The 101545-nt window shown below is 45.2% G+C and overlaps 3 protein-coding genes across 5 annotated transcripts; 1 reads left to right on the top strand and 2 right to left on the bottom strand.

Moving 5' to 3' along the window:
• Positions 1-13913: 13913 nt before the first annotated feature.
• On the bottom strand, positions 13914-14522 carry NEUROG2 (neurogenin 2). The gene has a single exon (XM_075709663.1). The coding sequence runs from the start codon at positions 14520-14522 to the stop codon at positions 13914-13916; it is 609 nt and encodes a 202-aa protein (XP_075565778.1).
• An 8104-nt stretch (positions 14523-22626) lies between these two features.
• Positions 22627-47996, bottom strand: ZGRF1 (zinc finger GRF-type containing 1). The gene is made up of 28 exons (XM_009480922.2): positions 47976-47996; positions 47775-47855; positions 47594-47650; positions 46944-47129; positions 44378-46580; positions 43975-44057; positions 43188-43286; positions 42554-42727; positions 41735-41840; positions 41542-41648; positions 41186-41336; positions 39535-40193; positions 37878-38016; positions 36684-36868; positions 36044-36231; positions 35291-35430; positions 33955-34101; positions 32194-32308; positions 31087-31346; positions 29705-29864; positions 28945-29022; positions 27954-28101; positions 26824-26951; positions 26371-26494; positions 25748-25924; positions 25493-25627; positions 24584-24845; positions 22627-22742 (listed from the first exon to the last, which is right to left on the bottom strand). The coding sequence occupies exons 1-28, from the start codon at positions 47994-47996 to the stop codon at positions 22627-22629; spliced, it is 6429 nt and encodes a 2142-aa protein (XP_009479197.2).
• Positions 47997-49555: 1559 nt separating this feature from the next.
• LARP7 (La ribonucleoprotein 7, transcriptional regulator) lies at positions 49556-78684 on the top strand. Of its 3 annotated transcripts, none has more exons than XR_012830998.1 (13): positions 49556-49606; positions 54324-54539; positions 56029-56129; positions 56231-56314; positions 59428-59592; positions 60259-60367; positions 61981-62355; positions 63444-63573; positions 66587-66744; positions 67695-67813; positions 70563-70722; positions 70981-71158; positions 73163-73200. XR_012830998.1 is itself a non-coding variant. In XM_075708914.1 (13 exons), exons 2-13 carry the CDS (start codon positions 54332-54334, stop codon positions 78349-78351), a joined length of 1782 nt encoding a protein of 593 aa, XP_075565029.1. In that variant the 5' UTR covers positions 49556-49606; positions 54324-54331; the 3' UTR covers positions 78352-78684. The 3 variants fall into 3 exon arrangements, 2 of the variants coding, with proteins under 2 accessions (XP_075565029.1, XP_075565030.1); XM_075708914.1 differs by lacking the exon at positions 70981-71158 and adding an exon at positions 78271-78684 and having other exon boundaries at positions 73163-73254; XM_075708915.1 differs by lacking the exons at positions 49556-49606; positions 54324-54539; positions 70981-71158 and adding exons at positions 55483-55499; positions 78271-78684 and having other exon boundaries at positions 73163-73254.
• The last annotated feature ends 22861 nt before the right edge of the window (positions 78685-101545 follow it).

Raw genomic sequence — 101545 nt, 5'->3', positions numbered from 1 at the left:
CTCAACATCTAAACAGGTGGAAATACGGTTTTAACTGTAACAGCCAAGAAAATTCTGCTGCTCTGCAAGGACAAAATAGTGTTCTTGAACCAAGAGATGCTTTACATGAACAGTTTAGGACTGCTCCATTTAACAAACTCTCAGAAGACTTTCCCAAGAGCAGAACAGTTCTCACTTAGGGACAGCACGTCTCTTCTGCCTGTAATGAAACTGTGAGCACCACAGATTTGGTGACCAATTCTGTAACTGTTTCCCACAAATAATCTCACTGGACATGGGTGTAGCCGCTTGTACAAAGGAGCGGTTTTGGGGGCGGTCCAGCATTTAATAAGCCCAGGGTAAGCAGCCTCAGCGCCAGTTTTGGTTCCCGCCAGGCAGGCCGAGCACCCCCTCCCTTTGAGCCTCTGTCATCCAGCCTCGCAGAGCTGCGCGGTGGAAGGTGTGGAGGAAGGAGCGGTGCCTTTCTCAGCCGAGTCCCGGACAGAAGCAGGCAGAAGGAGACTTGCGATATTGCTGCTGGTAGCAAGGACGACGCGTCCCATGAGTTGTACCTCAGTGCTGGTGGAGGCACAGCCTGCAGAGCTTCCCGCCAGCTGCTTTTCTGCTACATCCCAGAAAATACATTTATGAAAGCAAACCAGATGCCTAATAAATATTTAACTGATATATTTACACACTGCACCTACCAACAGCCCACACCCAGACCCCGGTCCTTCCACCGGACTCCACTCACACAGCCAAAGACTGAATTTGTACCTACGCGATGGGGGGTTTTCTTTAAACAACACTGTCACATGTGCAAACTGCTGCGACTTGGTCCTTTAATTCCAACATTTTAGCAGTATTTTTGTTACTGTTTGTGGTTGTTATCGAGCATACTCAGAGAGCCCCTGCTTTTTAACACCAGGACAGAACAGCCTGTGGCATGTATGCTGGCCACATGCTTCAGTAGTGCCTGCCTGGGTTATAGGCAGCTGCAGCCTTTTACTTTTTATGAAACAATCTTTTGTGGGACTTTTTTTTGTTGTTTTGTTGTGGGTTTTTTTAAACTAAAGCTTGCGATTCATTCATGTGACCTCCTTTGACACCTACAGCAATTCACGTACTGATAACCACTCACCTACCTCTGAGAGACCCGACGGATAGAAGTTACTCTCAGTAAATTTCAGAAGCACACAGAGGCAAGCAGTGCCCTCCCAACTTCGTGAATTCTAGCTGAACAGCTGAAATTCCCCCCCAGGCTGGTTAACTGAAAAGTGTCAAACGGACTGGCATGGTCAGATAATGTATGCATATGCTGTAGAGAAAACAGCCATAAAAAAGAGAGGATGGGAACTCCTCACACAAAATGCTGCTCCCCTTTGGTGCTGAATTAAGCCAACTGGAGTGTCTGGTTGAAATAAAAAAAAAAATAAAAACTCTTGGTAATATTAAGCAAATTTGGACTATGATGAAAGAAGCGTTTCCAAATTGTATATGCTGACTAATGCATTTTCTCCTGGAAAAAAAAAAAAAAAAAAAATCAACTGTCCATTTTGCATCTGCTGCGGACAGGCTTTGAAGGAGTTACCTGGCCAGGATGAGTGGGCTTCGACCTTTGTTTCCAATGGGTGATTAACCTGCACGGGCTTCCAGCAGGATACTTGTTTCGGCCGCTGTCAGGGATGCATTGCAGATTTTGATTAAAAGCAGAGGGCATATCTTTGCATCTACAGGTTGCAGCTGATTTTTTATTCCACAGGAGAAGGAAAGTGATCTTATATTCTTCCAGCACGTCTTTCCGGGTGTTACTAGCCTAACCGGCAGGCAGAAAAACCACTTCTGGGCACGTTCAAGCCAGAGTTACCCTTGTTCCCCTTAACTGTGCCACATACGGCTGGAATAACACACAGGACCGGAGCGAACATTTGTTGCTGCCCCTCCAGCCAAAAGAAACCATGACGAGATGTAGCTTTTACTCTTCCAAGACTGTGCCAGCACCTCCAGGATACGTGTGTGCGCACGCACATGCGTGTGTGCTCCCACGTGTGTTACAGGGTTCCTAACTTGAAAACCGGTCGGTAGCTTTCCCGCTCCATCAGCGGTGAAAAGCTGCCTTCATTTCAAATTCTCCTCTTCTCCTCCAAAGCCCTGACATCCCGCTGCCCCTCAGCTCAAAGGCTGGGATCGTTTCTTTGGGGAGATTTTCCTGATGAGAAAGGGAACGCGGCATCAAACATCCACAAAAAGATGGGTCCCCAACAGAGAGTTAGCTTTAACAAAACCATCCGCTTTTGTTTCTGCAGCCAGCAGAGATTTTTTAGGCTTTTGTTCCCGCTTTTTAGCAATGCTATTGTTTCTAGGTGAGGTTTGTGCCGAGTTGTTTGGAAAGATGCCCTATCGCTGCACCGGCCGATTAGAACTAGGTGTAAAGAGGGAGAAGCGAGAGAAGGGGGGGGAAAAAAAAAAAATTAAATCTCTTTATTATGGTGCATAAACCTTCAGTGTTGGGGAGCTGGGCAGCTGCGCAGGAAGAAAAATGCATTCAAAAATATAATGCTAGTGTGAATAATCCTTTCTCGAATGCTGCTTGCAGACTGCTTCAGCTTTGTCAGGTGAACTTGAACTGGGCCATCAGATTTGCTGCCGTTCCCATTGCACACTGTCTATCACCCCGGGGCATTCACCATCTTGACTGTTGTTAAAAGCGAGCAAACAATCCATCATTGAGCCGGGGAGTCACTCGCTCATAGAAAAGTAAAATCGGCATGTGACGGTACACTCGGCCCCAGTGTTTCGCAGATTAAAGTGATACATGAAAACTCACGTGTTACTGGGAAGATTAAGTCCGTTATCTTGTTCCGCAGCCAATAAAGGACGGGCTTGTCCGCAGCAGTGGGGAAACGCTGGCTTTAACCAAGCGACAAACGCCGTGCGTACGCGGCTTCGGGCTCCGGCAAAAGAGAGCGCCCAGCTCTGAAGAGGAAACAAAGCTAGCTAGCGAGATCTGGGGAATTAATAGGCGGCAGAGATGCTGCGTTAAAGCCTCTCTGCAGAGGCTTTCCCTCCTCTATAGAGACAATTAAAAGCAAAACAAAACCTCCCGGACAATCTCTGCAGAACAAAGTGTCCTCGTGCGCTGCCAACAGCCGGCCCCGCGATGTCGGCTCTAACGGCACATGCCGCTTGGAGACCCCTGAGAAGTAATGCCTTTTCCAGCTTATGCCTCTTGTTCAAAGAAAGGAAGAAAAAAAAAAAAAAGTGTTTAGACGCGCTCCTGAATAAATTGGTCTGTGGGAAGTTTTCATATTTTGATTCCTTCCTGATATTTGTATTCGGCAGCTGATTTCTTTTGTCGGTTTGTAGCATACATTTTACCATCTCGGCCAAAGTTACGGCTACTCACAGTTGAAATTTAGTAAAAAAAGTTTATCAGCTTGTCCAGCTCCCTGTTGAAACAGCCGTCACCATTTTGAACCCCGTAGCTTCCACTGGTTTCGGGCACAAATTCAGAGGTAGCAGTCTGTCGCAGAGGCAGGTGCTCCGTCTTCATCCAGGGCTTGGACAGGGGAAACCCTGGATGAATGCGCTCCATAACCTCGTCGCCTGAAGAACTTAGACACATGCGTGGCCCGAAACACACAGAACTTCAATTATTGGTTCATATTTGTGGTGTAAATAGCTGATTATTGGGGGAAATAAATAGTTGACTTGGACTGACGATGGAGCGTTTAATATTTTGGCTGGAAGTTTCACCTTAGAGCTACTGACCAAAAAAATTACTGTTCTGCTATTTCATCTTAGAGCTACTGACCAAAAACATTACTGTTCTGCTATTTCATCTTAGAGCTACTGACCAAAAACATTACTGTTCTGCTATTTCATCTTAGAGCTACTGACCAAAAACATTACTGTTCTGCTATTTCATCTTAGAGCTACTGACCAAAAAAATTACTGTTCTGCTATTTCATCTTAGAGCTACTGACCAAAAAAATTACTGTTCTGCTATTTCCTCTGATTTCCGAAGAAAGTCATTTGAACCAACCGAGACTTAGGGAATACTTTTTTTTTTTTTTTTTTGAAAGAAATTCAGTGGTTTATAGTAAATAACTTGCTACCAAGGGTGCTTTTGGGGCTTGATTAATTGTAACACACACCAAAGTCCAACGCAAGAGTTCAGTATGACCATGAAGAGCCAGTCACCCTCTGGTCTCTACAAAGTGAGCGAAACTGTGCTGTGCTGGTAGAGCGAAATATTGTTGTGAAGCGGAGGGGCATAAAGTCTGAAGAAACATTTCCTTCTCTCGGCTAAAGCAGCCAGCTCAGGGACTTGGGTTTACACCCAGTGTAAGCGCTGCAGTAAGTCGGGCACAGAAACGCCCCGCTCTTGGCAAGGTGATGACGCACTTCCCTGTCCTTCAGGGAAGATGTGGGGTTAAAGAGGTTTTCCCCAATTTCACCTTTCTGCAGGTATGCAGGTGAAAGGCAGCGGTCTCATTTGCTGTGTCATGTACTCATGTGCAAAAGTACTAATTTGATATCAAGAGGGAACAAGTCGATGCAACCACAGGCGGACTGATTTTTCTCGCTCTTTTACCAATACCTAACCTCCCTACGAAGCACTTTGGGAAACTCCTCTTACAAAAGGTGCTGTGCAAAAGGGAGACCCTCGGCTATTCCGACAATCCCAGGCTGAGCCAGGCTTGCCTCCGTCGCTCTCCCTCCGAGCCGGCAGCATCCTGGGCCATTAAGGCCAGCGGGGAGCGGGCGCGGGGTGACCCCTCCAGCTGTGAGGCAGCCCCTGCACGCGAGGCAGCACGTCCCCGCTGCCGTAAACCCGGCATCAGCTGCCCCGAGAGCCCAGCTGCTGGATTTAGGCAACGGTCCTTACCCAGAAAGAGCTATTCATGGGGAAAGCTTCACGTGAGCAAGCTCAGCAAGGCAGCCGGCGGCTGCCAAATCTCTTCTGCTTGGCAAAACTCGGCGCTAAGGCTGAAGGCGGCAGCACCAGCCTCCTCGGCGAGCTCCTTCCCACCGTACGGATTGCTCTTCCAGGCACCGGACCGGCACCCAGCACGGGAGTTTTCCCAGCTCATCCTTCCCTCCGGCCGGCAGAGCCATGGAAGGGGACCCCCCAGGAAAGGGAAACCAGGCACGCGCGGCTGTATCTCTAGGCATGGCACGCGTGTTGGGAAAAGCACGCTATTTACAGGCGGTGTGACGTAGTCTTGTAACCGCTGCGACCGTAAAATAACCAGAACGGCGATATCTGCAGCAAAAAATGGACTGAAAGCTGCCACTGTCACCCGCTGTCTTGGAGGGAAGTCCCAACCCCGGCACCCTGGGGACGGCCCCGCCGCAGCAGCGTGCTGCTCTCACCCCTTTCCCGGGAATGGCACACGCCACCCTCCTTTTTTTTGTTCCCGCTTGGATGAAATTATCTCTCGTGTCCCTCTGCACGGTGGGCACAGATGGGGCTCCCTCCGCAGCCGCCCGCTGCCCGTGGCTCCTCCAGCCGCCCCGGCCTGCCCACGGCGAGCATCCGAATAGAACTTAATCCATTCTTTAATCAGAAAACCTCTCTGCCGAGCGATTTTTTAAGACGGAGCGCACCTTTCATCCCAAGATACCAAGTAATTAATAATTCGGTTATTGCTCGATACCGCTTAGTGCCTCCGCTCCAAGCAGCGTGCGCCGCAGGACCGGAGCGCCCGCAGCACCGAGGCACGATGAAGGGCAGAGTTTCCTCCCTCCATAAGAACCAAGCGAAGCCCAAAGTGCCGTGCCGGCTCCCGGGGTTGCCGTCCCCTCCGAGCAGGCCATCACGTTAATAGAGGTTGATTTGCAAACGGCGTCACACCCCCCCCCCCCCGCCCCCCGGCCCCGCCGCCAATGCCCCCCCTTTGCCTGACTCCCGCTTTTCTGCTCAATGGCACAGATGCTGCTTTGTGCTGCCCAGGCCCAAGCAGCTATTAGCAGCAAATCCAGCGAGGGAAATTAATGAAGGCGACTAGTAATAAAAGACAGCTCAGGACAGCCATACCAACTTGCTCCGAGCAGTAATTAACTTTTTTTAAAACTCATGAAGGTAAATATGCCATCAGCTTTGGTCCAGTCTCTCTTCTTTTTAATAAAAGGAGGGGGAAGGGAGGCGAGGGAAAGGGGACGGCTGTGTGTCGCAGCCATCCCGGCACCCTCCATATCCCCTCCCTGCACGTGAAGCGCCGAGCCACCCTCCATCGCAGGCACGCTCATCCGGCGGTCCGAAGAAAAATTTTTTTTTTTTTCTCTCTCCCATCAATTTTTAAAGGCTTCATTTGAAACCTTCGCATTGCAAGATCGCTACCCCCGTTTAATCAGAAATCTCAATTTGGTACAAGAAGTCACAGGGGTGAGAAGGTTGCCAGAAGTTTGTTGGACCTGCACCGATGTTGCAGCATCAGGGGCTGAAGGCAGGAAATAATCCTTAAGTTGAAGGTAGCAGCTTGTCAGAGCAAAAGAATCCGTCTTTTAAGACGCAAGATTTAGTAAGACAACAACCTACACTAGGTGGAAAAAAAAAAAAAATCCCAGCAGGATTTCTGTTCGTGCGAGTGGACTGCAGCGCTACGATTACTATAGAAAAGATGGGTGCTTGAGATTTTTTTTTTCTTCCCATATGGTATGGGAATCGGGGCTGCACAGGTGAAATCCACACCTAACAGAGGCAAAATGTCATGAAGTCCAAGCCCGTACAGGATTTGCTGTGTACGATTCACCTCCCAAGGGATAAATTGGAACACCCCCCCCCCCATCCCTACGCCTCTGCAGAGCCCGGCAAAGTCTCCGGTGGCTTCTTTGCCCTCCGTGCCACCCAGGGATTCCCAAGATCACAAATCACCATTTTACATTCGCTCGGGCACGTGCCTTATCCCAAACACTGGCCTGCAACCACAAACCCTGCGCTCGCAGCTCCCCGTGCTTCCGCTCGGGCAGCTCATCCTTCTTCCTTTCCCTGCCGATGGGATAAACTGCGGCGAAGCAGCCCCTTCCCACCATCGCAGCTGCCCCAGCCGCTTGCTGCCGAGGCGAGTTGTCCCGCTAAGCTTCCTAGCCTGCCTTGAAAAACACCGGCTTAGCTTCACGTCGCCATCAGCCTTGCTCCTGGCTCCCTTTTATTCCTTCACGCTGAGTTTATCTGATTACTTCGGCCGAGGGAAACAGACGGCCTGTTGACATCTCCGGTGAATGCTCCAAATGTCCTCCCCAGGCAGAGAGCAGCTTGCGGGACGAGCCTGGGGGCGGGCAGTGAGTCGCAGGGGCCCTTACTGCTGCCAGGCAAAGCAACACCCCGATTTCTGCTGCAAAGCTGGGGGTCCGAGGAGCTGGCTGCAAAGTTGGGGGTCCAAGGAGCTGGCTGCAAAGCTGGGGGTCCAAGGAGCTGGCTGCAAAGTTGGGGGTCCAAGGAGCTGGCTGCAAAGCTGGGGGTCCAAGGAGCTGGCTGCAAAGTTGGGGGTCCAGGGAGCTGACTGCAAACCTGGGGGTCCAGGGAGCTGGCTGCAAAGCTGGGGGTCCAGGGAGCTCGCTTCAAAGTTGGGGATCCAAGGAGCTGACTGCAAAGTTGGGGGTCCAAGGAGCTGGCTGCAAAGCTGGGGGTCCAAGGAGCTGGCTGCAAAGCTGGGGGTCCAAGGAACTGGCTGCAAAGCTGGGGGTCCAAGGAGCTGGCTGCAAAGCTGGGGGTCCAAGGAACTGGCTGCAAAGCTGGGGGTCCAAGGAGCTGGCTGCAAATTTGGGGGTCCAAGGAGCTGACTGCAAAGCTGGGGATCCAAGGAGCTGGCTGCAAAGTTGGGGGTCCAAGGAGCTGGCCCCAAGCGCTCCCGTTGCCTAGGAGGTCTGGAACCTGGGATCTGGTTCTGCTCCTTTCCCAAAATCAAACCGGGAAGAGCGCTTTGCCAGGCTCCCACGGCAGCCGAGCTCCTCAGGGATAAGCTTGCCACTGGCTGAGATTCGGATGCGGTCCCGCCGGCAGTGCCGGGAGCGCCGGCATCCCCTGCCCGTGCGCGGCCCTTTTGGCAAGGCCAGGCTCGCTCCCACCCCCTGCGCCCCCCACGCACACCCACCAGGGCCGTGCCCCTCTCCGCCACCCCCTAACTCGCATCGCTTCTGCCGCCCACAGTCTCCGGGGCCTGGAAGGACATGCGCCGTGTCTCATCCCATCGCAGGCAAAGCCGGGCACAAAACCGGCCACCTGCAGCCCCCCTGGGCAGGCCGGCCAGCGTCCCCCTCCCTGGGGGGGCTCCTGGCCCCCCAGGACCTCCCCTCGCCCCATGGCCGGAGCAGCCGCTGCTCAGGGCTCGTGCCCCTGGGGTGCCGGTCCCCCTCCCCAATGCGTAGCCCCGCTGGCAGCTCCCCAAGCCCCCGGCTACCAAAACCCGCTCCCGCGGGTGCGGAAAAGCCCCCTCCCCTTCTTCGTGCTCCCCCCCGCATCCGTCGGGGCTCTGCGAGGCGGCTGCGGAGGTGGGACCCACGGATGATCACGACGATTCGGGGGGGGCAAGCGTGGGCAGCAAGGACCCTCGGAGGCTGGAGGAGCTCGGCGGCGATGGGAACGGAGCCGGTGGGCGATGGACTTTCCGCCAGCAGCCGCTCTCAAAGCCTTCTTAAACATCAGAAAAGTGAAAAGGTGGGTTTTTTTTTTTTTCGGAGCTTAAAAGCCCTCGGTGTATTTAACGGCATTAAATCAACTCGGGGAGAAGAGGCTATGAAATTCCCATCTGAAGAGTATCAACTCGAAATTTGAGGACTAGCCCCGCCGCCTAACGAGCAAGCGAATGACCCCGGTGAAAGGCTGAGTCCCCGAGGAGAAAGTAGCGAAATGCAGAATTTCCGTGGAGAAAGCCAGAGCACTGCCAGGCTGGAGCCCGCCAGCGAAACGCCTGTCCCGAGGCAGGAGGAAGCAACACGAAGGTTGCACGGGATCTTGCTCTTCATCTGCTGGGGAACGTACGCCCTTTCATACACAAAAATACGTTCTACAGATATTTCGGGGTGAGCTCTTGTTACATTGAAGTCGCATACCTATTTTCTTACAGAAATAAGAAAAGATGCGACTGTTTAACATCCCAGACGATCAAATCCTTTCATTTAAAACAACATTAGGCGATAACTAATGGATCCGCTGTTCAAAAAAACCAGCCAGCATGTGCTTAGTCACTTAAGGTCACGAACATTTCGGTAGCAAAGCCACGAGAGTGCACCGTAGGGTGCCCCGTAGCAGGCGAACCCTCACCTAGCCGCTTCCCAGCGTAACGGCATGACTTTGTTGGGACAATAAAATCAATTTAATCCATAAAACCTGGGGAGTGGGGGGACCCTGAACCTGAGGCACCTGAATAAGACTTTCGGAAATCTGGCTTTTTAGCTCGACCTTCGTCTTAGCCTAAATGTCTTCCCATTCACCTAGGAAGCTACTGAAGTTGAATTTATGGTCCTCCCGCGTCTTCTACCTTCATTTTGCATCTCGGTGAGCATCCAAGGGCTCAGCAGCGAGGTGCCCGAGCCCGAAAGGCCGGCTCTCTGCGTTCGCCAAGGAGAAAAATCGAATCCCCCAGCCCAGATGAGGGCTGTGTCGGGACCGTGCTTTTTAATTACGGCGATAACGTCGAAAGATTTCTCTCGGACGTGAAAGCAAGCGCGCACAAGCCCTTGGGGTGCGGCTGCCGTCACGCCGGCACTGCTTTGGCTTCTTATGGTTATTCTTATGCCAAGGAGGGCTGTAAACCCCCTCGGGGGGCACGGAGCTGCCCCTCCAGCTCTGACGGCGCGGAGCAGCTTTTATTATTTTAAATACAATACAGGGAAGGATCATAAACACGTGTTCTTTGGGCAAGGTGCTGCTGTGGAAACCGGGCCCAGGTTTTCCATCCACGCCATCCGAAGAGGTGCTTTCCTGGTTCGCTGGAATCGTCTCTGGGGCCGCAGGGTGATTTCCCCTTGCTCTGGGGAGCCGCGGGACCTCCCGTCACCTCCAAAAATCAGTCTGCTGAGAGAAAAGAGGGAAATAAAAGAAAAAAAGGAAAGAGGGAAAGAAACTCTTTCAAGTTTAGAGGCAAGAAAGAGGGAAATAAACTCTTTTGGCCGCATTCAGAAGAAAAATCGGGATGTGGGCACGTGGCTTAGGTAACAAATCCAGCCTCTCCGGCTCGTCCTGAGGGCCCGTCTCCTTCCAGGGCATCTCCAGCCAAGCCGGCAGCCCTGCCCGGGGACTGGGAAAGGTTTGTCTTGCGCGGCTGCCAGCCCAAATTCCACAGAAAACCCCTCTCCCAAACCCCGCTCCATCCTCCAACGCTACGTGTGCTTTTTCCCATGGTGGTTCCCATTGCCGTAACCCCGGCAGGACGGGGATGCTCCTGCTAACGGGGTCTATACCTGGGACGGGAGGAAATGCCCCCAGGATGAAGGAAATCATTTCAGGATGAAGGCAACATGTCCAAGGATGAAGGCAACATCTCCAAGGATGAAGGAAATACCTCCAGGATGAAGGAAACACCTCCAAGGATGAAGGCAATACCTCCAGGATGAAGGAAATACCTCCAGGATGAAGGAAACACCTCCAGGATGAAGGCAACACCTCCAAGGATGAAGGAAGTACCTTCAGGATGAAGGCAACACCTCCAAGGATGAAGGAAACACCTCCAGGATGAAGGCAACACCTCCAAGGATGAAGGAAGTACCTTCAGGATGAAGGAAACACCTCCAAGGATGAAGGAAATACCTCCAGGATGAAGGAAACACCTCCAGGATGAAGGCAACACCTCCAAGGATGAAGGAAGTACCTTCAGGATGAAGGAAACACCTCCAAGGATGAAGGAAATACCTCCAGGATTAAGGAAATACCTCCAGGATGAAGGAAACACCTCCAGGATGAAGGCAACACCTCCAAGGATGAAGGAAGTACCTTCAGGATGAAGGAAACACCTCCAAGGATGAAGGAAATACCTCCAGGATGAAGGAAACACCTCCAGGATGAAGGCAACACCTCCAAGGATGAAGGAAGTACCTTCAGGATGAAGGAAACACCTCCAAGGATGAAGGAAATACCTCCAGGATGAAGGCAACACCTCCAAGGATGAAGGAAGTACCTTCAGGATGAAGGCAACACCTCCAAGGATGAAGGAAGTACCTTCAGGATGAAGGAAACACCTCCAAGGATGAAGGAAATACCTCCAGGATGAAGGCAACACCTCCAAGGATGAAGGAAGTACCTTCAGGATGAAGGCGACACCTCCAAGGATGAAGGAAATACCTCCAGGAGGAAGGAAACACCACCAAGGATGAAGGAAACACCTCCAAGGATGACCAACCTGGCAAGAAGCAGCCGGCCGGCCCCAAGGACTGTCGGAGGGAGCATCCCGGTGCTGAGCCACCCGAGACATCCCTCCCGCTCCTGCCTGGCTCGCCACGGAGGGAGCAGAAGCGCATCCCAGCCACCCCGGGCCTTTGGAAGAGCCGAAGGCACCTACTCCAGCGCCTCTTACAAGCGGGCAAGAAACCGGGAAGGACAATAAGACCCGACCAGAAAAGACGGAGAGGGTGAGCGAGGCGCTCGCCGAGGTTTTTTTTTTTTTTCTTTTTTTGGCATTCCTGGAGTTTAATCGTTAAAAAAGGGGTGGTTAAAAGAGAGTGAGAGTGAAAAAAAAAAAAAACCAAACCCGCTCCCGACGGGCCGCCCCACACACTGCCAGCGGATTGAAAAGCTCCCTCTTGTTTTGTCCCTTCTGGCCCACGGCAGATTTGGGGGGACACAGCTTCATCTCGCTGGCCACATCAAAGCAGTGATTATGCAAATGCGCCCACTTTTCTTTTTTTTTTTTTTTTTTTTTTTTTTAAGGAATTATTTATCACACAATAACCCCCCTGCCAGGGGGGGAAACAATAGATCAGGCAAGATAGCGCTGCTCGCCCGAGGCTGCGGGGCCGGGGGGGCGAACCCCCGCACGTTTTATTGGCCTAACCTAATTTCACTAATTCTCTTTTCACACATTTTGGGTTTTTTTTCTTTTTTTCCCCCTCTCCCCGCCGCCTCCCCTTTTGGGGACATCGCTCCGAGAGCCGAGTTTCACGGTCCCAGGATGCGGGGAGCGCCCGGGCGGGATTCACACGCCGCGCATTTTATTTAATTAATACATTCAGGCACCTCCGCTGGGGTTTTTTTAATGATTTCCAGGTGTTTGTACCCAGAAGTGATGACTGAAGGGCCTCGGTGGCCTCCAATGTCCCCCCGCTGCGTGGTGACATCCCCGGCCGTGCGCCGTCGGTACCCGCTCCCGGGGACGGCCGAGGGCCGCTCGGAGCCATGGACCCGAAACCCCGGCCCTCAGAGAGACAAGAAATCCTTCATCTTTAAACCCACGCTTTTTGAGGTTGTTTTTTTTTTCTCTCTTAGTAACCTTTATTTCCGACGGCTTCCCTGCGAAATCCAGGAGCCACCGGCCCGAGGAAGCGGGAGAAGGGGTTTATCCAGCCATCAGGCGTTCGCTGCGCAGCATCTTCTGCGGCGAGAGGAGAACGCAAACGCTCAGTAAACTTCCACCGCACTTTTTTTTAATATATATATTTATATATAATTTGCGTTTGCCCTTCGCGACGGTATCAGGCGCATGAGGCACCCAAGAACGGAAACGAAACGCCACGGAGGGAGGCGGAGGCCGAGCCGTGCGCGTCTTTCTGCCGGTGCCTCTCCCGTCCAGAACCAGCCTGAGGCTTTACTTGGCTGGAAAAAAAAATACAATTTTTTTTTTTTTTTTTTTTTTTTTTTGTGTGCGTATGCATATTTTGGATCTGCTTCTCCCCAAGCAGCTTTTCACTCAAAAAGCGTGCGTCCCCCAGCCCCACCCCGGGGCGAAGCTGCCCTCCCCACAAGTTTAGTCCTGTTCTTGTGCTGCAGGAAAAAAATAAATAAAAGGGGGTTTCTTTTAAGAAGCAAAAGGAACCGTTCGGGATGAAAGCACCCCTGGGCCTGCCGGAGGCCGCGCCAGCGCCGGTGCCTCTGCCGGAGGCGAGACTGGGCGCCGGCCCCCCCCGAGCCCCCTAAATTGCCGGGAGACGGCGCGTAAAGCAGAAAAAGCAGCAAGGCCAAAGTTACGAAAATTAGAGATTTTTATTTATATTTTAGCCCAAGGACAATCCCTTTGCTCTTCAGCTGTAAATACATACTAGAATAAACTCTGTAAATTATACACAAAAATACATATTTTCCATGAAATCTTTCTTTATAATAAATAAATGTGAACACGTGTGTGGCTGATCGCTGTAATGTCCCGTGTCCGTTTAGGTTTTCAGTCTGTTGATTTATTTTTAATCTCCTGAAAGAAGGGGGGAGTTCCTCGTCCCCTAAAGGTCGAAATAAATAATGGATGAGGAGGTCCTCCCTCCCCATTTCCCCGCACCCCCCCACCTTCCCCTTCCCCTTTCCCCCCCCCAACCTTTTTTTTTTTTTTGTTGGGTTTTTTTTTTTTTTTTCCCTTCTTCTTTTGATAGAGAGTTCAGCCTAAATTTCCACGCTTGCATTCAGCCCTCACAAAGCCTACAAATTATACAATGACTTCTAACCTGGAGCTCTAACAAAACAATTTTTTTTTTTTTAATTCTTTTTTCTCTCATACCCCAACCCCAACCCTCCTCCGCGCCCCCCCCCCCCCCCCCCCCCCCAACCTCTAGCCGCTATAAATCCTAAGGGACAGATGGCAACAGGGGGGGAAGCGGGGGGACGCAAAAGCCCCGGGGGGGGGTGTGGGGGGGACAGATTTGGGCAACCGGACAAAAGTGCACATCGGGGAGAGGGGAACCGAGGTCGGTTTGGGCGGCTGCCGTTCGCACGGCGCGGTTTGGGAAGCGGGGCAGGTACCGAGGATGCAGCCCCCCTCCTCCCCGGGGGTGCCACCCCCCAGCCCCGGTCAGAGGCAGCGGCGCGGCAGCGGCGGGGCGAATCTCGGCGGCCACTGCTCGCCCTCCTCGGCGGAGCCGGCGGGGCTGGCGGGCGATAAAGTGCAGGCGTACGGGGAGGCGGAGGGCGCCGGGCTGGCGGCCCCGCCGCTCCAGGAGGAAGCGGGCGAGGGGCTGCCCCCGCCGCCCCCCGCCGCCGCCGCTCCGGCCAGCCTCAGCGTCTCGGTGAGCGCCCAAATGTAATTGTGGGCGAAGCGAAGCGTCTCGATTTTGGTCAGCTTGGCGTCCTCCGGGAAGGTGGGCAGGACGTCGCGGAGGGCGTCCAGCGCCGCGTTCAGGTTGTGCATGCGGTTGCGCTCCCGGTTGTTGGCCTTCAGCCGCCGGCTCCGCTTGATGCGCTGCGCCGTCTCCGCCGTGCGGGCCGGCCGCGGGGCTCCCCGCCTGCGCCCCGCCCGCCGCGGCCCCCGCCGCTCCTCTTCCTCCTCCTCCTCCTCCTCCTCCTCCTCCTCCTCCTCCTCGGCGCTGGAGGGCAGCGAGGGCGAAGGGGCGGGCGAAGCCAGCCCCAGCAGCGCCAGCTCCTCCTCGCCCGCCGGCGCCAGCCCCTCCGCCTTCCCCAGCATCCCGCGGGGGTTAACGCTTCGCCGGTTCCACCGGAGAGGGGGCGGGAGGTGGGACGGGAGGGAGGGGGGGGGAAGGGGGAGGGGGGGGGGGGGGGCGGCTGGCACGCGCCCCGGGGCCGGCGGCGGGCGGTGGCGGAGCTGCCCGGGCCCCGCTGGCTGCGTGTCTGGCACACGACCCTCCTTAACACCCCTTATATACCCCGCGGGGAACAATCAAACCTGCCCCGGGGGCCCCCCCGCCGCCCCTCCCCTCCCCTCCCCTCCCCCCCCCCCCCCGCGCTCTCGGCTTCCTCGCAGCCCCCGGGGGCCGCCGCGCCATTGGCGCCTCGCGCTCGGCTGGAGCGTGCCGCTAATTTATTAATGAATGGAAGCGGGGAGGAGGAGGGGGGGGAAAAAAAAAAAAAAAAAAAAAAAAAAAAAAAGGCGGGAGGGGGGTGGCGTGTGTGCCTCCCGCCCCCCCCCCCCCCCCCGCGCGAGGCGCAGCTGGCCAATCAGGGCGCCCCGCGCGCCACGCGCGGGTTTCGCTTCCCAGGCGCTCGCTCATTCATGGGGCGGCGGCGGCGGCACCGCCCCGGGGGGCGGGGGGGGGGGGGGGTGGGGATGTGGTCGGCTCTGGGTGGGTGTCAGGGTATCGCGGTTTGAGTTGTGTCGGCGACTGAGCAGCGCGCGGCCGCCCGCAGGAATGGGGGGGTGGGTGGGGGGGTCGTGGCGGAGAACGGCTGCGGGCGTGGGCAGAGGTGGAGGGGCTGATCTTACTCCTGCTCGTAACGAAGGGTCCTTACTCCTGCTCCTAACGAAGGGGTCTTACTCCTGCTCGTAATGAGAGGGTCTTACTCCTGCTCCTAACAAAGGGTTCTTACTCCTGCTCTTAACGAAGGGTCCTTACTCCTGCTCTTAACGAAGGGTCCTTACTCCTGCTCGTAATGAGGGGGTCTTACTCCTGCTCCTAACAAAGGGTCCTTACTCCTGCTCCTAACGAAGGGTTCTTACTCCTGCTCGCAACAAAGGGGTCTTACTCCTGCTCTTAATGAGGGGGTCTTACTCCTTCTCGTAACGAGGGGGTCTTACTCCTGCTCTTAACGAAGGGTTCCTACTCCTGCTCGTAACGAAGGGGTCTTACTCCTGCTCGTAACGAGGGGGTCTTACTCCTGCTCGTAACGAAGGGGTCTTACTCTTGCTCGTAATGAGGGGGTCTTACTTCTGCTCGTAACGAAGGGGTCTTACTCCTGCTCGTAATGAGGGGGTCTTACTTCTGCTCTTAACAAGGGGGCCTTACTCCTGCTCGTAATGAAGGGGCCTTACTCCTGCTCGTAACAAAGGGTTCTTACTCCTGCTCTTAACGAAGGGGTCTTACTCCTGCTCTTAACAAAGGGGCCTTACTCCTGCTCGTAATGAGGGGGTCTTACTCCTGCTCTTAACAAAGGGGCCTTACTCCTGCTCGTAATGAGGGGGTCTTACTCCTGCTCTTAACAAAGGGGTCTTACTCCTGCTCTTAACAAGGGGGCCTTACTCCTGCTCATAACGAAGGGTTCTTACTCCTGCTCTTAACGAGGGGGGTCTTACTCCTGCTCGTAACGAAGGCGCTGGCGACTCGTAGCTGCAAGAAGCGAGTAACGAATGCCCTGGCCAGGACGAGGGGTGCCCGGTGGCGTGGACCGTCCCGTGGGGCAGTTTGGGGCAGCTCTGCTGGCTGTGCCCCCTGCCAGCTGCTCGTGGCCCTGGCAGGGGCGTGGGGAGCTGGCAAGGCCGCGAGTAGCGCCGGCGCTGCTCGGCAACACCTCCGCCATCCCTGTGTTGCCAGCGCTTTTCTCACCCTAAATCCAAACGGCAGCGCTGCGCCAGCTGCTAGGAAAAAAATCGGCTCTATCCCAGCCCAAAGCAGGGCGCGAGGGAAATACCGGCGTTCCGCTGGGAGCGCGTCGTCAGGGTTTGCAGCCCTGGGGGAAAGCGGAGGAGAAGGGGGCCGGCGACAGAGCGCTGCGCGGGAGAGGAGCTTTGCTAAGGGCGCGCGATGAATCCACGACTTTTTTGGGGGGAGCCGCCTTTTGTGGCCGCGAGCAGGGGTACCGGGCTCCCCCGGCAGCGGCGTGCCCCGGGGATGCGTCTGCTCCCCGAGGCCAGGTGCCAGTCCGCCGGCACGCGGGCCGGCTTTGCCTTTTTCTTCCCGTTTTCGGGCGGTTTTGCAAGGGGCAGAGCAAGCCCCGGGAGGGAGAAGCCACGCGCCCCTGACATTTGGGTTTCGGTGGTCAGGAAAGGCGCGGGTCCCGGCGTACGGACCGCGGTCCTCGCTCGGTGCTGTCAAATACAACTCTGGGACAGAACGTAAGCTCAAGAAGAGGGTTGTTTTTTTTTTTAAAAAAAAGCTACAAGTTGTCAATCCAAAGGATAAACCTTCCCCTCTCTGCCACCCCAGCGTCTCTTCCAGACCACCCTCCGGTGCAAAAAGCCCGGTGAATGGCGAGGCCGGGCGCCGTGCCCCCGGGGTCAGCGGGCGCGCTCTGCCCGAAGGAACGACGGCCAGGACGTACAAACCGCCGGCGCGGGGGGTTCACGCTTTGAAACGGAGTATTGCGACCGGTGCGAAAAGCCCCAAATAGACGGAGGAGCTAAAAATCTCAGCGAACGGCTGAGAGCCGAGAGGCGCTTGTGTGGTCTGCGGCCGGCGACGGCCGAGCTCGGCGGGGCCGAGGGACCGCTGCCGCCGCTGCCCAGCGCCTGAACTGTCCCCCGGGGGTCAAACTGTTCAACTTCAGCCCCTTTGCCAGACTCAATCCCACTTTTAGGGGAACAAAAGCCCCAAAGTAGGCGCCGCTCAAGAAAGGGGAGCACAATGATTTAAGCTTATCACACAGCCCAGAAATAAAGGACGGCGGGGCTTGTGTGCGGGAGAGGGGGAGACGGTCAGGAGGGCTTTGTTTGCTCTAAGAAGATTGAACTCCGAGGTGACCCGAGAGCCCTAAAAGTTTAGGGTCTGTGTTGCCGAGAGACCTCTGGATGTGGCCCAGCCACACGTCGACCTCACAAGTTGCGAGCCGGCACGCATGGCTCGCCGGCCCCAGGTGAAATGGGGTGCAATGGCCCCCCCCGGGGAAAATGGGGGGACGAAGCTGCGGGGACGGGATGGCCCGAGCGCTCCCAGCTCTGCCTCCCTCGCCCCGGACCCCTCCGTGGGTCTCCTGAAGGTTTGGGGGGGACCGGGGCTGCCCGCACCCCCCGCACCCCAAATCCTGGGGCGCCCAGCCCTAGGGCGGCACCCCCAAACCCCGCGAGTGGGACGGCTCTGCTCCTAAACCGGGGGTCAGTCTGCAGGGTGTCTGTCCCCACCCCACGCCGGGTCCTTCCCGCAAAAGCGCAGCAGGGAGGGACGGGGACCAGCCCCCCCCCCCCCCGCCTCCCCAAACCACGCTAACATGTTTGGGGTTCATTTTGGGATCAAGGCGAGGAGGGGGTGGCCCCCGTCGTCGTCCCCCGAGCGCTGCCCCGGCATCCTTCCCCGGCCAGCCCCCCCAGCGCCGGGCGGACGAGCCCCTCGTCCGATTGTTCCCGCTGGATTTGCATGGCAGGTGCAGGGCTGCAGAGCGATTTTGCCGTCCTCCCCCCCCCAAGAGGGTTTGTCTCCCCCCTCCCTTGTGAAAAAAAGGCCGCCGGTGCCTTCCTTTCCCATGAAGAAGAGAAGAAGCTTGAGGACGGCGTGAACACGCTTCAGTTTTCTTATTCTTTTTCTATAGCTGTGGGGAAAAAGAACAGCCGATTGTGTGAAAAACCCGGTGCCTGCAAAAAGGGACATTGGCCGTCCAGGCGAAGGTGCGCGAGGGAGAGCACTAATCGCTGAACCAGGAGACAAATACGATTACCAGCTCCGAGCCTTGAGTCAGAAAGTCTCATAGACTTTAAGATGTTAATCCCCGACATAATCCTTCCTTTGGCGTGTAGGAATAGCGCAGCCACAAGAGTTGTTTTGTTATTTATATTGGCGTTTAATAAAACTCAGCCAGCGGTGAATGGGCTGCCCACTCTCCAATGGTAATTAATTCCCTATTTCAGTGACCCAATTGTGCTGGGATAGAGCGGTGGGACAGTCCCACTGCCCCAACCCGCCTTTGTGCGGCTACACGGCTCTCGTGCTTCAACAGCTATGGAAACTCATTCTTTTGATGTCATTCAATGAGTTTTCCTTGGGCATCTTCTAAACTTCAAGGACCCTTTTCTTTCTCGAACGCCTGAAAAGCAGGACTAGCTTGACCACCTCTGTAGAATTTAATGATTTGGTGAAAGGGCCTTTTTTGGGGGCTTGTGTAAGGGAAGAGAGAAAGAGAATTTTGGCAGGCTGCTATCAAACAGGGGGGCTATCCAAACTCCGGTGCACCGAACTCATTCAAGCTCCCGCTGTATACGGGTCTTAAAAACCACTCTTCCTTACTCAAAAATACGGCGGGGCTTCGCTTAGCCAAAGCGTTTCTAGAAGGGCCGCGCCAGTAAGCGGCTAGAGCCCGAGTTTCGCACGCGCCGCGAGTACAAATAAAATAAATTGCGTTTTAAGAAGGCGTTTCCATCTACCAACAAGGAAAAATAACAAGATTTGCCCCGCCGCCGACTCGGTTGTGTTATTGTTAAAAAGCGTGGCCGGAGCTTTAGCGTTTGGCGCGTAGGCGGAGCGGGTGAAGTGGCTGCAGGAGGAGTGTGTGAAACGAACACGTGAAGAACATGGAGTAACCCTGCAAAGCTGCCCCGGGGACGGGCAGCCTCTTCTATGTCTTTATACACGCTTCCCCCCCACCCCAAAAAAAAAAGAAAAGAAGAAGAAGAAGAAGAAAAAAAAAAACCCTTCGCAAGTCACAAACAATTCAGGATTCAACTAAGAAAACACAGAGTGAACCATATGGCCGGGGTGGCTCGAGTTGGCTGCATTTTCCCCCAGACAAAGAAGGGATTGAGAGTTGAAGGAAAGGAGAAAAAAAACCAACTTTCCGGCTGATGAAGCTGTTGTCTGGAGGCAATGATCCCAAATCTCAAGGCTTTATTCCAGGCTCCGACTGAGACGTGATATGTCATATGATTAGCATCTTTCATATTTACAAGAGTAGTAGGGGCTGCCAGTCTTTAGAGAAAGGCGAGAGAAAGAAGGGGCATATGCTGAAATGGATTTAGCATTTGAAAGAGAGAAAAGAGAGCGGATAAATACACTTAAACGAGGATTTAGTTTTACTCCCGGTGAGTTCTAATGGCTTGTTGATTGAGATTTTAGGGAGCTGTAACAGAGGTGTCAGCAGTAATTTAAAGGCGCTATTCAACCCTCCTCTGCTCCTTCCTTCCCCCCCCCCCCCCCCCCCCCCCCCCCGCACCCACTCGGGACCCCCCGTGGGCGGGGGGCGCCCCCTGGCGGCGGCGGCGGGGTGTTAGAGGCACCCAGCCATGCCAAAAACGAAACCCAATTCTCCGCCCGCTTTTCACCTCTCCCCCCCTGCGACAAGGATATATCTTCAACTCAACTTGCTCAAAACCTTCGTCCAGCCTGGCCTGGAATGCTTCCAGGGGTGGGGCATCCGCCACTTCTGCGGGCAAGGTGTGCCAGTGCCTCCCCACCCGCGGCGTCAAAAAAACCCCAAACATTCATAGAATCATCGAATTATTTAGGTTGGAAAAGACCTTGAAGATCATCCAGTCCAACCATTAACCTAACACTGCCAAGCCCACCACTAAACCAATTAAGGGGAGAGTAGCAATTTTGTGTTTCCTGGCTTGGTGGCTGCATTATTTTCTTAATGATAGTAAAAACTAGGAATCATTAAGGCTGGGAAAGGATCTCCAGGATCATCAGTCCAACCATCACCCCAACACCCCCATGCCCACTAAACCATGTCCCAAAGTGCCACATCTGCCCGTTTTTTGAACCCCTCCAGGGATGGGGACTCCACCACCTCTCTGGGCAGCCTGTTCCAATGCTTGACTACCCTTTCCGTGAAGAAATTTTTCCTAATATCCAATCTAAACCTCCCCTGGCACAGCTCGAGCCCATTTCCTCTCATCCTATCGCTCACTACTTGGGAGAAGAGACCAACAACATTCCTCGCCTCTGGTCTGAAATTCCCCTTTTAGCTTAAAACCATTACCCCTAGCCCTATCGCAACAGGTCATGCTAAAGTTTGTCCCCATCCTTCCTATAGGCCCCCTTTAAGTACCAAAAGGCCACAAGAAGGTCTCCCCACAGCCTTCTCCAGGCTGAACAACCCCAACTCTCCCAGCCTGTCCTCACAGGAGGAGCGTCCCACCCCTCGGATGATTTTTTGTGGCCTCCTCCGACAGCTCCACGTCTTTCCTGTGCTGGGGACAGAGCAGAGGCAGAATCACCTCCCTCGACCTGCTGCCGGCCACGCCGCTTTGGATGCAGCCCGGGATACGGTTGGCTTTCTGATTTTTGTTTTTTTAAAACGGTTGATCTAATAAAATACAAGCGTAAAAGCAACGGGCTGTGTTTCTCAAAGGCAGCCTCTGCAAAAGCACCTGGGCAGCAGCCTGAAAAAGCCGTCTCAGACTGACAGCTAAGGACGCAGATGCAGATACCAAACACCAAACGTTCAAGCAGATACCAAACACCACGTCTTGCCTTGGTTTCCAAACACGGCAATGAGGCGGTTGAGGGTTTTTACCCATCTGTTAGCCATTGCGGATAGCAGGTACGAAATTAATGCAGAGGAGCTGACACGCACAGCGTGTTTGTGTTCCTACGGGTGACGATTTTTGTACCGGTTGGTGGGACTTGATGTCCAGCGTGAGCTGCGACTGTCAACGCTAGGTTACGGCTCATTACGAAGGGTAAGTGCCACGCTGGGGAAGGCAAGTTCTGCACAAACCGTGGCCTTTCTGGCAAACAGCAAGAAGGTGCGGGTTTCTGGCTGGAAGAATACACTTGCACGTCACAGGCATCAACTAGAATTTTTCCAAGGTAGGTACTCACCTCCTGAGGGTCACCCAGGGCAGCTAAATGAGGTTCCTGGTTGGATTCACTGACCCATCCGCTCCCAACCCGCACACGTGTACTTCTGTAGCAAGAACCTGTTAGCTTCCTCAAGATAAGCTTTCCCTCTTCCCTCCTTATCCCCTCTCCTTACGTCATCCTGGGCTAAAACCAGTCCCATCGTCAGCTCACGTGCTGCAAGCGTTCCGAGGTTCAGCGTTTCCCACAATTCTGAATTCTTTCCAGGGACAACCGCATCACCCAACGCAACAAGCTCCTCACCGGGGGATGGATTTCAAAGCTGCGTAAAAAGAAAGCAGAAGGTTACTTTGAATAACTTCAGTGCTAGTGGGATGCCTGCTCTATGGCAGGCTCTCTGGAGTGCCTCAGAGTCTTCTCTGGAAGAACTTTAACAGCATGGCAGCATCTAGAAATTTTACGATGTGCGTACTTGGCCCACTTCTCCCCACCGCTCATACATTAACCGCTAGGCCTCCTCTCTACACCTTTGAGACAGCCTACGGACAAACTTTTGCCGTGATAAAGACGACGCACTCTTTTTCCTTGTCGGAGAGTTTCTGAGGCAACAGTGCTCTTTTTCCAGACCAAAAATCATTCAGCTTTTTCGTAGTTGCAAAACACAGCTGAGAGATCTTATCCTAAAACCTGTTAAAAAAAAAAAAACAAACGGATATCCGTAAACCCATTCTCGTTTCATTTTGTTGACGTCCAAAGATTTAATAGACCAAGGACGTGTAATATTTCTTTGAAGACATTACTCTATGTTTTATTTGTCCTTTTAATTGTTTTAGCCACGCTCCTTCCTAGATGTGCCCGATTTGTAAACACGCAAGATGACAGAATGGTTCTAAGATATGATGTTATGTTGTATATCTAATCTGAAAAACAATGAAACACTCATAATGCGATGAGCTACTTCGTAAGCATAAAAGGGTTTCAGTTATCAAGCAGATAAAGTCACTTTATTCATTTTTAGTCATACAAACAAGGGGTCAAAGCAGAAGTATCAAAACAGAAGAGACACAAACAAAAACTTCCCACGTTAAATATAAATGTTAGATTTGCAATCGTTCTGGTGATTTTTACAGACACACAATTCACATTTTCTTCATCAAACAGGCGTGCATTTTATTTTTCCTTTTTCTTATTCTGTTCCTCTTCCTTCCGCTTCTCCAAATAACACTTAAGAATGTCGTTTAGCTGCTGCTCGCACTGGCTTACATGCTGTAATCCATTTTCCCATCCTAAAAGCAGCAATAAACGGGATAATTACATCTCCCTTTACAGCATCCATCATGTCATTAGCCTGTGGCGACGCAAACATCTAGTTCCCCGAGCCTGTCAAATGGCTGTAATATTTCTACTTCGAAAATTGTTCTTCTTCAGAGTTCGACCATTAACAAGATGCTGCCTTTGATTATGTCAACCAAGTAGGTAAAAAAAAAAATTACTCTCTTGCAGTGATCTGTTGCTTTAGAGACTGAGTGCTGCCTTTGTAGTATCTGCTAAGGTAAGGCCCTTTCCCCTCCAAAAAGGAGCCTCCGTGGGTACGGGGGAGTCGGATTCAGCCCGAGTTTATCGAATGTACTTTAGAGACTGGGACACTATTCCATCTCTCGCTTCTCTAGTTCAAAGAAAATCACCATGGAAGAATTTATGATGAATTTATGCTCTGAGATACAAACTGTCCCATTTCAACGGGGACTAATTTGAGTGTCAACGAAGGGAGAAGCAATGAACTCTCTTTCCAAACCACACATACTGCAGAGAGGAAAGAGAGACCCAGAACTAAGGGGCTGTTCAGGCATTTTAAACACCTTCTAGCAAAGTTGCAAGGGGTGGAGACAGGCACTGTAAGGTTTTTTGGGGTTTTTTTTTGTTTGGTTGGTTTTTTTAAGCAGGATTAGCTTTCAAATATGTAAATACTCAATTGCAGTCAACTCCACAGCAAATATGTGGAAATTGTAAAAAATTGATTTTCAAAAACTGTATTTCCCTCTGCAGTCCAGTAAAACTAACATGTGTGCGCACAAGACAGTGACCTGTAACCAAAGCAATCGGGAATTAGTTGGTAGCGTCAGCCGATCTGAGGTGCTGGAGCCCCTCTCCTACAAGGCCAGGCTGAGAGAGTTGGGGTTGTTCAGCCTGGAGAAGAGAAGGCTGCGAGGAGACCTTATTGCAACCTTCCAGTACTTAAAGGGGGCCTACAGGAAGGAAGGGGAGAATCTTTTTAGCAAAGCCTGTTGTGACAGAACAAGGAATAATGGATTTAAACTAAAGAAGAATAGATTTAGACTAGACATAAGAAAGAAATTTTTTACAGTGAGGGTGGTGAGGCACTGGCACAGGTTGCCCAGAGAGGCGGTGGAGGCCCCATCCCTGGAACCATCCCAGGTCAGGTTGGACGGGGCTCTGAGCACCCTGCTCTGGTTAAAGCTGTCCCTGCTCCCTGCAGGGGGTTGGGATGGATGATCTCTAAAGGTCCCTTCCAACCCAAAGCATTCTGTGATTCTATGATCTCCAACAGCATTGGTTTTGTCCTAGCAGCTCAAAATTTCTCTTCCAAAACCAATGAGCCACTAGTTGCGGCAAGACACTATGCATTTTTCTTCCCTTTATTTAAGCACTACCTATTCCGAAATACTGCCGTATGCAAGAATTTGTTTGTAACTTGTTTCTGCCTGGGTCTACTACATAAAAGCAAACTGGGAAAAGACTAGAAATGCAGTAACAGGTTTCAACTCACTTTGCCAGCGTGCTCTTTGTGTAGCTAGCTGATGGCATCGAAAGAAGAAAAAGAAGTCCCGTTACTGGATAGCAAATACCCTTCAAGTATAAAAACCGCTTGCAGCTAAAACTGCAACCATGCAACTTGCACACTTGCAAGTACTTGCATTTTTCTGCAATGGACTCTACTTTATATGTAATAAAGATACTGTTTTATGTAGTATACAAACTATATACTTTATATATTAGATAGTATGTATAGTATATATACACACTAGAATATATAAAGCGTATTAGACAGTGGAATTAAAAATGATGAGCTGCATGGTTTCAAAAATACAGGAGAAGAAAGTATTACCTTTGCAGTGATGAATGACTCTTCCCCACAGTCTGTTCCTACTTAAGCAGGCCAGATTTCCAACAATCAACAAATGCCTCTTTGCTCTCGTTAGCGCAACGTTCATTCTCTTTTCTGAGTCTATGAACCCAATTTGTCTTGTTCTTACACACGACAAAACAACGATCTCCTTCTCAGCTCCTTGGAACGCATCTACAGTGGACACCTGGACAGTTTTAATTTCAAAAGCCTCAGAGTGTACGCCACTAAGCAAATTCTGAATCTGTAGACGAATGAATATGGATGGTGATGAGTTGAATTAATATCTGACCAGTGACTTGCGGTCAATCGCTTGTTTTGAGCAAACACGCTCAGCAAGTCTGAGTCTACACAAGATGCAAACTGAGGAACTAGAGCGCGCAATGACTCTAAAGCCTCGGCTCCTCACAGGAAAATGCTACATAATGAACCCGTATTTGACAAAACACTGGCGCATTCAGCGTGGCGACCAGTGCTTTTGCAGCCCATGTCATGCCTGGGATGACTGGGTGAGGTGCAACCTTGCTAAGCGGGCGCCTCTGTTACCTGTCCTTGTCACACACACCAGTTTGTAACAGCCCCTAATTGATTTATGAAAATTATGTACTATTCAGTTTGCCGATTTTCTGAGTGTGCACGTGAAAAGAAAACAAATGGAAAGATTTTTTTTTTTATCATATGTTCGAATAAAGAGTTTTTGACTAATTTTAGAGGAAAAAATACAATTTTTTTTTTATTATTAATAAAGAGAAATCATGGTAAACTCTAGTTTACCTATCCAGCATTTGTTTCTCACTTCTAGTTGACTCTTCCCATTTGAAATGGAGCCTATGTTCAGAATAAACAAATACGTTTAAGAAAACGGTTTTACTGATGATACATTATACAAACCTTACACATCTGTGATTTATAAAGAGTAATCACACCAATTGCAGATCCTTCTATTCCACTTGCAATCAGAGCCTGGATGAGCTTGACTGTAAAATGAACTTCTGCCACATTATAAAAGCTGTTGTCTCTTTCCATCTGGAAATGGGGAAGAAAATTTCCAATTTAGCTCTCACAAACAGCAGAATGCAAAAAGAAAGAGAATGGAGGAAAAACTACAATATTGACTTTTTATATTAGAAATGTTTAAAAACTTACTTGCTCTACCCCATTAACACTATAAAAACATAGCGTTGGAAGCCAATCCAATAAAGGACTTCTATCTTCCTCAGAAACGCCATCTATCAGATTTCCTTCATAGAACAGCTCGTTAGCTATGGCACTAATAGCAGGGTGACATCGGTACTGTGTCCGAAGAAGTATTGGTTTATGTCCCTAAAGAATCAGGATACAGAAAAAATGACTAGGAGAAGGAATCACTAAATATTTTGCAATGCCAGCTAGGTCAAACAAGGAATAAGTGGAAAGAATTCCTGCAGTAACCTGGCTTAACCTTCATACGTTCACTTCAACAAAAGTTAAAGCAGGTACTGTAGCCCCTGATTCTTCTACCTGGATTAAGAACTGCACAAAAAGATCAGAAGGCAGAACCTGGCACTGTTTTTCAATCCCTTCTTGGTTTACATTCGTTCTGCTGACAAATTACCGTGCACCGTGAAAGTAACATTTACAGAGAAATGCAGTAGAATGGAATCAGCTTAATTAAAAACCAGGCTGAAACACGGAACCTCTGACACCTAATCCAGAACTCTTTTAGCGACTTGAGTGGACCTAGAATTTCACCCTCCGTCTTTTCTACAGATGTAGTTAGTAGTACGTACCATTAAGCAAAGGCGGTCAAAGAGAGTCTGCTCCAATCCTTTTTCATGAACACTCTCAGACCCTTGAATAGTTGGTGGTAATTGCTTAGGGTCTCCAACAAGGACTAGCTTTTCACACTGAAACCTAAATAAGAATGTTAAAAAATAAGAAAAAAAAGTTCTAAAAAGGATGTCAAGCTATTCATAATGAAAGCATGTGCTGTTTATATATCACAGATAGCTTTCCATCAGGCTCCCTTCTCCACCACCCTCTTCCCGCAGTTAAAATAACATTCTAACTGAAGGAAGGCACCTAAAAGCAGGCCTCAATTTAAAACTACTCTTCTTGCTTTCTACGGTGAGAGCTCAGAGTTCATGTTCTTAAAAAGACGTGCAAGTTCGGCAATTATTTGAGGTTGCGTCGCTGCTAACTGAAAGCGATTTCTCTGCTGAAACACAAAAGGAAGGCTGTACCTTGCAATAGGAAGGAGAGAAGCAGGTTCAGTCATCTGACTGCACTCATCCAGCATCACTACAGGAAACTTAAGACTGTTCAGGCAAGGGAACGGGCAGGCAGCACAGGTCACTCCAACCACTTTTACCTTTGTTATTAGCCAGGGGAAAACGAGTTGACAAAAAGTTAAGATCATTTAATAGTTAATCTTTGGGCAGTACGTAACTACAGCTTCGGCAGTCAAATACACCTAAATTAATTTTTAGCAGTTCTACTGCGTGCTGCATCATACTCACTCACTGGGTCTCAAAAAATTACATTCTAACTTCCAGTAAAAGGCACTGTGTACGCATGGAGATGGATCCAAGGTTACAGTTTCTTATGCTTGGGGTGTTTATATGTTAGAATCATTCACAGATTCATGCTATTTTAAGACCAGATCTGGTCTGGTGCAGAGAGTTGAGGTTACACAATCCTCCAAAACCTTCTGAGCCTCAGCAGCCAAAGTGGCAGCAATGACCACTAGGAATAAGCACAGCAAACAAATTGCTCAGATCTGCTTTGTTACAATCGCTCTACAATGAGCTGGGATTTTTTTTTTGAGTCTAGGACTGAGGAGAAACGGCAAGTAACTGGAAAGGCCAGAAATTGAGAAGATTTTCCTACAGGGAACAGTAATCTTAAAAGGTAATGCTTTGATGAAAAGTTATTTAAAATGTATTTGAAGTCTTCTTGGCAGCTGACACTCAAATCTAGGATAGATTTAGCTCAGTCCTCATCTTTTACCTTTATGAGTATATACATCTTAGTTTCAAGGCGACAGTGCAGACTAGCTGGGCTTGGAAATTTTTCTCTCCCCACCTTGTAAACTAGATTGGTAATATTAAATCAGATTGCAATAAAGTTCAAAAAGGGTTTCTGTCTCGTATCACTAAACAGGAGCTGCAAGCTCAACTCAGAGAAGTCATACACGGGTAAGACACTAAGATATACCTGTGGAATCAAACCTCTCCTAGTCCTAACATTCATTTTAATTTTCAAAACTAGGAGCTTGGCAGGTGGGAGAAAGGATTCCCAGTTTCCATTTGCTGGCCCTTGTGGATAAGGCACAGTGAATCCCCACTTTCCCATCCTGTCACTTTGACTGTACCTGTTGCAGTATAGTTTTATTGGTCCCCAGTTTATGTTGCTCGATACTCTTCCTTACGTATATTTTTTCAACCGGAGTTAAATCTTCTTTCATGAGAGCAAGCAGCTCTTTTAACTGCTCATTTTCATTTCCTGAGCCAGCATGTAAACTTCAAAAAGATTTTATAACGTGCATTACAATGATTGAAAATTGAACACCCAATATAGAAAAATAAACATACTTTATACGTAACTGTACTTTACAACAATGTACTGACCTATCCCGAATCCAGCTGAGGTAGACTAATATCATACCTGTTTTAAAACAAACGCCTGTCCCACCAGCTCAGACCCTACCACCCCGACCAGAGACATGCCTGGAGCAAACGACTTCTCCAAGAACACAGCTGATTTCAGAGCAGAGTAGAACCGAGGAGTTTTTCATTCTTATACCATTTTATACCCTTGGTACGCTACTGACACCAAGGAAGGGAAATTTAATCTTTACTCGTCTTGAGCTTTACTTTGTTCTCTCAAATTGTGTTGGAAGTACTATGTAGATTGCTTACTTGTAAGTAGTTAAAGGACAAACCCCAGAACACTATAGCAAAGATAACTTGGGTAAGTAGTACAGAATTCATGAGTTGTCACCATTAATTCTCTGAACATTAAATTTATGATTACTTCCTCCTAGTTCTTATCACTACAGCAGCACGTATCTATTTCAAGTCTGTCTGTTTTGCTTTTCCTCCTTGTGTAAACTCCCAAATCTGTAACTGGTATTATTTTGTTCTCTCCTACTACTTCCCATTTAAAAGCATTAGCTCTATTCAGCAACAAGTGACATTCCCAAATCAACGTAAAATTCCTCCACTGTGCGGGGCGGCGGGAAACCCCGAGATAGGCATATTACAATCACATACTGAATTATTTCAAAAGAGTATTTTTACAACACACATACTATCAGGTATCTTAGAATTGTTTCAGATCCCACAAAGATTTAAGATTCTTACCTATGGGGAAGAATTGCTTTGGTGATTTTCCTAATACTTCCCACTCTGATAAAATCCTCAAATCCAAGATCAAGCAGACTTCAAAGAAAAAGAGACGATACACGTTACAGAAATGTAAAGGAATTTTGAAAAATTTAAAGGTGGTTCTAAAAAGGCCAACAGACACATCAGAAGACTGAAGAACACAAACTTCTGTGATTAACCAGGTGAGCTAACTCCAGGCACAATTCAAGTAAATCAAAGTAAATTACTTCATCGTGATTTGTCTCAAAAACGCTTAATGCCTTTACAATTCTCCTCTCATTAATAGTCTTCCATTTGTACTTTCCCTTCCTTCCTTTATCCTTCCAAACCGTGAGTTTTATTTCATGTTAGCGTCTTGCTGAGGCTTCCCAAGTCTGACACACCCTGCCTCTCCCTCTCTCCTCTCCAGCCCTCCTTCCCCAGCCCCTACTGCTACTTCCTAAAGATTCCTGAGCAATACTACTTTCTGCCATAACAGATTTGAATAGTAAATTTGATGAGAGTAGAGCCCAATATGAGTCTCATGTAAATTCATGCAGCTAGCCTTGCAGTCTTTTAGCATATGCATGCTGTGCAAAGGAGCAAGGGTAAAATTAAAGCCCGCGTGTGACACTTCCTAGGGAAAGAACGGGACCTTTTTGAAGTGCTACACTGGAAATATCAACACAATTATCTTTACCATCTAAGTGCATTATTATTTTTGGAACAATAGTCTGTAAAAATCTGAGTAACCTACCCGAGCAGTATCCTGTCAACAGCAACATTAGTGGAAGAAGCAATCAGAAGTTTCCATGGAGCTGGCCTTGGACCCTCCGTAGCTTCACTGCTTTCAAAGAGCTGTACTAGGAACAAGATCACAACAGACAGCAGATAGCTCTTTCCAGCTCCAAAAACACCTGGTATTTTGGAAGAAAAAGCCAAAGTTACAAGTGAAAATTCTCTAGAAAATACAGTTTTAATCAATTGTTATAACTTAAGTTTATCTGATGAAATATTATGCTGTGATTCCCATAAAAACACCGCATGTGCTTGCTTCAGCAGCTCTAAGTTTCCAGGGGCAACCAGGTGCCTTACGCTTCGCATTTACTGCCTGCAATAAGTTTACAAAAAAACCCCTATGGAAGCAGGGAAAGCTAAGGTATTTTTCCTCAATTTTCTGGTGTAATACAGGCATTACTTGCTAAGGAGTCTCATCAATACATTAAAATAATACAAGTAACTGCATGCACATCCCTCATACCATGCCCTCAGGTACAGAATGAGGAATTTGAGCAATGATTATTTTAGAATAACTAATAATTTTAACTAGATTAGTATGCCCGACAGCCTAACAAAAGCTCAGGCAATTTAAGTGTAGCGGTATCTGTACTAACAGTGTCATTACTGTCAACGTATTTACTTTGACAGGATCTGAAAACTTACGTTTACGGTAGCTGCTTTTCAATACCGACTTAAAAAAAAAAAAAAATCTTTGAACTAAGATGTTACTAGCCTTTTTGTACATGTTGAAAAGAGATAAAACAAAGATAGAAGGAAACATAAAATAGCAAGGAATAATGTGTAATAGAAAAAATTTTATATGGTAATTTAACAAAGCTGATACATGACAAGAAGTGGTTTTAATATGAAAAGAAATAAGCAGAAGACACCACATCACTCTGTATAAATCTTGCTAGGAAAGAACTCTATACTTATGTAAAATCCTGCAAAAGGCAGACTGCAAATTCAAGGATCAAAAGCTCTGGGCTGACAGAATGGATGTTATAACGTCAAGGTCATTATCAGAGGGGCCTCATCCAAGAAATGAATTTTCAGGAAACGCATGAAGTAGGCGAGGACAGCGGCGTCACAAAAGAGTTTAAAAGAATATTCCATACACAGAGGCCATTTATTCAAGCTCATCTTTTGCGCTACATTTAAAATAAGCCAACATTTGCCTAGACAGAAGAATCTCCCTTTAAGCCTGCCTGAAACTGTAACTATACGATTAAGGAAACAAGCGTACTGCTTCATCACTGAGAGGATTTAGGGCTATTTCACTAACACTGGCACTACATATTCATTAGCATTTTTGCAAAGACACAATAGCAGCAAATTTCACAGTTATTTGCTATATACCACGTATGATTGTGATAGGGAAGATCTGATGTTCTTCCATTGGTTTGGTATTTTCACATGAGGTCATCATCTGAGCTATCTGAATCAGTGATGTAGCTTGATCTGGGTTCAACGAGAACGTTTGGATCATCTTTTTAGCTAGTCCCATTGCCACTTCAGCGCCGAGAGGCCCATACATCATTGTGCGCTTCAGGCTGACGGCAGGTGGAATAAATTTTCTTTTGCTGACTCTATTTGTAGCATTTTCAGAATCAAAATTCCTAAGAAAAATACAACGGTCAAAAGTTGCGGTATAATACTGCGTATGTACAATTTGTATCTCACGGTTCTGATATTCTCGCTCACCTGGCATTGAAACGCTGAGGCTTTATGATTAACAGCTGAAGTAATTACAAGTTGCTGCCCCCTGCACCCTGACATACACCTGGGCTGTATATTTCCTGCCCCTTATTACTTCCCTGGGTGAAACCTGGATCATATGAAACAGGCTATTGGGTTTTAGCATTCTTGCTGTACGTAATGCTTTCAATCTGACTTACTCCAAGGCCGCAAGACCGACAGAATTAAGGGTCGTAGAAGAACGTAGTCAGAGGTAGCAGGGATTCATTTAATTACTTGTTTTATACAGTGAATCATAAGCAGTCTTGGAAATATCCCCATATTGCTCCGATTCGCCAAGAAAATATTTTATTTTTAGGTTTTGTGTCAAATGAGACTAAAAATTGGGAAGGAAAACCAGTTCCACTGAACCCCTGTGAAGCATATACATGAACTTAATACAGATCAGTCAGTGACTGTACTACCAGTCTAACGGTCATAATAACGCCCAATATTAATCTCTAGGTTGTAAATCATGGGCTGCAGGTAAGTTTTAAATAAAAAAAAAAATCCTCTTAGAATCGAGTTAAGAGTTAAGCAACTGATATATTTTCATTTCCACATAAGTGAAAACAGCATTGTTCAAGTTCATTCCTTACACTGTTTTCCTGATTTTAGTTTTCCTCATCCACTTTATAATAGGGCAAACCCAATGGTATTTTTGTTGCCTTTTTTTCTGTACTTATTGACATATTGTGTGTTCACAGTATCACTGAAACAGTAACTTACATTTTTAGGAGATATGGTATTAGTGGTAACGTAGATGGATTGAAGTGCTCTTCCATGTTTCTTAAAGATGTAAGCTCACCACTGGCATTACAAACCAGCAAAGCATGAACAACCGCTGAAAAGGACACAGAAAAATAGAATTAGGAAAAGATTAGCCAAAATTTCAAATCAGCTAGGTAAATGAATTACAAAATGCCAAAAGAGTAATTAGCCTCCTGTAACAGAAACCAAGTTAAGCCAACTACCACGTCTGACTGAAAATTATAGATGAGGAGAGCCCTTCTTTTCAAGGCGCGTTATTTTGAAGTATTTGCGATCCCAACATGAGGAACCTTCTGGGAAGGAAGCTGAGCTAAAAATCCTTACTCATTTTAGAAACACTCGAGATATTTAGAAGGCTTTGGAATTTAGGAGGGGAACTTTTTAAGTAAACCGTCTGTATCACAATAGCTAAGCAGATGTTCTCTTAAAAAAAGACAAGAGGGGAACATAGGAACGCCTCCAATGGGCCCGTCTCAAGTTCCATCTAGCCTATTTCCAAAGTGTGCAGAAGTGGATGCCTGGGGGAGACTGTAAAAACAGAACAAGTATTCAATTATATTTTTCTGAATTCACTGCCTAAGGCTCCTAAGGTTCTGGGGCTCAGGGATTGCCCTGTAATAAGTTTCTAATATGTTTAGTAACCCACATAGCTCTATTTTGCTGTTGTTTATCACTGCCAACAACTAGACATTACTTAAAGCTTTATTTTCATACAACTTAAGGTTTTAGTTTTGTAATGGTTATAGAATTACAAAATAATCTGTATTTATGGTAACAAAAAAAAAAAAATTCCTAAGAAAAAAATAAAATGCCATTATTGAACAGCATTAAGACCAAAAAGCTATATATTAACTCTTCCATACCCTGACTGCTCAAGAGATCCGGTCCTGCAATTCACACTCAGGGAACAAACAAAACCAAACCTCCAACTGCATTTGCAGCCCATGATTCGGATAGCATGTAGGCCCACAAACAACTTGTGTGCCATTGTATTTTCTTCTGAATGTAATTCAGAACAGGAGTTTAACGTAGGCTCACTGAATTGTGCTTTGCAGGAACTCTCTCCCTAATGATTACATAGAAAGCCTAAAAAGACCAATCTGTTAACTTAAAACACTCAATTTGCCTGCTTAAGGTTAAGTGCTATGAATAGACTTTTGTGATCAAGCACACAATTTTCAATTTGCATTAGAAGAACATAAGCAGAGGTATACTATTGCTAGCCCCAGAACGACTACATAATGCATTATCTCTTTCTTTTACAAAAAAACCAAAACAAACCCAAAACTTTAGCTCAATTCAACAGCAAAAATAAGAAACTCTTGCATCGTGTTTGGCAGCACATTTGCCATTTTTCTGTGACATCTATAGCAGACCCACATTGTTTCTCTCTGCACTTAAGGCCCACTAACCTTACTGTTTCCAAAACACTGATGACAAATTACAAAAATACCCCCCACAAAAATGTTAAAACCAACTACATTATCCTCATTTCTTCATCACCCATTTAGAATTTCTTACCAGCTACTTTGCAGGTTTAGTTGCATTAAGTAGTGTATTCAGATTACATAGTCAAAGATACAAGGAAAAAAAAAAGTACTGTGAATAAAATCATGTATTAGATTTGAGAAATTCCCATCTCATCCTTCATTGCTGGCCAGATTTTTTCCCCTCAATAGTTGTTTCCCACAATTCTGAATTATTTGGTGTGGAACTCACTATCTGATCGCCAGTTTGAGGGGCAGTAGCCTTTCAGTGGTAGTAATTCTACTTCGTTATTGGAGGATGGTCCAAAGAAAACACTACTTGCGATGAAAGTATCAAGGGGCTCAAAGTTCAGAGTCTTCGAAACAACCCAAATGTCATCTGTCAAAAAAACCCACAAGAGTTCTCATAAGCTTCTTCTGCTGCCATCTTTTAAAGGAAATGAAGCCGGACAAAATAGCTCAGCATTTGCTATGCTGCAAATTAAAGCACTGCTAACATGAAAGTAGGGGGTATTAGAAAGTCCTAAATAAGTGTTAGTTCAGTTCTAAAAGAACAAATAAATAATTTGCAATTCTTCTAGTACTTGCTGTCTGAAATTGATGGTAACTGTGACGCTCTCTCCTGGTGCACTTCGCAGCATTTGACTTCTGACAAATCTCAAGTATTATCAATTTTGAGAGTATTTGGAACAAATGACTGAAGTATACTACAAACCTAGTTAACCCCACTTTTGCCAAATAATAGCAAGTACTGAAATAAACATACGCTTTCCCTTCCCTTTCAAAAGCAACACATACCAGAGCCTGCAAATGGTTTATTTGGCACACCTGAGGAGACTAAAGCTCACTACACTATTCCCATACCACATATATTGCAGAGCACAGCAAGGGAGATTTCAAAGTTAGGAGCAATAATGATGCATATGTATATTTACCTGTAACAAAAATGATAAAAAATTAACATATATAAGTAAAAGTTTTGCCCATGCAGAACTTCAGGATTTAAAGTTACAAAACCCCGATTTGTTAGAACATTTCAGTCTGCACATAAAGTGTGCACAAACACATTTGTTTCTGCCTCATTTCCTTCCTTTGGATCATTTTCAACAGCAAAGTGAACAAACTATGAAGATATGGGTATCAATTCAAAAATTTCTGAAGTGAAATGAACTATTGAGACTATCTGGATCAAATCGCCAAATGTCCTCCAACATGGTGACATTTCAGTAGGTTAGAAGAGATACGTAACAGCTACTGAAACACCGATTTTTACATCAAGTTTTCCTTAAATACCATCTATTGGAATACTGGGCTTTCCTGAAACTTCACGATTCACAGATTTAATGCACTCCAAACCCAAGGACACAGAATTTACATTTTTCTAAGGTAGCTGAACATTTACAAGAAAAGATGAATTAAAGAGATATTTCGTTGCCCTTCTAGAATGAGAACTGAATTATCAGAGTTGTCAGTTTAAAAGTAGGATTCAGTTTTTCTCTTTAGATTACAAATGAAACCTTTAAAAAGGCACAGCATGACCTGGACAATGATGCTTAAGATTTGCTTACCTTTGCTGTAAAGAGAATAATGCTCCTTTCTGCTTAGTTTGAGATATAATTTGGTTTTGGAATCTCCATCACATCTGGCAGGTGTATTCATAAATTTCTTGAACTTACTACACCGCTGTGATTGAATTTCAAAGGCTTTCCTGTTAAATTGTAATTTTAAGAAAAAGTATGTAAGCAATTGGCACATTTTGGATTCACCACCAAAAATAAGAAAACTCCACAGATTGGACCAAATTATACAGCGTGGATCTTGGTGGTTGTTCATCATCTTACACTACCGAGTTTTAAATAGTTATCTTGACTGCAAAATACTTCTCTCATATTCAGCCATAATTAAATTGTTTCCCCTACAGTTAAGCAGCACAGAACAGCCTTTGATACAACTTCTAACATGAAAACTAGAATCACTACGAGAATAAAACAAATTCTCTTATGAAAGATTAAAGAGGCAGTAATTCAAATGCAACAGTCATAAGGGATTTCATTAAGCAATTGATCAAGTTGCTGGTAAGCACTTTTGATTCTTGCTGAAAAGACTGCCGACCTGAAATGCCACTGCTTGTGAATATTCTTCCTTCACTAATTTGGCTTTTACATTTCTACACGGAACCACCGCCTCTTTCAACATAGTTAGTGAAAATGTCTGTTAAATGCTACTGAAATGCAGAGCTACTGGAACTGTAGGTATTTATTTATAAATAAATCCTGCAATTCACGTAGCCGTTGTGAAAAGCGCACAGCATTTCAGAATACCTCACCAAAAGCTGGCATCCCTCATAGAGAGAAATCTTTTGACTTCTGAGGTATGTCCCAATACTTTTTATATCATGAAGCACTACACGAGGTCTGGATTTTATCTCTGCGGGGTTCACATCTTCTACCCACTTGAAAAATGAACACTGCTCTGCTTTTGGGGCATCACAGGTATAGAACAAACGACCCTAGGAAGGGGGAAAAAAAATACCATTAGCACATTAAAACAAACAAGCAAAAACTAATGTAAAGCAATGGACTAGTACTCCCTACTGTAGAAATAATCAGATAAACACCTGCATTTTCACTGTGTTTGGCTGAAAAGCACAAGATTATTCCCAGAACTCTCAGCTTCTGAAGCCAGTGTGCGCAATCATACCTTAAAGAAATCCCACATAACCTAGAAAATTATAAATTCAGGTCTTTCTCTCTAGAAAGCTGTTTCTGTATGGAGAAAATAATTACATCAACAGTTCTGGACGCTAATGGGTACTACAACTGATCTTAAGTGATCTGTATAACACATCACTTTAACCTGCAATTGTAAATCATACAGAATTGCCCTGTAATTGTTCACACAACAGCTTCTACACGCCAAATAAACACCCCAAACTGTAAGCAAACAAGGAATAAACAGCACCTTGTTTTGACCTTCTTTTTTAACCGTAACAAGCTTAGCAGGATGCATGTGATTGCAGAGTGGAACGCAGCTTTCTTTGCTCTGACTTTGCTCATCTTTCAATGAAGTGTAAAATGACATATCCACTTTTGAAAGAGCACTGTGTAATCTTTGGGACAACTCAAATAGCATTATGTTTAATTGCTCTTGACATAGAAAGGAGAATAGAAGAATAATTAGTACAGCCTTAAAAAGGTTACACAAGTACACAGCATTCAAACAAATACATTTTCATTTGAAACTTTCAATCCCAAATCTAAATCAAAATATTTAATCCGAGTCCTAAAAGAAGCCACGTGACCTGCAAAATTCACCTATTGCACATGCACTTAATTTGTTCTAACTGCCTTACTTTCATTCGAATCACATTTAAGTATATGGCTCCAAATGATCCAAACACTAAATAACTGTTTAAAAAAAAAAAGCTTAGATAGGAATCTAAAGACTGGCAAACAGGCACAAGGTTACATAGTTGAACAGAAGCGTACTGGTCTTTTGGTTTGTCTTTGCAATTTTGGGTAGAGACTGAATATATTTCAGTATATATATCCAATAACAAATGTGCACAGTTGTTCCAGTAGATGAACTACAGAATCATCGAATCGTTTAGGTTGGAAAAGACCTTTAAGATCATCCAGTCCAACCATTAACCTAACAGTGCCAAGTCCACCACTAAACCAATTAAGGGCAGAGTAGCAATTTTCATGTTTCCTGGCTTGGTGGCTGGATTTTTTTTTTAATGAAAGTAAAAACCAGGAATCATTAAGGTTGGAAAGGATCTCTAAGAGCATCAGGCCAACCATCAACCCAACACCACCATGCCCACTAAACCATGTCCCAAAGTGCCACATCTACCCGTTTTTTGAACACCTCCAGGGATGGGGACTCCACCACCTCTCTGGGCAGCCTGTTCCAATGCTTGACTACCCTTTCCGTGAAGAAATTTTTCCTAATATCCAATCTAAACCTCCCCTGATGCAGCTTGAGGCCATTTCCTCTCATCCTATCGCTCACTGCTTGGGAGAAGAGACCAACACCCGCCTCACTACAACCTCCTCATGATGTTGATCTCTCTCCCTCTCATCCTGCTTTGTGAAGCTTCAGAAATCCAGTTTAAAAATGACAACATTTTACATAGCGTGGTGTTAGACGTACCTATCAGAGCAGCTTTGAAAGTCTGTTTGTAGTGAACATGAGACAGAAACACAGTTGGTATGGAGACCTTTCTTTTAGGAAGATGAGCATATTTTACTTTATCCACATTAGGAAAAGACAACTCAGAAATCATTATGTCCTAAAACCCAGAAAAATAAACCATTAAAACTTGCAAAACCCTGAATGAGACAGATTTTGATAAATGGCTACTGTACAGATATGACAAAACCTATTCATTTTTCTTCTCTTTTTCCTTTTTTGCTTTTATATATTGTGCTCTCAATAAGTACAACTAAACAGAAAAAATTCAGGGCCTCATTCTGCAAGCAGAAGTTTTAACATGAAGACTGTCAGTGAAGAATCAGTTTTCTAAAAGCAAAATACAAATCCCCTTCATCACAAATGTTTGCAGACTTTGTTAACTCTAAGCAGAGGAGCATGTGTTCAGTAGGACTGCCAATAGGAGTAAAATGAAGTACACCAAGCATAAAGCTGGGACTGCTGTTTAGGATGTACCCCACAATTAAAATTTGCCCCTTATACAAACAGCCTGCATTTATAACACCACAGGTAATACTTGCAGAGGCATTAGAGTAAATTATATAACTCAGCATTATGTTTTCAGCCCTAGACACGGGGAAGGAGCACACAAACCCCATTTTTAACACCATTTATGCAGGAAACTACAGCAAAGGTAGTACAAAGCTAGGGAAGGAAGAACCAGGCTAGAGAGCTTTGGGGAAAGCGTGCATACCACAAACTATCCCTGTGCCTGCCCTCCCAGCTAGTCCCGAGGAGCTTCTTCCACCTATCTACGCTGCAGTGGGCATAATAACAACACTCTTTGTAAGCTTTTTAAAATCCAATATATATGGATTATACATAAACACACACAATGTGTATACCAGTGTGTATATGAAATGTACTAGTTATTTCCACACCTCTATTTCACAACTATTATACTGTACAAATGGTTTTAAAGAACTAGAAAACACAGCATACTACATTTGCATAAAAAAAAAAAAAAAGGAAAACCCTAACATTTTCATTAACTCTCAAACACAGCCATTTGACAGCTTTTAAAACTTGACTTGTGGTTCGTTTGGCTTTTTTACCCAATTTACTCCATTTGTTTAAGACAGTCTACTGGTCATAAACAGCTGTGCTGATTTTTTAAGTGCTTATTCAATGCCATAACTTACTTCTCCCCAATTAAAACAGAAATTTTAAAATATTTTAAAATCGGAGACTATGCTTTGAAGCAAGATATGGCTGTTCATTAAAATAATGCTGATTTCACAATTAGGAAAAAGACTTATTGAAGACACATTCTTACTAATTATAGATGACAGAACAGCCCAACAGCTTGTATTTCATCCTCCTGCCATCATCATTCAGATTAAAAACCTAAATCTGGCACTGTGGTCGTGAAGGAATTACCTTTACAAAGGACTAGTTGTGGCACTTAAAAAAAAAAACAACAACATTAGCAGCTGCTGTTCTGTAGCCGAGACTCTTTTGTGTTACTACGTATGTAGAAACATTTCATCCAATCACACTGATAATATCTTGCAGGAAATGAGATAAATGCAGTTACTTTGTCCAGAAAAATGTGTTTCTGTCACTTACAACTGTATTTGCTTGAACAGTTACACACCTGGCCATCTCCTGTTGCAGTGTGGCAGCTCAGATGACTTAACACCTTTTGTGTTGCTTCAGCCAGAGGTGTCTGACTTAAGTGCAGAGAAAGTAACTTCCTCTCTGAAATCAAATCTTGGTTGCTGGTATTTGCACAGCATTTACCAAGCATGCTCTTTGCTGTCAGCAGAGGTGCAGAGCCGGGAGCACTTTTATTCACAGCACTGCTCTCTCCCGTGTCACCCGGCAGCATTCCAAGGACGCTCTCAGCACAGATGTCATCGGTCACTTCCCTATCATCGCTGTTTTGAGTTATCAAGTCACACCGAGCACTGTTTTGATATTTTAGCCACTTGCTTTGTCTATATTGTGAAGTCACATTAGGGAACACTGGTTGTACAGATTCCCTTTGTCCGTCTTCTGTATACTCTCCAAACACAGAGGTTTCATAATTTCTGTCCTCGGGGCCAAAAGCACTAATAGGAAATACCACCGACTTGTTGCATAAATTGACTACTGAAGAGCCGACAGATTGCTGGACCTCCTCGCTGTCAGTTGGATAAACCGCGTCAGGAATCTTCTCAGTGGCAGGACGAGTGACAAATGGAGTTCGTGGTTTAACTGTGGGTTTGAATCTTGAGAGGCTGCATTCCTCCGGATCGCTGGATTTCTCCTGTGCTGTAGGGCAAATACATCTTACAAGCAACTTGTAGCACTTACGGATAGCACATTAACTTAACAGCTGTACAAAAAGCTAAGATAATGAAAGAATTCTAACTTCTTCTTTTTACATCCTCTCTTCTAACTGGCAAGCTCTTTGTACCACACCTGTGCAGTACCACACTCAATTTCCATATAACACAAGCGATTTCAACTGTGATTCTTTTAATACTTAAATCCCTGTATTCAGAACATGTTTCTGTAGGCACTCTACTTGCATAAAAGAAAATGTTTGGTAAAAATTATTTAAACATTACTGTGTTTTGGAGGTCATTAATCCAGTAAGTCTTGGTAGGTCAGTGACAGCTGCCAAATGGAAAACGTTTGGTTTAACATTTAAACCAAAGGAGCAGCTTAACATTTGCTCCTTTTCCAAAAAGATCACCCACAAAACTGTGTAAATTAATATTAACTAATGTAGATAAATAGGCTTCTAGTGCCATGAGGATCCTTTTGACTAAATTCACTATCAGTAACAGATGACAGTCATTGATAGGTGTCAACTGGAAGTGGGTCAGAGGACAGCTGAATATGGAAGAAAACTAAAAGCAGGTAAATAAAGGAACACATTAGTGTGAATTAGAAACTTAGCTTACAGCCCTTTTTTTCCCCAAAACTAGAAGCTGATTTTTCTTTATAAAATTAAATCACTCTTCTGAAGTCTCTCTCAGGAGAACATAACTGGGGCAGGGGGGAGGCGTGGAATGCAAGGCTAATTCAGCTGATTTGGAAAGCACTGTTTAAAATCTTGCTTAAAAAGTAACACACCCACCCTGTGAAAAACAGGTGACAAACACAAATCAAACTCTGCCATTACCCAGACATATTTCAGTGTATTTCAGCGTCTAGGATAACAGTCTTCTATAGTGCAACAAACTGTGCTTCAGAAAGCCTTGAAGATTTTCCAGCAAAAATATTGTAAAGTGCAATTATAAACTAGAATTTCTTACTGAAAAAGGTTTCTGAAAGTTCTGGTTCACTTGGCAAGATCCTGTGTGTCAGGGGCTCCTGGATGTCTCCGATCAGTTCCTCGCTTCCTGAAGCTGGAGAAATTGTAGAGTCTGGATCAAGTGAGGAAGTCAGTTCTACTGAGGAAATCATCTACAGATGAAGAATTAACATGTCAAGTGAATGACTGGGAAAAAAAAAATTGATTATAGCTCTTTTGTCACTATTCTCTCTCTCACCATTCTAAACAATTGAAATGTCTCTCAGAGTTGAGGTAAAAGTTTCAACAGTAAGAAAGTGCTACCACGAAGACACGAGAAAAAGCCAAAAGGATCCAGCAGAGACAGTCTGTTCACACCTTGTCAGGTTCCCATGAAGTCCGCTGCGTTTGTCTCAAATCAGAACGTGAAAGTGAGCCTGATGTTGTCCATGCTGGAACTTCAGAATACACATTCAATGCTGACGCTAGGAAAAACATGCCAAGGACAGAAGTCATGCAGAATAATCGTTCTGAGGCCAACTGCTGCCATTCTACTTTTACTTTCACTTACAGGACTGATTGATTCTTGACTTTTTAACAATGTTAGACGACTTCTGAAAATTCTCTTCTCTGATAAAGTTGATACCGTCCTCATGAAGACTTCTTGAACCTGGAGACTTTACCAAAAAAGTATAAGCAAAAACTTGTTAGAAATTAAAGCGTTTTTCCTCTATATAAATTTTATCTTTGTGTGAATCTTATTTCTAAATAACTTATTTCTAAATCTTATTTCTAGATATAATTCTTCAGTATCTCTAGCCCATTCTGGAGGTAAAAAATGAAATATCACCTTTCTTCCATTATTTTAAATACTGAAATATATACTGCATTAGAAAAAAAATATTGTATTTAACCTTGCATGCCACGTTTCTTTGCATCCAGGAGGAACAGAATCATAATCCAAGAAAGAAAGTTTTACCCCATGCTTTGGAACTCTCTAACAATTATATACCAAATTTCAAATCCAGTTGAGGTGAATATTACACTGGTAACACCAGGAAACAATCATTATAAAAGCCCCCTGCCACTTTTCTCCAGAAGAAATCTCTCTGTTTACTATCACATATTATGACTGTGTACATTTTTCAAAGTGAAAACTGATCAGAGGAAAAAAACAAAGTTACATCTTGCAAATGCACACTCCTATGACAAAGATGAGTAAAGATAATTGTCTAACTGCAAAGTTTTAACCACAAAGCACTACGTTTGGTTCTTAGTGATTTTGATATGATCGTAGTATTCTAAAAATGAACTCTCTTTTATCCTCCATTTACAGGATACTTTCTCGCACTAATGTCAGTAAGAATAATTTCGAAAAAAAAAGTTTTACCTGTCTGAAGTCAGAAAGGACATAATTGCTTGAAAACAGGGGTGACAAAAACCCCTCAGCTGCAAACTCCATATTATCTGGGTACTGCTGCCATCCTGGCTGTGAGCAGGGAGCTCTCAACATTATCTCACTAGCTGCTGATCCCTTTACTTGGTGCCCTTGAAATGCAACAGGCTACGCGATATATTGGAATCATCATTAACTGAAAATAAGTACTGTTCTGGAACTATCTACAGTCAGTAAAGGTACTTTTCATGCATACAACAAAAACAATCTGTTGGAAACTGCAGAAGAGAAAAAAATTATCTATGCTTTTCTCTTTCTTTCTCTTGCTCTACTGCAAGTTCTCTATTGCAACTCAGCAGCAATAAAGTTTTTGCACAAATCTCTGTCAACAGAAAATTGATTTTGTCATGTCGCATGTTTAGTCTTCTTTTTGTATGGTAAAATTTGAGTTTAAAACCCTCAGCAGAAAACTTCCCACAGACAAATGTACTAAAAAATGACGTGAAGCCCATTATGAGACCGGTTAAATATTTATTAGGACTTATTGTAATATATTGCAACTAGTAAACCACAGAATTGAAGTTTAAGAAATGCTATTCCTTATACTTTAGCTCCACAGGAATTGTACCTTTGGTTGGCAGTCAGATGTCCTAGGGTCTCTTTGGGCTGCTGCTGTCGGTAGAATACATGCCTCTGTTTTCTGTAACAAATTGTCCACACAGTTGGGCTGCATATAAAAGTATCAAAAGCTAATTAGTCTAACAATTTAATAACGATTTGAAGTGAAAAGTTAAGCTAAGAAATCTCTTGTCTTTACACAAGAGAAAGCATTTTAAATTACAGCCTTTTTATTGGGAAGCCAGAACAACCCATGATAGGATAACAAACTATGTTTGCTTTTCAAGTGGGACAGGAGGAACTGAAGAATTTAATCTAAAAATCTTTCTTTCACTTTGGACAGATTGGAAGAAAAAGACTTATTAATAGCATTGGACAAAAATCAATGTGAAGCATCAAGCACAAACAGATCTGCCAGTATATTTCAAGCCAAGTGCTAAAATTCCTAGGAAAACCGTGCAATCAAAAAGATAGTGAAAGAAAAGGAAAAAATAGATGGTAAAGGAAGATGGGTTAGGGAAGGAGAAGTACCAGACATACTAATGTGATATTAAACATAACTACATATTACAATTTGCATTAAGTTTCTTGTCATATGTGAGGCCTCCTGAACATTTATTGGCAATAGGGTCTGGAAGAGGACATCTTGTGTTTACTATCAGCTGCTTAGTCGATGCCTCTAAGCAATTTCTAGCTCAACCTCTATAGTTTCATAAACCAAGAATTTTATTCAAGAAGCCTGACAGAAAACGAATTTATCTTGTACAGATAGATATACGTAGTCAAAAATTGGTTACCATAAGGCCGGAAGAATCAAAGTATGAACAGGAAGATGCCTGTATACTTTCTGAGTAAGGCATTTCCGTAAACTGTTTTATAGCTACAAGAGATGGAAAAGCATAATAAGTTACAGTTATGCTACTCTTTTTACATGAAAACATCTGAATATTTACCGGGCTTGCAAACCTTACCCATGCAAATAATTGCGCAGTTAGGATTTAACTCAGCTAAAGCAAACAAAGACACAGACTTGGAGCCCATATTGTTGCTTTAAGCACTAAAAATTGCATGAGGGAACATAACACATCACTCCAAAAGTATGATTTCTGAATACGAATTGTCCAGCAGGAGAGATAAGAGTACAGAAGTCAAATAGGTACCATCATACAGAAGTCACTTTAAAATAGAAGCTGACCTAACCTGCATCTTTCACAAGGGGTTCAAATATCTCCTTAGAAGTCTCTGCTTCGTAAAATACGCTATTATCTTCCTCCATCTTTTGTAAGCTTTCTAATGCTGTGCTATGCTGAGTCAAAGCTCTTAGAAGAGCGATGTTGTTTACCAAATCAGGAAGATCTGATGAGTTTTCAGCCATTGCCGTGCCTTTCAGGCAATCCATTCCTATTCTTTCACCTTTGCAAGCTTCACGAAAGGCGTTTATGCTCTCTACGTTTTCAAACTCAGTTTCGCCAATTGCTCTCTTCTCTAGAGATGAATGGCTTTTTCCTAAAGGATAGACAGAACTTCTGGAAATAAGAGTATCTTCCTCATGTGAAATGCCAAATACCTTTTGATGGTCTTCTGCAACATAGCTGAATGAGCCACAGCGAGGATCTGATTTTCGTGACAAAGCCAGCAAAGGACTACCTGGTTTACTGTCATCACTCTTGGTACCCCAGAAATCTTCTGTGTCAACACCTGGGGATTTCACACATCGAAGCTGTGTAACATCATCTTCAGTCCTTTTGTCCACTGCAGAAATTATTCTGCTGGTAGAAATACATGAAATGCTTTCAGTTTTCTCAAAGATACTGGTTTTAGGGTGACATTCATTAACATTTGTGTCACCAGGCAGAAGATCAGAGTGCTCGCTTTTTATCCATGACGTGCCATTAATGGTATGCGCTGCACAGCCATCAAGATCCTTATTGTTTGTGGCTTCAATACTTAATTGACTTTCATTAATCTCTTTTACGTTGTGTCCATCACCCAAAAGTTCCGCTTCAATTCGGGTCCGGTTTGCAGAGTCTTCTGCAATTCTCCCTGTATCTCCGACACTGCTGTCGCAAAGCTGAGATGGTACACCCTCAGCGCAGTGATTTCCATCGTTCTCTCCGTCAAAAGCTGACCATTTGACTTCTTCGTTTTTACTGCGTGTCACTACTTCACAGCAAGAATGAAGTCTCAACGCGCTATTTTGCACTACATCTTCTCCCTTGAAGCAATCTGGACTTTGTGAAAGCACGTCTCCTTCAGTGAGCTTATTCACATCTCTTTCACACAGGTCTTCATTGTCTGTGTCATTAAAATCAAAAGCCTCCATCAGATTAAAGTTAACCTCCATCACCTGTTCATCTGGACCACAGTCTTCACCATGCGTACCTAATTCCTCCTTTACAATTCCAGTTTTGGTCAACATTGTGTCCACAGAGAGCTCCAGGTCACTAGGCACTCCTTCTGAAATTTGTCTTGGCTGAAGCTTGCTTTGCAACTTCACAGATGAATTCTCCTTAAGACTGTCAGTCGCTGAACGCTCCCTGTACCTGAAGAGATTTTTTTCGAAGGTGATTGGACTGGCTGAACACGAAATGTCACCCGAGGATGGGACAAACTGACTGTCACTCATTCTACTTATGGTGGATTCAGGCAGGAAGCAACTATTTGTATTGCAGGGGTCTTGTAAATCTTGACTTAAAATATTTGCCTTTTTGTCATGCCTCTGTCCCGTGACTTCTTCGTCACAAGGTTGTTCAGCTGAACTTAGAAGCATTTCAGCATTCCATTCCTTTTTATCATTTACAGTTCCCTTTGTAGAAGGCAGGTGCTTAATATTTTCAATGAGTCTTTTGGCAGGGTTGCCTGAAAAAGCAGGTAGGATTGTAGTTTTTTTGTTATAGAAACTATCTGCGTTTTCTGATGCCTGAAACTTAGAAAGACATTCTGTGACTTCAGATGTTGTTTGCTCTCTGCATCCTTGTGCTGGTTTAGACTTCAAAAGAGCTATTATCTGTGCTGTGCTCCTGATGTTGTGTGACGCCGCCCCATGACCGTCTGTCTGGCTACTAGATTTGGCGTGCCCAGTAATTAGAGGAGATTCGGGCTTCACAATGGACCGATCAGAGTTCTGCTTCTCTGTCTCCTCACATCTGTCAAGAAACGGAGCTGAAAGCAGCGAGGAGAGAGATATGTGTTCTCTATCTTTATCGGTACACGCATCTTCATGAAAGTCTGCAGACAGATTTGTTTCTGCAGCCTTCTTGCAAATCGTAGAAAATAACGGAGAGGTAATATAAAACTTGGATGGAAAAGTACCCTGACACTGCTTCGATAAAGGCAAGGTTGGTTGATCTCCATCCTCCATTGCTGATATTTTCTTTTCAACTTGGCGTGGCCCTTGGAAACCCTAGGAGAGAAATTTTAAATTAATTCTACTCAGAAATCAACTTCACATTTTGTAATCAGATGTTGAAAATAGGGCACGCTGCATAAAATATATTCTGATCAAGTAGCACATGACGATTCCACAGGTGTAGAGAAATAATCTCAAGCCCTTGCGATTTTCACTGCAGCCTTAGCAATAGCATTCCTGCTACACCAGATTTAGTAAACCCTGGAAAAAACAGCTACTGGTAAACACGTTCTGGCTTACAGTTCCAAAAATACCAGGAAGACATCATCTGCATATTTACCACTCATTAAAAGATGTGCCCTTTATGTTTTAGAAAGTATGTTAAGATCAGACATAACTTTTGAAACAAAGACATACTGTAAACTTCCTCTTCAAGCCGACAGGTAGATGTCTTGGAGGCAGAACACCAGGTTTTACACCATTTCTATCCACTGCTGGAGTTTCTGCTTTCCTTGGCTGATCTTCAAAGGATTTTTCATTCACTTTTACTGCTTCAACTGTGATCAAATACCGTTCACTTTCTAAACTATCTCCAGCATTCACCTAGAAAAGAGAGAGCAGCAGTGTGTACATCATAGTGCTATATAAGAAAAGCAATAGTCTTCTAAATAAATAGTCTTCTAAATACTTCTATGTAAAAATTTTAGAAATTTACACCCAGTATATCACAACTGCCATATAAATAATTTGATTAAAATATACATATACTAGAAAACATCAGCACTTAGCTTCAAGTGATGCTTATTTGATATGTCACTGTAATACACTGCTTTTACCCCAAGGGAATAAAAATCCCTAAAACCTATACATTGGTTCTGGAAAAACAGTAAGACTTATCAATAAACAGACACTGTTTTCACTTTCTATTAGTTGCATTGCAGCAGACTCTCATATCCACAATAAGAAAAAGTACTACCTTAGTTACTGAACAAGAATTTGAAATGCTTCCTGAAACACAAACCACAATCAAGCATAAAAATAAAAAAACCCCTCCAAACGAAATATACCTGAGATTTTATAAAAATACTCTCCAAACATTGTCCTTTATCATCAAACAAGATAGCCTGCAAGGAAAAAAATAGAATTTTAAATAACTAATTTTATTTCATGGATCATCTAGATTACCACTGACAATTCAGCAGTAGCAGATGATATTAAATCCAACAGTATTAAATCCGAGTTGTTCACCTTATTTCCACCAGCTCTAATCCTCAGAATTCCGTCTTGCCACGTTTTTGATTTTTTCATTTTTTGGTGAGTGTATAATACCTGTTTTAAATGTGTAAAATGTCGAAATAATAAAAAGTAAGGAAATGTTTATATAATACAGCAGCTACAGTGTCTTTTAATTTATTTCTACTTTATTGTACGGTGTTAAAAATGACTTACAGTAAATTCTTGAGAAGCCATTGCTTTGGCAAAACAGTCATCCGACAGCTTATTTCACCAATATTCACATCTTCATACAGCCTGAGAGACAGGGAAATGTTCAGAGTCCACCACAGTTGTGAAGAAAATGTACTGACAAAAACAATAGATGCCAATTCACTTCCCCCCTGCCCCTCAGAAGAGAGTTAGATGCAAGACAGTGTCAAAACAGCAGGGTATAGCTGATGTGGGAGTTTTGAAGAGAAACCTTGAAAACAATCTAACAGAAAGACTACTGGTAAAAAATGGCTTTTTTTAATAGATGCCAACATATTTTCCAACTTCCAGGGGAATTCATTCATTTAAACAAACGGCTGGCAACTCTGAAAGCTCCAGTGATCACAGTGCTATTCAGAGTTAACAAATTATCCTGAAGACGTTTACTTGCAGCAAAAAAAATACCACAGAAGCCACTAACAGAGTAATTTTGTCGCAAGTTTACTGACTCTGGACTTGGTCATGCATGCTTAATGCACGTTTAAAGATAACTGACTCTCAAAACCAGTTACCCGTGAAGTCAAGCCTCTTTAAATATGTAAAGTTAGACAACGGTAACTTGTAAAACAGCCTTTGAAGACGAAAACAGGAACAAATCGTGATAAAAGCAACTCATCTCCAGAAGCTGTGACTTACTGCTGTACATATCGGATCAGGGCTGGGATTTGCACCCGTGCTGGGAGAGCTGCACTCCTGCCGTTAACAGCACTGCAAGGAAAAGGATCGCCAGAGCCCAGACAAGGCTAAAAGCTGCTCTTACACCGTGGCTCAGTGAGAAGCAGTTTATATTAAAAAGGGGAGAGATTCTCACGTTTCTCACGGCTGTCGCCTTCTTGGCGGTCCCCGGGTGTGCAGGAAGGCGCGAAACCTGGGCAACGGACACCCTTAAAGGAGACAAAATTGCTCTTTTAGCTGCTAAAAGCAGGCGGCTGAACGCGAACGCTCGCTGTAACTCAACAGGCCATGGCCCGGGGGCAGGGAGGAAGGGGAGCGCTGCTGGCACACCCACACACCGCTAAACCCGCCGCCTCCACACACCCGAGACGGGCCCGCTGCGCCCGTTTCAGCCCCCCAGCCACCATTTGCCCTCAGCACGACGGCGTTTGAGGCAAAGCCGCCTGCCCCGGGGGCCTCGCCGAGCTACAGCCGCCGAGCTACAGCCGCCGGGCCCCGCGGGGCCGCCCGCCGCCGGGAGCCGCCACCCTGCGACCCCCGGGGGCTGCCGCTCCGGCGGCGGGGCCCAAGAGACGCCCCGACCCTACCTATCTGTCCCGGGCGGGATAATGGCGGCCGCCGCGCTCCCTCCCACCCTTCAAAACTTCCCGCCGCCGCCCGCCTGACGTCACAGCCGCCCGCCGCCAGCCGGAAGTCACGCGCCCCGGGCCTCAGGCGCGTTCCGCCGCCGCCGCCGCGCTGCGCATGCGCGGGGGGCGCCGCGGGGCTTTTCTCCCTGCGGGGGCCGGGCGTCGCGCCGGGATTGACGACGCCAACGACAACAACGGGGTGGTGAAAGGAAGAGGAGGAGGAGGAGGGGCAGTGCCTGTTGTGAGATTGGCGGACGGTGAGGCCCGGTGTCCCTGCGCGCGCGGCGGCAGGTCGGTGGGGAGCGGCGTTGGGGGGGGGGGGGGGGCGCAGCCGGTAGCGGCGGTGGCAGCGGTCGCGGCGGCGCAGGTAGGGGGCGCTGTTGCCCCCCCCGCCGCCGCCGCCGCTGCCGCCGGCGGGCGCATGCGCAGGGCGCGGCGCGTGCGGGAGGGCGAGGCGGCGGCCGTTGGGCTGAGGGGGGTTTGGGCGGGCGGCCCGCCCCTCAGGTGCAGGGTGGGCGGGCGCCGTCTCCTCAGGGCAGCGGCCCTCCCTGCGTGTCCCCCACGGGTATGGCTACTCGTGCCCCTTATCCGTGCGCTGGCCTCGCCTACGGCACGCCCCGCTCCGCCGTGCCCGGTTTCTGGGTATCCGTTCCCTCCCGCTGCTCGCTTCTCCCGGCGTGTGTGGCGCCTTCCTGAGGTTTTCTAACCGCCTCTTGTCCCTCAGCGTCTTCCCCGGGCTTTGCCGCCGCAGCTCTTCGAGCCCCATGGTGACTTTGCCTTCGGGTGCTGGCTGGGGGGGCCTTCAGGCGTTCTCAAGACCTGAAACCTCGCGTTGGAGGAAAGGGGCCCACGTTGAGGCAGAGAGACACGGGGAGCGGCTGACTTTGGGCTTGCTTTACTTATTTTTAATGCATACAAGGTCCGTGGGCAATCGCAGCGGTAGTGCTGAAACCTGCAGCGGTCAGTGCCTGTGCGACTGGCAAGTGTATGGCAGTCGGCATTCTCTGTAACCGGGATTTAGCCAGTTGTTAGCTGGCAAAGATTAAGTCGGGGCTAGAAAAGTCTGTTTTACATTGTGTGTTTCCCCTTTGTTTGAAGGGTAAGGAAGATGAGGTTCTGCAGCTGTGCAGTGTTTCTGGGCCAGTCCGTCTGCAGCTGCAAACACGGCAGCAAAATATCTTGCTCTTGTATCCAGCTTTCTCCTGCTCCCAAGTGCTTATTCCTGCTTGCTTCCCTTCATCAGCTCTGCTGCTAATTCAGCTCCTTAACGAGTTGGTTTAACCCAGCAGGGTTAGGACCAGAAAATAGCAACTTATTTCTCAGGTCACACAGTGGAACTGGCTTACCAGAGGGTGAGATACGCTGAGGGAGCACTGTCTAGCGAGTAAGATAGGAGAGCTGGGCTGCCCTTTCAGTGTCAGTGAACTGTTGGTTCATACAGCAGAATCCATCTAATCGTAGTCTTGTGCTGTGGGCCTGCATTAAAAACCCACCTTCCGCCTCTTGTGATGACAGAGGAAAGGCTAACCACGGCAGGACTGACACAGCGGGGTCTGCCTGTGTCTGGAAACAGCCTTAAACACCCATCACTGTCATGTGGAACCAAAGCCTTTTCTCTTTATGAGCACACTGGTTTCATGATGTCTCTCGAATGCCTTAAATGTAGGTTTAAAATGATATATCGGTTTCATTGCTTACCATGGGGAAAAGGCAGGAGGTTCTCTGGTTTTAGGTTATGAAGAAAATTGAGCTGGGCCCCATGTAATAACTTCTGTCCGTTCTCAGCTTATTTACCATAGAGTGAAGTTACAAGGCAGGATAGGAACTTAAACTGCTGCAGCTCTGCCTGTGCGTGTATTAGACTAAGAATACCCAAGGTGGATTACAGAATCTGTGAAATGAACTTCAGGTTTGCTGAATACTTGCATTTATTTTGGAATAAATGTTCAGAAGAGGAGGTATTGCCACTGACTATGGAAACATTTTCATAGTATAAAAAGTACTTTGAATTATTCTTTCTCCCCCCACCCTTGCCCCACTTTGCTATTTCAAGTGCCCAAAGCAAGCAAGCATTTGTGTCAATGCTTAATATAAAAGAATAAAGGGTACTTTATAACTGGAACGCTGTTTCTTCCAGACCCTGATTACAGTTAAATTTGATTATGTTTTCCTAGATCTTTATAGCAATAGAATTTGGGTTTGGAACTTGGCTGTGTACAGGTTAGCACCAACATGTTTAACGTTTGCCTTTTAAAGCGTATGGATAAGTTACTATAGATTTCTGGGGACCTGTATTGTTCTAATTTATGGTATCTTTACTTTCTCCGAGTTCCCTCCCCCTGCTTAATTGTCCCTCCTTTTCCTGGCTTCACTCTCGCACCCAGAGACGCTGTGCTTTTACTGCATTTGAGGAAAGCTAAGGGGTGGGCAGCTGCTCTGCTTTAACAGGGTGAAATTTTGACCCTGCTTTTGCTTTCTTTTGATTTTACCTGTTTATCAGAATAGTGCTTGTAGCCATGAGGTGGCAGCGTAAGAGTTGGCAGGTCAAAATCGCAGGCTGTCTTACACCTTGGCACTGCAGCTTTCATTGATGAGTTGAGGTTTGCAAGAGTAACTGCGGATGAAGAGAATGCCAACAAAAAAAGCGAGTGCTAGGAGTTATTGATGTGCTTACGTATAAACAGTATTTTCTGAAATCCGGAGCTTTAATCCAGTGTTGTCTCGGGTATGAGTATTTCACTACTAGATGTAGGATTGTATACAGATTCTAATTATAGATTCATAGCTGGCATTTGCTGACTCTCTTATGTCCAAGCTCCTCCAAAGTAATTTTCTTAAAGCTTTATTTCTAAAGCAAGTAGCACAAAGCGAGGGGTGGCGGGGGGAAGCCCAGAATGCAGCTTGCAGCTGCTTTTCTTGAAGCTTGAGTGAGACCCTCTCTCCTGGGAAGGGAGTCCCAGGGCCGAGTGACTCAAAATGCGTGCAACACTTAGATGGCTTCTTCAAATAAAGCTTTGCTGTACGTGAGCCACATTCATTATATGTCACTCTGGTCATCTAACGCTGTTCAGCCACTAAAAGTATCCCATAATGATGCTTTACCTTTAACAGTGCAACTCACTATAGCGCTCTCTATAGCTCTCAGCTAAGTAGTATATTGTTCTGCTGATTATTAACATTAATATCTTGCTGAAGGACTTGAATGGAGCTTGAACTTCTGCTTGGGCTGGGAGCTTTACCTGGTTTATCTTTTCAAGGTAATTGTTGACCTTTCGCTATCTTGAGTGGTCAGCTCACAGCAGGGAGAGAAACTGATATCCGGCGAAGGAAGCCTGATTTGCACAATAATTTGCAGACCATTTCCATTTTTGTCATCCTGTTGCAGAGGTGGGCTTCCTCTCTGATGACTACTCACGTTTCCTTCTATGTTGCCTTGGCAGAGAGCTGAGAAGTCTTTCATATGGTGATTGCTACATTAATTACTTTAATTTTTGTGTTAATTTCATTTTCAAAAAGCTGTCTGCTTTTGGCAGTATTGCTTTGTTTTGCTCATGTAAGATGAAGTACTGTGGTGGCTGGCGGTTTTCAAGGAGGACCGACTAGCTACAGCAAATTGAAATGTAAGCAAAAAAGAGGAATTGATGCATTAAAATGGTTTTATATTTTTCAAGGTAAATCTGTACATTCAACTCACTTCCCTCTAGTTAGTCCCTGATTTCTAGGGGCCTGATTCTCAGGTTCTGACAGAACTTTGTTTGCTATTAAAATCAGTGACAGTTGTTGAAGGAGCCCTAACAAAAGAAAGCAAAAATGCTTAAGTGTAGCACGTAGCGATTGCCACATGGACTTGCAAGTAAGAATGTGTTAGAACGTATTCAAAGGTGGGATAGGAAGATTTTGAATTTCTGCTCTTTGGTAGGGCCTTGGCAATTGACAGTGTGAGTGGTTTGCGGTTTTCACATAACAAAGACAATTTTTAAAACCAAACCTTACTATTGCTGGACCTGCCATGAATATCAACTAGGTGTTTACGTATATCTTTACATTGTATTTATTTATAAGGATTAATAGATGCTTCTCATTTGGAGGTCATGCTGTAAATTTTTGCAGCAAGCTCTTCAGCTGCTCTGTGCGTGTGTCAGTGTAACCAGTTTGCAGCCACTGGATTCACGATATATGCCTGCTGAGCACAGTCCTTTGGCCAGCCTTTTCAGAAGTCTTCTATATAATCCAGCCTTTTTTTATTCTTGCTTTGCCTTCTACATAAAAAGGTAACTTCTGAAGCGGATAGTGCCCTGTGTTTCTTGTGTGTTCTTTCGAATGGTTTGTACTGGGAGATATGGGGAGTGGAGAACAGATGATTTCTGTCTTCTTTTTTCAAGTCTGAGAAAATGTGTTTATTGGGAGGGAAACTGTCTGCTTTTTAGATTTCGTTTTCTCAGGCTCTCTTTAGCAAGTAGCTTGCTTTTTTGGTAGCAGGGAAGTTATGTATTCTTCAAACACACTTTGTGACCTGCACAAGTGCTTTAAAGAATTCACTTTTTTTTTTTTTTTTTTTTTAATAGCACTGCTTGTCTAATAACTCGCGAAAGCAATTGGAACTGTGACTCCCATGACTGCTGCTGAAATTCAGAAGTTGCTGTTAGGAGTCTAATGGGGAGGGCAGACTGTTCACGAGGCGTTCCGGATTGACACAATAGTAAAAATTTTAAATGAAAAGCCTGCAGTTTGGTACCAGCTTGCCTCCAGTGAATCTCTGTGGCCGAAGGGCAGTACTAGGTGCTAGGAGACATGAGTTCCAGCTTAGTCTTCACCGGGCAGTTTATCGTGTGATCGAATTTTCCTCATCTTCTGTACACTTTGTATTTTTCTACGCTGCAAATAATGAATGGCACATAGTCTCACAGGGAATGCGTGAAGTTTTTAGTGTAAGATAAAGCAAGAATGTTTATGCTGCCTTGAAATGAGAATATTTTGATTTTTCTCAAAGGTTATCTTTAACTTCCAGTCGACAGAATGACAGGAATGGAGACTGAAACTGCGAGAGACAAAGCCATGGAAGAAGAAAGCACTGAACAGAAAAAGGAGAGAGAGAAAAAGAAGAGGTCAAGGGTTAAACAGGTGCTGGCAGATATAGCGAAACAAGTGGATTTCTGGTTTGGTGATGTTAATCTCCACAAAGATAGATTTCTCCGAGAACAAATAGAAAAGTCCAGAGATGGCTGTAAGTTTATATTCAATGTCAGTAAACAAATACGTTTAACATTTTTTCTTTTCTGTATTGCTGGTCACAGTTACAAGTTATTTTGAGGTGCCTGTCTACTCCTGGGGAAGATGGTAGTTGCGTGCTGGAAACCAGCATTAGGATGAGCAGCTCAGGAGGCAGAGCTTGGTACTAGTTTTTAGAAATTATATTTAGTGTTTCTTTTCTTCATTCCTTCACTACCAGCCGTAAGTTAGAAGCATCTGCCAGGGTACAAATGCCTGGTTGGGAGACCTGATTTTCTTTTTTTTAACTTTGCTTATTCTTAAAATGATACAAACAAGGGTCATTTTGCCCTTGGAGGTACAGTACAGAGGTACAGTACCTGACTTGTAGGTTAGATATATGCAGAAATTCAAGTGTCACTTGGATTTGCAGTTAAATATAGATACTTTTTTCATGTTTTCTGCACGTTTGATATGTGAGAAATGGTGTGTTTGCATGTAGGGCTAGTGTGGGTCTCCTCAGACAGTTCTTGATGTGGTTGATTGGACTTCAGAGTAGGAAGCTGAGCTTGGTTCTGAAACTGTTTGTCAGTTTCTGAAGAAATTATTGTACACGTTAGCTGCAGTGACTAGTACGCTTTTGCTTTAAAACCAGTACATGTGTGGTAAATACAGTCTGTCAGTGTAATTGTCCAATTAACATTATACCAGATTGACTAGAAATGTGGTATGTCTGTTAGAAGAGGTGGTCGTTTTCCATCGAAACAGAAAAATAGCAGTTTCCAGAAGTGTTTACTTATTTTTGTTTTCTTAAGGAGTCCATATTTATTTGAAGTGCAAATCATTAGTCCAGGTGCGTTGTGTGAAAAGCGGAGCCTTCTAACTGCTTGGTGTAGTCCTCAATTATATTGAAGTCCAAGACAGTTTTAAAAAGAGGGCCTTCAGAGGAATAAAATTTACCCTACGATTTCTAGAGGTATTAGCGCTTGGATGTCTTTAACTTTTTTATTAAGACTAATACTACATAATTTTCTGTCAAGGTTTTAGCAGCATGACTCATTGCAACTGAAGTGCAAGCAGAGCCTCTTTTGTGTTGGGAAGACTGGGTTAAACACTTAATTGAGTACTTGAAGGAGAGGCATGTTATCAATGCAAATTTTTTTTGTATTGTAAAACTACCTCAGAAAGGGGGTTTTCTTCCTTTCTTTTCAAAGACAGTAGTTATCAGTGGGGAGGTAAGAGAACAAAATTCCTTTGATAAAGGTTAGCACAAAAGACAATTAAATATAGGTTTACTTGAATTTTGATGGTAAAAATTTTCTGTAAGTCCTTGGCAGCGTGCTTACATACTGCGCTTATGACTTGCAGACTGGTTTACAAAGCGGAGTTTTAATGTCAGTTTTATTAAGTCTTAATGTCAGACTAGAACATATAACTGATGCTTTCGAGATTACCCTGATGATAAAATCAAATGATAAAATTTGCATGTTTTTTTTAATCCCCAGATGTTGACATATCGCTTCTTGTTTCTTTCAACAAAATGAAAAAATTGACTACTGATGGAAAACTGATAGCTCGAGCAGTTAAAAGTTCATCTGTTGTAGAGGTATTTAATATTTCACTCCTTTGCATTTGCTGATGCTGGAGTAATAATGAAGTAGGCAATAATCTTATGGAAAATGCTTGTTGGTTTCTTGTTACTTTTAGTTGGATTTAGAAGGGACTAGAATCAGAAGACGCCAGCCACTGGGTGAGCAACCGAAGGATGTGGATAGTCGCACAGTCTATGTGGTAAGGTTGCACTTGTACATGCCTCGTGTCTGGCGGAGTGCTTTATTTCTCACTGTCGAAACTGTCTTAAACTTTCTTGCTGTTAATTCTTTTAAGATTGCAAAACCTACTGTGCATTGTCTATGACAATCTAATTGCATAGTAGTATTTACTGTATTAAGCGCAACAAAAACAACAAAAGCAGCCACATAGTTTTACCAGAATTAGAAGGTAGATTTTCTTTGAGAACATCATGGATTTAGTACAACAAATGTTTCCTTAAGGTATAAAGCTAATAGAATTTGATTGGGTTTCATTAGTGGTTTTTTTTGGTTTTTTTTTCCGGGAGAAAAGGACAGTGTGAGGGAGGGAAATGTGCTACAGATGTTCTGAACTGTTAATGCTAAGGCCCATAGAGTGGGCCTGATGTATGTGTTGAATGCAGTAAATATTTTTTTTATCAGAAATGTATCTGTGCATCAATATTATTGTTAACACAGGGAGGGACTGGGCAGGTGGCTGGCAGTGACCACGGCAAGCAAGGGATGAGTTTGGTATGCTGATTTCTTGTACCAGCTCAAGTAATTTTAAATGCTGAGCAAAGAGCTGCCTCACCTGCAAGTAAGAAAAGGTGCACTTTGATTTAGCTATTGCCGCTTTCACTGGGCTTTTCTAGTTAATATCATTAGAGGAGCAACACTGGTGCCAAGAATTACTTACAAATTACGTTTATGTAGTCAAAGCTTTAGAATAATAACTTCATTAGTTTTATCAAACAGGAACTGGCTGAGTTTGCAAGATAATCAGGGGTACTTCTTATAAAGTACAATCTGTTTACAAAATCAAGTGAAAAAAGTGCCACAACACAAAAAAATCATTCTTTTAAGGCCAGAATGTACCTAAATGAACTAGTCTGATGTTTAGGGGGCTTGAAAAAAAAAAAAAAATCCTCCTAATAGCACACTATCCTGTGGCTACCTTGAAACTGAAATGATTCATTAATTTAAATTAAAATAGCTTGCCCTGGTGGAAAAACTCTACATCTCGACGTGATGTTTCAGATGTTTCAGAGTGGAACAGCTATTATTGTATTGTTTATCCACTTAAGTGGTAGCATGGAAAGAGATCTGATGGTTGAACTGTCACTTAAAATCCTGTACAATTTTTGAAATAGAATTGAAGCCAATGTGGAGATTCCCTTTGTCTCTAAGAAAGCTCTTCACAGCTAATGTCAACTTAGGTATATATATTAGGTATATACCTGTAACTGTTAGCAGCTGAATTAGTAATTTCAAGCAGGCACCAAGCTTTCTGTGATGAAGATACATAATAATCATGCCCGAAATGCCAGCCCATCCAGGTAAAGAGAAGCTGTATTGCTCCAGTTGTTACATTCTTTAACAAAAGCCCAGAAAAGGTTATTAGTTTTTTTAAGTACTATGTGTTAATCATGGTATTTCCCTAACATGATTACAGAGGCTGCTTAGAACTACTCAAAATACTTTGTCTATACCATTTTTGGAAAATATTCCAAGTTTCATGAGCTCCAGAGCTTACATAGGCTATACATAGCTTAAATACACAGCTAAGTGGTTTTTAACTTTAAGCTTTTCTCTAAGAGCAAAATAGGTAACTGGTGTGTTTTGTAAGTTACTGAATTCACAGAGATCTTGTTTAGAGAATATGCAGCAACCTGTTATCTTCCCTTATTGCTACCAAAAAGGGTGGGGTGTTTCCCTTTTTCGAGACTAGTGTATCTGCTGTTTATACTGCAATTACAGAAATGTTAAGCCACGTTAAATGACGGGTGTGTAGCAATGGGGGGCAGCACAAGTAGTCAAAGTGTTGGTAAGCTTTCTTTCATTCTGGAGTAGGTGAAAGATTTCTGTGGTGGATTAATACCAAGGTTATAGGTAAAGCCTCCGCTGTGAAGGATTGTCTCCAAGAGTAGTAAGTTTTCTGCATTTATGCAGGAAGTCAAAGCTTCCTTTCCAACCTAAGAATTGAGACATAGAGGTGTGTTTCTTTAAGGAATAGTAACTTCATCACTTTATATTTTTTTTATGATCTCATATAATGTAGTGGAAGCTTTCATTAAATTTCTCTGAGATAATCTTATGGTTAGTGACCTTTTTTTTTTATATGCTTTAACATGAACTGCACTTTGACATACACTATTTTGTATTCATCCCATAGTATTTTTAAAGCTTCAAGTAACTGGCTTTTCAACTTTATACCAAACCATAATGAAACGTTTTTCTCGGGCAGGCAAAGTTCATGCAAAAATAATTTTCCTACCTGAATGTAATAAATAATGTTTTCCTACAAGGAAAACCTTTTAGTGCAGTAACTTGCCATGAAAAAAATGAAGTATTGCTGACTCTCCATTGTTGCTTAGGCGTGAATTTGAGAGTAGGGTTTTAAAGTGTTCAGCTGGGTCTATTTAGAAATTGACATGACAGGATTTCTCTTTGATTGGCGAAGGGAAATATTTAGGAACTGAGACAGGATGTCTGCAAGCTGCTAAAATGTGTTTCTATATTAAGGAGTTTATAGAAATAAAAAATCTGACAGTTTTATCATCTAAGAAGCTGGCTTCTTAGGCCATAAGTGCTAACCACTAAGCTTGAAAATGTCAGCTACCAGCAGGAATTTTATCAGTTTGAGTAGTGACTCTTTACTGACCTTCAAGAATTCTTTCTGTGATACCCGGATTACCAACAATTTAAAAAAAAAAAAATCCTTGTGCTTTGCAGTGGGTATTCTGCGACAATGCAGAATTACGTTTGCTCGAAGGTCTTAAATTTACAAAGATACTTCATGTTGCAAAGATGCAGCTGCAGGTGAGGTCTTGGCATCTGTCACAGGAAGAAGATAAACATCTAAATTAAATATGTAATGTATTTGTTAGAGGTATATGAATGATTAGAGATCCATTTTCAGATCACTGTTTTTACTACCTGAATACGATAACCTCTCAACAAGAATACTTACTGAAGTAGGAAGTTTCTCAGCGTTGTTGCATCAGACTTAGATATATTTTGTTGTGACAACTTTTTAATTAGAAGATGTAGTAAACCACCTCCTACAATGGTAGTACAGTAGTGAGAAAATGACCTTTTTTTTTTTTTTAGGAGCTGCTTCCCAAAAATGTCAATCACAGTTGGATTGAGCGGGTGTTTGGGAAGTGTGGTAATGTAGTTTATATCAGTATACCCCGGTATAAAAGTACTGGCGATCCAAAAGGATTTGCTTTTGTTGAATTTGAAACTAAAGAGCAAGCAGAGAAAGCTATTGAGGTGAGTAATGGCGCGTCTGGTCTGTTAACATTCTTGCTGATTGTCACTTTGTGATATGGATGGTGCAGTCTTTACTAGTTCACCTACTGAATCTTAGAGAAATTCCTAAAATATCATGATTTAAAAACATAACGTAGCAGGAGTTACATTCCTGTCTCCTACCCCCAGACCTCCAAACAATTTCACAATTTTTTAAAAGTGTAATTTTGTTAATAACCTGGAGACTTAGTAGAGACATAGCAGGTGTTTTTTGGCATAATTTGGCTGGCCACTCTTGGCATCTTTTACAGAAATAGAGATCTCTGAGTAACAGTACAGTGGCTATTAAATCCCATCAGAGAGGCATGGTCATACCTAATTTTCTGTACTTAAACCTGATTTGAAAGTTTAAAAACGTTTGTTTCAATATCATAATGGTAACAGATGCATAAAGATACCACACTAATAATGTAAAATCAAGCAAGTTCTGCACTTAAAAAGCAAACCCCAACAACAGCAACAAACCCACCACACCACCGAAAGTACTGAAAGAACAATGTATCCCTCTGGAGTCACGAGGGACTATATCTTTCTTCTATCAATATAGGACTGCTGGTTTTAACTTGGATAGAGATTCTTTAAGAAAATGTGATTTTTAGTAATGGTTTGTGTATTTTTTTTTTTAAGTTTTTGAATAATCCACCAGAAGAAGCGCCACGGAAACCTGGGATTTTCCCCAAAACAGTGAAGAATAAGCCTGTTCCTACACTGAATACAAGTAACAGCAGCGTAGTAGGTAAGTGTTATTAAGTTACTGGGATCAGGAAACTAACTGGTTTGTTCCTCAACTTCTCAAGAGCAAATTTTGAATGGCTGTGTTACTGCAGTCTAATCTCATGTTTCTTAGACTTGCATGTTGCTGTTGGTTTGTTGGCCAGTGTAAGCTTAAGAATGAAACTAAAATATAGTAAATTTCTGCCTTTTTCTTTTCCTGCTTGATAAAGAACTTAATTTCTTTTTTCCTCTGCTGCCAGCTACCACCATTAGTCATTGTTAGGCTGGCGGAGCAGCTTTTAGACTGTACAATAAATCATTATTTAAGCATTTAGCATTAGCAAACAACAAATTTGACACATTGTTTTAAAAATACTTAGTATTGAAGGGAAAGATACAAACATAAGAGCAAAATTATACTCAAACGTTAGTGCTGTTCAGATGAGTTTGTGATCATCTGACATATTTCAGAGCAAACCTTGCAGTATTCTGTCTGCTGAAACTTTCTGTGAGAGAACTATGAAAACAGTGGATTTTTGCCTTTCTTCCTGTTTGGAACTCCTGCTACTGGAGCAGAGCAGTCGACAGTGGAATGAATTTTTTACAGCATATTTACAGTTCCACTTTACATGATCCATAATTACTCGTAAAAACATAGAGGATATTGCTGAGAAAAGAATCCTGAATTCACAGTTGAGCATGTTTCCAATAAATACAGTCTACTATAACTTACAAATCAGCATCACAGGATTATGTTGCAACTTTGATCACTGAAACATTTTTCTTCCTTTCTGATGATGTGATACAATTTCCCAGACTTCGGACATCTTCAGGTCTTTTTCATAAGCATAACGACAAATCGTGTTAATATTCCTCACTATTCTCACTAATTCTTTGTTACACCCGTAACTATTAGGGGGGAAAAAAAAAAAATCAAAGAAAAAACATGCTTTTCAAACCATGCTTTAATCCCACTTAAGATAGTCTCTACTGCTTCATACTGCATTCTGCTTCTTATAACTTTGAAGCAAGTAGGCAGTATTGAAAATTTTTTTTTTTTTAAATAGGTTAAGTTAACGTTCTTTAATTTAGTAGGCAGATAGTTGTTCATTACATAAATAGTGTGATATATTCATTGGGCTGAATATCTCCTTTTATTCTCAGAATACAAATCGGTGGTCATCTTTTATTTTCTTGTCATTGTTGTTTGGCCTGGAAGGAGGAAGGTATCTCTTCTCAAAGACAAGTAAGGGATGACATAACAAAATGTGCTTTTAATAAGGAGAAGCAAAGAAGTCTAGCTCCTTTCTTTTTAATTTGAGAGCAAGTACTTCAGGGATCCTGTAGTCAAGCTGCCCTTGTGACCCAGAGATCTTTCTCACTTTGTCAGTCTGAGAGTCTTATCTATGTGGGTTGCTTTTTTTTTTTTTTTTTCCCTCTTTTGCTTAAAATGCCTAGGAAGAACTTTGGGACAGTGTATTGTGTCTCTCCTGTGGTTAGAGATGGCAGACACAGGCATTTCATTTAACATCCCAGAATATCATGACATGTGGTATCGTGATTGTTTACTTAGCTCAGTTAATCTAATCTAGTTTGTAATCATTGGCAGTTTTAAATACTGTATTTTTAATACAGAAGAGAAGAAAAAGAAGAAAAAGAAGAAATCCAAAATCAAGAAAGAGAGCAATGTACAGGCAGCTGCAGAGGCAAAGGAATCGAACACAAACACTACAACAGAGCAAGTACCCAAGTCAAAAAGACATAGGACTTCATCAGAGTGCTCTGAAATGGAGGGGACTGAGACTCATAGGCAGCCCTCAAAGAGAGAGAAAAGAAAATGGGACAGAACAGAAAGCTCAGAGGTACCTTGGGAAAGCAGGCCAGGGAAGAGAAAAAGAACCAGCTCTGGAGATGGTGAGACATCAACTCCAAAAGTCAAGAAAACTGTTCAAAAGGATGAAGTTCATCCTGTAAAAGAAGAAACAACAGAAGCTCCGAAAGATTCCAATGGTAAGGTTTGTTGCATCTCTTCTTAGTATTTTCATGATTTATATGCATGAATGAAATCAAATGGCAGACGTAGCTCTTACTGATGACGAATGGTAGGCCTAGTAATGAGGGAAAAGCCTAGATAAGGAGAAAAGCTTGAGTTAAAGAAATCGCGTTCTTCGCTATTGAAATGGTATTTGTAGTGGCCTAAGTTAAGTAAATAGGAATCTTGATGTGCCAGAAGGTAACAAGCAAGTGAGGAAAGGGGGTTGCAAAGAATATGGTCAGAATCATCTGCGTAATAGAAATGCATTAGTGAACTGACTTTTGGAGGCTAATACGTTTATTACTTGGATTACAGAGTATTGAGTAAAACTTTCAAGTGCTGGTGAAAGATGCAGACCCTGAATTTCTGTCTTTGAAAGACTGAAAACTTAACCGGTAAAAGGTTGTTCTGCTTGGGTCAGTAGGTGAAAAATGGTTGATATGGTGGAGGCATAACAAGGTCAGCGTAGGAATATGCAGTGTTCCCTGCAGTTAAATTTAAACCTGGTAATGAGTCATTCCAAGGAGATAAGCTGCATGGAGAATAGGAAAGAACTTTCAACACAGAAGCAGGTAAATCTCCTCAGAAGTAAAAATAGTTCACAAAGAAGTTAATATCAATAGAACTTCACTGAAGTATGGATTAAACAGTCAGCCTAGGCAAATGGTGACAGTATAAGAATCTAGATAAGTAAGATTAAAATACAAAAGAAAGAGCTGATGATCCCAGTTTGTTACATGAGATAAGAAGAAAAAAGCAATAGATGGGATTAAAAGCTGCATTGAAATCACATTTGGGTTGACAGTAATCCATGATTAGAGGCTAAACTCAGGCAGTTGAGAAAGTGGACTAGAAATAGGTAGTAGGCTCTGATTTTTTGTGAAGGGGTTTTCATTTGGATTTGAGCCAAAGAACCAGTGTTCATTAAACTATTCTTGATAACAAAGTAAATAATGCTGTGCCATTTTTTGGAGATATTCAGGCTGTATTACATAATACCTATATCTTTAAGTATCTGTCAATGTTAGAACTAAACATTTTTCTTTTGAACTTTTTAATGTAGACATTTCTGCAGAAGATGACAAAGATAAAAAAGACACATCCCTTTCAAAATCCAAAAGGAAACATAAGAAAAAACACAAAGAACGACACAAAATGGGTGAAGAAGTCATTCCGCTCAGAGTACTCTCCAAGTAGGTTATGAAAATAATCCATGTGACTAGCTTACGGTACCTGGTGGATGGGGAGGTATTTATTGTTTACTTGGTTCATAACCTTTCTGTAGCATGAGAGCGTTCCATTTTCCACGGATTCACTGAGCCAATTGGATTTTTTCCCCCAGCAGTACTGGGTACTGATGTGGAGCAATTCCTTTCCCTGTGTAGTGGTGGGCCGGTGCAATAAAACCTGCCTTCTTAAAGGGTGCCTAAATTAGTAAAAACTTTTCTTAATTTCAATAATGAACACCAAAAAAAAAAAAAAAAAAAAAAAAGGAAAGCTGATCTCCCAGCTTGTTCCATTTGATTTGTGCACCACCTCCTGTCCAGGGTTAGGCACAGGCTGGGTAGGCTCAGCTTCCTTGTTTATTCACAAATTATTTAATAAATTCATAAGTTTTACATGCACTTTGCATTTTAATCACAGTCCGCACTGGGTCTCTTGGCAGTACAGTTTTACTTTTAGTTTCTGTTTTGTCATAGTTTTAACTGCAGAAGGCAGTAGTGATGGCCTTTTGGCCTAACGGTAGCTATTTTTTTAACTAGGGTATTTTCTTTTTAGTGTTGTGTATCTTAAGGTTTTTTTAAGTGTTTTCCTGGAGTATGCGGTTCAGGAAACTTTTTTTCGAAGTCACAAACTTATGTATCCTTTATTGGATTTTTATTGCTTAACAGGCGCATATACAATGATTTCATGATGTTTCCAACCTTTGGAATATTTTAATTCAGACTGTTTTAAATGTTTTGTATTGTATGTCTGACAGTCCATCACCATTGCTAAAGTGCAATTCCAAATTTTATACAACAGAGTTGCATATTAGCAACAGTATTAGCCTGTAGCTGAAAAGGTTCAAATACCAGAGTTTAAGTCCGGCTTGAGTTGTGGCTGGAATAGTTCCGCCTGTAACAGTAACTGCAAATCACCAATTTGCACCCGGTTCCTCAGTAGTTAATGTGCAGAAGTTTCACAAAAATATTCATGCCTCTAACTGTTGGGCTCTTAGGAGTCACCACAACTAAAACATGGAAGCACTTACTTTTTAGGCATCCAGCAAGTACCTCCATGTTAAAGTAGAGGGGGTCCTTGCCATCTTGTGGTATACCCTGATGCAAAGTTGTGCTTTATGTTTAACACGGAGGCCACGTGTGCAATCAATGCAAAATACATCTTTTGTTTCGGCATCTGCTTCAACATTTTTTCTAGGAAGAGGGAAGTGTTTTCAAATTGAGGAAAAAAAGGATTCACCATCACTAAAACATGGAAGCACTTACTATTCAGGAACAAAGCAAGTACATCCACATTTAAGTTGTGGGGGTCCTTAAGTGGAGAGACTATAAATAGTAACTAAAAAAAAAAAAAAGCATGGTATATACAGAGTTCTGAAAAGGCAATAATAATAAAAACCCATACACGTATATTACTGTAAATAGGGTTCTTTGAGCTGTAGCCAATTTCTAGAAATGCTTTCAAGAACATTAGGATCCACCGCCACTGAAACATGGAAGCACTTACTTTTTTAGGCAGCAGGTACCTCCATGTTAAAGCGAAGGGAGTCCTTTAAAATTCAAAAATTGCTTCAAATTTTGTGAATATAAAGGCCACTGAAAAATTGTCTTGTTCTATAACAATTATGCTTTTAGTTCTTGTTGGAGAAGCATGCCTTCATCTGCCAAAATTCGTTGTTCCGGAATTATTCTCCCGCTCTAAAAATCTTGCGACTGAAGTGTAGGCAAAAAACGAAAATCCTGGATGGTATTTCAGTATTGCGATCAGGATTCACCTCTACTAAAACATGGAAGCACTTACTTTTTTTAAATCACAGAAAGCACCTCCATGTTAAAGTAAAAGGGGTCCACAAAAAACGGTAGTTATCAATGATGCTCATCCTCTTCCACCGAGATTCTGAGACTACTGCATCAAATACAGAGAAAAGAGTTTTAAATTTTAGTTAACTATAGCAAAGGGAGGGGAAAAAAAAAGTTTTAAAAGAGCATAAGCCATTGCAAATACTTGCCTCACTCATTCCCCATGGTCTTCTCTTCCTTGGAGTCAAGTTAGCAACAAGTACCTCCTTGAGCTTGTATTTATACCATACCTTGCTGTGGAATGGTGTTGCCTTTTTATCTCAAAGAATCATTACGTGGGTCTTTTGTTATTTTAATGTCTTTGCTCTGTGGGAATGTATGATCCTGGGTGAGTCTGGATGCTTTTTTGAAGTATACAGTTGTCAATGTTAACAGCTAAAACCATTACCACAAGATATCCTCCTCTTTAAAAATCCTCTATCAGCTTGTTTGATAGCACAGATTAGGGTAACAATGAGTCGTTCTCACAGTGGCACTATAGGCATTGTGTTTCTGTGGAGCAAAGCTCTAGCTGTTTGCAGAAACATCTCCATGTTAAATGTATGTAAATATATAAATTGCTTCCATGTGGTGGTATTTTTTAACCAAAATGCATTTGAATAGTAAGGAATGTTCTTATCTCAGTAGGTTTTTGGTGAGTTTAACCAGTTGTTGATTTTCCATCAATGATTTTTCTAGAAAATAAATGACAGATTCTTAATATGGTAACACAGGAGCGGGTTCACTGAACTAATTCAGTGAATTCAGAGTTCACTGTCTCTGCATTAACTCTGAATTTAGTGCCTGTGCTCTGTGTAGTTCCAGTAGAAAACAGTTTACCAAGCTGTTGGATATGTTTTCTGAATATGTAAAACAAATTTGGGAGTCACTCTGTTTGAATGGTAGGTAGATCTCGTTAGAGCTCGCCTGGAATATTAAAAGCTAAAGCAAAATAACAAAAATGCAGATATTGGCAAGGCTTAATTTAACCTAAGTGCAGGGAGGTCGCTAATGGTAAGAAAGGTCTGCGCTGCTCGCCAAGTTCAGCTTAAGCTATTTGTAAACTGTTTTGTCTTAAGTTATCACTGAGTTTCTTATTTTCTTGTCTACAACTGACATCCTATGCCTGTGTTGCTGCTTCTAGGACCGAATGGATGGATTTGAAGCAAGAATATTTGGCCCTTCAAAAAGCCAGTATGGCCTCCTTAAAGAAAACAATGTCTCAAATCAAACCTGAGCCTGTGGGAGACATGGAAATGGAATCTTGTGCACAGAAAAAGCCTCAATCTGAAAATGACCAATGTAATCCTGTTTGTGATGGTTTTTGTCTTGTTTTCTTCATGATTCTAGTACAGGAACATAAGTGATTTAAGACACTGGTCCTCCAGAAACACTGCAAAACGGTTTTATTTTCTATAATGCTGGTGCTTTCTCTGAATGCCCAATAATATTAAAAGCAAACCTCCCTCATTAAGATAGATTTTGGACTAAGGAATTTTGTAAGTAAAGGCTAAACAAGTAATATCAGCATATTGCAGTAGCACTTCTTACGCTTAAGGATCTTTTTAGGTAATTGTATTTATAAAAGCCTCAGAAAGGTAAATCATAAATCAGCTTTTTTGATGATGTAGCTTGGGCCTGATTTGCTTAGGCTTAACTATACCTGCAGCCATTTACAAAACAGTTTCTCTAAGCAAGACATTCAAAAAATGGCTCGCAGTTGGGGTTTACCAGGTTTATGGTTAAACATAGCTTTGTCATTAAGTCCTCTTAGTTAAATTTCTACATTTTTCATAGCTAGAATTGCTCCTTTTTGGCTCTGGTTCCTCTGTACTTCGCTAACTTCAATACTGACATTTCAACGCCTGTCTGCTTTATTTTTGATCACTCTAGAACCGAGGGTTCCACTATTAACTGTAATCGATAGAATGTAAGTTATATCTGTAAGGAGACAAGGAGACCCTGGAAGCTGTAAAAACTTCTCTAAGTCTCTTTTCTTGGAGCTGTTTTCTTTTGCTTTTTTTTTTTAAAACTCCCATTGACTTTACCTTGTGAACAGTCTTGATCCTAGATTTAAAAAAAACAGCTTTATCTGCAGTACAGGTGTGTGCCCCTTGTTTCATTTCTTGTGTACATCACATTGCTTATGTGCTTTCATAGTATCTTTAGCTTGTCAAACTAATAAATGTAAAACTTTTTTTCTTTTTTTTCTTCCTTTCCTCCCGCCCCCCCGCCCTTTTCAAATTGACCAGCCACCAGTGAAGATTGTGCCCCTCCTGCCAAGGCTCACACAATGGGGCCCCGGTTCATGAGTGGAGTAATTGTGAAGATCATTAGCACCGAGCCCCTGCCGGGCAGGAAGCAGATCAAGGTAATGCCTTTGTAACCTCAGGGTAGCTGTTAGCCTTTCCTCTCCTAGTGCCCCCCAAATGTTTGAATATGGAATACCACCTAAACAAGTCCTACTGATTTTTTTTTTTTATTTGTTCGGCCAGTAGCTGTGTACAGATTCTTCTCTAGTACCTGTGAATGGCAGATTTTACAACCCCAAAATAGGGTAAAGGGGACGTTTCAAAGCAAAAATTAGCCTTTAGAGTGCTTCAAGCAATGTCAAGTTTATAATGAAAGTAATGACAAAAATAAATACTGCTCTACAGGGTGAGTTTTAAAAGAGAAGTTGAACACAAAGTGGGTGCAGTGTTGTGTATTTGTCATTGTGCCAGTCATTCTGGCACGATTCAGATCAAGAAATCTGTAATAGTAGACTAGGGGTTTTACCATTAAGAGGAATTTGGAGGCAAGAAAATGTTTTCTGCATGAGAAAACAATTGTCTTTTTTTCAGTAAGGAATTCACAATTATGAAAACTCCAATTTAGCGAGAATGACAGACATAGAACTTGTCCAGTAATTTGTTCACCCATTTCTTCTCTGCATATCCACTCCCCCCCCCCCCCCCCCCCCCCGCCTTGGCAAGTGCTCCTTTTTCTCAATTTTAAAAAAGTGTTTAGAATACCTTACATTTTGTTTCACTTCGTGATATGAAAGTTGCACATGTTAAGTAGAATATTTTATTTTAAGGAAAATAGCAGTTCTAAGCCGCGTCCTTTTGAAATGGAAATGTTAAAAGTTTTCTAAAGGAAAACAGGCTTTTTCCAGATACTGAATTTTCTGTGAATATGACACAGGACATTTTCTTTCACAAATTGCGCTTTTGGATGAATAACAAATGGAAAGAGTTTGAACAACTTTAACTCATGTTGGAATTAATATTCAGACCACTTAGGACAAGGAGAGAATAGTTCTAAATGCGAATTCTGAGATGACTTATCAAACTACTTATATTTATAACAGAGTAGTCCATTTGAAGTCACTGGCTGCTTGCAAGTGTGAAGTTTAGTGGGTGCATCAATCTAAGCAAGATGAGACATGTCTCTCGCTGAAAGCAAACTGATGATAGGGTTTCAATTTAATCAGTCTTATCTGCCTAGGTATATTTGTAGGTAGTCGTCTGAGGGCTGGAGACGCCGAGAGAATGCAGTAGTTGTCACTGTAATGTTTGAGGGCCCCTGCTGAAAACAAACTTAGTTTGGTACTTCCGGGTATTTCCAGTTACTCTTTGGGTTTAGTTTTACAGAAGCATTTTCAGGGAAAACTAGCGCTTTATGAAAGTAAAGGGGGACAAAATGGGTGGCCTTTGCCATTATTAATCATATGTCTTTGGTTCCCACAATGAGTAGGTAGGCAAAATATTTCACAAAATGTTAGCAAACAAATAAGGCAAGGTTCTTGGGGAGACATAATTGCAGAATAGAACCGTAGTTGGAAGAACCAGTAATCTTTAGGGTGTACCAGATCTTTTTTGGGTCAGCAGTGGAAGCTGCAAGCAGTACTCGACACTTACTGGATTTTTCTGGCCATACTTACTGCTTTTATGAAAGCTTTTATGAAAGGTGTAACGCTTTGACAAAACCTCACTTTTCTTGTGTTCCTGGACTGTCATAGCTACTGCAAACACTGCCACAAAGCAATGCATCTAGGTTTTTTTTCCCCATAATAAACTTCCAGAGGTGATCCGTATTGCTGCTTGTGTGGCAGGCTTAATTACTTCCACACACCAGAAAGGTCTTTGCAGAGTAGTTTTGATACTATTTTGATGTTTACATTTTTTTACTTCAGTACTTCCATATTTTGCTAGAAAGGCGCTTCTCAGAGATCATAATGTTTGCCAACTCCAGTAAACTCTGCGGGTCGCTGTAGTTTTCCGTGTAAGCATGACTTTGGGATACAGAAATTAAGAGTGGAAAATGGCTTTGGTTGGCTCTCAAATAATCACAACAGTATTGGCACTGAAGTTCTGTTTTAAGGCTGTCCTTGGTAGTGGAGGGTTAAAGGCAGTTTGTAATTCTTGAATAGAAACATCTTACTTGAACTGCCTGCTGTGAACAAAATTAACTAGGAATGTGTGGTCTTTCTTAATTTCCCTAACAGCAGGTATTACAAGTGAAGTACTTCATCTGAAAGAGCATGTGTGACTCTTCTTCCTTCAGCCCTTAGTGACAATTTTCAGACAGAGGTCATTTCATAAAGACAGGAAGGGTTGGTTTGAGTAATTTCTCAAATGATCTGCCATGAATGAGCTTGCTCTTATATATTTCATGCATAGAATAAAGTTAGGTATTTTTCTGTTGGACCGACGTATATCAGTGTTATAGTACACAAATAATTGTTCTTTTTTAAAAAAAGTCCGTACGGATACAGTATTGAAATAAATGGAAAATTACTGATGCTCCATTAGTAAAATTATTCTTATGCAAAAATAACAACATCTTCAGGGATTACTGCTTTAAATTTTTCTTGGAGGGGGGAGTGTGAGAGATATAGGTGTGGTAGGCTCATAAATCAGAATTCAGTTATAACCTTCTTGGGAAAATACATTAATTCAAAACTATGGGACAAGAGGTTCATTGATTGAATGAAAAAGTTCAGTTATTGCCTTCTACTTTGTGACCTTTTTGAAAATGTCAGCAGCCTACAAACTGAATGGTCAAAAAGTCCCCCTTTTTATATTCTTTTTTTACAATCTGGTTTATGGTCTGTGTTCTCTCACATGCTTCGATAGGATGCTTTGGCAGTGCTGGCTGATGTTGCTTACGTTGACATGCTGGAGGGAGACACAGAATGTCATGTCCGTTTTAAAACTCCTGAGGATGCACAGATTGTCGTGAAATCATACAAAGAAATACAGATCAAAAACAACTGGAAATTCGAAGTTCTCACTGGTAAGACTTCTTTTTTTTTTTTAATGGTAGTACAGGATAAGACTTAAGTGCTGTGAAAAAAAGCATTGTATCGTGTGGTAGCTTTATGGATATATTTAGGTATCTTGGTCGGGGAAAAGACTGCGGGTTTTTTTTCTGTGAGTCTTCTCATTTTGCTATTATATTGAAATTGGTAAAACAGTAAGGGGGTTTATGCCACTATTCAGAGAAAAATAGTGATTTTGCTTGCCTTTATCTATTTAATTCTGTTCTTTTTAGATAGACTTATTTACGTGACCTTTAGCAGCAATGGACTACAGAACTTAATTCACATTTCAGCTTTATGAATATAACCTCCTCATGGTGCAAAAGAATTTTAAATGAAGATGTTCTTGAATCTTGATTGAAAATACTGAACTTATGTGTGAAATAACATGATGAGGATCTAACAGCTTGGGTACACTTACAGTGGTTTTAGCACTTGCCTTCTAATTAATCTTTCTTTTTTCAGGAAGTTGAGTAACTTATGCCAGAGTAATGCCTTTTTTTTAATTTTATTTACGCTAAAATTTTTACTGCCTTACTTTGGAACTTCATCCTACTGTATGTTATTTTTTTTTCCTGCTGTTATTTTTCACTCTGCTGTTATTTTTTTACTCTGCTGTTTCTAAATTCGTATCTCGTATTCGATTGGACTAGCCTTCCAAGTGCAGAGAAACCTCTTCATGGAAGTGAGGGGTAGAAAGAGGGAGGGGAGAAGTCTCTCAAACTTTGTTACTGTATTTGTAAAACTTTCAACTTCTAGACATGCACTAAAAATCCTAAATGCGCAAAAAAACAGGTAAAAGAATCCACATGAGTTTTCTCTCATCTGTGTATTTAAATATTTTACCACACTCCTGCACAGATCCTCACGTAGGGCCCAGTTCCATGCATGCAGGGATGTAAACCCCCATAAGTGTCAATTAAGGATTGTAGAAGGAAGAGCTATACTGGAAGCGTTAACCTTCATGATAATATTAAAGTTAATTAAAGTTTGAGACTCACTGAATGCTGCTAATGTCATTTGGAGATAGATTTGCCTCCAGAGTGTTCTGTGTTCCAGAGATGCAGAAACAACTTGAAATATGGCATTTTACAGCTCTGTGCTCTGTGTGTATTTGTCTCTGGTTTTGTGTCCTTACGTAAAAGAGTGTAGTAGTAGATTAGGAGTAAGTAGTACATTGTGGGAGCATTCCATTCATAGTCTTAAGGGTTTTTTTTTTTTTCAAACTGGTTCATTGAAATGAGAATGGAAAGGCTTCTGAAGAACACAGAAGTGACTGACAGTAAGGATTTCAGCTTTTCTTGGTGGTATAAGGTGAGAGAGAATAAGAATAAGGAAAGAATCTTTAATGCTGCCTACTGTGGGGACTAAAGCTTTCCCAGTAATAGTTTACTTTTTAGGACGACTTTAATGAAATGTCTTCAGCACGACTTTAATGAAATGTCTTCAGTTTTTCATCTGACAAGATACTAAATGTCCATTGTAATGTTTGGACGTTATTGTGATGGACTGTATGAATAATGCTGTTAAAACGTATGCAAAATTGGTTCTCAGAATTACTAATTCGATAACTTCTGGGGAAATCTTTTCCAAGATCACTTGGAAACTTCCCTGTAACTGAAGATTTCCCATGAGGCTGTACAACATTACATCACAAAACTCCCATCATGAGAGTTACAGCACAAACCAGAGGAAACAGTGGCAAACTGCTTCTTACTGCAAAACAGATGCTGAAAAAAGCTGCAAAATTGTTCCCTCGTATATTGCCCCCTGTGTTCAAATATTCCTAACTGCCCATGAAGTCCCCAAAGTTTGTTTCTAACAATGGATGAAACAAAATAATCTGTCATTCTTAAAATAATTATTTTTTTCTGTTTGACAGTTGTTTAAAATTAATCAGAGGTTGAGTATGTCAGTAAATCAAAGGGCCTCAGTGCTATGGTGAAACTTTAGCTAAAACTGAGCTCCTTCTGCTAATTACATGTAGAGAGTGTTGGTTGCATACTGCCTCAGTTCTTGTTAAGTTTGTAAAACTCCTTGCTCAGGAAAACTTAGTTAGAAACCTTGGCGATCCAGTCCTAAAGTTAATAAAATGCTGCAGAGGACCTTGATTCAGGTCCTGCCCAGCTCATACAAAGCATAGACCTCAGTGTCAGCTTTAAGCTTTTTTGGACAGAGTTTTTCGTTTCTTTGTTCACCTCTGTCTGTGTTGGTCAGATGTTGCAATGCTGTGTAACTTCTCTGACCACGAAATTCAAGACTGGTGGGGAAATACTTGCTGGGTTTCCCTAACAGGTATTTTCATATGTGTTTACCTAGTTAGAAAAGATTCCTTCTCATCACGGGTGAAAACACTGCGTCCATTTGTATTGAATGCTTTTATTCATGTACTGTAATGTTAATTTGTTTTTCAAGGTGATCATGAACAACGCTACTGGCAGAAGATTTTAGTGGACAGACAAGCTAAGCTTAACCAGCCTCGAGAAAAGAAGCGGGGTACTGAGAAGGTAATTTGCAAGTACATGATTTTCCTGTATAGCCATGGTTGAAAATATGACTGTTTCTGTGTAGGTCTACATTTTTTGATACTTTAACCTTTGGCTCTGTGTTTAGTCCAGTTAAATCATTTTCTGCTGACTTTGGAGCAGGGTCTTATAGCCACAAAATAGAGAATGTGTGGCTCTCCTGGTCCAATTGCCAAATGCAAGGCTTGTCTTTATGGAGGCAATTGGAGAAAGTTAAGTCCATGACTAAAGGCATGAAGTAAATTTGTAAGCTGGATTTCCTTTAAAACCCTGTCTGGATGAGCTCGTTAAAAAGTTAAGTAGTCTTGATTTGCTCTAGTGCGATAAAGTCCAGTGCTTTAGTTTTAATTCTCTACTATGATAAAGGAAATGGTTTTCTTCAGAACGAATCTCTGTTTTCTCACCATTTACACAATTATTTTAGTGTACAGTTCTGTGCGATGGTGAACGCCAGTGTGTTCCTAGTTCAGTCGCGAGTCTTCGCGCCAGCGTGTCTGTGTTCTGATCCAGACAAATCTGCGTGCTGCTGCGAGCATCCACAGCTGAGCAGCTCCCAGACCAAAACTGCCTCACATCCAGTGAAATTCCCTTGCAGCCTTGACCTTGGTGTGCCTGTCAGGCCACGGTGTAGAGGGAGTGTTGCAATGAACTTGCAGGCTGCAGTCTCCACTCCTGCCCCAGAAGATCCTTCCAGGCACGAAGAGTTCTTGATTAAGCCAGTCAGATCCTTTACCTGACAAGAGAGGAGCCAAAGAGTATTTCACAGACATTTTATTGCTAGGTTTACTTCACACACATTGCAGATAAGGTTTCTGAGCTGGCTTTAACCTGAATCTTTATGCTGTCGCTTGCAAAACTTCAAAATCATCTGACCTTAGTTTATTTTCTGGTGGCTTTGGAGACTTTTTGTTTCCTAGCTGCTCCAGTGATGCACACAATACCAAAAACTTCCTAGTTCTTCCGTATATAATTAAAAGGAAATATTACATTGCCCTAAAGGAGCAGCAGTTGTACAGGTCAAAATCTTGTCTTGTACAAGGCATATTTTGCATGTACTACCTTGTTTGTCTAAATGTTCTTTCAGAGATCCCGTAGACAAATGAATCTAGTTCTTTTAAACAAAGGTGCGCATAAAGAATTTCCCCAAATGGCTGATTGAATTTTCTTAAAAGCCTAAAAGTGGCACTGGCTCTAGCCATTATTCTTCAATATAAGCAGTAAGGGAATGTGAAAACGGTATATAAGCAGTAAGGGAATTTGAAAACTGTACAGCTTTAGAGACTTTTACCGAGTGCTGCCAGTTTTGGGGTTTTTTTTTTTCAATTTCTTTTAAAACGTACTTTTACTTTTTTAAACAAAAGATGCCAGTGGCACATTTTGACTTCTAATTTGGACTGTAGGTGCCCTGCTCTCGCTCTCAAGTTTCTGTTCTTCATCTTTTGAAGATTGGTATTTGTTGACCAAACTGGTGTAAATTGGCCAGTAATGTACCTCATCTAGGCTTGCAAATATAAACTGTCTGAGTTCTGCCTAACAATAGCAGCAGCAAGGATGCAAACGCCTGCTCCTCCCCCTTACCCATCACCTTGCAAGGCTGGGAGGTGTTAACTTCAAAGCTTAGTGAATACTATTTAAATGCTAACACTGTTAAGCAAAACATCAAGAAAAGAATGCCTCGCTGTAGTCAGTAATTCTTAACCCCTTCGTTACTTTTTGGCAGTCTGAATTCCAGAAACACAGACTGATAATAAGAAAAACAGTTTCTTTCTCTGTTCATTAATATTATTTTAATCTTTTAGTTGAAATTTCTTCCTTCTGGTACTCACAAGTTGACTTCTTTTGAAGGTCGCAATAAAAGGAAGGAAAAAAATAGCGCAATGATTCATAATTAAACATGTACAGCTGAATATGCCATTAGTGTATCTTTCTTGCAAAGATCTCTTCCGTTCAAGGTTTTAAAATCCCTTACAAGATCGCTCTTTGAAGATGAGCATGTGCCTATTAGCTGTTTTATAATAAAGACAACATCTTATACTTGCTTTCAAGTAGTGTTTAAATGTAGGCTTAAAAGTTAAATTCATATAAGCTATATAGCTGCAGCGATGTCAGTGTGAGTATAGTAATAATGAACATAGATATTGCATGGACTGCATCACATTACAGGCAGTACAGAGTAACAGAGCACGGAGATGCTTTTGAGTGTAACTTTAGCCAGTTTGGGATTCCTCTTATCTATGTATTCTAAAAAAATATAGGCTTTCTCGACTTGGCTGCAGTGGGTCCTGTGGCATGCCAGGATGGAGGTTAATGATTGCTTCAGCAGAGGGTTTCTGGGGTAATCCCCCTCCCCCCCCCCCCCCCCAAAAAAAAAAAAAAAGTGATAAGAGATTTTGCTTTCTCTGGTATAGTTCTTATAATAAACTAAATGTCCAAAAGAGACTAGATATCCCAAGGTTCTCCAGAACTTGTGACTAACGCCTCGCAGTCCTTTGGAGTTAAAAAGGCGTTCAGTGTCAGGCTTTTCCCCCAGGGCTGGCCGTTCCTTGTCACCTCTGCGCTCCCCTCTGCTGCCCCTTCCAAATCCATGTTCTTTTCAGCCTGTTGTTCAACCGCATGATAAAACAACCTTAGTGATTTAGTGATACAGATTTAAAACCTTGTTGCCAGAACTGTTTCTTTAGGGCAGTGCCAGTTTAGGCAGACTTAAAGCAATTCATCAGCCTGTAGCCTTAAACTCTCTAGGCTGATTAAAGTCTTCTGTTCATCAAGCGAAGGCATGAGTGCCTGGAGCGCGGCATTTGGGTACTCGTTTTCTGGGAGGAGGTGCTGCCGAGCCTACTTACACCTTGTACACCCCCTTACTTAGAAGGGAGGGTGGGAGTGGTGGTAGAAGTGAAAGGCATTCGGGGAGCAAGTGAGGACTGGGTATTTGCGAAGGGCGGAATAATTTGCAGAATATATGGGAAAGGAGGATAGTGGGAATGCCTGGGCACAGCCCACACTGTTCTCCTCTGATTATGCCTGGGGCTCGGGGGCTGTGTCCTCGCAAGACTGACCAGTTCCCTGCCTGTGCACTGGTGGGGAGCGGTCCTGCTCCAGAGCACAGATAAGCCCCTTTCCCTGTTTTTCTGAACTTGGTAACTATGGAAGGGTACCTGTTTGGAGATATAAATAGTGATGCGCTTAGAAACAGGTGCTGATGCTGGATTGATTAGCTGAAAATGGGAGTCCCTGAGGCCTCTTGCAAATTCTCCAGCTCTGAGGTGCTGGTATGAGCTGGGCAGTTCACATCTTAAAGCTTTCCTTCCAGTGTTTGTGATTCTCCATCCCACATGTTGAATGAGTGAGCCGCTGTACTCCTTGCTTCTTTTTAGAGCTTAACTTGTTTAATCCATTCTTCAGATACCAGAGAGTAAAAGTAACTCTCGGTTACAACTTCAGATCAATTTTATTTCTGGAGAACAGTTGAGAAAGTAATCTGCCAGCAGTTATGGTCTGATGCTGTTGAGAGCATGTTAAAGATTGCAATCAGGTTAAATACTGGGGGACACAGGGGGATGTACCACTAAAACTATGGTCGTGTAATTATACTGCAGCACAGCAAACAACGCATCTGTGCGACATCAGTGTAGAGCGTAATTGTGTAAGTCCTGGCTGCCATAGTCACTGCAGCACCACACCTTGCACTTCCATGCTGTGTACGGGATGCAGTGTCTGCAGGACGTAGCTGTGACCACAGTCATATGGATAAATAGTAAATAATTTGATTTATATGAGAAACTTTTCAAATCTAGCAAACTCTTTACAGATTGCCAGGGGAGCAAGTGCCCCTTGACCTCAGCGCCAGCTAATATGTTTTTGTAGTCTCCATCAGATAAGTTAATGCGGATTTATGCTGGTGTGTTACAGATGTGCCTGGACTCACAGGAGTTTCCTGCTTTCTCACTAAATTTTTATTATTCAGATTAGGTAGCCTGTCTTGTGCCTTGCATTTTGTTTCGTGGGGTTTTTTTTTTATCCTATTCATGTAGCAGTTACCTCATGAGATCTTGCTTATGGTTAAGGAATCTTGATGGGGCATCACAGTAACAAAGCTTGTCCCCTTGCTTTTGGGTTCTAGTATGACTTTGTTGCAGTGCTGTGGTGAAATCTGTGAATGCGCTAGTATGGATGTTTTAAAAACAAGCATGCTTTTAACGTTGTTCTCAGTGTTTTGTTTTCTGCCTGAAAACACAGTACACAAGTTGAAAATTAGCAGGTTTGTTATGTTCCATAAGAGCATTTCTCATACCTCCTGTAGTGGGAGCAGCTAACCAGGTACCCCAGTCATTTAGGCAATCTCCCTAAAACACAACTGGAAACAAACAAATCCCTGGTCAGACAGGGTTTTGAGCTGGGGATTCCTAGCATCAATGTTCCTCCAAACCGCACCGTTATTTCTTGAGGTTAATTCTCAGCAGGGTTGTGATATGTATTTTGCTGTTTTCCCAGCCTGAAGGATGGCTCCCATCTGGATTTCAGTGGTTCTGTTTCTTTACTGAGTGTAGAAAATGACACAACATTCCTCAGGATTTTTTTTTTTTTTTTTTGATAGTCTGACCTTGTTTTTCTTACATCAGTAACAGCATGAATCCAGTAAAAGGGTAGGGTTTTTTTAACTTACTGTATGAGGCTGTGTTTTGGGATTTTTGAACTTGTAATTTTGTTCTCTTCACTCATGTTGGGAGGAAGAAGGGATAGAATGAAAGATGCTGCACTGTCAGAGATTGAAGAGATACCTTGCTATCTTTGATGGTTCTGAGGCGATACTGAAATAAATTTTATCAGGGCTGCTTTAACTTCTTTTTTTGTCAGATGTACAGGTTAGCTCAGCTGTTCAAAGATCAGCTTTTTCTTCAAAGTTTGGTAAATCAGTGAGTAATGCGTTCGTGATTGTGAGAAAATCATAACAATGTCATTTTCCTCTAATCTGTTCTACAATATTTTTCCTGTTTGCAGTTGATTGCTAAAGCTGAAAGAATGAGACTTGAAAAGACTCAACAAACAAGTAAACATATTCGCTTCACTGAAGATAACTAACCAAGACTGATTGTGATCTTGAAAATGAACTAGGTATTTAAAAAAAAAAAAAATAGACTGAAAACAAACCCCACAAACACCACTGCTTATAGCAACTAAACAGTTTTTAAGAAGGCATCAAAAACTGGTCCACTGGATTCATAATTCTGCAGACTGCAAGTGTGAAGATTGTTCTGAATCCCATTTTTAAATAGGCTGAATGTTTACTGCTTCTGAGCCTTTAGGTAAAGCTTTCTGGAAAAAATGTATTAAGACATCTTGCTTTGGTTCACTTCTGATGGGTTGGGGTTTTTTTGTATGTTGAAGTTTTATACACTAGGTTGTGAAATAAAATGCTTGAGAAATTTTCAGTTGTGCATCTCTAATTCTTCAGTCTGCTTTATGACACTATAAATTACAAAACTGGTTAATGCTAAATAAACCTCTTTAAGGCCTCTGTTTAGTCCATCAGACTGTTCAAAAATACAGTAGAATAACCTTCCACGTATTTTAAAGGGGCTAGGACTGTCAGAAAATCTGTCATTGAGAAATCTGGAAGAAAATTTACTTGCATGAAGTGCACACTAAACTGAATTGAGACTTTTTCTTTTAGAAGAATCTTCGGGGGAAGAAATAAGAAACCTTTGTTTGTTATATCTGGTAACTCTAGCTCCAGAAGTAATTCTCACTACAGATAAGTGTTAAAGTCATGTAGTTCACAAGTTGAGATTGTGATCTTAATGCGCTTTAAAGTATTTCATTGTAGACTGGCAATATTTAAAAACCAAAAAACCCTAAACATAACATTGGAATGACATAAAAGGTTGAACATATGTATGACTAAGTCTACTGTTAAAGCTCTTCATTAATGTAAAGATAAATTCACATGTTAATTTCTGAGACTGTTTTAGTGAGTTTTATTACAGGGCAAATAAGACACTGACACATTGGTTTATAAAAGTGTGAAACTTGCTTATAAATAGAAGGATGAGCAAGTTATTTTGAAGCTAGAAGTACATTCCTAAAATACCATCAGCGTTCTCTTGAAGGAAACTGTGTCAATGACACCCTAGGCGTTTTTGCGGCTATGGATTTTGCTGGTAAGATAGGTTCATATTTTTAAATTCTCTGCTATCAAATTACTGGAGCAGTGTGGGTATTTTAATGATACATATGATAATAAAAAAGTTTGGTGAGACATTGGTATATTTTTGCTATCTAAGGAAAGAGTCTGCATTATTTCTGCTGATTTCTTCAAAGCAGTGTGGGTGTAATACCCACAGTGGCTTTGCAGTCGGGGAGAACAGGAGGCAAAGGGAGGGGGAAACAAAAAAAAAAAAAAGGGAAAAAATAGTTTGCAAGAGATTATACTAAAGCATATTAACTTATCAAACTACTAACCTACCAAACTTAACTAATCAAACTATCCAAGATAAGAATAGCGTAGAGAAGCAGCAATGCAAGTAAGAGAAACGTTTATGGAGCACCACTTATGTGCTGTTCCTTGTCATGTAGCCTAACGCAGCGGCAGTGGGAACTATTGATTTGTGCAGGCGGCAGGCTCGGGTACCAGCAGCGTACTTGTCCATCCTTCCCTCCCCCAAGCCTCCGATTAGCATCTGAGCCACCAGCATCCCTCTCCTCGGGCAGTGAGTGAGCGAGTGAATGGAGAGCATTACCCCAAATCAGTGGAGAGGGTATAGCAGTGATCATAACTAAAGATAGCAGAAATAGAGGGGGGCGGGGGAGTGCAAGATAAGAGACAAATTTTTTGGGGCGGTGGGGATGAGCTTGCTAATTGTTCTTGGAAATTGCGTAAGGACAATTCCTCCCAGGGGACTGCGGAGGAAAGGCTAGGAACTAACCTGTATGCCAGGCGCTCCTGTGTCGACTGTGGCAGTATTCAGAGGTTTAGTCCACTTGCAGGATTTCTTTTTTTAGTATTATCTAATCTTCCACTCCTCTGTTACACGAGGTGGGTGATGTAGTAGAGAGAACTGAGATACCTGGCTATGAAAAGAATTGATCAATGAATGTCTTCTAGGCATCCTGTCTGAGAGACAGGAATTTCCCCCCCCCACCCCAACTCATTTCTGTGATATGAAGGGGGGAAAAAAACACCCAACAGCCTACTCTGGGTAAAACGTTTTGCTTGGATTTTTCTGCTGAAATTCATTTAAGTCAAAAAGTCATGATAATAATTCAGATCAAAATGATTCAAACTTTTATGGAGAGTGGAGCAGAATTGCAAAAGCGTAAGTTTTGGAGTCTTGCTCTTTTATTAATAAATTCCTGACTTGAACACATAGCAAGAGAAGTCACCCTTCTGTTCCTTCCCATATTTATGTAGGTTAAGTATTTGCAATTAAACATGAATTTTCTTTTTCTCCTTTTTCAAACTAGTGCACAAATCTGCTTCAGCAGGGAAGGGTGGTGCTTAAATTCTTCCTGAAGAAGCCGATAATAGAATTTTTGCCACTTAATTTCACAAGTCATGTATGGAGAGTATGGTCTATATGCTTTTGCAAAAGAAGCTTGGATTTTTAAATATGCCAGAACGGTTGATGTATTTTTTTTTATCTTTAAGTATGCACGATGGTTAATATCTGCTGCCGTTATCCCTCCCCATCAACATATGCTAAGAGGAGGAGTCCATCTGTTGAGTTTTACCGTCCCAAGAGTTGGGTCCCTAAAGGTACTTCATATTTGACCTTGTCAATGGAGGGTGCCAAATGTGAAGTCTGGCACGTTTACCTGCAGTGGTTCAGTTTGTTGCTTATAATTAAATGTTCTGCTCTACTGTTTTTTCCTCTACGTTCATCCACTCCTAGGAACTTCTAACAGTGATTTCCCCCACCCCCTCCAAGAAATACAACATTTTATTTAAAAATTCAGGATGATAACGGTAAAACTATAGGAATTCATAACCTTGAACTGCTCATTCGTTTTTGCTGATTTTTCTGTCTCCCTTGGCTGAGTGTTTTGAAAGAACATCATTACACATAAATCTGCCTGGAGCAAAAACCAGCATTGATTCTGTTCTTTGTGACCCAGCACAGGGCTGAATCTGAAATTATTTTTAGCGCTCATATTTTTACCTCTTTTCCACTAGTGGCAGGCTCTGCTTGGCAGCAGCCGGACTCTGACCTATGTGAGGCCTTTGGTGCCAGCAGAACATTCGTAATTTGGGTTTTCAGTTAGAGAGAGATCTCTGTTTAAAGGAAAAAAAAGAAAGAGTAGCAGTAATGTTTGCTGACTGTAGATCTTGCCATCCATGATCTTGCCCCTGCCCCTGAAGGCTTCTTTGATTTCTCCTCGACGCTTCCTTCCTTGACATGAGGAAGGGGAGGAGGATGGGAACGGAGGCGTGCAGTGGTCGGTGTGATGGCAACAAAGAGGCTTTTTTAATGAGCAAGCGGAGGACCTCAATGGTGTGCAGAAAGAGAGCAGCAGGGCCACTGCACGCCTCGAAGGGACGCTCGCTTGCGCTACCCCCGTCTTCAGGTACGCGTCCTCCCGGTTTGTGACCCTCTGCCTCCCGCAAGCTGCGTTAGTGCAGTAAAAGCACTGGAAGGAAGAACGTGGTTTCCCTAAAATGCCCATGCTCAAAAGCAGCAGCCTGATACTCCACGATTAGTGGCCCTGCGGGTTTTCGGTAGCCAGCGGTCGCAGTCAGTGCAGTATCCCACTTGGCATGATGCTCGTACCCTGTTGCCCTTTCTCCCTGTCCCTGCAGCATAGCAAAGCTTCTTTACCTTTGATTTTGCACCTTGTGTTAATTTGTAGGTTTCTCGTTTGACTGTCCTTAATCTTGCTGTCACCTGGAGCAAGCAAAAAGTCCGGGGGGGGGGGGGGGGGGTTTAAAAAAACCCAATTCTGTAGTGGATTTGCACTGAATGACAGTTCCCACAGGAGACTGGAGTTGTCGTGAGATGCCAAAGTGCTCTGGTCCGGGGCATGGGTGTCTGCAGTGAGAGAACTTCCTGCACCTTTATTTGCCTCCTCTATTGGCATGCTGTATTCCCAAAGACTGTGCCCTTCTCTTTCTTAACTCTTTTTCTTTCACTTTCTTACCATCTGACTGAGTCTGATTTAATATTGCTTGTTCTAACTGTTTTATCTTACACAGCTAATACGGGCGTTCTGTATTTTTTTTTTTCCCCCTAAGATGTACTGTGTATCCTAGTTTAAATCAGACTTTAAGGCAGTCCTTGAAAGCTAGCAGGTAAGTAAATTATCTTTTTTCTAGAGAGGCTCTAAATCAAATTAGAAAATTACCCTCAGATAGATGACAAAGGCACTTGCCTGCCCAGGTCCCCTAGAACACAGGTCAGTGTCGTAATTGCTTACTTAACGGTACCATAGTGTCTAATGATCTCAGACAGGATTAAATCATGGGACTAATGCTGCATAACACTGTAAAAAATAATTAGATAAGGTATGCTTGGGTGACTTCGAAATGCGCCTGAATGGGGAAGTAATACGGTTATCTTACCTACGAGCGATTCAGCTTCTGTGGATGCTGTGAAGGAAGTTGCTCCCTAACAAAAGTGGAATGTTCTTCCTAGCATTAAATCCGCTTGCTGCGTGCCCAATGTGGCTTGCTTACCTGGGGTCTTTTGGCTGTGAACTACCAATATTTGTACCAATGGTATTAAAGCATTATATTTCGAATGCGTTTCCTTCTCTTGTAGCAGGTTAGAAGTTTGGTCCTACAAATATCGAAGGGCATTTATTTTAAATGCAGGTGCATAGCTGTCGTATTTTGGTTTTTTACCTTTAGAAATATGCTAGTAGGCGTTCTGTCAGGCTGTTAGAGAAATGGCTGGGAGAATACACTTGATTAATTTTACAAAGGGAAAAACAAAAATAAATCTTTTTAACTGCTTTTTGTTGTGTTGTGAAGATGTGATTATCCGTCTGTCTCTTTGGCCTAGGAGTTTGTCCCGTCTCTCATCGGGGGCCGCTCGTGCCTGCCCCTGAGCCCGCAGGCCCTGCTGCGCAGCAGTCCGCGGGAGCCTGCCGTAAAGTACGCGACTCCGAGGATCTGGACAAGTAACGGTGGGAAATTTTAAGGTGACTTCGTTGCTGAGGAAGACATTGTGTGTAAGCACACCCTAAGTGCCTGGCTGAAATACCCGCGCCGGGCGTACGCTGCCAGGCGTTAACCAGAAGTGCCGCAAGCGAGCGCTCGCTGCGGAGCGTGGTGCTTGGGCTCTGCAGAAAGTCGCCGTGTCCGAAATCGTTGGACGTTCAGGTACTGAGTGAAGGTGTTATCAAAGCAGGCGTGCAGATCTTTTAATTGCATCTGTATCTTCAAAGGGTCGCTCTTTAACAGCGCTAGAAGTGACGGAGAACTGTAAAGCCCCAGCTTTGGACTTGCCTTCAAAGCGAGCAGTGGCTGTTACGGCGGTAGGCGAATCCTTTGAACTCGGGAGCTGCCAGTGCCGAGAGGCCAGGCAATTCTCCGGGGTACCGGGCAACCCGCAGGTTTTTGTTCATTTACAAGCAGAGCCGGGCCAGCTCTCCTATTCATGCCTCCGTTCGCTGGAACCGGTGTTGACGGCGTACTTAGCATGCGTGGCTGCGGTCCGAGTCACACCGATCCCTGCAAAAACAGGAGAAAACGAAGGCGGGACACCATGGGAGAGCTTTGCTTGCCGTTGCCAAGGTGACTCGTTTTGAGCTAGATAACCGCTCGCTCATCGCTGCTGCGGTTTTATTGCCTGATGGCATTTTGAGTGGAACCAAACAAACACCCGAGGGTGAAAAGAAGTGGGAGAAGGGGAAAGGGAAAGGGCAAACCAGCCCTGGCACTTGAAAGCGACCGATGGCCGCCCGGGCAGAAGGGCTGCTGCGTTTCTGCAGCGGGCTTTCTGTTCCCAACCTGTGTCGCAGCACCCTGGCCCTGCGCACCCCTCGGTGGTAGCTGGTTGCCGGTAATGCCGTTTCCAAATCTCTAATTACAGTGTTCAATCCTCGTGATTTGTGCAAAAAGAAAGGACCTGGAATTAAGCGAAGAGTGCGATGAGTCTGATGGGAAAAGCCTTCCAGTATGGTGCGATTTTATTTATGGTTTTTTAACCTACCCCATTTCTCTCTCACTTTTTGCAAGGCTGGAGCAGAGCAGGGGGCAGGCGTCACGGCTCTGTCAAATGTAGAGGTTTTTATTGTAGGCTTTTTCTAGACTTTTAGGCATGGCCGTTCCCAGTGAGGGTTCACTACCTGCTCGCTGACGCCTCGCCAAGTCTCTTGCTGTATCTAATCCTTGCTCTGCTGGCCTGGGGAAGGCCAGGGACAGGGGTGGCAGCCCCGGGGAAGGGGGGTGCCCACCCCGGGGGGTGCCCATAGTGCAGGGGGTTCCTGCCTGCCTGGGGTCAGGCTGCGGGGTCTCCCGGGGACCCCACAGATGCTCTTGCCAGCAGAGGGCAAAGCTGCTACACGCCGTCCTGCACTGCGGGCACGACGCAAAGCTTAGGGCACTTTTGCATCCAGTGTGTTTTGCTATGCGTTACGCACCGGCTGATCACATAGGTGAAGCTATATATGTAATTTTTTGGGGGGGGGGGGGGGGGGGGGGGAGCCTGCTATGTTCCCAGGTACGCAGGGAGCCTGCAAGGTGGCCAGGTGTTGGGATGCAGGGTGCCCAGGCACCAGCTGTGAACCCTGGCTCTCATCTGCTGCCTGTGATGGACCAGAAATGTGCTTTTCTAGTACATTCAGGAGATATTTTCATCAACCTGGGAAAATACTTCTCCAAGGGTAGCTAAAACTACTTGCACCTAGGTTGAATACCCCCCCTGCCTCAAATAGCAGAGCTATCCACGGAGAAATTTGGATTTTTTGGCACTGAATTCCCCTTCATAGTCAATAACAGACTAGATAAACGCCAAAGTTTCATGGACACAGAGATCTCTGCTAACTGGTGGTGGGAGCGTACGTCGTGATACGCAGGATGCAGGTTACACGCCTTCTTCCCTGTTGCCAAAAGCAAAAGAGCATAATTAACGTAAAAGTAGGAAGCTCCCTGACTCCTTGTCTCTGCGGAGGGAGCGTGTTCCAGTTCTCCCACCCCTCTGAATATTGTATGGAGTGGATGTAGCTGAATACCTTTTTGCCTTTGTGCTTTACGCAGTTTTCTCCTTTGGTTCGCTTTGTTTTTTTTCCTCACCATGGCTGGTATTTCTGTTTGCTTTCCTTTCCCTTACCTGCTACACACTGAAATGTGGTTTTGTTAATGAAAAGTGGCTTTTTGTTACCTGGTGTTTTGTGTAGTATTTGTTTGGTGAATATTTCGAGAATCCAGCTGCTCCCTCAGATCTTGCCCATCATATCTGGTGCCTCAGTAGATAACTTCTTGCAAGGTTTGGCGTAGAAGACCTCTTCCACGTGCACAAATGCAAAGTGTACTTGACCTGTTGGCGCAGTTTAGTCAGACTAATGAAACCTTGGTTTAGAAACAGGCTATGCTGTCTAATCTGAACTTCACGCTCCGCAAAAAGAGCCTTAGTCTAAAACCAAAAGCCCAGAATTTCCTCCTTTATGGCAAGTCATATGTATCAGTTATTCTTCTATAAAAAGAAATTCAATCTTATTGCAAGGTAACTTACAGGGTGGGAATTTTCTCTCACCGATTATAAGCTGAAGTCTGTCTTCACGGTGGCTTTTTACCTGGCGTAGCCTCAAGAAAATGTGGCATTTTTTCAGGGCAGACAAGTTCTTACGCGTGGAGGTGGGCAGAGGTGAGCTCAGCCACGCTGCGCGCTCGCGTCGGGGGCACCCACTGCCGTAAAACCGACGTGATTGAATCGGCACGAACGAGGGGCGCATCCTTTCGCCTCTGTTCCTTGTCAGTGCAGGGTGTAAATGGGACCCACGTTTGAGTACGGCTCCAAAAGTTAGCTTAAAGTTAAGGAAAAGGCAGAAGCCAGTTCCGTCTGCCTGCTTTTATGTTACATTTTTCTTTGTTATTTTCTGTGTTGTAGCTGTAGACTTTCTTGCTTCTAGTGTCTTACGCTATGGCAGATACAGAAACAGCTGTCCATTAATCTGGCTAAAGTTTCAGGCATAATTAATCTCTTTCACACAATGCTGCTTTGATATTATAAATCTCCTTCCCCCCCCAATATTTAACACTCAAAACTGAAAGCTGAACTTTGAATCCGCTGAAATTTTTTGACTTGCACTGAAGCATCCGCTGCAAAGCTTATGATTTATGCCACCACAATTCATCGTCACATAATTTTTGCCCATCTTCTCCCAGCAATAGCTCTGAGGTGTTTTCTGGTCTGTGTTGGATTCACCTCTCGTGTCGGATGTGAAAAGGTAGACTAAACTCTGCACTTAGAGCCATGGAGAGAGTATCCAACAACCACATCTCCCGGATTTTCCACTTGATGGCGGTTTATTTTGGTCGTAGAAGAGCCAGATGACTGAGATGAACAGATTTACTCAGTGTTTTTATGTTTTTTGCTAAGCTTCTTCGAGATGGCGGCGAGGGTCTCAAGCTGGCAGCTCTGGTCTGTGCCCTGATCCCGCTCCCTGCCCTGCCCGTGGCCGGACACCCACCGTCTGCATTTACACCGGAACTGTTCTTACACCAAAAATCACAACTGTGGAAAAAACCACAGTAAGTCACTTGAAAACTTTAAGCAAGAGGGAAATAATGTCCCTTTTCCTATTGATTCACATAATCTTCTTTTTCCTTTCCTGTCCTTCTTTTATGCCTGCTCCTTCTCCATTTGTCACTGGTTTCCTGGATGCCAGGATTCAAGGTGAACTCCTTTCCCTTCTTACCACAAGCGTGTCTGAAACACGACTGCTCCCTGCCAGGTCCGTTTGCCACACTCGTATGCTGATGGAAAATAAACCGGAATAATACAATTTGAATCGGGGGCAAAATATTTAAAGTTATTTGGGTGTCGAAACACGCAGCTGTGCAGCCTAATTGGGTTTGGGCTATATCTCTTTATATAAATCTACAGCTATATATATCTCTCTCTCTGTGCAACTATATATAGATACAGCTGCAGCGGCAGAATGGGTCATCTGCAGCTGCCAGCGGGGAGAGAGACACAGAGTCATTTTGCAGTTTTTAAGCCTGAGTTTGGCACCATCCCCTGTTTCAGATGCCCTGATTACAACTCCTGTGCTGTATTTTAAGTCCCATTTGTTGTCCAAGTATTTTACTACGGCTGGGGACACGTCGCTTGCGGCTAGGTTGGACTTTTTCCTTTAGGGAAACCTGACAATGTGGCTCATGCTTTTTAACTCCTGCTTTCTTCCTCTGTTGGTCAGGTAGTCTGCATTTATTTTGTCCTAAATTGTGTATACGCACCTCTTTGCTGTGTGAAAGCAACGATTTTAAGGAATGTTCAAATACATTAAAGCAACTGGTAGCTGGTTGAGCAGAAGAGGGAGTCCTTTCTTACAGAACTTCCTGAGGAGTTTGTATCGGAAAGGAATGGCTGGAGCTTTCACAACAGCAAGGTATGGCTGTCCTGGCTAATGGTGAGCATGGTCATGTTGAATATGGAGACAATAACCTGGCCTTTAGAAGTGAGGTGGCAATTTTTGTGGGGAAAGGGAGGTATTCCTGAAAGCTGCCAGTAGGCGAGGCTGAGAGGAAGGGTGGTGTTTTCTGCAGTGTTAGACTGGCATCCCGCGCTGGAAAAAGACAGCTTGCCCATCTGGGAAAATGTTATTTCTCTCCGCTAGCCCAACGTGAAGGCTGCTGGATGGCAGACAGTGTGTCCTGCTGTGTGGGCAGACAGTAATCAAACCGTCGCGCGCCGGTTGTTCTGCTATGGGCAATCGCCGCTTTTCCAGATCGTGGAGGCTGTCTCATCCGCTGCTTTGCCTCTTTGGAAAAGGCATGAAACAGGCTTGGGAAAAGGGGTACTGCTGCTATGCTGCCTGTGGCCGAATGGAGTTGAAGTCAAACAAGCCATGTCAAAAATCAAACTGAGAAGCAGAGCATTTACAATGAAAAGTCTGAGTACCGGGCTTGAAACATTTTCTACATATAATGGCTGTTGCTATCTCAGTGCAAGAGGTAGGAAAGCAAACACTGGTGCTTCTGTTGTGTACAGGTGGAGACCCAAATGCCACAGGCAGCAGCACGTACGGGTTGAACCTGGCAGTGGCAGAAGCAGGAAGGACGAGGGGATCGGAGCTGCCGGCTGGCTGCGGATGGGAAAGTGGAAGCTGTTCCGGGGACGCTACCAGGAGGTCCCAACCCAGGTTCGAAGGGTTAATTTTAAACCCATCTTTTTCCCTGTGTCTCGGCACTGTCTGTTTGTAGCCATGATGGGAATTAGAAGTGACGACATACCGCAGGGGAGCTTGTTCTCATGGGGTTTGCATTGTGCCTAAAGCTGGGCGTACCAGAAACCTCCCGAGAGAGGCTGCTCTGCCAGACCCTTGGATGACTTGGCCGACACCACGGTTTGGCCGAACATCTCAGCTTCCCAAGTGAAAGGAGCTTTCCAGTTTTTTGGCATTCACCTCTCTTAGCATACCAAGGTGTTTTCTGAGCCAGACGTGATGGAGCGGGGCGAGCTGGTGCGACAGGCTCGTCTTTCCCCCGGCAGAAGCAGCGCAATCCCTTCCTCCCTCGTCGTGATCTCCTTGGAGAAGCGTTGGGAAGGCATGACTCCCGGGGGAGTGCTGGGACAGGCTTTCCTGGCCTTGGCAGCATCCCAGCGCCAAGGGAGAGCTCGTCCGTGAAGGAGCACCTGAAGATGAGGGTGACGACTCCAAGCAGCACTGCGACACCACGTAGCTAGAGAGGGCGACGCGTGGCGATGCAAAAAAAAAAATAAGAATTACACATATAGAATAGTGATACCACCAAAAAATCCCAGTAGCTAATACCCAGCGAATGTATTCCTCGTGGTGCTGTGCCTCCCTGTTGTTTCTGATATTCTTCCAGCTCTAGCCTGCAAAAGAGGTGTGAACATCCTTAAGGAGAGAGAGGCGACCTGGGATTCGCAGCTGCAAGGTGCTGGGAGCTGCTGCCGGTCCCTCGCACCGGGCAGGATGGACCCTTCTGCAGGGGGCTGCACGTGTGGCCGCAGGTCACGGAGAAGCTGAATCGTGTTCTTGGCCTCAGCAAGCTTACTCGGTTGTGGGACTGCAGTATCGCGTGGAAATGTCCCGTGTCTGCTGTGGAAAAGGCAAGGAGTAATTTTGTCAGAAAGTAAAGGCATTAATTTTCAGTGACAGCGCTCTGCTGTAGATGCTCACGGAATAGCTTGCAGGGATCTCTCGGACTGAACGGAAATGTCCAATGCGTTGCTATGGCCAAATCCAAACAGGTATTTCCAAAGCAATATGCCTATTAAATAATAATATGTGAGATAATAGCAATCGAAGAAGCACGTGTGACAAAAATCTAGCGAAACCAAATACTTGTTTTGGTTAAAATTTGCCTTTTTTGGTCTGATTTTTAATGCAGCGATGCAAAAAGCCTTTTCAGGCAGCGGAGAAGTCTCTTTTGCGATTTTGAAGCTTACCACAGAAAGCTGATAGAGACACAGTGTCCTGGTTTCGGCTGGGATAGAGTTAATTTTCTGCCTAGTAGCAGGCACAGTGCTGTGGTTTGGATTTAGGATGAGAAGAATGCTGATAACACGCTGATGGTTTTAGTTGTTGCTCAGTACTGCTTATGCCAGTCAAGAACTTTTCAGCTTCCCATGCTCTGCCGGGGCACAAGAAGCTGGGAGGGGGCACAGCCAGAAGAGTTGATCCCAACTGCCCCAAGGGCCATTCCATACCATACGGCGTCATGGGCAGTATAGAAACTGGGGGGGTTGGCCGGGGGGCTGCGATCGCTGCTCGGGGACTGTGGGTATCAGTCGGCGGGTGGTGAGCAATTGCATTGGGCATCACTTGCTTCGTATATCATTATTATTATTATCATTATTATACTGTTACTATTATCATTACCATTTTACTTTATTTCAATTATTAAACTGTTCTTATCTCAACCCAGGAGTGTTTCTCACTCTTACTCCTCCGATTCTCTCCCCCATCCCACCGGGGTAGGGGCAGTGAGCGAGCGGCTGCGTGGTGCTGAGTTGCTGGCTGGGGCTAAACCACAACACACAGAAATATAGGTGCAGCTTCTGAAGTATATTTTCTGCGTAACATCAAAATCAAAACGAGGATCCTGACATTAGGACAGGACAAGGCGAAAGACTAACGCTGTGTGGCTTGCAATATGAAAATACAAAGCCCAGCGTTACGTGACACTAATCTGTGCGATACCATGGGCAGCTTGAGGGCCGTCGGGTCTCTCTGGTGAGGTTCTGCCACCATCCCATCTGTTTTGTATTCATCTGTCACTGAGACTCAAAGCCACTGGAGAGGAAGAACTGGCAATATCAGGCAGAGGCTTTTTGACATCAATACAAGCAGTGTGGGAATTGCTAGGGGTTGTTTCCTGGCACTTATCATGGGCATCAAAACGTAATGGGGCCGGGGGGCGGGGGGAGAAACCCACAATTCCTATAAATACCACATCCTCTCCCGCTTATGAGTAAATACAATTGTCATTCTTCAAAATTTCTAGACTGAAAGCTACACTTACACCGCGTTTCAGCTGTTCCCTAACAAAAGGAGACAACGCGTGGTGGACTCGGCATGTCAGCTGCCCGCTGGTACAGTCTGAAGTCTCCCAGAGGCTCCGCTACGACCGCTAGATAAAAAAAGGTGCAGCATGGACTCGGTGAGCTGGAATGAGCTGGTGTGGCTCCATACAATTGTCTTAAAACAAATCAGGTGAAGATTTGGCTAACAGCAGATGTTAAAAGGAGGAATGAGTAAGAGCAGCCATATACCCGGTGAGACCACGGATGCCTTTAGCTCGGCACCCCGTCTCCAGCAGCATCAGCAGTCAGTAGTGAGGGAAGAGGAAAAAAAAATGGCTAAACAGACACTGAAATGTCCCTGAAACAGCCCCTGAGCCTCTGGAGTGGAGAGTACTTTTAATTCCTGCTTTATCATCCCTTCTAGCAGGTTCTTTTTCAGTCCTCGGTGACACCTATTAAAGAACAAATGCTCTTTCTCTGTATTTCCTGCCGGCTGCCCTACTTTACATCATCACCTTGGAGATAGAAAACACAATTCTCTGCAAAACCTGTATCTGCTCATCCCGATTCCTGATTCAATTTCTTTATTGGAGGCGAGGAAGGGAAACTCTGATCCCGCTGAAATCCCTGGGCAGGTCACCGTTCAGTTGGGCGCGGTGGGAGCTGCGGTTTTGGGAGGTGAACGCGAGGGGACGAGAAGTACTTTGGGCATGCCTCGCGGGTCGTGGCGCAGCTCGCCGCTCCTGCCCTTTCTGCGGCGGCTTTGTTCTCGAGCAGTTTCCACGGTGCCCCTGCTTTGTCTGCGGACCCCTCGGCGGGCAGCCCTCTTCTCGAACACGCCGCGCAAGATGATTTCACGAGGCCGCGTGTCGCGTTGCGTGGCAAAGCTCTAGCACAGCCTGCTAGGCATCGGCCACCACAAATATCTTGCTGGCTGTCTCAGGAGCGCAGCTTTAGAAAGTACGGATTGATGTTTTTTAATTGAAGGGAGCGATTGAGATGATGCTACCTGAGAATCCAGCTCAGCCTTTCGCCAGTCACGTGTGGCAAATTAAAATATCAAGAAGAGGGCTCTTGTCCGAAGGGATCGTTGCTGGCAATGTTGCTGTTAAAAAAAAAAAAAAAAAAAAAAAAGGCAATGTAGAGGGCATAACGAGAAAGAGCAGCCATGCTGCTTGCTGCAGCGCTCTGCAAATTTTATCTTCATCTGACACGTGTGTGCGAGGAGATGATCCGTATATGTAACACGGCATCTCTCCCCTCACGTAGAGACTGGCAAGGATGAGATCAAATTCATTTATGCATTATCCAGCTCTTAATTCTCTGCTTAACCGTTCTGATACCGCAGCACTGACCCCCTGAACTGCTTTGACAGGGAGTACCTCGGCATCCTCCCGTCAGCTACAAAGTCAGAAGGACCGAGTAACCTGGCCCCTGGTTTTTATGCCCAGGAATAACATCCCTCGAGAAACCCGGAGCTTTGAGGGGTAGAGGCTGTTCAGAGGGTAAGGGTACAGCGCTTATGGCCCGATATTAGAAATATTTCAGCAAGAAAACTGGTTATATGAAGCTTACAGGCGGTTCATCCAAAAAGAACTGGCATGTAAAATCACTGCCCAAGTGAAGAAGCAGGCAAAAGGGCAAAGCTGTGCTAAACGGGGGATTTTAACTCCCAGGCACTGCAGAGGGTAGATTAAATGGTGGAAATAAGGCTGGAGGTCTGTCAGCGTGCTGTGTACAGGAATGCAATTTAATCCAGGGCCTGCAGATATCAATAAGAAAAGGAACAATATATTAGAGTTAGTATCAAAGTATAGAGAGATTATAACCAAGGACACAAGGGCAGCTTAGAAACAGAGACATCCTGGATGCAAAAACTCAATCCTTCGAGCAGAAAAGATGTTTTCTTCATTCAGGTGAAGCTTGTACTTGTGTGTTGGGATAGAACAGGCGGCTCCCCAAAGCTGGACATGAAAATCAATGGTTTGTAAGTCTTGGCAGAGGTTTTCAAAGATGCCTAGAAAATTATAATACCCAATTAAATAGGAATCGGTCAGCCAAGTCCCTTAAGCGGGCCTGAAAATCACAGCCACTCTGCACTGCATGGAATTTTCAGTCAGATTTTTCCCCTCTGCTTCTCTTTGCGCTCCTCTTCCAGCACCGTCCCCAGCTCGCGCTGGCACAGACCTCCGGCTGAAGCTGAAGCCGAGTAGCAGAGCTTTGAAATGTGACATTTGAGCAGCCTGGCTAGGGACAGGAGAGAGGACCGTCCATCCCTGCCGAGGCCCTTCAGAGCCGAATCTGTGGTGGCTGTTACACACCAGCCAACCTCTATTTTTCCACCAGACACCTCCCTCTCACTTTATGGCCTGTTTTTGTACCTCCAGCGTGGAAACATAAAGCTGGATCAGCAGCGGAAAAGGGAGCTGTGCTCCAGTGAAGTTAAGAAAGTGTGAGATCTAGTTTCAAGGGTTTTTTTTCCTTGGCTGATGTTAGCATCTCACATGCCCGTACCACGCACCCGACCTGTTTGGGCTACAGCTTCTGAGCTATGCGTCGGCTCTGGCGGAGGTATCGGCGGCGTACGTCCTTTGCACTGGAGGATGCTTTGCGAAGGAGCTTCAGGCGAAGGACAACGCACGCTGAGCACGTCCTGCGGAGCAGGGCACGTGGCACAAAGGGTGGGACTGCAGAGAGGCGAGTCCCCAGCACATGTGATCCTCTGCTGAAGCAAGGTCCCCAAAGAGCTTTAATTGACGTAGATGAATGCCGTCCTTTCGTGCTCTCCTCAATTATTCCAAGCTGAGCAGCGCTGAATCACTGCCTGCATCAGTATCAGTCCTCCTCTTCTTCCCCTCCTTGCTGCCAGGAGACGCTGACTAACGGAGCTTGCTCTTTTTTTGCCTCTGACTGAGAAGTTTGTTGCAACCACAGAAACAAAATTAGGATGGGGTGCCTTGGTGCTCTGAGGTGGGTGTCGGTCTCTTCTCCCAAGTAACAAGTGATAGGATGAGAGGAAATGGCCTCAAGCTGTGCCAGGGGAGGTTTAGATTGGATATTAGGAAAAATTTCTTCATGGAAAGAGTGGTCAAGCATTGGACCAGGCTGCCTAGAGTGGTGGTGGAGTCCCCATCCCTGGAAGGGTTCAAAAAACGGGCAGAGGTGGCACTTTGGGACATGGTTTAGTGGGCATGGTGGTGTTGGGGTGATGGTTGGACTGATGATCTTAGAGGGCCTTTGCAACCTTCATGATTCCTGGTTTTTGCTTTCATTAAAAAATAATGCAGCTACCAAGCTAGAAACATGAAATTATTCCTCTCCCCTTAATTGCTTTAGTGGTGGACTCGGTAGTGTTAGGCTAATGGTTGGACTGAATGATCTTAAAGGTCTTTTCCAACCTAAATGATGATTCTATGAGTCTATGATTCTGGGCTGTCCCCATGCCCAAGGTTGAACCTCTCTGGATTATTTGGGGTCAGGAGACAGATTTTTCCACGATCAGCCAGTGCTGTGGGCCGTAAAAGACTGTAGGGAGCTTCTCTGCATTAAATTAACTTCCTAGGACCCCCTGGGAATTTTACTATGTCCTTGATTCTCCACAACAGCTCCACACCAGGAATGGGCTGTACCCCAGCGCAGAGGTGAGGGAAGTCCTCCACCTGGCAAAGGCTTGGGAGATGGGAAAAGAGGGGAAAAAAGAAAAAAGCTTCATTGTTTTGGAGGTAAGTGGTAAAACAGACTTGCAAGAAAACAGGAGGGCAAACTGGCGCTCAATGTGAACAGGGTCTGTGTCACAGATCTGCCATCTGAGGCAGGAACCCCCCTTTTCATCAACAAAATATCCAATTCCCACCACCTACTACCAGTTATTATTGCTTCTCAGCCCTCCTTATCCTCCAGATCCAGCCAGTCTATCCATAGCCGTGGAATTTCTGAGCTCCTCGGCTGCGGTGCCAGCCTGCAGCAGGCTGGAAACGTGCTGGTACGTCCCAGGAATAAACGTGTTTGACGTGCGCAAGGCATTGGAGCGCCGGGCATCCTGGCGGGATGCGAGGAGGAGACATGGGAAATACTAGGAGATGGAGAGCGGTAATGGAAAAAAAATACAGGTAAGCAGGATGAAAGCTCTTGTAGTTGTAGTGAAAAGAAAGGTGTATCTTCCGGTTGGGTTTGGCTTGAGTTTTATGCTCCTCGAAGCCTCTGAACTTTTGTACAGGTTTGTAAAAAATGCCGTATGTACCGGCAACGTTCCACAAATAACAGCTTTCCCCATCCAACAGCCGCTGTCTCTTGTTCAGTAAGAGGCCACGTGTTACAAAAAGCTGCAGTCCTCCTTTCAAATCTGCATGGTTTCCAGTCTGCTCTGAAACGCAAAGACTCTTTCAGCCTTTGTTAGGCGCTAGGTAACGCTTAAGCGAAGGTTACGGCACAGAGTCGCAGCCTGGGAGCTCGGTAAAAATTAAGAATGAGTGAAATAAATGTAAAATGTGTATGCTGAGTATGGGAGAAATACGCATGGAGGGAGCACCAGCTCTCCAAGCGGGCGGGACGTCGTAAATTTATTTATTTGTGGTTCTGACAAAGAAGGAGCCGTCTTCTGCGTCGCCTTTGCCGCGCCTTCGCGCTTAGCGAGATGTGATAATAACCCGAAACAAGCTTCCGTTCAAAGCGAGGTTTTATTCTCCCTCCGTCGCGGGCTGGCACCGGCGCAGGGAGGTCCTTGGGGGCAGCTGGCAAACAGCCCTCCGAAAAACATCTGCCCACAGCTGGATCCGACTGACCCTCCGGCTTCCAAAGTGTGGGCAAGGGAAGGATGTAGGGATACAAAGCGGGAGGTGGGGCTAAAGGTAGGGGCTAAATCCCGGCGCGAACGAGGCCGAGTAGTTTTCAAATTAATTAGCTGGTAGGAGTAAATTGAGCATCTCCCGAGCACGCTGAAAATGATGGGGATTTTCGAGGCCGTGCTTCCAAAGACGGATTTTTAGCTGATAACGCTAGAAAACGGGAGGGCTGGTGAGATTACACAAACCAGAGCAGGCAAAACCTCGAGCCCGCGGCAGGGCGGGAGCCCGCCTTTCGTAGAGGAACGCTTTTGATTAATGGTTTTCCTACACCTTGTATTAAAGAACAAAACTATTTATGGAAAGGCAGTTGAGCGAAGCGGCGGATTTCTTCGCCGCCGAGTAAGGGGATCGCTTTTTTTTAAATATGCTGGCAGGCAGATGGCTGTGGAAGTAGGCAGGGGTTTTGGTGAGGATTTTTGACGTAGCGCCAGACTTAAATGCGAGCGAGCGAGCGCAGGTTTCCTTGGCCAGGCGGGCAGGGCCAAAATCTGGAGATAAATGAGTATCATTAACCGCTGGACCCACTTATTGAGGGGTAGAACGGGTTCGATTTAACTCGACGGCTTCGAATCGTCTTTCCGACGTCTGTATTGTCGCTCCACCAGCCGTTCGGGGTTTGCTGCAGGAGTCGCCGAGGGAAATGGTATTCCCAGAAATTCCCGTCTTATGCAGGAGAGCAGACTCCCTGATTACAGAGTCCCCCACGGCCTTAAAATATCTGAACGTAGGCAGCGGGGAATAAATTCTTCGCCCTTCACGTTCCACCCAGATGAAGGCCAAAAGGCATTCGGCAGTTTAAAACCCCGCGCGCGGCGGAGGGCGCCGATAATCGCATCCGAAAATATCCACCTTTTTTTCTAAAAAAGAATCCGCGGTTTTAGTCCTGGGTTTTGGAACTGAAGAGCTGAAGGGGAAGGTGTAGCGAGATGTTGTAATTTAAACCACAGCCCCCCCCCCGTGGGTTTGGCCCGGTTCCCCCCCCCAGGGTGCTCTGGCTGGGCTGGGGCTGGGGGAGAGCGTGCGGGTGTAGGGGTAGGGGGGTGTGGGGGTGTAGGGGGGGTGTGGGAGGGTCGTGGGCAGATGTCAAGGAGGGTGTGAGAGGGGACGTGTGCTGTAGGTGTAGGGGTGAGGGGCTGGGGGGGCTCTATTGGGGGGGTACTGGGGGTGCGTGCTGGTGGGGGTGTGTTGGGGGGTGCTGGTGGGGTGTATTGGGGGTGATGTGTGCCGGCAGGGTGTATTTGGGTGCGCCGGTCGGGTGTATTGGGGGGGTGTGTGTGCTGGTGGGGTGTATTGCGGGGGTGTGTGCCAGTGGGGGTGTATCCGGGGGTGTGTGCACTGGTGGGGGTGCATTGGGGGGTGCTGGTGGGGGTGTATTAGGGGGTGTGTGTGCTGGCGGGGGTGTATCGGGGGGCGCTGGCGGGGGTGTATCAGGGGTGTGTGCTGGTGGGGGTGTATTGGGTGCTGGTGGGGGTGTATTGGGGTGTGTGTGTGCTGGTGGGGGTGTATTGGGTGCTGGTAGTGGTGTTTTGGAAGGGGTGCTGGTGGGGGTGTATCAGGGGTGTGTGTTGGTGGGGGTTAATCGGGGGTGCTGGTGGGGGTGTATTGGGGTGTATTGGGGGTGCTGGTAGTGGTGTATTGGTGGCGGTGCTGGTGGGGGTGTATTGGGCGTGCTGGTGGGGGTGTATTGGGGATGCTGGTAGGGGTGTATTGGAAGTGTGTTGGGGTGTATGTGCTGGTGGGGATGTATTGGGGGGCTGTGCTGGTGGGGGTGTTCCGGGGGGGGTGTGTGCTGGGGGGAATGTAGGGGGGAGTGCCAGTGGGGGTGTATTGGGGTGTGTGTGCTGGTGGGGGTGTATCGGGGGTGTGTGCACTGATTCGGGTGTATCGGGGGGGTGCTGATGGGGGTATATTAGGAGGGTGCTGGTGGGGTGTATCGGGGGGATGTATTGGGGTGTATGTGCTGGTGGGGGTGTATTGGGGGTGTGTGTGCTGGTGGGGTTGCATTGGGGTCTGTGGTGGCAGGGGTTTATTGGGGGCAGGTGCTGGTGGGGGTGTATCAGGGGGGTGTGTGTGCTGGGGGGCGGGTGTATCAGGAGGGGGTGCTGGTGGGGGTGTATTGGGGTGTGTGGTGGTGGGGGTGTATTGGGGGTGCTGGTGGGAGTATGGGGGCGTATCGGGGGGGTGTATGTGCTGGTAGGAGTGTATTGGGGGTGTATCGGGGGTGTGTATGTGCTGGTAGGGGTGTATCTGGGGTGTATGGGGGGGGCATATGTGCCGAGGGGGTGTATCGGGGGGGTGTATGTGCTGGTAGGGGTGTATGGGGGGGTGTACTCAGGGGTGTGTGTATGTGTCGGTGGGGGTGTATCGGGGGTGTGTGTATGCGCTGGTAGGGGTGTATTTGGGGTGTATGGGGGGTGTGTATGTGCTGGGGGGTGTATCGGGGGGTGTGTGTATGTGCTGGTAGGGGTGATTTGGGGTGTATGGGGGGTGTGTATTTGCTGGGGGGGTGTATCGGGAGGTGTATGTGCTGGGAGGGTTGTATTGGGGGTGTATCAGGGGGGTGTGTATGTGCTGGTAGGGCTGTATCAGGAGGTGTATGTGCTGGTAGGGGTGTATCTGGGGTGTATGGGGGGGCGTATGTGGCGGGGGGGGTGTATCGGCAGGTGTATGGGCTGGTAGGGGTGTATGGGGGGGGTGTACGCGCCAGTGGGAGTGTATCAGGGGGTGTATGTGCTGGTAGGGGTGTATTGGGGGTGTATCAGGGGTGTGTGTATGTGCTAGTAGGGGTGTATGCCGGGGTGTATGTTCTAGTAGGGGTGTGTTGGGGGTGTATGTGCTGGTAGGGGTGTATCGTGAGGTGTACTCAGGGGTGTGTGTATGTGTCGGTGGGGTTGTATCGGGGGTGTGTGTATGTGCTGGTAGGGGTGTATTTGGGGTGTATGGGGGGGTGTCTATGTGCCGGGGGGGGGTGTATCGGGGGGGGTGTATGTACTGGTAGGGGTGTATTGGGGGTGTATCAGGGGGCTGTGTATGTGCTGGTAGGGGTGTATCAGGGGGCTGTGTATGTGGTGGTAGGGGTGTATTGGGGGTGTATGTGGTGGTAGGGGTGTATCGGGAGGTGTACTCGGGGGTGTGTGTATGTGCCGGTGGGGGTATATCGGGGGGGTGTGTATGTGCTGGTGGGGGTGTATTGGGGGTGTATCAGGGGGGTGTGTATGTGCTGGTAGGGGTGTATCGGGAGGTGTATGGGGGGGTGTGCATGTGCCAGGGGGTGGGTGTATCAGGGGGTGAACATGCTGGTAGGGGTGTATCAGGAGGTGTATGGGGGGGGTGTATGTGCTGGTAGGGGTGTATGGGGGGTGTATCAGGGGGGTGTGTATGTGCTGGTAGGGGTCTATTTGGGGTGTATGGGGGGGGCGTACGCGCCAGTGGGAGTGTATCGGGGGGTGTATGTGCTGGTAGGGGTGTATCGGTGGTGCATCGGGGGGTGTATGTGCTGGTAGGGGTGTATAGGGGGTGTATGTGCTGGTAGGGGTGGATCAGGGGTGTGTGTATGTGCTGGTAGGGGTGCATCGGGGGGTGTATGTGCTGGTAGGGGTGTATAGGGGGTGTATGTGCTGGTAGGGGTGGATCAGGGGTGTGTGTATGTGCTGGTAGGGGTGCATCGGGGGGTGTATGTGCTGGTAGGGGTGCATCGGGGGGTGTATGTGCTGGTAGGGGTGGATCAGGGGTGTGTGTATGTGCTGGTAGGGGTGCATCGGGGGGTGTATGTGCTGGTAGGGGTGTATCGGTGGTGCATCGGGGGGTGTATGTGCTGGTAGGGGTGTATAGGGGGTGTATGTGCTGGTAGGGGTGGATCAGGGGTGTGTGTATGTGCTGGTAGGGGTGCATCGGGGGGTGTATGTGCTGGTAGGGGTGTATAGGGGGTGTATGTGCTGGTAGGGGTGGATCAGGGGTGTGTGTATGTGCTGGTAGGGGTGCATCGGGGGGTGTATGTGCTGGTAGGGGTGTATAGGGGGTGTATGTGCTGGTAGGGGTGGATCAGGGGTGTGTGTATGTGCTGGTAGGGGTGCATCGGGGGGTGTATGTGCTGGTAGGGGTGTATCGGTGGTGCATCGGGGGGTGTATGTGCTGGTAGGGGTGTATAGGGGGTGTATGTGCTGGTAGGGGTGGATCAGGGGTGTGTGTATGTGCTGGTAGGGGTGCATCGGGGGGTGTATGTGCTGGTAGGGGTGTATAGGGGGTGTATGTGCTGGTAGGGGTGGATCAGGGGTGTGTGTATGTGCTGGTAGGGGTGCATCGGGGGGTGTATGTGCTGGTAGGGGTGCATCGGGGGGTGTATGTGCTGGTAGGGGTGGATCAGGGGTGTGTGTATGTGCTGGTAGGGGTGCATCGGGGGGTGTATGTGCTGGTAGGGGTGTATCGCGGGGTGCCCGGGGGTTGTGCGGGGGTGTGTGTGTGTGTGTGCGCGTGTCGGGGGGTGCGAGGACGAGGCGTGTCCTCCCTCCCACGCCCCCCGGCACCGCCCGCCGGCGCTGTCCATGAGCTCATCGGGCTCCCGGCCTCCGCCTCCGCCGCCGGGCCCCCCGCCGCGCCTCCCCGCACCCCCACCCGCGCAGGGGCCGGGCGTGCGGCCGCAGCGGAGCCCGGGCAGCGGCACCGCCGGCCCGGGAAGGTCGAGGGGGGGGCCGGGGGCGGGGGTCCCCGGCATGCTGGCGGCCGCGGGGCGCCGCCGGCCGCGGGGCTGAGGAGAGGCGGGCGCCGGTGGGGGGGGGAAGGAGCGGCGGGGCGAGAAGATGGCTTCCCCCGCGCCCCCCGCCCCGGGAGGCGGGCCCTCGCCCCCCGCCGGCCCGCCGCGCCTTCGCCAGGTGGGTGCGTGTCCGCAGGGGGGGGGGGGGGGGGGGGGGCGTGTCCGTGTGTCCCTCCATCCGTGTGTCCCTCCATCCATGTGTCCCTCCATCCATGTGTCCGTCCGTGTGTCCTCCCGCCGCGGAGCTGCGGGATGGGGGGGGTCACGACACGCGTGGGTGAGCCCCGCGGGGAGGGTCCTGCGTGGGGGGGGGGGGGGGTTGCGAGGGCTGTCGCAGCGGCGTGGGAGTGGGCGTCCGCGATCCGCTGGACGGGGAGGCGGGAATAGCGCGACCCGAAAGCACATCGGCAGCGGGCGGAGGGATGGCCGGGTGCTTTTCCAGCCTTTGCTCATCACTCAATAAAAACCCCCCCAAAACCCGCATAAAATAACAAGAAACCCACCCCCCACCCCCCCTCCACCCACCACCACCGCGAAATGATTTCGGGCAGCGCGGCCGCACGCGCCCGGGAAAAGCGCGTGCACGCCCGCCCCGTAATTTCTCACGCTTGCGAGCGACGGTGCTGCACCGCGCCGTTATTTCGCGGTGCGTCGCCGCCGTAGCGCAGCGTATCGGAAGGCATGGATAAAATCTTAATTAACGGAATGCAGCATTTTTCCAGCCGGCTGTTCCCGCTCCGGCCGATAACGCAACGCTTTCCCGCTCGCGTCCGTCCCCTTGCAAGGAGAGCGCTCTGGCTCGCGGCGGCTGCTGCATTAATTTACATTTGGAAGGGGTGAAGTTGGTCGCGGGAGTTGGTTGACGTTCTCTACCTGCCTGGGTCGGCACGGCCGAGCTGCTGGGGGTCCTGGGGGGCGGCTCAGGGCCTGAGCACTTTGCGTCTCCCAAAAACGGGAGAGGCAGAAACGGAGGGACGCAGTGCTGGCGTCTTCAATTTGCTCTTTCCAGCTCAGGCTGTGATGCTGCT

The sequence above is a fragment of the Pelecanus crispus genome, chromosome 4 (assembly GCF_030463565.1).
Source record: "Pelecanus crispus isolate bPelCri1 chromosome 4, bPelCri1.pri, whole genome shotgun sequence".
NCBI lineage: Eukaryota > Metazoa > Chordata > Aves > Pelecaniformes > Pelecanidae > Pelecanus > Pelecanus crispus.
This window is presented reverse-complemented; position numbering and strand designations above follow the sequence as displayed.

What these genes read in the sequence shown, in the direction of transcription:
- NEUROG2 (XM_075709663.1), bottom strand. Translation starts at nt 14,522, where the DNA reads ATGCTGGGGAAGGCGGAGGGGCTGGCGCCGGCGGGCGAGGAGGAGCTG.
- ZGRF1 (XM_009480922.2), bottom strand. Translation starts at nt 47,996, where the DNA reads ATGGCTTCTCAAGAATTTACT. An exon ending in CTTCATGGGAACCTGACAAG is followed by an intron (nt 41,337 to 41,541) that starts GTGTGAACAGAC and finishes CTTCATCTGTAG; the next exon opens with ATGATTTCCTCAGTAGAACT. An exon ending in AGTCATTCATCACTGCAAAG is followed by an intron (nt 22,743 to 24,583) that starts GTAATACTTTCT and finishes TGCTGCTTTTAG; the next exon opens with GATGGGAAAATGGATTACAG.
- LARP7 (XM_075708914.1), top strand. Translation starts at nt 54,332, where the DNA reads ATGACAGGAATGGAGACTGAAACTGCGAGAGACAAAGCCATGGAAGAA. An exon ending in AAGTAACAGCAGCGTAGTAG is followed by an intron (nt 60,368 to 61,980) that starts GTAAGTGTTATT and finishes TTTTTAATACAG; the next exon opens with AAGAGAAGAAAAAGAAGAAA. An exon ending in CCGCTCAGAGTACTCTCCAA is followed by an intron (nt 63,574 to 66,586) that starts GTAGGTTATGAA and finishes TGCTGCTTCTAG; the next exon opens with GACCGAATGGATGGATTTGA.